The following is a 123,505-nucleotide window of genomic DNA, read 5'->3' on the forward strand; positions in this document are numbered from 1 at the left end:
TTTACTTCCTCTTGTGCAAACCACTGTTGGCCATTGAGAAAAAGGGTTTTAATCAAGGCTCAATTAGAAATCACCGATCTCAACTACCATAGTAACGTAGCGTCACAAACACCGACATTAAAGTTGTAATATTTTATGCATTCTGTGCAACTAAAATAAACATAAAACAGTGACACAAGAATATTAGAGATGGAATGCTTTCACTTGATTATGTTACATTATTGCTGAATGTCAGATTCATTTGTTCATCTTGATCAAATGCTTTCTCATTATATTTTGTTGAGCTAACGTCGACAGCAAACTGTTTATGGGTCAATGGACCTTGTATTTAGCATTAAGAGGACGGAGCTATTGATAGGTGACTACATGCAGGTGGATGGAACCAGATCTTTAGCATTTAGAGGATGTAGAGTTCCAATGTTCTGTAGAAAGAAACTTATGTTTTGATAGTAATTACTAATTCAAGCTACTGATAAGAGTTGTATAAGAATACAATTTCATACAACATCATTTGAAAGTTTGCTTTAGTGACATAAATTAGCTGTTTCAAGCTATTTAGATCAATGAAGCTTAAATAAGATACTATTTTTTAATAGTTTTACAACTCACAATTAGCAAAGTTGTATCATGTAGCTCCATTAATTAGCTTGACAACTCACATCATTGTTTATCTGAATTAAGCCAACGAAACACATTACAATAACACAAGGGAGGAGAATCTCCCAAGCCAGTTACTATATCAAATTATTAAGTTCATAATGAATGATTCGACATAATTAACCCTTTAAATCCCTCTCTTTTTGAAGCATCTCCCAAACATTACATGTTGCAATAGTCATGACATGATGTTTGATTCTGGTTGTGAGAACACAAATTTTGATTGCATAATTGTCTTAAAGTAGAGATTATTGATAACTAACATTCAATTTTGTTGCTGCTTTATCTATTTCCAAACAATAATTTTTATTATCTTTTATCTAGATCAATAGATATATATATATTTTTTTGTTACAATGGAAAGTGGGAAAGAATAAAGAAAACGATATAGAAGAATATAAAACAAAAAGATTTAATAATTAAAAAAAACTTTGAAGGCATCAAAATTCAAAAGAGCAGAAAGATTTTGAGGAATAGAAGCTTCAGCTTGTATATCGATCCTTAAATCAGCACCTGCAAGCTAATCAATCACCTATTTTGCCTCTCTATAAACATGCTGTATTCTAAAGAAATCAAGGGTGAAGATCAGGTGATTGATAGATCAACAGACATTTACTACTGAATGAGTGCTCGAGTTTGGACTAACCAATGGTTTTATTTATTATCTTTCTATAGAATACCTTAGCTTTTTAATTTTGTCCTCCAAGATCTAGATACTACATAAGTAATGCTTTTCCAAATCCTCTCATCCCAATGAAAATTAAAAAGGTACCCACAAACATATCCTCATTCTAATGAAAATTGAGAAGGAATCCCCACTCTTTCAATGTTGTTAAGCTAGCTTAAGAGAAAAACAGAGATATTAAGAGATTGTTTCGATGTTGTTAAGCTTGTTAGGAGAAAAATAACAGACATGGGATAATAGCTATTGAATATTATTGCTTCAAGATTTCTTTATTTGAGGTGTTTCTTTCAATATTTCTGTCCATGAGAAACGTGTTTGGCATCATACAATTTGTTTTCACAAAATACTTGCAATATGATGGAAATTTTTTATTTAACAATAAAGGCATAACTAATTAAAATAATGAGTCAAATACCTATAATTTCTCCCATATACAGAAGTGTGCAACTGCCTCACTATATCTAAAATATGATCGACCATTTTATAAGGGCTTCATTGGCTTAATGTAAGTGGCCAATAGTAAGAGAAGATCAAACCATATAATCATTTTCTATATATTTTCTTTCATAGAAATGGTACTAAAATGCCCATTTTATATCTTTATTGAAAAATATTCCATCTAGCCTTGGTTGTCTTAAAAGGTGCTAAAGGATCAAGGACAATTTAAAGTTACCTTATATAACTTACAGCCTTCACTTTCGACCACTTAAGGTGAGCATAAAAAATAATGAAGTTTTGGCTTCAAAATTGCTTGAGTACATCGTTATCTCTTTAGCTACCAATATGAGTATTTACATTGAAAAGTTTATTATTCATCATGAAGTGCCAAGAATATTACATTACCAAGATTTGGTGAATTAGTTATGCATGATAGAGGGATTATGGTTGGTCACTTGTCATTTATAGAAGAAGTCATATTTAGATAGCTATTGTCAGCATTAACTACCCAAATAAAGTTATTTTGAGAAGTTATCATGAAGGGATTGTCACAAACCATAAATAAGGGGGTTAGCAGAACAAAAAATAACTCTAATGAGTATTAGAGCTGAAATCAAATTGGATATTGGTATATACATATCTATATTTGTTTTGTTTGACAAATATAAAGACGGATACTAATGTTAATGAGATGCAAAAATTCATATCTATATTTATTTCAAATGGATATGAATATAAATTAGATATTGAATATATGGATATAAATACAGATATGATAATTAAATTTTAGACAATAAAATCAAAGATATTGCTAAGTGCATGATAAATCAAGTTAATAGCATGTTAATATGGTTATTCTTTCTTTAAAAATTTATGAGTGCTATATAAAATTAAATAGAATTATAAATGAAATTAGATATTCAGATATAAATTGAGTAGTTATCTATCTATATTCATATCCAATTTTCTTCAATGGATATGGATACAGATATGGATAGTAAATGGATGCTCAAATTTCTATCCATATTTGGATAGATTCAGATATGAAAATAAATTTGGATGGATATTATCCATCCACTTTCAGCCCTAATGAGGATAGTTATTATTTAAAATAACTATTTTTCTTGATTACAAGCAAAGGAATAAGACTTTATATAGGATATATTACGATGTTATGCAAGACTACAGTGGTATTCACATTGAATGGACACTCTTAGTCCCTAATGCCTAGGGATTCCTTTATAGAGCAAAGGTCTGACCTATTGTAAAGATTATATCTTAGTGTTTCAACCATTTTATATATGGTATTTTCAATTTTTTGTGTTTGCAAAGATGTATTAACTCAGATTGGATGTAGTAAGTGTATTTACTCTATTTTCTTAATCTTCATATATTTGATTGGCTTATTCTATCATTTTTCTTATTCTATCACTCTATCAAACTTTAAGTTCTCTTATCAAGGCATTAAAAAGAACCCCCAGTAATCATTTAGTCGATCTAAATCATGATAGACCATGAGAAAAATAAAATGTGCAAATAATTGGTTGATGGAACCTATATATATATAGATGATAACAATCTTTTCATTCTCATGTAATTTTTCTAGTTAAAGAAAATCATGTTGGCAATGGACTACCAACATAGTCCTCTGATAAACACTTTTAATCCTTTCAATCATAAAGGTGAGAGTTGACCTCAGGCCTCTAGAATTGCTAATAAAAGGCTTTGGTTTTGGTAAAAAACCATTAAGAGGCTTTACTAGCATTGTTAGCAACTTCTCACTATTTGTTCACACCATCATTGTGGTCCATTATGATCTTATGTGATAGACTTATAAGAATTTTCAAAGCTTTAGTAGAAGGCATATTTTGGTAGGTCAAAAGATATTTAATTGAGGTTTTTTTGTATATTTAAAACCGAACATGTTCATTGAATTGGATGTTGGTAAGAGTGACATGGCCAAAAATTGTCAATTGCTCAGGTCATAATTTTTTATAACCAGAGGATTTGAACTGCATGAAGTGTTGTCTCAGTAATTGTTATAAATATTGTTTTGGATCTCATCTATTTCACCAAAGAGTCTAGTTTTTAATAGAATTAAAATTTAACCTAGTTCTTTCTAGGCCAATTAAAGTTGGCCTTCTGCTCGGATAATAGAAACATCATGCAATTTATATTTTAGAGGATCCATGGTTCTTCATAGAACACAAGGGATATCCAATTACCAATCTATGCTTACAAAAATCATTTTTTTAATACATACTAATCAAACAAATGAAAAAGAATATAAAAAAAATATTAGGATTTCATATAATATTAAATAAAATAAGAGTTTGGCATATACATAACAAATTAAATCCTCAATAACAATAGAAACACAACAAACCAAAAATTTGCTCTTTAGAGAATTAAAAATTGAGTGAAGTAGCTCAAATCCATAGAAATTGAAGCAAGAATTCATAATCATATCAAGAAGTTCCATGGGAATTGAAGCAAGAATATCATAATATAGAAGGCAAAATAACACAAAACAAAAAATAAACTATCAAATTAATATCGAGTTAACAGTTAGAAATTTGGGTATAGGTAGGGAGTGGTAGATCAACCAATGTCTGGTCAGTTAGTTGCAACATTGCAAATAGGGTTTGATTGACAAGAGGGAATCATTGGATGATGGGAGTCATGGGATGAGCGAGTAGAGCGACTAGGTTTTTCTTTGAGCAAGTCATAGGATGAAAAGATAAATAGAAGATTGGTGGAGTTATATATATTTGAGTCGGATTCAAGATAGATTTTATCATTATTGGCACCTATCCTGAATCCATTTTAGACTTCAAAATCAAGACTTGTATCCACCGTTGACTCTAAATGGATCTAGAATAGCTGCAATATTAGGGTAGGGTTGGGTCGGGTCAAGTATCCAATGAAACAGAGTCAATTGCCACCTTCCTATTGATCTCCCCACCCCAACTCTTTCAGTGAGGGAGGTTTCTCTACCTTTTTCAAATTTACCTCTTTATTTATTTATCATTCTTAAGTTTAGCTTTAGAGGCGGCAATAAATTAGGGTTGGGTTGATTAGTAAGGATATGCATAATTTTTTAGGTCAAACTTGAGAACCAAATTGACCAATCTTGTTGGGTTGGTTTAATTTAGGTCCAAATAGAATCAAATCAGTTTATTTTCAAATTTCAGGAACCTAAACAAATCAATTCATATTTGGCTTGAGGGTTTAGTAACCCCAACTCAATCAATGCATATATATATATATATATATATATATATATATAGTAATAGAATAATTATATCTTATATCATGTTTGGTTAATTTTGATAGATTCTTCACTCATAACTTTCATTAACTATTGCTTTTTTGAATAAAATATTTGTTTATCATGGCTGAAATTTGCAATGTACTCTATTATGAATATAGATATTTTGGATATTGTTGTTTTAATATACATTTTAATATATTACATGTGTTTTCATAATTCCTCTTTTTTAATACTCTTTTTCATGAATAAAATCAACAACTTATTTGCTGATTTCCTTGTTTAATTTTTGGGTAATTCAAGAACCGATCCAAACAAACCCAATCTTGGTTGGGTTATGTTTGGTTAGTTTGGGATATTAATTGGCTCAGTTATAGTTAAAAAAATTTAGGACCTGGTTATGATTGGATTGGTTCCAAGTTACTCTGTAACTTGAACCAACTCAATCCAAGTGAACCCTAGATCATATTGCAACGTAATTACTTTGAGAAAACTATCAATTTGTAACCAATCCATTTGTTGAACAAGCTATAGCAGCATGCATAAGCGGACTTATGTTATGCATAAGTTGGATCAATTTATCTGTGGTGACCTATTTAACTTGCCAAATTGACATACTTAACCCATTAATTTGCAATAGGCATCCAATTATGTGGATAACTCAATCTGTTAAATGCAACTAGTTAAATCATAGAGGTAAATGAGTTAGTTACAAGTTATATGTTAATCTGGATCATAATCATGTCAATCTGACTTTGTTATTGAAGAGGGAAAAGTAATTAGATTGGTCAAAACTATAAAATCATTGTCATCTATATTTCATATTATGTGTAAAGATCCATACGGATGTGTATTTAGTCCCACAACAGTTATTTACTGAAAAAATTTTGAATATTCATGCAAGATTAAGGAACTCAAACAATACACTCCGGTTGGCCTTTTTAGGTGAGGTCTTAGGTTGCTACAAATAATGTTAGAGTCGATCTAATCTATTATCTATATAGACTAGGGGATACTGTAACACATGTTCATTGGGTTAACCACGGGCAGATTGTAGTGTTTATGAATGGATGTATAAATTTGAACTCTCAGTCTGATGAGGGTGTCAGAACTTAAATAAAAGAAATATGTGAAGATCCGTGTGGAATGTATTTAATCTCAGAGCAACACGATGATTAATGATGGTTAACATTTGATACATGATACAAGAAAATCATCTATAGTTACAAATTGATACATGACAAGTGGAGAATGCGAACGGGGAATTCAGTTAGTGAGTCCTTTTGGCCTTTTATCTTTTATCTTTTCACTTACAGTTTATCATTAGCTTATTGTTATTTACTTTATCATAGATTGCTTTAGTATTATTGTAGATCAGTTTGTTTCTTGTTAACTTGTTTTATTTTCTCTTTGATAATTTAATTTTCTGAAGATTAACTTACTGTAGGATTAGCATGCCATCAATATCAATCACATGGTGATTAGATGTCCTTGGAATTGAGGCGATCAAGGAACATGGTACTGAATCAGTCAAGTTAGCAGTGACTTCTTCATTAGCGACCCCTCACTGGTTCAATTAACAAAATAGTGCTTGTTTGATCAATGATCGATGACTAATTCAGCAAAGAGAGTAGTGTTTGTAGGTTTTTTTTAAAAATAATATTTTTTAATAAAATATTTTGAATTTATGGTCAGTTGGAAAGTATTTTTTATTCCACCATATCATGTGAAATCATGAGGTTTAACCCACGATTTTACGGCATCTCGATGGCTGACATAGCACTGTTGAAATTGTTGGTTGAATTTACTATTGGGTGGATGTCTGGTCAGGACACCACCTCTCAAGATCTTTTCAGTACCACGCGATGCAGCAGGAAGAAAGAAGAAATAAAATAAAAGAAAAACAATCAAAATACGTGGATCAGCCACAAAAGGGCTCGCCTCCATGGGGCATACAAACTTCACTATGAAAAAGAAAATTTTACAAGAAGAGACCTCATCCTCAACCCTTGTACACCCAATTTTTTCTCACTAGAAGTTTCCCTTACAAAAGCAATCTCTCTCTTGAAGACCCCTTGAACCCCTGAAGTACCTGGCAACCGCTGTCCAGGAGCCTTCTGCTCCTTCTCTCTCAGTGCTTCCGCCTCTCCCTTCTCTTGGATTCCGTACGGGCTTCGTACGACGTGAAAAATCGATCACTTGCTTCACTGTTCATCACAGGGCCTTTTTAAAGGATTAAACAGAGGTTTAAACCTAATTAGATTAGGTTTAGGAGTCCTTAATCAACCCAATCAAGTGTCTGAACCGTCGGATCAAGAAACAGATCAACCCACGCCCTCCGATCATGACCGGTTCACGAAATAGTGCCATGGACCGTGCAAAACGCGTGGGAAACGCCCGCGCGGTCCACAGGCCCAGCCGTGGACCGCCCGGTCCACGGTGGACCGGGGCAAAGGGCTAGCAGGCCGCGCGCCTGGTTGGGCCGCCCGCTCGAGTGGGTCGCGCATCCCGCGCGGGCCTGGGTCGCACGTCCCGCGCACCGCCGCCGCCCGCCGCCGGTCGCCGATGGTCCTCCGCCGCCTCGAATCTCATGCCGAGTTCAAAAGCTCGTATCTCCTCCATCCGAGCTCCGTTTCAGGTAATCTTGATCTCGTTGGACTCCATTTTTCACCGCGAACCTCGCTGTGGACTCAATATAGATTGAATCTCGAGATGTCAAATCCTAACAATCTCCACCTTGACTCGATATTCGGCCTCCTCCAAACTCTGAGAGCTTCTGGATCTCCTCGCCCCCATGCCCTGGGGCAATCGCCTGCTGATCATAGATGGGCAAACATGAGAGTCGAGCCAGGCTACTCGATCCCATCTCCATCGTATGCTGTGCTCTTCCTGATCTGAGACCTGCTCGGGGCATCATCCTGCGGCAATAGGAATCTCACCTTGTGACGTCGCCTCTCATCCTCCCGAGTCTCCTGTCTCGTGCCCGATCCGCCTCGTGGAGCTCCACCTCACTCTGGGCTCCACCTGGCTCCCGAAGCTCTACCTCGCACTGGGCTCCCTGCCAGGTAATAATATCCTCTGCTCCCCTTCTTCCCCTCCAGTACAATCCTATCGCTGCGTAACACCCTCAGAATTTCTCCACCAGCTACCATCCTATAGCCTCTCGAATCCAGTCTGCTAAGTGAGATAAGATTCCGTCTGAAATCGGGTATGTATCGGACCTCTCCCAATCTCCTCACTGCACCATCATGTGTCCTCCAGCTGACCGTCCCAATGCCTCTGATCGCACAGCTCGATCCATCCGGCAGATATACAGTGCCCTCACTGTTCTCCAGGGAGTCAAACTTCTCCTCTCTGCAACATACATGATAGGGGCATGCAGAATCTAATATCCACTACTGGGAAGAAGTAGATACCTCGTCAGATATCTTCAGGACATCTCCATCTAAATCGCTGCCGGCCGTCGCTACAGCAGCCACCGTTCGATTTTTAAGTTGAGGGCAATCTCTGGCTAGATGCCCCAACTCCTCACACCGGTAACATCTGGTTTTGCTCAAGTCCCTCCTGGACTTAGACCGCCCTCATTGCGATCTCCTGTCGCTCCGTCTACCGCCTCCTGCTCTTCCAGAAGCCACCAAAGCTGAGCTACCGCCACCTGAGCTCGAAGCTGGGTTCTTCCTCCTGAGAACCTCGTTCTGGAGTATCGCCGCAGTGACCTCGTTTATCTTGATAGTGCTCTTCTCCACTAGAAGAGCAGTCACCAAGGTCTCGTACGAAGGGAGAAGCGACGCCAGCAAAACCAGCACCCTGGTCTTCTCCTCAATATTCTCACCAACGCTGAGGAGGTCGGTGAGGATCTTCTGGAAGTAGCCTAGATGCTCCTGCACGCTCTGTCCCTCAGTCATCCGCAGTTGGTAAAACTGCCTCCAGAGGAAAAATGTGTTGGTGAGAGACTTCGCCATGTACAACTCCTCGAGCTTCGACCACAGCACCGTCGGGAAAGTCTCGCTCAGCACATGGATCACCACCTCATCCGCCAGGTACATGTGGATGGTACTCACCACCTGCATCTGTAGCCATTTCCAATCCCGCACCTCCATGATGGTCGGCTTCTCATCGCACAAGAGAGCATCGATCAACCCCTGTTGGATGAGCACATCCTTCACCCTTGCCTGCCACAAGAAGAAATTGCTCTTACCATCGATCTTGTTGATCTCCATCTTGATTGTTCATGTCTTCTCCATCTTCAGTCTTGCTCACCATCACTGCAATCTACGTCCTTGTACCGTCTTGCTCTGATACCACTTGTTGGGCGGATGTCTAGCCAGGACACCACCTCCCAAGATCTTTTCAGTACCACACGATGCAGCAGGAAGAAAAAAGAAACAAAACAAAAGAAAAAAAATCAAAATACGTGGATCAGCCACAAAAGGGCTCGCCTCTACGGGGCATGCAAACTTCACTATGAAAAAAAAAATTTTACAAGAGGAGATCTCACCCTCAACCCTTGTACACCCAATTCTCTCTCACTAGAAGTTTCCCTCACAAAAGCTCTCTCTCTCTTGAAGACCCCCCTGAACTCCTAAAGTGCCTGGCGACCGCTGTCCAGGAGCCTCCTGCTCCTTCTCTCTCAGCGCTTCCGCCTCTCCCTTCTCTTGGGTTCCGTACGGGCTTCGTACGGCGCAAAAAATCGATCACTTGCTTCACTGTTCATCACAGGGCCCTTTTAAAGGATTAAACAGAGGTTTAAACCTAATTAGATTAGGTTTAGGAGTCCTTAATCAACCTAATCAAGTGTCTGAACCGTCGGATCAAGAAACAGATCAACCCACGCCCTCCGATCGCGACCGGTCCACGGAATAGTGCCGTGGACCGCACGAAACGCATGGGAAACGCCCGCACGGTCCATAGGCCCAGCCGTGGACTGTCCGGGCCACGGTGGACCGGGGCAAAGGGCCAGCAAGCCATGCCTGCGCGCGGGCCCGCATGGGGCTGGGCCACGCGCCCGACTGGGCCGCACGCCAGCCTGGGCCGTGCGCCCACCTGGGCCGCGCGCCCGCCTGGGCCGCCCGCCCGCATGGGTCGCGCATCCCTCGCGGGCCTGGGTCGCGCGTCCCGCGCGCCGCCGCCTGCGGCCGCACCGCTGCCGCCCACCGCCGGTCGCCGGTGGTCCTCCGCCGCCTTGAATCTCGTGACGACTTCAAAAACTCGTATCTCCTTCATTCGAGCTCCGTTTCAGGTGATCTTGATCTCGTTGGACTCCGTTTTTCACCGCGAACCTCGCTGTGGGCTCAATGTGGGCTGAATCTCGAGACGTCAAATCCTAACATTTATGATTTCAACCAATTCAAAATCGTGGATTTCATCTATAATTTTTTTTACTGTGACAGATGTCAGGACGGAGTTGCATGCGGTTAAGGCAAAGAAGATTGGGGACGAGGAGCGTGGATGAGCCGTGGAGTGTCGGGGCGGGGGGTGCATGCGGTTAAGGCAGACAGGAGTGGGGCTGAGGATGGGGGGTGGGAGGGGGGTTTGGGGGGGGGGCGCGAAGGGAATTGGGGGAGAGTTTTTTTTTTTTATGATGGACGAAGGTGGAGTGAGGGTGGGGGGCAGTGGTGATAGGTGCGGACCCTCGTGGTGGGGAGGAGGGGCACTATGGGGGGTGGGAGGCATGAGCAGAGCAAGTGTGAGATTTTTTTTTTGGGTGGCGGACGGAGGTGTGGGCGGTGGTGACAAGCGCAGACCCATGGGATGGAGCGAAGGGGCGTCGTGAGGGGTGGGGGGCGCGAGCGGAGCGGGTGCACCGGGGGTGGGGGCGGTAGTGATGGGTGCAGGAGGGGCACAGATTGGGAGAGAGAAGGAGAAATAATAATAAAAAAAAGGGAATGGAATCATAAATTCAGCCCATGACTTCAGTAAAATCGTAAGTTGAATCCACAGTTTTAATTTTTTTTGATCTACATCACATGAACTCGTGGATTCATCCTATGATTTTAGCTAAGGTGGCGCTGAAATCATAGGTTGAACCAATGATTTTACGTGATACGATAAAATAAAAAATAATTTTCATCCCATCATGATTTGATAATATTTTATTTAAAAAATATTATTTTAAAAAGAATCCATTTTCATGTGGCCAATGATCAGTAATTGATGAATTAGCCAAGCGACCAATGATGATCTGATCAACAACGAATCAAGGATCAATTACTATAGACCATTTAAAATAACAAAAACGATCAGTAAAAGACCCTCCTTTATTAACTTTTAACTTGATCGATCGAGGTGATGCTCACCATTGTTGATCGATCAACTGTTTTTGTAATTGGTCAAGAAAAAGATTGGCAAAATCCACACATGATCCATTTAACAAATGGATTAATCAATTTGACTCATCTATGACATCCCATTTATGGCAATGTAAACCGGTAATTCCATGCCAAATTCGCGTTGGATCGCTAGCTTGGATTGAGGATTGCCATCCCTAATTACATGGTCATGATAGGAATCCATGCATTAAATGCATAGTTCTGGCTAAATTTAGGATCTGCCAGAGGTAAATTGGATTAAATATATTTAATCTGCATCGAGTCGACCAGTGGAGTCGAGCAAAAAAATATGGAGGTGAAAAGAAACCATTATACCAAGCATTATAGTAGTAGAAGTGAAAAGAAACCATTGCCATTGCAATAAGCATTACAAGTTCACTACTCTATGCTTGACGAGCATCTTTGAGTTGGACAAACTCTTTTAGTCCCACGTCCCTAATATAGTGGTACTAACCAACAGGCCGTGGGTTAATTTTTTCTCCTCTCTCTCTAACTTTATTTTAATGATCAACCCTAAATTCTCTCTTTTTGGCTCGCTAGTTCCCTTTTCTTTTCCCACTTTTTAAGGTACATATTCAACAAGTAGAGGTGGACAAAATGCGCCCATGTAGAATAATAAGGTTCAATATGATTCACGCTTTACAATCTGTTGGAGCAAAGCGCACCGGATTGGATCGATCTGGGCTTGTGATCTAATATCTACTTTCTTTGAGACAATTCACCAAACACATTGCAGGCATAAATAAACAAAGACAAAGAACCAAGATTTACGTGGTTCGGCATAAAAGGCCTACATCCACGGGGAGGAAGAGCAATCCACTATAAATCCGTCCCGAAAAATAGGTACAATATGAGGTATAAAATACTTTTATCTGAAACCAACAAGAAGGCAACAAAATATCGAATAGAAGGCAACCAAGATCCAATCGGACAACCAATCTCAGCCTTGGCAATAGATCAAGATAAAACAATACCTGAGATGAAGATACCTTCCTCAACCCTCGGCAAAAAATCAAGATGATACCTCCTTACCAACCGTCGCAGCACAAGGCATCTGTGAAACCGAGAAGGAAGAAGGCAGGTAGACCACCAACCGAAGACCAACAGAGGAAAGCCAGCAACCAGCACAAGAGGCACAGGCGAGAGATCGGCCAGAGAGCAAAACCCGCGCACAAGAGGCACAGGCGAGAGATCGGCCAGAGAGCAAACCTGTACGGGAGAACAAGCAAGAAACAGGCCCGCACAAGAAGCACAGGCAAGAGAGAACCAGAGAACAGGCCCGCACCGAAGCACAGACGAGAGAGATCGGCCAGAGAACAGGTCCGCACGAGAACCCTAGCAAGAGAAAGCCAAATCGCACAAGAACCCTGGAACCTCTCCTGCACAATCGAACCCTGTCACAAAAGAAAGATGCCCACGGCCTCCTTTTAAAGAAAGAAGACCCTTTCAAAATAGAGATTCAGCCGATGTAGAATTCCCAATTGTCACGGGAGACAAATAAAGAAGTATAATTTGGAGCCAAATATAACAATCCTCCTTCTTGCGACAAATATTGTACCTTTTATATCAGATGAAAAATTTATAACCTCCTCCTCACCACAAGCCCCGCAGGGCATTACCAAATGCTTATTCCAATCAAGTTCAGGAAATTCCTGAACTTAATTGCAGAGATTGGTTTAGTGAACATGTCAGTTGGATTATGGGCAGTGTAAATTTTTTGAAGTCTGACATCACCTTTCTCTACCAGATCTCTGATGAAGTGATATCTAACATCTACATGTTTTGTTCGTTCATGATACATCTGGTCTCTGGCAAGGTGCAAAGCACTCTGACTGTCACAATGAATGTCTAAACAATCCTGTTCGAGACCCAAATCCTGTACTAACCCTTTTAACCAAATAGCTTCCTTTGCTGCCTCTGTCAATGCCATATATTCTGCTTCAGTGGTAGATAAAGCAACTGTAGACTGCAAAGTAGCCTTCCAACTGACTGCACATCCAGAAAGAGTAAACACATATCCAGTCAAAGATCTTCTCCTGTCCAAGTCACAAGCATAATCTGAATCATAAAATTCTGTAACTATGCAATTACTCTGTGTAGAGAATATCAATCCCAATTTAGAAGTGCCTTTCAGATATCTAAGTATCCATTTCACAGCTGACCAGTGAGCCTTTCCAGGTTTATCCATATATCTACTTACTACGCTTACTGCCTGTGAAATATCAGGTCGAGTGCAGACCATCACGTACATGATGCTGCCAACTGCGCTCGCATATGGCACTCTAGACATATATCTCTCCTCATCCTCAGTCTGAGGAGAGTCTCTGGCAGAAAGTTTAAAATGACTGGCAAAGGGGGTAGTGACAGGCTTGACTGTAGACATACCAAATCTGTCTAAGACTTTTTCAATATAACTACGCTGAGTAAGAAAAAATCTACCTGACTGCCTGTCACGAATAATCTCCATCTCAAGTATCTCCTTTGCCGGTCCAAGGTCCTTCATATCAAATGCAGTACTGAGCTCGGCTTTCAGTTTCTGGATGATTGACATGTCTTTGGCTGCAATTAGCATATCATCCACATATAATAACAAATAACAAAAGGATCCATCTGAAAGCTGCTGGTGATACACACAACTGTCATATGGAGATCTACTGTATCCATGGTCGACCATAAATCTGTCAAATTTGCGGTACCACTGTCTTGGAGACTGCTTGAGACCATACAATGATCTCTTGAGTAAGCATACATGATCTTCTTTATTTGGAACCTCAAAACCAGGTGGTTGTTGCATATAGATCTGTTCCTCTAAATCACCGTGAAGAAAGGCGGTTTTAACATCTAGTTGTTCCAGCTCCAGATTTTGAGAAACAACAAAAGCAAGTAACACACGGATAGATGAGTGTTTGACTACAGGGAAAAATACCTCCTTGTAATCAATACCCTCCTGTTGACTGTATCCCTTTGCTACCAACCTGGCCTTATATATAAAATCTTGAGGAGTGGCTCCTTCTTTCCTTTTGAAGATCCATTTGCAGTCAATTGCCTTCTCACCTTTTGGTAATTTGACTAACTCCCAAGTCTGATTCTTTTCTAGAGACTGAAGTTCTTCAACCATAGCCATGGTCCATTTATCAGCTCGTGAACTACTAATAGCCTCCTGAAATGTGGTCGGCTCATCACTAATGGTGTCTGCAACACTCAGAGCATAATAGACTAACTCAACACAAGCAGAATCCTCAAAGCTATACCTTTGAGGTGCTCTGGTCTGACGCTTAGGTCTGCGAGTGGCAATACTCTCAATCTGATCCTGATCTTGTAATGTCACCTCCTCCTGAGTCTGAATCTGTACATCTGTCTGTTGTTGTTGTGATTTAACAGTCTGATCAATATCTACAATATTCCTATCTTGCTGATCCCGATCCTGATCACTTTGAGAAGAATTAGGCTGTAGCTGCCTTGAAGCAGCGGCTGTTTCATGAAATGTCACATCCCTGCTGACTAGAAATCTTTGAGATCCTGGCTCTATGCACCATAATCTATAGCCCTTTACCCCATATGCATATCCAATAAATATGCACTTTTTAGTCCGGGGGTTCAACTTTCCATCTTTTACATATGCATAAGCTGGGCACCCAAAGATTCTGAGTATTGAATAGTCTGCAGGTCTTCTTGTCCACATCTCTTCCGGAGTCTTCATGCTTAATGCTGATGCTGGAGATCGGTTTATAATATAGCAGGCTGTGTGTGCGGCCTCTGCCCAAAAATCTCTACTTAGTCCTGAACTAGATAGCATAGATCTGACTCTCTCCAGTAGTGTCCGGTTCATGCGTTCTGCCACACCATTCTGTTGAGGTGTACCCACTGTTGTTCTATGTCTAATAATGCCTTCTGACTTGCAAAAGTCATCAAATTCTGTAGAACAAAATTCTAAACCATTATCAGTCCGAAAAGTTTTCACCTTTCTTTCAGTTTGCCTCTCGACCATAGACTTCCACCATTTGAATGTTTCAAATACATCACTCTTATTTTTAATGGTGTATATCCAGACTTTTCGGGAGTAATCATCAATAAAAGTGAGTATATATCTGGATCCACCCTTGGATATAATTGGGGCAGGTCTCCATAGGTCAGAATGAATATAGTCTAATATACCAGTTGTCCTATGCACGCCTGTAGTGAAACTGACTCTGTGTTGTTTTCCAAATATGCAGTGTTCACAGAATCCAAGTGCACCAATCTTCTGACTTTTCAGCAGACCACGTCTACTCAGCTCCTGTAGATCTCTGTCTGAAATGTGTCCAAGTCTCTGGTGCCATAAATGTGTCAACTGCTCAAGAGAAGATTGTACTGCTGATGCCTGACCAACAACTGTACTGCCATCTAGGTAGTAAAGGGTTCCACTTAATTTACCTTTCAATAAAGTTAATACCCCTTTATTGATAGTTATAGATCCTCTACCCCATCTGCCCTCATATCCTGCTCTGTCAAAGGCATGTATTGAGAGAAGGTTCTTTTTTAATTTAGGAACATATCTGACATCATCCAATATCACCATGGTATTTGAATTTGATTTAATTTGAATTATTCCAATACCTTCTATATTACAGATGCCATCATCTCCAAGAAGAACAGTACCACCTTCACAAGATCTAAAGGAAGAGAACCATTCCTTGTGAGGTGTCATGCGGAAAGATGCTCCAGAGTCCACTATCCAAGTGTCAGCATGACTAACACTGCAGGCAGCTGTGAATACTGCATCATCTGATATACTGCTATGACTTCCTGAAGAAACTGCAATTGATGCTGTATCAGAGATTGTTCCTTTATCCTTTTGTTCCTTTTTCCTTTTAAATTGTAGAAGTCTACACTCAGATTTCCAGTGACCTGGCTTTTTGCAATAGTGACAAATACCTGATCTTTTGGGCCTAGACTTTGATCTGTTTTTGGACTTACTCCTACCTTGTCCACCCTTTTTCTGTTCATCTCTACCTCTAACAGTAAGACTTTGAGCTGGAGTCTGAGCCTGATGCTGAAGCTGTACTTTTAATCTAAGTTCATTGGATAACAAAGTAGCTTCTACTTCTTCAAGACTTATTGTTTCTCTTCCATAAAGCATGGTAGTGGTAATATGCTCAAAGGACTTGGGCAAAGAGTAAATTAGAATCAAAGCCTTATCTTCTTCATCTACATCGACACCAACATTTACTAGATCAAGCAGGAGCTTATTATACTCATCCAAGTGATCTTTAAGTGAAGTTTCCTCTGTCATACGAAATGTGTGTAATTTTCTCCTCAAATATAATTTATTAGTCAGGGATTTTGCCATGTATAAACTGTCTAGTTTTTCCCATACACTTTTGGCTATATCTAGTTCCACAACATTACGAAGGCTTTATCACTTAAACCTGAAAACAAGGTTCCTAGGGCTCTCTCGTTAATCTCTTCTTTAACAGCTTCATTATCTCCCGGAATTGAATCCATACCCTTAAGGGCTTTTGCAACACCTTCTTTAACTAACAGATATTTCATCCTTACCTTCCATAGAGAAAAATCTCCCGTGCCATCAAAGACGGCCACTTCATGCTTGATGGTGGTGGAGTGAGAGACAGACACCGGATCATTAGCCATTGAGAAACTTGATTTCTTGTCACCAGCCATCCAAGTGCTCTGATACCAATTGTTGGAGCAAAGCGCACCGGATTGGATCGATCTGGACTTGTGATCTAATATCTACTTTCTTTGAGACAATTCACCAAACACATTGCAGGCATAAATAAACAAAGACAAAGAACCAAGTTTACGTGGTTCGGCACAAAAGGCCTACATCCACGGGGAGGAAGAGCAATCCACTATAAATCCGTCCCGAAAAATAGGTACAATATGAGGTATAAAATACCTTTATCTGAAACCAACAAGAAGGCAACAAAATATCGAATAGAAGGCAACCAAGATCCAATCGGATCAACCAATCTCAGCCTCGGCAATAGATCAAGATAAAACAATACCTGAGATGAAGATACCTTCCTCAACCCTCGGCAAAAAATCAAGATGATACCTCCTTACCAACCGTCGCAGCACAAGGCATCTGTGAAACCGAGAAGGAAGAAGGCAGGTAGACCACCAACCGAAGACCAACAGAGGAAAGCCAGCAACCAGCACAAAAGGCACAGGCGAGAGATCGGCCAGAGAGCAAAACCCGCGCACAAGAGGCACAGGCGAGAGATCGGCCAGAGAGCAAACCTGTATGGGAGAACAAGCAAGAAACAGGCCCGCACAAGAAGCACATGCAAGAGAGAACCAGAGAACAGGCCCGCACCGAAGCACAGACGAGAGAGATCGGCCAGAGAACAGGTCCGCACGGGAACCCTAGCAAGAGAAAGACAAATCGCACAAGAATCCTGGAACCTCTCCTGCACAATCGAACCCTGTCACAAAAGAAAGATGCCCACGGCCTCCTTTTAAAGAAAGAAGACCCTCTCAAAATAGAGATTCAGCCGATGTAGAATTCCCAATTGTCACGGGAGATAAATAAAGAAGTATAATTTGGAGCCAAATATAACACAATCTGATCGTAAATGGATTAGCTATGTGTTGAAGGTTTTTTGTCTTGAACCATTTGATTTAAGCCAATCCATTTCAATCCAAATCCTGTGCTTTTTGGTTTTAAATGAAAGAAAATTCACAGGAATAGTTTATTTCGCCTATCAAAATATGTCATGCAACCAAGTTCTAGAAAGTTTTGTACCCAAGTTATTTTATCTAGATCAAGAAAACTACGGCAATAAAAAGGTATTCTGGTGAAAAGTGAAAACAATACCAAGGCATTCCCAAAAAAGGTATTTAACATCATGGGTTTGCCAATTTGGGATCTGCAATGAGGATTATCATCTATGACTACACTGCAACTTTGTCATAGATCTCGTGATCTATATCCCTACATCTTTATCCTTTTATAACACCTATGCAGGACTGCATGCACCTCCATCAGACTGTCTCTGACGTGGGCTCATGAACTCTCATGGCATGATCTTAGATCATTGAATGATCGATCTCTTAAAAGTCGAGCAGCTTCCAAATGAACATCAATTCTTTTGAGTAAACAAAAGATACCAATCTTTCTCTCAAATCTTTTTGAAGAGTTGATGATAATCCTACTTCTCATACAACAATGTGGCAAACAAATATTCATTCATACATCAAAATCTTGGATAAAGGAATTTCATCCACCTCCAACATCAAAAAATCTAATCATAAAGACAAGCTTAAATCATTTCCATACACTCTAGCAGACCTATACCCTCAAGCAAATCCTGTGATAGCCTCCATATTTAGAGGTCTTCCAATATGTACTGCTAATTCCAATGATAATTTTTTACCATAGCATTCAAGAAAACTTACAAAAAATCCGATAAAAAATATTAAGTTGGAAAAGATGATAGCTGAGATTCTTAAAACTTCAAATCTAATGAAGATAAAAAGGAATGCCCATTGATAGATCAGAAACCAACATGATCCTCAAATGAATGTACAAAAAGACATACAGCTGCATAAAAATTTTTGCGCTAAAGAAAATACATCTGATGACAATCCTTCGCTGGAGGTCAACTGTTTCACAGGCAGGAATAATTAATCAGCAAAGAAGGAAACACCGCCATGGCAGATCTGGGTGCATTGGATAGGATGACCATTCTTATGGTCATGTTTTCTCAACTGGAGCATCAGCTTGGCTCGCGGATCTAAAACCTTACAAGTTACAACAGTTTGCAGCATTAACTTAAACAGCAGTCATAATTTAATTTTCATCCTCAGCTGCCTCAAGAATTTGCTGTTGAAGCACCTCCTTATCATAAATCCCACAAGAGCAGATCCATGCCACTACTTAAACAATTCCAAAATGGTGAAATCAGAAGAATATTATGCAAGAAGTCACCTGGGTTTAGATGGAGGGTTCTTGTGAAATGTTCCAGGAACAAACACAGGAAATGAGTTTGCTGCTTGACCTCTGTCTCCATGTACCCCACGATGAACATGAGATTCCTTCCCGGTATCTGGTCTCAATACAGCAGCATTCTCATTGCCCCCCATATCCCTAACTGGAGCATTTAGAAGGGGCCCACCAAAGAATATCGATTGCCCTGTGTACATTAGTCTCTCTAATTGTGGCATAGGAGGCATCAATGAAACAGAGGCACTCGAAAGGGTTGGTCTTCGTCCATAAGCACTAGATTCTGCAGGAGGACTTACCATTGAAACCCAAGAGGTTCTCACTGGAACCGCCATAGTAGTTTCACTTCTATCAGTCATGGGTACTGACACATACCGGCCAGCTTCTTGATCCCATGTGACTGAGGCCCTTCTGGTCTCCCTAACAGCGGCAGATTGGAACATTGGGTTAGTCATCTGGATGGTTGGGAAAGGCCTTTTTGGAAGGACAGGTCGAAAACGTTCAGGAAGTGAATGCTGCAAAGGCAGCGAACTAAGAGCAACAGGATCATGGATGTGAACTGGACTGCTTAAGCTGCTTGCAGTTTGTGTACCAGTCTCACAATCTTCCTTGCTTGCAACACTCTGTGGGTACGAGTCCCCCAGAGGAGAAATCCTTGATTCTTTAGTTGCAGTAAAATCCATGCTTGTACTACTTCTGACACTTGCATTGCCACTTGAGCTGAAGTCCACATCAGGGACACGATGAGCATCAATGGGCCGAAGGACTGAAGAGGATGCCCTGGCTTTGGCTGCAGCCTTTATTGCCTCATTGGAGTCCAATTTGGCAAGCTTCCAGGCACTGATCTTAACAGTCTTTCTGGACTTGGTTGCTCTTTCAAAATACCCGGCAGCATCTGGATCAACAGTTGAAGGTACCATACCTGGCTCCAAATGTGGGATGACTTCATCCTATTGAAACCAAAGCAAGAAATCAGTCCCTGGAAACAGTCATATGTGGAGATTAGAAAAACTTCTAGCCCACTCTGTTTTACTTTGAAGTTTAGATTGTCATAAGATTTAAAATTATAGTTGGAGAAATCAAACAACATTAATTGGATGGCCAGTCTTGTTTATACCAAACGAATCATCCATGCAATCCCCATGGACGTTCTCATTAGTCTGAGTAGCTAAGATATTGGTATTTTAAAATCTTACTAATCCATCCCTTTTTGGATATGGCAGGAAAAGTGAACATGTTGTAGAGGCTTACCTGCTGGTCAACAAATACCCTCGGAGGAGTGCACCATATACCTTTATACTGAAGGCTCATGACAGAACTTCCACCACTTAAACCAGTTGTGGCAGAATTACTTGGCGAATAAATTGCATTTTGTCCTTCCTCATCTGCAGATGCTGGAGGTGCTTCACTCATAGCTCTCATAGCAACAACATACTCATACGTTGTAATTCCCTGGCATATGAGAGGAAAAGATTCAACTGGTTTTATAAAAATAAATTGCCAATTCGAAAATACATCTTTTCTTCATACTAACCTTTTTGATCAGTATCATGTGGAAAAAGAAGAGTTCACCTAAAGGCACACAAGCGAGTAATGATACTGCAGTACATGCGGCCTACAAGACAAAATCTTGGAATCATGTTCCTCACATTAAAGGTGTTATTTTCTTAAAGCATTCCAAGGGGATTATATTTGTTCAGTCAATGAGTACTTCAAAATGATATGAAGATTTTAATTTTAGAACAATTTGTTATGATGAAGCAAATCATATCTATATAAAAAACTATGAGAACATTTAAGTTGGCAGTAAAGGCAAAAAAGTTTGTTACTCAAATTCCTTCGATAGAAAATAGAGTAAAATACAAAAAAAACCATAAGATTAGGGGTAAATCACACTTATATCCAATAGTTTGAAAAACCTATGCCTACCCCCCTCAGGTTTATTTTTATCCAACACTTTATCCCATAACAGAATGTTAGTGAAACCATTAACCTTCAATGAGATCCAAATACCACATTAGAAAAAATTTCCAAAATGACAAAAATAACCTTTAGTGACGTAACCACCACCCAAGGATGTTAAAAAACATGTGCATCCTCCTCCCCACCCAAGGGCCATTTTGACTTTTTACATGAGATAAATAGTTTCACTAACACCATTAATATAATTGGGGGAAAGTGTGGATTTTTTTTACAAACTATTAGGTGTAAGTGTAATAAACGTAAACCTCACAGGGGTTTTATAATTTACTCTAGAGAAAAGATACAAGACATTGATATTTAATGGCTTTTGCATATCTTTTGAATTCTCCTTCACAATGGAAAGGAATAAAGAGAACATAAGTACTACAAAATGATGAAACTTTGCATGGTCAATAACAAATGTGGGCGGTATCTACCCCTTCATAAGATGCAACCCATAGTAATAACTATTAATTGGAGTGCTTGTAACTGCAATTTCCTCCAACTAGGCCAGTATGCGCACCATTAGCCAAATTAAATAACAAAGTCAAAAGAAAAAAAAAAGAGTCTAAATATGCAGGATGACTGGATGAAAACACTAAATACTATAACTTAAACTCATGTCAACTTGCTTATCTACAATTATCTGCCCTTATGCTACACATATTATCAGTATCCAGTTAGACTGATTATTAATCATCTTTTTTACCATTCTCTTGGTGAGCATGCCATTGAAATCATAACTGGAAATGGACAGCAGTACCCATTTGCTAGCTCTCAACTCTCCTTCGTAATATGATAGTCTATCAGAATATGGATGTTCTATCCTTTCTAACACACCTAACTGATGATTATGTGTAATGCAACTTGATTGTCAGAATTCCTTTAGTATTTGTAATGTCAAATAAAATCAAATCATTTTGTTATCATTTTATTATCTAAAAAGACACAATATTCAATGGCTCATCCTTGTAAAGCAAACCAAACAATACTTTGGAAATCTTTAAGATGCATAGTTGTAGGACTCACACAGAATTTCATTCCAAGATTATTAAAATAAGTGCATGATGGCATAAAAATAAGAATATGGTAGGGAAGGAAGGTCAGCAAAAACAACAAGCCTAGTGACAAATTAATAAGTCAGCTTGTTAAATGGTTCATGGTATACGCCTAGATAACAAGACAGATTCACTTGATCATTTTCCAGCTTGTCATAAGAGCAAATTGGTGTGTCAATCAGCTTCACACACAAATTCCAACCTTGAACTATCATTCAAGTGCATGATTCCATAGAGATCGGCTAAAACTTGGCTGTGCAACTTTTGTGCCCAAGCAATAACAAAATTTGCTTAATTTTTGTGTCCATAAAACATTAAAAAAAAAAAAAAAAGATCAGAAGCACTAAAACAAATTAAAATAGAATAACCAACTTGGCCATGGAGACATCAGACAAAAGGTCCTTGATCAAACATTTCATGCAAACAAGACTTCTTGAGACCAGATGTTGACTTGTTGGTCTATCAACTCTTTTGATGCTCCATAAGCATACTGTCCAAGAAACTCCTAGCCCCACAAATTTTCAGCCAAAAAAGGCAATCTTGACATCTGGTTGTATTAAAGGAGGGAGAAAAGATGAGGGGGGGGGGAGCGGGGAAGGACTAGTAATAACAGCTTTAGCACGAGGGAAAACTTTCAACAATTCAACCCGTAATGTTAGACTGCATCACGACATTTTTAACAACCTATCTAATTAAACACACACACACACACACACACACACACACACACACACACAGAGAGAGAGAGAGAGAACCTTAAATTTTGATGCCAAGCAACGTAGGAGGCTAAATTAAACACGTGCAGGAGAGAAAATATGATGTAGCATGGATCGGAAGATTGCTAGATCAATGCCAAAGCCTGCCACAGTTTGCGTGGAAGCAGCAAGCTTCTGGAAGGCATAAGTTCTTGCACAAATATTGGATTTTAGAGATCTTGGATTCATTGAAAAGGTCTCTTAGAGATCAAAGATTATATCTTCCAAACCTTCAAAAGTAGCAATCTGATGTCGACTCAAAACACATGCTTCATGCGAGAGTCTAGAAATAGAGGTGAGAGGCAAAACTAGACTTAAACCTTTTGAATAATGAAACTTATTGGCACATAGTACCTCCGATACTCTTATTTCAGGCGTGTACATGTATCGGGTACATTTTCGGTGCGGCACCGGTACTCTTATCTCTGTATTCTTGAGATTGTAAGTTTGTCCCTTGATGAACCGGATGTGGAGAAGAAGCTTTTTACTGATGATACAGAGAATGAAGCAGCTGAAACTATTATCACTTGATTATCAAGACTTATTATTTTAATTTCTTCTACTTTTTTAGACTGCTAGTTTTTTTCTTTTCATTAATTGCAAGTATTTGTTTGTTTTTTATGATGATACTTATAAATTTAGTTGAGATTTGAGAACTTAATTTTATTAATATTCGAATATTATATATATGATTCAGTTTTTTCATATATTTTTATTAATATTAAAATATTATATATATTTAAATATTAATAAAAATATAAAATGTCTAGCCGTATTCGTATCGTAGTTTTTTCAATTTTTTCCGTATCGGTGTACCTGTACCATAAAATATCCATACCGCATACCGATATCTATGCTTTCTAGCTCCATAGTGCCCCATTGAAGATAGTGGCCCAGACCCAATTCCACCAATACTTTCTTATATAACAGAAATTCTAAGTGAGGATAGTTATGGCCCACAAACCTGCAACCATTAATCATCTCGAGAAAACAGGACAAACTTGAAACATCAAACTTACCACAATAGTTGCAAATGGAGCACGAGAGAAACCATTTCCTAGTTTCTCCTTAACAATGCTCTCTGTACCCTTCTTATCAACAAAGCAGAGAATAAGAACAGCAATGCCTACACCACATTCGATTGCAAGCTGGAGAACAAGAAAATGTTATGAGTTCAAATAAACTGAGGATCTCTACTCAAAAGAATTCAACAAATTTACATAGTATTAGCTGCATACCCAAATGAGACTAGTGGCCATAAGAGAAATAAATGTTATATAATTTTTCCTCCCCACGCAATTATTCAGCCACTGTAGACAAATATATAACACATGAATTTTTTTATCTCATTGAAAATTAAGAAATTAATAAATTAAGTGGTACATGAGAAAGTACCCGACAGTGATGGTCAAACCCATCAACACATTTATCACAACTTCTGCAATGTTTACTGAAATTGCGAACCTGCAAGGTGCAGAAATATATGAATAACCTAAGAAGTCATAAATATCAGAATGGCTCTATAGATTATTGAAATGTTCTCTAGCATTATTAATTCAACCCATAAAACAGGTACAACAGACTAGAAACTTCACTATAATTAGCAGATGTCCAACATAAAGAAAACCACTAGCACATAAAAGATGTGCATAATCCAAGAAAGAAGGTTTTTCAAATTATGATCAAGACAAAAATCATTTCAGGAACAAATGCTGGAAACAAGCATTTTATATGGACATTTCTAACCAAAACCATTTGATTAACAGGGATGCGGTAGGTTAAATTATTAACAGGTTAGTAGGTTTAATTATTACAAGGTAAATGATGTGTTTAATTGATGCAAGAATAAAACTTATAACAAGGCATAAATTCAAAAAAATAAAAGATCTAGAAAAGGAAGCAATTCAAGAGCATTTCCTCAATCACATATGCCTTAAGTTACATTATTAAGGGACCAACAAAAACTACAATAGCTAAGAAAATAAGAGGAAAACCCATTCTTCAAATACTGATTGTGACATAGTTTTAAATTTCATTACCTAAGGGAGCGGATGGAGGAGTGATGAAGAGAAGGCATTGAGAAAAGAAATTAAAAAAAAAAAAAAAAGAAACACAGATTGAGTATTTCAGATACTAAGGATGGGATGCACCTCACAGAAGCAGAAACATGGTTGACAAATGGATGCATGCAGGCAAGGGAAACTGAATTGTGCAATTTACAGAAAGGCTTCAGGTGAATGTGGGAGATTAATTACTTATTAAGAGCCTAACGGGACTCTGATACCTGTAACTTCTTTGCTATATTATAGATATTATATCTTATGAGTTCAAATTGGACAAATTTAAAAGTTCAACTAAGTCTAAGAAGCCTACAAGGCTATTGAAAAGAGTGAAATGTGCTGATTTTAGTTAAAAAAGTATCCAATTTTAAAGCCAGATTCAACCTCCCATCCTTATCTTTGGTATCCGCTTCTCTTCTCTCTCCTCTCCCCCGCCATGTTTTTCTCTTCTTCCTTCTCTCACATTTAATCAAGTACCTCGAGATAGTTTCTTTTAATTTCAACTTGCCATCCAATTTGAAAAATCACTTGTTTAATTTCTCAAATCCATCAAAGCCTGCAAATCCTGGAATTTACAGAAATCTGAATAGTTGCATAAAATTTAGTTTTGGGTATAGATTGCACCTTGTCTTAAAGTTCTAACCTCTAACTTCCTGAGCACCAATAACCAATTACTCAGGACCAGTGTGGCAATATAGCAGTTTTTGTGCTCTTGTTTCTCTACAAATTAGTGAAATACCACAAGGAGATCGATGTTGAAGATAGCACAAGGGCATCACACATCTTAATTAAATTCCATAAACTTTTTAAATTTTGGGTGGTGGCTGTTATTACTGAGATAACAACAAATATAGGTGATTTATGTCTTTAAAAAAAGAACAGGACATAACAACTGTCAAAGCTACTAGTAGCAAGCTAATGTAAATATAGGACGTCTCAAAACTTGAACAATACCTGGACCATTCAGTTTAACCTCAAGTACCTTAAAACAATACTTAGATATGGGCATTGACATGACACTTCAGTATGGGTCCGTAAAAAGAATTTATTAGATACTAGAAGGATCCGATACTTGGACATGCACCTGCACCTAACAAACCCAAGTGCATGTAACATTTGGGACAGGGAGGAAAACAACAAAATAAACAAAAAGAATAAACATTCAAAAGTAGAAGATCCTTTCGAGAGAGAAAACAGATATTGATAATGAATTTAAATGGTAAGACTCTGAAATTAAAAAAAAAAAAAAGAAATCTAAAACAAATAGAATGTGAGGATGATATGAACAAATCTGAGACCTTGAGAAACTTTTGGAAGGAGAAGATTTCAAGCAAATATGATAAATGATAATTAATGCCCTTCCCCCTTCTGAATTAATATATGCCTTGGTAACATTTTAGGGTCTACTTCCATGATAGGTTTCAACTAATTGTAATGAAATGAGGAGAGAAAAAAGATAAGAATTATCTTGGAAAACATATGCTGCCTTCACTGGTGACTGGGAAATATGAATTATATAAACTTATAACAAGTATAGCTTGACATATAAAGGGATTCTAACACAACACTACAGTTAAATAATGGTTTTCCTCTTTCATCAATGTCACGAGGGTACCTTGCATGTATTACCCAAGCACAAAAAGGAATTGATGAATTTATAAAGCAATAATACTCAATCAATTAAATATACATCATCTAAAGCCTTTACCTCCGCATTGCACAATGTACAGAACAAAGCCTCTTCCCCACCAGCTTGTTGCTCAGTGGTTTCTGGTTTGCAGCAATCTTCTTTTACAAATAATGCACAGATGAACCCTCCAAATCTGCAGCAAGGTGACTCAATTCTACTTGGTGGGCCCACTGGGGTATTTATCCCTGCATCTCCTCCAGGTGAAGTTTTTTTATTAGGATTACCATCTAGAGAGCTTGTACAAGCTGATGATAGAGAAGAATGTGCTCCAATTGCATTATTATCAAGATTGTCGAGTTCGTTTGTGCCTTGCACCACCAGATTATTCTTAGGTAAATTAATGACCTCATTATCAAACTTTGGCATAATTCCAGGATCAGCAGGGTTTATACGTGTACAACGAACATAAAGAATAAAAACTGCAAGTGCCTGAAATAACATTATAAGAAATAAAGAATCAATAGTATTATAACAAGATCCATCATATTAACAGAAGACAGACATGAGACAGGAGGAGTTCACATACCACAGGAGTGTAAACAGCAATTGAAGCATATTCAAATATCTGTTTACCGAGAAAGGGTGCAAAGAAAGCATAGAATGCAACAACCAGAAGAAAGAACACTGTGATAGCAATAACCTATTAAAAGAAATGAAAAAAGAAAAGAAAATCAGTACCAATGAGTACAATGGTTTCTCAAAATAACTGAAGCTAAAGCTAAGGAGATAACATATTGATAAACTCAAGATGATAATAAAGATCCTGACATATGCAACGAACAAATAGAGGCAATCAGCAAGGCTCCGAAATTTTGTTTCAACCAACAACACAGAATTATGATAAATATCACAATACTTCTTGCCAAGTTTTGTGTACTTATACCAGTGGTGGCTGCTGATAGCTTGAAGTACAGGTAGGCACAGTACCCACAGACGTACGCATAGTAAGCTGCTGGAGGTGAGACAGCATATGTACCAGGTGCAGTATAATCCTGTACCAGAAGCCCATAATGTATAGGTACCTTACTGATACAGTATGATACACTTGATATTGGGCAATACGACTTTGTGCAGGAAACAATATTTCTTGCACATTAAGTTTCACTAATTTCAATACCAAAGAGAAATGCATCATCATTGTTTGCAAGGAAATAAGTACCGCTCCGAGTATCATACCAAAACAAGAAAAAATATACTATAAGATGAGGACTTTTGGCTCACTATCTAGGTAATAGTCCATATCAACCTATGATGAACACACATGTTGATGCAAGCGGGCATGTGTTGATATGGGTTGGCACACTGGTACCCAGTTCCAGTCCAACTCTCATCCAATACGAGCAGTAAATGCAAGAGCAACACTGATGCAGAGAGGGTTTTAGATCAAGGATTCGAAAACTGCCTGACTCATACCAAACAAAGCCCATACCAGTGTCTAGGGGCTTGGTTCGGGCTAAAATTGACTGAATTGCATTCAAACAGCCCAAACCAACATGGATCATGCAATTCATGTGGATCAAAGCTGTTCCACCTTAGACCAGCTCCAAACTATGCAGTACATGTGGATACTGCCCGAGGTGCCTTGTTTACGTTGTTCATTCCTCTTATTGCCACTGTTTGAATGTAGAAACTAGGGGAAGGAAAGAGAGAAGGTGGCAATGGGGATTTTTGCATCGCATGCTTGAATCTAAACCCATTTCTTGACCTAAAACACATTCTAGTTATGTAACTTTCTTCCCCACTCCCTTTTTTTAAAAAAAAATTCTTCAAAAATCTGAACCTCTATTTGAACTTGATTTGAAAAACTAAGGGAAAACTCTGGCAAATTGAGTTTACAATATGTTTGATCATTGGATGCATGCCATAGAGCATGAATCCACAATCAAAATCAAGTAATTTTGGGGTTCTTCGTCGATCCTTAAAACTTACACCAAAAAATCTTGTAAGACATACAAATGATGTTCATTCGGATAAGAATAATTTATTTTCTGCTATTAATTTTTCAAATTAATCTTCATACAATTGATTTTAAAAACAGTAAACGATGAATTTTGGGAAAATATAACATATGGGCACTAGTGATGTACACATGCTATCAAAATTTGGGGTTAAAAGATTAATTTTGACACAAATAGATCCTTTTACTTCGTGAAGAAACATTAAAATCATGATAATAATGGTTTGTAAAACTAGACTCATATGATTTCATTTTTATAATTAGAAGCATTCTAGATATACTGGACCCCAGAAGCAAGATTGAAGAGATCCACAATATAACTTGTTGGTGCAGAATTCTGTCGAAGTCGGAGAAGCTGGAGCTGGGATGACCGCGGCCGCCGCCGGGACCTGTAAAGAAAGTCTAAACTGGAGTTGGGGGTGCTCCGGCAAGATCCTCCTACGCTCAAGTCAGTACTCTGCTTCAACAGAAATGAAGTGCTCGAGCGAAAATTTTGACAGAGTTTCGAGATAGAGTTACCAACCTCGAGAAGAACGTATCTGAGGGTCCTTATTTATAGACGGAGGGTGTAACTGACCGACAGCGACGTCTGTAACCGTCTGGTAGTGGACCGCTCAGAGCCGCGTGGAGTTTGTTACGGAGAGTAGTGGCGTCAGGGGTCGTTCAGGGCCACGTGGAGCTTGTTGCGGAGAGTGGAGTGGTGTCCGTTGTCGGGACTTGCCAGAGAGTGGTGGAGCTGCATGGAATCCGTTGCAGAGAGTGGAGCAGGATGGCGGCTCTTGTCGTGGCTTGTCAAAGAGTGGTGGAACCGCGTGGAATCCGTTGCAGCGAGTGGAGTAAGGTAGTGGCCCTTGTTGTGGCTTGCCAGAGAGTTTGGATCCGTCGGCTGAAGCTCGGCTGGGATGCCTGATGGAGCAAAATGGCTCTTTACATCATCGTTCTAGGAGAGGCTCGGATGTTCCGAGGTTGCTGACGAATCTACTGTTGTCGGACGCTTCGGGTGCTGACTTTTCAGGTGGGAGTCACCTGCTGTAGGAGCTCGGATGGAGATTTTTTGTTGACGAAGTCCGGAGAAGTCCGATCGCTAGGAAAGTCCGTCTGGGATTTATCTGATGTGGAAGCTCATCCGAAGATCGTCCGCCGGGGAAGTCCGATTTTATGGGAAGCCTGGTAGGAGGTCGGCCGGCGATGGACTTCGGATAGCGCTGGGGAGGCTCGACAGACATCGGAGGCGATCGGCTATCGCAGGGACCCAGTTGCTGGAGCTCGTCCGTCATAGAAGCTCGTCTGGAATCCATCCGCTGGAGAAGTTCGGAAGGGCTTCGATTCTCGCGAGAGGTCGAAAGGGGGCCGTTTATTGTAGGAGCTCGGGCGAGGACCAGTTGTCGTGGAAGCTCGGAGTAGTGTCCCGCTGTAGAAGTTCGTCTAGAACCCACTCGCTACGGAGTAGCTCGGCTGGAGTCTACCTGTAACAGAAGTTCGGAAGAAATTTGCTTACAGGAGATATCTGGGGTAGACAGCCTGTTATAGGAGTTTGGAGTAGACCGTTCGTAGCAGAAGTTCGGCTCTCACGGGAGCTCGATTAGGATCCGGGAGGCGGTCGATCGCCGTAGAAACTTGGATGGAGTCTGATTACTGTAGAAATCTCGTTGTTGGGGAAGCTCGGATACTGACGAAGCCCGGAAGAAGTTCGGAGTAGGATCGTCCGTGGCCGGAAGAAGTCCGGGAGAGACTCGGGGAATGGTTGGCTGCTGTAGGAGGTCGACTGTCAGTAAGGCCCAGAGGGCCTTTGGGGCGGCCCGGTGGGTGAACGCAGAAGTCCATTGTCGGAGAAGTCCGGACGGCCGAGGGAGTTCGGAGAGGCGCCACATACAAGGTCGAGAGCCGGAAGAGCCCTGAAGGATCGGTCTTTTACAAACTTCGACCGGGGGGTATTTTATACCCAACACCAGTCCCCCTACTTCCGAGTTAGAAAAATTCTCACGACCGAAGCGGCTCTCCTCGATTCTCGCACTCGACGGTTGCCAGGTATTTTGACGTTCGACATGCTGGTACTGGAGCCTTTTCGGAAAAGGTTTTTTTTTTTGTTTTCCCTTCTTCCTGTTCCATTTCGGAGCCATGCTGATTTTCTTTTATCGCAGACATGGATGCAAGCGTGGCTCGGAGGTTAGCCCAGGATCTCAAGACCCACAAGAGAAAAGACGCCTCAACTTCGGGGTCGGTGAAGAGAGCCAGGACAGAAGGGACAAGCTCGGCCGTGCCTGCTCCGATGCCCGTCGCCGTTGAAGCCCCTTCCGATGCCGAACCGAAAGTCCCCCGAGCTCCTTCACAGAGCTCCTCGACCGAGGGTCCCATTTCGGAGGTTCGTCCCGAGGAGGCATCTGGGGCCGAAGGGAGGAGGAGAAGGAAGACCCTGACCCGGAGGAGTCGCAGTCGCGAGGCTGCCGCCGAGGGGGCCGACGGCTCCGAGGAAGACCTGGGTGAAAATCCCTTCAATAACAGAGACTTAATAAAGAGGCTGGTCGAAGGGTGCATTCTGCCCGAGGTAGTTAAGAGAATCGTCCTCACCGATCCCGAGCTGCGGGCCTGGGACTCTCTGAGATCTTTCCTCCAAGTAGGTTAACTCATCCTTTTCCTTCTCCCTGCTTCTTTAATTTATTCTTCAGCCCTTATGTCGACTCCCCGACCCTTCTTGCAGATTGGGCACCAGCTCGTCGCCAACATCGAGACGGCGAAGATCGCCAAGAAGGAGGCAGCTCGGGCAGAAGAGGGTTGCCTAGCCGGGGCTGCCCGCCTTGAAGAGAAGATCGCCGAGGTCCTAAGCCTCCAAGAGGCGCTGGAAAAGGAAGGACAAACCTCATCCGATCTGAGGACCGCCTTGGAGGAGGAGAGAGGAAAGGCTGAGGCCGAGGTCTCCGCGTTAAGGGCACAGGTCTCCGAGTTGAAGGAGCAGGTTTCCGAGTTGAAAGTGCGGATTCCGTCTCTGGTCTCGAAGGCAAGGACTCGAGCAGTGGAGGAGTTTAAAGCCTCCCCCGAGATGAAGGATCTGAAGGTCTAGTTCGGCCAGGACGCCTTCATCAAGGGGTTCGAGCTCTGCCAAGAGAAGATGGCCGAGAGGTTTCCCGAGTTGGATCTCGGCTTCCTGAACGAGACGTTAGATGATGAAGCCGGACCATCCGAAGTCGCTGTCGGTCCTCTTCCAGTCGGGACCTCGTCGACTGCCATGGCCGCCGCTGACGATCTTCCGGGGACACCGACCCCCTCTACTTCTGCCCCAGAGGTCCGAAACCTCTAGTTTTGTATTTTTTCCTTTGTGGTGATTTTTTCCTCATTCTCTTGTACTTGAAATTTATTTGATCAATGAAGCCGGATTCGCCTTTACGGAGGGTCCCTCCTCTCTTTTTTCGTATTCTTTTCTTTTTTTTTTGCCTTCTTGTATTAATTTGAGTCGTGGCACTCTTGTCCTCCAACGACAGTGTCCTGCCGAAGCCCTTCCCCTGCCGGAGGGTATTCCCTTGAAGTCGATGATACGAGACCTCCAAAGGAAAATTCGTCAGTTGACAAGAAAATCCAAGAAGCTGGAAGACGAACTTCACCGGCTGAAGGAGAGCCATTCAGAGGCCACCGCGGAGGCTACTCACTTTCGGGACCTCCATAAGAAAAGTTTCATGGAATACACCAAAAGGAAAGCTGACTTCATTACGGAGCTTGAGGAACTCCGGAAACGTGCCAGCGACCGGTCTTGGACTCAAGCTTCCAAGATTAGCTCCCTTAAAGTCGAGCTGGCGGCCGCACGGGAGAAGATCGACCGGCTGGAAGGGAGCTCGTCCCGACTCACAGTCCAGACTGACCGCGACCAAGACTGGTCGAAGAGGTTCTCCGACCTTCAAAAATGGCTGCAAGACGCCGAGGCGACTTATGATGCCTATCGAGTCGGCTGAAGCAGACAAGTAGAGGACTACCAAAGGAGGCTCCAGACGGCGACTGACGAAGTTGCCCGCCTTCAGAAGCGACTGTCCGAGAGAGTCCAACATGTCCCTGCGCAAGGTTCTGACGAGCTTTGCTCCTTGAGGGGGACTATGACGGAACTGTCTGTAGCCCTTGGGCGGGAGAAAGCCGAATTACGGTGGCTGAAGGTTCAGCTGGTCCACGAGCAGCAGGCAGTCAAGGATGCTGAGGCAGAGTCCGAGGTCTTGAGGAGGAGGCTTCGAGAGTCAGAGGACGAGCGCCGGTGGTTCCAAAGGATATTCCAGGATATGTTGCTGAAAAAAATGGAACTGGAAAAGGAAGTCGAAAATTTAAGACAATCCATAGCAAGGGCCGGAACCGAGAGCTCGAAGTCGGAAGAAACTGGGCTTCCTTAGAGCCTCTTTTTCTTCTTTCTTTTCTTTTTGTTTTTTGGCCTTTAAAGCTTTGTAACGTGTACCTCACCAACAAAATGAAAATGAAATTGTCTATTACCTTATCCATTCTGGTATTAAATGGTTGTTTACCAAACTCCATTTGTCTTCCGTCTTATTTGGCGTCGACGTAGTTTGTAATCCCTCGCCAGTTCTTGCTTTGAGTCGTCGTTCACCGAACTTCTTTTGTCTTCCGTCTTGTTCGTTGCCGACGTAATTTGAAGGTTCCTGATCGTCGCCGTGTCGATTTGCCCTTAGGGACTAGAGATTTTCGACAAGGATTTTCTCTCTCGTCGAGACAAGGTCTCTTGTGCCTTTGATGTAGTTCGTTTTTCACCTATCGCCAGTGTAGTTCGTCGCTTTCTCTTTTCGTCTCCCCTTTTCTTCTGTGTTTGAGTGAGGGTCTTCCCTCTGCTCTTGACGGGGTCGTGAGAGTGTAGAGGAGTCATTGAGGAAGCTTTCCTCCTTGTCGATCAACCGAGTCTTTGTTTGCGTCGAGATGAGGTCCTCCCCTTGTTCCCGACAGTCGGTTTCAGCTCGTGTCAGGACGAGGTTCTCCTCCTGTTCCTAACAAAGCTGTGGGGGCACATAAGGGCCGTTGTGAGGGCCTCTCCCCCCATCCGGTCTTTAGAAAATCGGGCCTTCGACTTTGCTCATGTTAGGACGAGGTTCTCCTCCTATTCCTAACAAGGCTATGGGGGCACATAAAAGTCGTTGTAAGGGCCTCTCCCTCCATCCGGTCTTTAAGAAACCGGACCTTCGGCTTTGCTCATGTTAGGACGAGGTTCTCCTCCTGTTTCTAACAAGGCTGTGGAGGCACATAAGGGCCGTTGTAAGGGCCTCTCCCCCCATCCGGTCTTTAAGAAATCGGGCCTTCGGCTTTGCTCATGTTGGGACGAGGTTCTCCTCCTATTCCTAACAAAGCTGTGGGGGCACATAAGGGCCGTTGTAAGGACCTCTCCCCCCATCCGGTTTTTAGGAAATCGGGCCTTCGACTTTGCTCATGTTAGGACGAGATTCTCCTCCTGTTCCTAACAAGGCTGTGGGGGCACATCAGGGCCGTTGTGAGGGCCTCTCCCCCCATCCGGTCTTTAAAAAATCGGACCTTCGACTTTGCTCATGTTAGGACGAGATTCTCCTCCTGTTCCTAACAAGACTGTGGGGGCACATCAGGACCGTTGTGAGGGCCTCTCCTCCCATCCGGTTTTTAAGAAACCGGACCTTCGACTTTGCTCATGTTAGGACGAGGTTCTCCTCTTGCTCCTAACATGCTTAATTTCAATTGCATAAGAGAGTTATTTTCTGTCGTTATAAACTCATGCTAAAAGAAAAATATGCAAATATGAAGAGAATTTTCATTCAGGACAGTTATTGGTAATACATTCGTAGATTTTTCGAACCCTATAACCGCGGAAGGTCTGCTCCCCACCGGGATCCCCCCGAGACGGAGTTGATAATCCCAATTGGAGGCCGATCTTCTGGCTGCTCCTCCCTCCTTGGCGGTTCCGGCTGCGGCAGGGCCCTAGGCCGATCTTCCTTTCCTTCAGATCGGCGTCGAATGAATCTGTCGAGCCGACCTCGTCTGATGAGCTCCTCGATCTCGTCTCGGAGCTGAATACACTCCGTATCGTGGCCGTGGTCATGATGATAGAGGCAGAATTTGTTCAGGTTGCGCTTTTCGGAGTGCGAGCGCATCCTCTCCGGCCTTGGGAGTTGCTCCCTAACCTCCATCAGCACTTGCATTTTTGATGCGTCGAGAGGGGCGTAGCTGTAGAATCTCCCGAGAGGAGAGCCTCGCTGAACTCGATGGTCTAGGCTTCTCTATTGACGAACTCGGGGAGGAGTCCGGACGGGCCTGTGCCCGAGAGGAGTTCGAGAGCGTGGCCGAGCTTCACTCGGCCCTTTTTCAACTACGGACTTGCTCGAGTCTCCCGCGTGCCGCTCTCTCGCGGTCTCTTCGTCCTTCATCTTGAAGGCTTCTTCTGCTCGGGCATATCCTTCGGCTCGAGCCAGCAAATCGACAAAATCTCTGGGGTACTTCTTTTCTAAGGAGAACAGAAGGTCGTTCTTCTGAAAGCCGCCTTTCAGAGCGGCCATCGCGACCGATTGGTCCAAGTTCCGGACCTCCAACGCAGCGACGTTGAAACGGTTGACGTAAGTCCGGATAGATTCCCCCTCCCTTTGCTTGATGTTAATGAGGGACTCCGAACCTCTCCGGGGATGCCGGTTGCTAACAAAATGAGCCGCGAACTGGTGGCTCATCTGGTCAAAGAAAAAGATGGTATACGATCTCAACGCCGAGTACCAATTCCTTGCTGCTCCCTTCAGGGTGGATGGAAAAGCTCGACACAGAATGGCATCTGGCGCGCCATGGAGCAGCATCATCGTCCGGAAGGCCTCCAGGTGATCGACCGGGTCCGAGGTCCCGTCATAGCTTTCAAATTGGGGGACCTTGAACTTTGACGGGATCGGTTCCTGTATGATCATTTGAGAGAAGGGAGGGTCAGTACATATGTCCTCACCATAAGCAGGGGGAGCGTGACGGAGTTCTTCGATCCGTCGGTTCATCTCTTGAAGCCTTCGATCCAGGAAGTCCTCTCGACTGCGGGTCTCGAGGGTCATTGGGCAGAATGGAGGTAGAGATCCTCCGGAAGTAGAATCGTAATCGGACTGAGGACTCTCCACCCTCGGATTTGTCTTTCCGGGAAAGACGAGGCGACTGGCCCAAGTGGCCCGCCCTATCGTCGGATTTTGGAATTCCAACGACGTTCTCTCCAACTGCACCGACGCCTGCGGTTGTTGTTGCTGTTGCATGGCCTGCACCGCTTCAGTGAGGCCTCTGACCTGCTGAACGAGCAGGTCAAATTGCTCCGCACCGACCGCCGTTGCCGGAGGAGGAGCCTGGGAAACTAGAGGTAAGGCTGGAGCCTGAGATCTGGCCGCGGAGGCCGTAGATCACCTGGTGGATGCTCTGCGGAGAGGCATCGGGTGAAGATCTAGTAGAAAGAGAAGAGGATGTCGGAGAAGATGACCGAAATCAGTCCCGTTAAGCACTCCTTTAAGAACAAGGGTACTGCAAAGACACAGCCCTTCCTCTAGCGCCAATTCTGTTGGTGCAGAATTCCGTCGAAGTCAGAGAAGCTAGAGCTGGGATGACCGCGGCCGCCGTCAGGACCTGCAAAGAAAGTCTAAACCGGAGTTGGGGGTACTCCGGCAAGATCCTCTGACGCTCAAGTCAGTACTCTGCTTCAACAGAAATGGAGTGCTCGAGCAAAAATTTTAGCAGAGTTTCGAGATAGAGTTACCAGCCTCGAGAAGAACGTATCTGAGGGTCCTTATTTATAGACGGAGGGTGTAACTGACCGATAGCGACGTCTGTAACCGTCTGGTAGTAGACCGCTCAGAGCCGCGTGGAGTTTGTTACGGAGAGTAGTGGCGTCAGGGGTCGTTCAGGGCTACGTGGAGCTTGTTGCGAAGAGTGGAGTGGTGTCCATTGTCGGGACTTGCCAGAGATTGGTGGAGCTGCATGGAATCCGTTGCAGAGAGTGGAGCAGGATGGCGGCTCTTATCGTGGCTTGTCAGAGAGTGGTGGAACCGCGCGGAATCCATTGCAGCGAGTGGAGTAAGGTAGTGGCCCTTGTTGTGGCTTGCCAGAGAGTTTGGATCCATCGGCTGCAGCTCGACTGGGATGCCTGATGGAGCATAATAGCTCTTTACATCGTCGTTCTAGGAGAGGCTCGGATGTTCTGAGGTCGCTGACGAATCTACTGTTGTCGGACGCTTCGGGTGCTGACCTTTCAGGCGGGAGTCACCTGCTGTAGGAGCTCGGATGGAGATTTTTTGTTGACGAAGTCCGGAGAAGTCCGATCGCTAGGGAAGTCCGTCTGGGATTTATCTGATGTGAAAGCTCATCCGAAGATCGTCCGTCGGGGAAGTCCGATTTTATGGGAAGCCTGGTAGGAGGTCGGCCGGCGATGGACTTCGGATAGTGCTGGGGAGGCTCGACAGACATCGAAGGCGATCGGCTATCGCAGGGACCCAGTTGCTGGAGCTCGTCCGTTATAGAAACTCGTCTGGAATCCATCCGTCGGAGAAGTTTGGACGAGCTTCAGTTCTCGCGAGAGGTCGAAAGGGGGCCGTTTATTGTAGGAGCTCGGACGAGGACCAGTTATCGTGGAAGCTCGGAGTAGTGTCCCGCTGTAGAAGTTCGTCCAGAGCCCACTCGCTACGGAGTAGCTCGGCTGGAGTCTACCTGTAACAGAAGTTCGGAAGAAATTTGCTTACAGAAGATATCTGAGGTAGACAGCCCGCTATAAAAGTTCGGAGTAGACCGTTCGTAGCAGAAGTTCAGCTCTCGCGAGAGCTCGATTAGGATCCGGGGGGCGGTCGATCGCCGTAGAAACTTGGGTGGAGTCTGGTTACTGTAGAAATCTCGTTGTCGGGGAAGCTCGGATGCTGACGAAGCCCGGAAGAAGTTCGGAGTAGGGTCGTCCGTGGCCGGAAGAAGTCCGGGAGAGACTCGGGGAATGGTTGGCTGCTATAGGAGGTCGACTGTCAGTGAGGCCCAGAGGGCCTTTGGGGCGGCCCGATGGGTGAACGCAGAAGTCCATTGTCAGAGAAGTCCGGACGGCCGAGAGAGTTCGGAGAGGCGCCACATACAAGATCGGGAGCCGGAAGAGCCCCGAAGGATCGGTCTTTTACAAACTTCGGCCGGGGGGATATTTTATACCCAACATAACTATTATCGAGAGAACAGTCTATCATCTTACTTGACTTCTGGTTTTATGAATATAATAGGGCCAATAAGAACTTGTTTTTCAGATATTATGAACTCTTCCTATTTTAAAAGAATGTTTTGGATAACAATCAAAACAATCCTTTTGCAAACACAACAAGTTTAAATATTTAATTAAATCATTTTTCTAAAGTTTGGCAACCATACAGCCCCCTACCATCAACAGAGCTGCTAAAGTCTTTTTCTTTGAAATGTTGTATATGCATACACATATAACGCACTACTAGGCCTTAATTTTTGATTGCCAAATGAGGTTATATGGATATATTGCTTTCCATATTTAAGATATATATAAAATCAGAATTCCATCTTTCATTGCTTTTATGTTCCTGTGCAAACTCCAAACCAGAAATAAAATGTCCTAGACTTAGAACTAACTACTACTTAACTAACGATGATTTAGTGTTTCTGACAAACCAACATATAGGACCCATTTAATACATCTAAAAATTGTCCTAATGATTAGCTATTGTTTCATTTATTGGAATTCCAAGCAGCATTTTCTTATTATTCCACAAATTTCCAAGTTTTGAATTATTTTAAATACTTGCAATGGTGGGTTACAAAGAAATTAAGCATAAGTGCACACATCCTAATGGAACATGATTCATATCATGGAAAATTCCCACACAAAGGATTAAGTGTTTCCATGTGTGAATTAGTTGCCTGGGGGAGAGGGGGGTTTGGGACCATGTGACATGGACATAGACAAACAAATCAGATTTGAACACATATCCAACCATTTGACTCACCAATGGGACCAAAAGAAGATACAGGGGCATGTTGGAAGAAAATAATTTTAGCTAATATATAGTTATATCTCAAAATATTCATTAAGGTCTTCTAGCATATATTTTTCTCATTCAAGCTTCCCAATTAGCTCAAGGATATATGATAATGATATTTTGATTTAATGCCTACTCCTTGACCAATATCAGAAAAAGAACTGCAATTCATCTTTTGATGACATGATAGCAAGTCAAGCACATCGTTGGAAGTAAGGTTTTAAGTACCATGGGATGGGGTTGCCCTGGGTTTTTTATGGAATAAGACACCCCACCATGCAACACTCGTGATGGTGGATGTCCTATCTCAATACATTTCCGAACTCATTCTGTCCTGACACTCAGGATAGTGCGATGCCCCACCATTGCACCATGATTTAAACATTCATTGGAAGAGTCCAACTCCTGACCATTTTTTTATAATGCTGCAAACAAAGAATTCAATAACTTTCAAGGTGTTTGATCACTTTGATACGTATCCAATTCAGATACATATCCAACATGGATTCTTGCAGTTCAACACAAGTGTGCACATAACAAGGGTGGAAAATGTGAATTTTTGTTCTGATAAATGCTCCAAACCTCCCACATGAAATAAAAATCAGACTCAGTTTACATCCCCCTTTTTTTTGGAATGGGGGGGTGCGGCAGAGGATCTTTCAGGTGTTGTAGCAAAGCTCTTCCTCAGCACATATTTTGGTATCTAAAGCTCCAATCTAGTAAACAAGATTTAAAAAACCAAACTTCTAAAATATTGGACTTTTTGTTTCTTTAGAATGTAAGCATGAAATGATACCTCCAAGGACACCAAAGCAACATAAAACAATATCTACTTTATTTCCTTTACTCTGCATTTTTTCCTTTATTTTTTCTGATGATCATCAATTCATTTTCTTCATTTGGATCTTTTTCATTATTATAAAATTAAAACTTTAATAATAACACAGCTAAAACCAAACTGAAAACTTGTTCTTAAACTTGCAGCTCTTATTGACTCAGTTCTAATAATCCAGTAGGCAAAAGAAGCTGCATTAAATTGCCTATGCAAACCAATTTCTTGGGTGATTTGGCATGCTTAACAGATATTTTAAAGTTTACACCCAAGTTTCATAACAATTTTGAATCAGCATTTCCTTCTATAGTAACATGGGGATCCTACTAAAACTATTTGTACCAAATCATAAAAATTAATGGAACTTTTCTGATTCTTTAGTTATGCCTTAGTCAAGTTACTGATATATGATCATAACAAATTCCTTTCATGCACTGGCATTATATATTTCACATAAGAGTATAAATTATTGTGTATTAAACCATATTTTAGAGTGGCAATTATATTTTGGTCTCACCAAAAAGATAAACCCTTTCTGATCTTAAGTCATGACAGATGCTTTCATTCAGGCCCTATCGGCTAGAAATGACTCATGGAAAACGACTATGCAATGACAAACAGATTAATATACCTGACTCTTGAACAAAATCAAACCTACCATACTCCTTTTTTTTTTTGGTAGGGTTTAAGCAACTTAAGTTCTTCCACAGATTACCTCCATCCACAATTTGCATCAAAGATAATTCAAAAGAACTCAGTTTCAGGCAGAAATGGAGTTCATTACTTAATTCAACCTTGTAAAGGCATTCTGCATGCTTTATATTGTATTTAATCCCTAGAAAACTAAGTTTTATTCAAGTCACTCCACTAGACTTGTGAGTTCTACAAATAGATTTATGGCTTGAAAAAAGCAATCCTGGGGTGATTAAAATGGAAAGGATGTTGAACTAATTTTTTCCTTGAAAATTCAATACATTCTAGAATATCCATCCTTAGTCATTAGAGTGCAGTGAAATTTGATATTCATGGACACTGTACTAATCCAATAAGCTACCTAACATACTCCAGTAAAAAATTTCCTATACCTGCTTTCTCTAATGAACTGTTAGACTTGGAGAGCAAGTTTTAGTGTGTGTGTCCTATGTTGCTTAAGAAAGTACTTTTGCGACTTTTAGAGCAAAACAGTACTTTTGAAAAAAAATAAGTGTTTGGTGGCATTATCTAAGAAGTGCTTCTACAAGTAGAAAAGTTTAAAAGTGCTCTTGAAAGAGGCTAGAAAACCTAGGTTCTGGCTTTTTCACTTTACGAACATTTTAGAAAGCAGAATCAACAAAAAAAATGCGCTTAGACTCTCCAACACATGAGCACAAATATATAAATGAAGATAGTTCGTATACATGCAATTCATTTACAAGCTCAAATATATATATATAATGATTGCTATTCTATCAGACTAAACATGTGGTGCAATGTATATATATAATATAATATGCTCCAGAATTATGCATCATTACTCATGTTGTTTGAAGAATCATAAATCATAGCTATTTGTAAACAAGAGACTGGGTTACTTATGCGGATTATATTAGCCTAAGAATTGCCCTTGAGTCTAGGAAGTTAAGATTTTCTTTGGCTTGTCTTCTCATGTGATTTTCCCTTTTTCTTGTCACTTCATTCTTCAATTTAGCTTTGTCATCCAACTTTATTATCTTGACAGTGGGTTCTGAAATTTCTTTGAATTACATTCCTTTTTGCGTATTCTGGTTTTTTACCTTTTATTCACTGTTCACCAACAAGAACAAAAACAAAAGAAGAATGAGGGGGAGCAACAAACAAATAGTTCATAAGTAGTCCATTGAATAATTTATTGCACTACAGTAAGTTTTATAATTGCCTGGATATGACTAAGTTATTCCATATACATTATGTCCATCTTACAAGTTTGGTCACCCTACCTGTCAATTGGCTAATATTTTACAAGATGTCTACATACACAGCAGCCACCAATGCGCACTCATTAATGTTTTGCATCATGTTTAAGCATGGAGGACAAGATTGATTTACAAAATAGTATTGAGCTCATAAAATATCTCAGCAATCCAGGGATAAATTTTGAAAAAATTAGTATAAAACTATTAAAAAAAGATAAAATACAAATCAAATAAATATTGAAATAATGACACATAAAAAATGTTATTATACAAAGCAAAAGTATATAAAAAACAAAAGTAATAATTTCTAGAATTAAACATAAAATTTTAAAAGTAAAATAAGGTTTTGAATAAGTCAGTATAATTTTCCAAAAAATGTATATATATTATAAGTTGAGATATAATGAAAACAAAATAGTTATTAAAAAGTATGATTATGAAAGTTCCAAATGCTAACTAAAAGGGATTTCAAGTCAAAAACTCACATAGTTAAAAAACAATAACAAAGTATGAAAAAATTCAAATCTAATCCTATCTGATTTAGATTGGATCGCAAATTGGATCAAGTGTGGATCCCATCAAATTGGATTTAACTCAATTGATCTCGACAAACTTGATATAATACAATGAAAATTAGTTAAACTCCAAGTTTAGCTTGATTGTGTCCTAATCTAGACATAAAATAGAGCAAGCATGATCTAAACCCGTAAAAGTGATTCATTACATTAAATCTAAATATTACGCTTAAAACAGTATGGGTTGGATATTGATGAAGCTAGATACATACACTGATTTGACATTCCTAACTAAGTGACATACAAATTACCAATAAATATTTTATTTTTAGATACCTAAGTAAGAAACAAAACAATGAAGTGAGAGAGGACGACTAAACTTATGTAGTCCATCAACAACAGGTTTCTAAGTTTTGACAGCGTTGGTAACAGACTTTTAAAAAACCACAATGAAACTCTCTTTCCTTTCAACTTTTGAGACACCTAATTAGGGAAGCCAAACAGCAACTTGAAAGAGGAGGACTGGCCTGATCTAGTTCCGTGGAGAAGTCCATCAAACTTCTCATTCTTTTTCTTAAAAAACAGGGGGTTGGGGTGGGGGGGGAGAGATAAGTCCATCAGACTTTTTTTTAAAATTTTTTTTCAACATTTCTAATGAAGGAAGCCAAAGAAAGAGATGAGAGGACGATATACTGCATCAGTCCATAAGCACTATAGGATTGCCAGGGATGCGTCTAATGTACTAGGCGATTCACAAATTTCTGGGAGTCCATCATATTGTATACTCAACCAGGGGAAAACCAGATGCCCCTCCGTCAAATAAACAGCAGTTGGATTTATATGTTTAATAAGCAGTAAATTAATACATTAATAATATGGTAAAAATTTAATAGCAGAAAACTTCCACTTAGGATAGTGTGTCCCCTTCAGAGTCTCTTCAACAACTTGTCCCTGCACCCAACACCCAATTTCAAAGCATTTCTTATTAAAAAAAAAAATCATGAGAGTTGCCTCTTTGTACTCAGCTCCTGCACATGCACCTGCTTCTGTTAACTAAGGGTAAATTAATCGATGATGTGAGAGTCAAGTGAACCTCTTTTTTTATTCTTCTGACAATTTTTCTCATTTTTGGAGAGGGAAGAGCTTTCTCTCTCCTATCTACTAAATGCATATATCGGCATATATACAGATGTTCCCAAGGCAATACTTCCCATTAACTTGTGGCATCTTATTTCATACATTTTGGGTGTATATATGTGCACATGCATGTGAATGCACTCACACACATGAATAAATTAATTTGCTTGAGCTCCATTCACGCCCTATTTTCCAAAATTGCCAACGTTAAGATTACATGTTGAGAGTCGATGTCAGCTTAACCATTAGAGTTAAAACATTCTCAAACTCTCATAGGTCCATTTTCTGTCCATAACACCCATGCACTGCTGGTTAAATTAAATTTCCCCCTGTGTTTTGCAATGTTTCACTTATTCTACTGGAAAAGGGAAGAAAAATGTTCAAACCTTCCGGCAATTTCTCCATTATTAGTTATACTCTGTTGATATAATCCACACCTTGTGTTCTTCACAATCATTGAAAACACAAGGAACGCTACTCGTAGAATGGCTGACCCAAAAGGAATGCATGCTAATAACAGGTAAGAGAAAAGGAAAAGAAACAAATTATAAGTCAGACCTCTTTTTGGATGATATATGAATCAAATACATATATGGAGAACTTAGAAATCAAAAAAAAAAAAAAAGAAAAAAAATAGTTCTGATCATATTTATTGTCATCTTATCTAAATACAGTTTCAGTAACGAGATACGCAAATGTGAGCCATGTCAACTTCTGTTAAACATATACTGCACTTGCACAAAGTACAATCAGTGTAACTGGAAATTCAAGGGCATCTATGCAGATAGAAAAACTCATTTAGCAATATATGAAAAGAAATGGTGAACTGAATCCTGTTGTGGTAAAGCAAGGATAAACCACATGTTGAACCATGGATACAAAACATCTTAGAATTTCAAAGTAAGAAAAACTGAAGCTATTTGAGCCCTTCTGATGTCACTGCAGAGTCTACAAACACAGTTCCATTCAGCATCAACAAGGAACACAAATAAATCTCAGAAATAGAACAATGTAGATCTAACACAAAACCAAAGGCATAAAACGATCCAATTGCTTCTGGAAAGAAGAAAGAAGAACCCATAAGAGAGATCCATAAACTTGATATGGTCACCAAAACCAAGTAGCAAACCCCCCAGGATAAAACCTGAAAATTCGTGGACATGGTTGACTCGAAATGAAGCTTGTTCTGACAAAATCCAAGGAAATAGGAACTGCATACTTCCACGAAGGATCCACGAAATCCAGAAGCAATCAAAGATAAAAACAACGAAACCTAGCATGAAAAATACGAAAGTTTCGAACTTTTTCCAAAGCCATTTCTCTCCAAGCAATTTAAAGCCACCGAGGGCCAGATAAGACCCAATCCACAAGAAATCTTCCATAAAAAGAAAAAAAACCACAAAAAGAGCACTACCTGAAAGTTGTGAGCAGGGAGTTGCCATCCATGGCGCCTCACCATGACTGCAGGCAAGGACTCCTCTAAGGATCCCTCCGATCAGAGCACCAAAAGGGGGAGAAGCCCAGAAGACAAGGGCACGAAAGTGTCTTTTGGTTGAAGGGGTAAAAGAACAAAGAACCCCACCCACGACACAAGCCTCAGAGGAGGAAAACAGAGGGCTTAAATTGAGTTGTCTGGGTCTCTAAGTGGAGACCTTTTGAGCGGGACAGCAGGGAGGGTACCACCTCAGTACATGGGCTTTAGAAGCGGAGAGAAGGGGTTTTTTCTCCTTTTTTTTTTTTTTAATTCCTTTGGACCGTTTTTTTATAAACCAGATATATTAAATTAAGATAAATATATCCATAAATATCAAAAAATAAAATAAATAATAATTCAAAAGAAATATGTATCGCCGCCCACAGCATAAATCCAGTATAATCAGTTATATATATTGTTATCCAATCAATCGCACTATTATTTTTTCATAAATATGTATCATTTTAAAAGGCTGTGGATTTATTTTTATTATCCAACAATCATACCTTAAAGGACAGGTAACCATATGTTAATCATCAGAGAATATCCCTCAAGTATCATATGAAAAGCTTTTAGAAGTTTAGAATTTTTACAGTATTCAACAAATCATTCCATCCAATACGCAGTTCTATCACGGTAAGTTTCTTTTACTTTAGAAAGCCAGTGGTGCAATTATCTGGGTCATTCTTTCACACGTGCGAGACGTTCGTTAAATAGCTATATTTACTTCGGATTACCCGTAGCATTGAACGCCGACACGGTAGTAAGGGTGCGTGACGGAAGATACTGTTCATTCCAGCCAAGGGCTTTGAACGCTCTTTTAATTATGGCTAATAAATGTGGAGCATTAAAAGGGAAGAAAAAAACACATTGGATATGCACTTGGACTATAGTGAACTTGTACACGTGTTCTGCACCAGAAAACGTAGCGTCGTTTGCATGGCCCATGCATGATTCTTGTCAGGGGACTCGGATACAAACTCTGAGGGAGTTTGGCCTTCCCCTTGTTCACGGGTATTTGGATGCTTCTCCGTTATGGGCCCTTGATTGAGCCAATTCACTGCCACAAAATGATACGTGACCACTGTTAACAAACATGAACAAGGACATTTTGATTTTCTCCATGTAGTACGAATCTCAATCAGATATGATGTGGACAAACTTTCTCAAAATAGGTGAATTATGAGGCTTAAAATAGTATGATGCTATGCGGCTGCAAATGGCCGGACCTGCTCACGAGCAGCTCGTGCTCGGCTCACCAAGTACTCATTTAAGCTTGGCTCGACCAAAATAACCAGCCGAGCTCAAATATTTTTCAGTGCTTGATTTCATTAGCAAGCAAATTAATCTGTGTACCAACTCTGTTCAAAACTAAAGGAAAATAATAGGTTGAATTACTAAAATAAGCATGGACAAACCAAGCTTGAGCACTTTATGTGCAGCTTGGCAGCTATATTGATGTACTGAGCTAAGCTGCCTCATGACTCTGCTTGATTCGTTCACACCCCTATCTGACGGGTTTGTTTGGTTAGCAATTTTTTTTATATCTGTTTTCGTAAAACAAGTTTTGTTTGTATGTTTTAATTAGTTGTCTGGTTCTATTCCATTAAAACAAGATTAAATAGGCAATGTGATGAATATGTTGTTTGGTACTATATTATTGTTATAGGTTTTTGGAGGTATAATCCAACAAATCTTCTTTTCAGAAACAGTGGAAGAGAATATTCTGATAGAAGAACATCATGATGAGAATAGCATAATATGCAAGAATGGTGGGGTTGAAATTCATTGGTTTGACATGATAGATGAACTGATAGGAAGATATACATACCTTATAGAAATAAACAGGTTTATAGGAGGCAGGAATGCCATTAGGATTTCACGAAATAGTTTTTAGATTTTCAGCAATAATATTAGAAGAAGAGATAGGGAAAGGAGGAGGAGAAGGATGCATCCATCATATCTTAAATTGCTTAACCTTTTGATTGAGATTGAATCTGATCTGGAATCATTAGATCTGTTTGTTGTTTTTAGAGTCCACAGACAATGATGGTGAACTTCCACTCAAGACATGAATAACAAAAAAAGTTTGACAAGCAAAGCAATGAGAATACCCGAATAAATAAGGAAAGGTATATAGTCGAGGGCTTGCAATCAATAGAGTTCATCTTCTCATATCAGTTTTTAAAGAAAATAAGGGTCCTTAATTGTCATACAAATCAATTTTTATATTTTGGGAAGGGCTATGTGAACCAAAAATATATTTCTTTACACTACCAAACAACCATGCAAAGAAACTCATTGCATAGCATGTTTTATAAATATCAATTTTACCAAAACACTACTCTAACCAGCCCTCATAGATAAAGAGGAACGTAGTGCTTTCGGTGAGAAAAAGCAAATGAGGATGCAGAAGAAGAATATAAATTAGAGACATCATTTTAAATATAAACTCATCAGCATCATGCATGAGGTTCTTGTTGATGAGAGGAGAAGAAGGGGGGAGTCTTAGGTTTTAATAATTAATGAAGTGATGAACAAGAGATTTTCTCTATTATTTTTTAAAATATTGGTTGAATTAGGAATTTGAGAACAGATCTTAGTTACATGATGTAAGGTCCTATTTGGCTAAACTTTTAGAATGTCAGAAAGCACTCTCTGGCTCTCAGAAAGCACTTTGGAGTGATACAATGATGTTTGATAAAAATATCGAAAAGTTATTTTGGCTTCATCAGGAAGCTGAAAAGATCTACTTGGGGAAAGCTGTATTTTGAAGCTTTCTCCAAAAGTGTTTTCTAGCTAATGTCAGGAAGCTGTTTTGCTTTTTTCAAAATACTTTATCAATATGGTTACTAAATAGTAAATATCTTTTTGTAAAAGCTCTACTTTCAAAAGTTCTACTTTTCAAAAGTTCTACTTCTCAAAAGTTCTACTTCCAAAAGTTTTAAAAGCTCTACTACCAACAACAATTCCCAACAGGATCTTTATGTTGATGCTAGACTCTCAATTATAGAATTAGCATTTAGGAGGATTTTTCTTTTTTTTCTAATAACTAGGGTCAGTGGAAGCCCAGCCAAATATCAATAACATTGAATTCAAATATCTTATATCAACACAAGAAACTATGCCAGCTAAATTGTCATTATTGCTGTCCGAATGTAGCAATCCAAGAAGGAGGTGAATTGGATTTTTCAAAAAGTTTTAACAAATCTAATAAATATGTGCTTTTAACTAAATTAGTTCAAGTGTAAGTGTAGTGCATACAATGTGCAGCAATGAAATTTAAAAATAAATAATGCGATGCAAGAATTAAAAGTAAGTCTAGAAAGCATAATATAAAGATAAGAAATTTATAGTGATTCGATGCAATCCCACACCTACATCAATTTTTTAAGCTCTACTTGAAAAATCTACTATAATCACCCCAATTACAGTGCAATTGTTTTATCTAGATTCACAACCAAATCTAGTTATTTTCTGAGCTCACTAATCAAAACTTTATATAATTATTTTTTAAGATAACAATCCTATCCAGTTGATTTTTCGGACTCATCAATCAAAATCATACGAAGTCCAATTCTGGACCTGGATAGGCCTAACCCAAGTTTTTTTCATCCTAAAAAAACTTATAAAGAAACTCAAAATATAAGAAATAAAAATTTTGAGTACAAATAGAAACATAAAAGCAAATTTTTTTTAAGCCTGGAGAAGATGCTGAAGGATGGCTCTTTTGAAACTTGAAGTTCTTTTTTTTGAAGCTGGAGAGGATGTAACTAATGAAGGAGTAGATTTCTCTTGAAATATCACTGAAATCTTTGCACAAATAATTCTTTTCTCTTTTTCAAAGATATTCAATGATGGCTCACATAAATGATATATATTTTTTTTTAATCATCTTTCTTCTTTTTCAAATAATTTTTTAACTTTTAATATGTTTGAAAGTAGCTGAAGAATGAGTTTTGATCATTGAAAAGGTTGAACTAGCCATTGGCTTGGAGATAAAGCAATTAGAATAAGATAAAAACTAGCTGTCAGAGCTGTTCCCATATTAGGAGTCGACTCTAGTTCCTCAAGATTCGACTCGAGTTGCCCACGAGTCGACTCATTCTCTTCAGGAGTTAACTCACCTTTAAGTTTGAAAAATTATGTGTTTTATCTTCTTAAAAGAGTCGGCTCATCTTTTTCACAAATCGACTCGGCCTGTCAAGAGTCGACTCGATTTCTTTATGAGTTAGCTCGATCTGAGATTCTAAAAATATAGTTTTCTATCCATTTAAAAGAGTCAGCTCTTACTTCATAGGAGTCGACTCATAGCTTACGCCAATAAGCTCCAACATGTCAGAGTCGATTCTTTATTCTCTAGAGTCGACTCTTCTTAGTCAAAGTTATGAAAATTTATTTTTTGAAGTACTTTAACTTGATATTTTTGAGAAATTTTTTTTTATGGATAATTTTTTCATTATGAGCATCCAAAAAATCCTACATCTATTTTTGAAATACATGATTAGTATAATTTTTATTTAATATTTTATTATCATCAAAATCAATCTTAGGATAAGCAGATCAATAACTTTTTTTTTGATGATGATAAAATTTTAAATATGTATACAATAAAATATAATATATTTCAACTAGTTCATCAATATAAATATAAATCATGAATTAAATAAGTAAGTACTTATAAGAATATACTTCATGAATGTTTCAATATAATATATCAAAAATATTCATCATAAATTCTAATTATCAAAAATTCAATATAGATATTCAAGAAGGCATATATTAAAATTTTAGTTAATATATACTCATTTCATATGATCATCTTAAGTAAATGGAAATGAGCATATCAAGCACAATTTCAACAAGCATATACTCAACATAACTTCTCCTTTATTTTGATAGCATCAAAAAGTCCAAGAAAAAGAGTTAAAAAATATCATCAAAATCAAGTTAAAACTCAAATCAAATACAAAAAAAATTGCATCAAATTCAGATTAAGAAGATAACACTTCTCCCCTTTTTAAATTCAGATTAAAGCTCAGCTAGTTTAAGAAAATTTGTTTCAATTTTTGAATAAGACAGATGAATCGAGTAAATTCTCAAATTTGACTAGAAAATTACTTAGATCTTTCAATATCTAATAGAGATAAAGCATATCAAGACCAAGAAATTATATTAGGATTGATAAATTATGTTAGAAATGATACCAATAAATCATTCAAAATAAATCATAAAGATATATTTCTATTACTCTTCAAATAAGATCATCTCTTTCTTTTCTTAAGAAATATCAATCAATTAAGTTAAAAAAAGATATGAATTTTTGAATTTGTCTCCAACGATATCATATTAAGAATATAGCCATATAAAATCAGATTTAAGATAAAATATTATTCTTCTTTTTGTCAAAAGATAGAGCAATAGGATACATAGCAAATAGAAAGCTATTTGATACCAACGATTGAAATTCAAATTAAGGTCTTCTTTAAAATCTAGCTTTAAAAACAAATGATATTTTTTTTGAAAAAATTTTGCTTGATACTAATTTTAAAATATTCAAGAAAAATATTTTTAAAATTAATTTCTTAAAAATAACCCATTGGAGCAAAATAATAGAAATGATAACTAAATGATAATCAAAATATGTAAAGTACGAATATATTTCTCAAAACAAATCAAATGAATAAAAATAATAGAAATGCTCAAATAGATCTATATGGCTAAATCAAGACAAATGTTTATTAATAATTTCTCTTATTAAGTTCAAAAATAATTTCTCTCCTTATTTTTAATAATAAATATAAAAAAATATTTTTCTTAATTCTCTCTCTTTTTCTTTCAAAACGTATGCATTCATTTTATTTTAAATAATTTTTGTAGGAACATATATTTCTCTCCTTTTGTTTCAAAGCAGACTTTTAATTAAACAAATAAACATAAGTATAAACATCAAACACCCTGAATTTTCATAAATAGTTATATTTCATTAATCGATAAAATATGATTACAGAATGTGATATAAACATGAAAACATATAATATGTATGGGAGCTATATCCTATATAGATGTCAAAAAATGGATTGCTAGGGTCACTAAAATTCTATGAAAGGAATCTTAGCATTCTAAGCAAGTATAGATCAGGATAATCCTAAGATGTAGGTCCAGATTAGGTAAAAAGAGAGAATAATCAGATGTCTCCAGGTGATTAGATCCAATCGTAAACATTCTCCCACGCTGAAGTAGGAACTTGGATCAATCTTGCTGACTCCTCTCTAACTAGAGATAATGCCTCCATCAGATTTTGTCTCGTATTTTATACCCCCAAGTATATCTCTGGATCCCTATACAAATTGAGGTCATGATCCTGATGGAGACTTTCTCTCGATGAATATTTTCTCATCCAATCTATCAGATACTCATGAGCAGCTTTCTGGATGGCTAGTCTGTGAAGGAGGAGCAAGCTTTGCCTACTCATGCTGCTTTGTTGGCTCTTCAGTCCTAACATCTGCTGTAATAGGCTCTATTGTAAAAGCCTTATCATCATGAATCTCCTTGAGAAAGCTGTCTTTGATTATTCTATAGTTTGATTCTTTTTTCTTGCATGAGAGAATGACTTGGAGAAGTTCTAGATTTTGAAATTTTCATTCAAGTTTTTCTCTTTCTTTGTGCAAGTTGCTTCCATAGCACCATTATTGCTGAACGAGGACTACGAGAATAGAGTAAAAATGGAGAGGAAAGATCCGATTTTGAAGAAAAAGGGGTTTGAAAGGGATTACAGCTCGAGAAAATTGAGAATGGAATGATAAAGTTTAAGGACATCTCCATTTAAAAAATCTATTCCCAACATAGGGGTTGACTCCAGTTAAACACGAGTCAGCTCTTGAAGATGGATCGACTTTAGTAAACCTAGGAGTCGACTCCTAACAAATTTTAAATATACAAAAAAAATTCTATTCAAGTTTTAAAGTTTTAGAAATATTTATGTACAGAATTTAAAGCCTACAAAAATTGATTTAAACAAAAATTAAGATTGTAGAAGATTTTTCATGGAATTTAAAGTAGTGGCAAAATATCAATACTATTTTTCTTAAATCAATATAAAATTTCAAGATAGATTTTTAAATATCTGTAGAAAATTTCTATAGTTTTTTTAATATTACAGAAAAAATTCTACAAAGAATTTAGAACTACAAAAAAATTTCAGTATCCTATTTTTAACAATTATAGAAAAATAATCTATACTATTTTTAGAGGAAATAAATTTGTTAATAAATCTGAAATCTATAAAAAGAACGATCTCTAAATGATAAATACTAATAATAATTTTTAAATTAAAGTTATTTTTAAATAATAAATAATAATTTTTAGTTTTATCAAGACTCACATTCTTAAACTGTTGGAAAAAATAGATTAAAATAATTAAAAATTGCTATTGTTGTTTCTTTGATTCTAAGATAGTATTATAAAGAATATAAAGTACTAAAAGAAATAAAAGATTGAAAAGATCTTTTCTGAATTGATGCATGCGAAACATTATCCTAAGAATACATTTTGCTCTCTATGTGCAGGTATTTGGTGATCTCATCCCCAAGATACAACAATCCGGCTCGATCTTATCTTTCTCTAATGAGTACGATCATTAGGAAGGCTAACTCAAAATATTTTCATCAAAAGGCCAATTAATAAAGAGAGTGAAAAATGAAGAAGAGAAAAGTTGTGGTATGTATCTCAAAAAGAAGTCAGTTCAGAAAAGAAGAGAAAAGAGAATGATATGTTTGATTGATACCAAAATAATTAGATCCACAGCTACTTATAGAGTCTATCTGAATTATCTTGCGGTTCTGAAGAAATACGGTGTTTCAAAAATATCATATTCCTTTGGAAACTAATGTTCCCTTTCGAAAAATCATATTCTCTTCAAAAAGAGTTATTAAATTTAAAAAATAAAATTTTTAAATACCTAAAATTTAGAGGATCAAAAAAATTTAAATCTTTTTATTTTTAAATAAAACACTAACAGACGACACTATTTTTCAAGTCCTTTTAAGCAAAAGTTGTGAAAGCCAATTCTCAAACTTGGACATCCTTATCCAGGACCCACCGATACATGTGACACAGACCGTGCAGGCTCTTCGTAGGGACTCCGTGAGAAAGAGATGGAAAGATGTATACTGTGCAAATCGGGAGTGTGTGGTTAATGTTGGTTTGATCATCTTGGTCGGGTTCTTACGGGTGTAATAATTATGTAGGTGCCAAAAGAATATGATGGGCTGCCCACAGAGGAAACTAGAGTTAGGGTTTTATATCTTTGGTCCCTGGTCTCTTCTTCTTCTTTTCTTCGGCCTCATAAAATCCAATACCATTAGACTTTTTTGCACCTTTATTTCCATTAAGGGCACCTCCACAGCTCCCTCCCCTCATCAATTCATTGAACCATGCAGTCACCATTTCATCTGCTTCCCCTCACCACTCTCAACCACCAACTCGGGCCACCTCCCTCTCTCCCTCTCTCTCTCTCTCAGACACACACACACACACATACACACAGACGCACACCTAAAATTGTATGTATGCTTTAATTTGATTCACATTCTACAAGTCATATACCACACATTTACAGAGTTTGTGCTTATTCTTTTCTCTGGTAATCGCATTTAAAAATAAGAAAATGTTTCATCTAGGGTAGTGGAATTAATGTCTTCCTGTGTGTTGGAAGTCCACGGCGGCCAGGCCTGAACACTGGAAAAGATAATGCAGTCACAGGGAAATGTTTGAGTGAGAAGATCTCAGAAAGCAAGCAAAGGAATTTCTCCACTAGAGGAAATGAAAAATAAAATGCACTCTTATGCGTTTGCTAGCTACATACACTTGATAAAGCACATGGTTATCTAAAGACAACCACCAACGGCAAGCAGACAGCAACAACATGGCTCCATTTAGGGTGCGTTTGATTGGTCATTAATTTTTTTTTTATTTTTTTAATTATTAAAAAATAAAAATTAAAAAATAATATTTGATAATATTATAAAAATTAAAAATTTAAAAAATTACTTTATATGTAAAGTAAATTTTTTTTATTTTTTAAAATTTATTTTTCTATTTTTTTTACTTCCCCACATCTAAAATGTCAAATTAAAAAATAAAAAATCCGAACCCTTCTCTCTCATCGAGCTCTTCACCTCCCCACTCCCTTCTCCCTTCCCTTCTAAATCCTTCTCTCTCGTCGAGTTCTTCATCTGCCATGTCTAAACGTTATTTTTTGCTTTATAACAACATAATTACCAAACATATTTTTTATTTTTTTATTTTTATTTAATAATAAAAATAATAAAAATCAAAAATAATTTTTAAAAATCAAAAATAAAAAAGCATAACCAAATGCACCCTTAAATTATTAGTTGTTCGCCTTCCTCCTCTTACGATGGGAGGCAACTGCTAGCTCAGGACGTCGTTCCTTGGTTTTACATCTACCTTACCTTATTTAGAGAAATTAAGGGGCGTGTGCGTGCGTGCGTATGTGCGCGTATGTGTGCGTGAGAGAGAGAGAGAGAGAGAGAGAGAGAGAGAGAGAGAGAGGAGTTTCACATGCAGATCTACAGAGGTTTTTTAGGGTTTAGTTTGAGGTTATTCACCAAGCGGTGAGCAGATCCCAGCATGATATCAAGGATCCTACATGGATGGAAAGATGAGGCAAGTTCGTTCACTGAAACAAAGTACAGAACATTACCGTCCACCGTCCTCCAGAAATTAAAACTGTTCGATGATTTCGCCAGGTGTGTTTACGCTCAGGTGTATTTGAGCTTTATGTCTTTCTGCTATACCAAAAAAAGGAAAAAGAGATGAAATAAGCTTCTTTTTTTTTTTCTTAAGAAAGGTGCAAGCCTAATCAACTATGAAAGTGAAGTGTAATCAAACCCAGACTTATATACAACTCCAAGAAAACTTATCCAACTCAGCGAGTTGAGACCCTCAAAGGTTAGATAAAGTTAGCTTTGAGTGATTCAAGTCTCAAGTTAAAGCGCACACAATTCAGCATCGGCAAGTTAAAGGCACTCTTGCTGCTAGTTTTTATCCTTTATACCGACTTCAAACATCTAAGACTACTTATAGTGCTTGTCTTTACGTGCATGGGTTTTTTTTTTCTTTACTTGAGGTCAAAATGTGTAGCAATTTAGATTTAACTACCCTTTCAGGAGGTAAATATATATATAAATATATATAAATAAATAAATAAATAAATAAATAAATAAATATATATATATATATATTTTGTAAGCCAGAATCATTAAGTCAATCTAAAAGAAAATACATCCATAAGCATCTGAAAATAAAATATCTAATAATTCAGAAGAAATATCTCTTACAGTCATCCATAGAGTAGATCCCCTATATGATCAGCAATATATTCTTTGTTAAATCTAGTCTTTTTCAACTCTTACTCTTCCATATTTCTCTTGTTAGTTGCTATGAGGTTAGGATGGAAGAGTCTCTAATGCAAGAGTGGACATATAAGAATGCCATGACCTGCCATTTTTGGCCGTGACTGCACCATGTGGCATAAAATAAACCACGTTCATGAGTTAATCCACTCACCTAGCATTCAGTGTGATTCCCACTGCTGTCACCATTCCATCAGCCATGAAAGGAGGTTTTTTTATATTTTTATTCCTCTCCATTGTGCCTGGATTTTATGGATGTCTAACAAGGCCAAATATAACCAGATACATGAAGAGCACCCTCAGTCTGATAGCCAAGGACAGAGTTCAGATGAAGAAAGATAACATCCTACACAGCAGATTGAACTAAATTATAAAAAAAAATAAAGATAAAAATGAGAAAGTTCATTTAACTTAGAGTTGACATCCTTTTACGTGATATATCTGATAAAGTCTAAAGTAAAAGATCCTTCTCTTCAATGATGATATTGATATGGAAAGCACTCTCTAACAGCCATTTTATGTGAAACAATTCATGAGAACAAGTATAAAATAATGTCATAGAATGATATAGCATCAAAGCTTGCTGGTTGGAGCACCAACACGTGATGTCCTTGACTTCTTCTCTACGACCCTTGATAGCTCTTTAACTTCCTCCTTCGGGATGTGCCGAGGGTGGCTTAGCCAGAAGCCTCCATCAACAACCATAGTAGTTCCATTAACATATTTACCTTCAAAAGAAAATTAAGAAAGGAAAAGATTATGAGCCCAAGAATATAAGATATGGCAAGGAAAAAGAAGAGTACGCAAGAATGAAAACATATCCAGATATGAAGATGAACACACAAAGAGCTAGTAAATTTATGTAGACTGGTTATGCTACTAAAACATTAAGGTTGCTTTCGTATGTAACCATTATGAGGTACCAATACGTAGCTGAGAATGACATAACGACCACTGCAGCTAATATCACCATATGATTTTTATAAGAGAACAATTCATCGCTCATCAGTAACCAATCTTTTGGTATCGACCATTAGAGTTGAAAAGGAACCGATAAACCCCATCAATAGGGTTCCATCAATATTGAATACACCATCCAAGCTAACTGTTCAGTCACTAAAGACCCAGGAAAAACATCAGGTGCAAATGCCTCAAGAAAAAAGTGAAGCATACAACTGATTTGCGCCCAAAACAATCTGACACTCAGAGCATAATGGAATGATGAGTCCAAGTAAACACCTATTCCAGCTCCCTTGTATTTCTAGAGAGAAAGAGAAGCCCAGCATCCAGTTCGCAAGAGCCAGCATGGTACATTAATATTGCATTGTGTTAACACCAGCATTTCAAATATGCTAGGATTTCTTATTTCTTCTGGCATGTTATACTGATGCAAAGCTGGTTATGAATAAAGAATGCTAATTAATTTATCATGCAGTTAGTTTTGCTGGCTGATTTGATGCATGTTTTCAGCAAATAACGACTTTCAATGTCTAACTACAGCAAAAACAATTCAAAAGTTATTTCAGATTTGATATTTTTCAAACTTCACCTGTATAAGACAGAAATCAACAGATATTAGACTAGGAAAAGCAAGGTAAGGAGAGTGGAGAAATTAGAGGAATGAGAGGACTGTGAAAGATAGAGAGAGGCCAGTGTTCCTATGTCAACATAGTAACTCTTCCACAAAAGCTAATCTCCATTTCTTCTGTACATCCAGACCTCAACACCCTTTTGTTCATCTAATTGACTGCAAATCAAAAGCCTGCTACAAAACTCTGATGGAAACTAATTAGAGCTTAATCAAGATGGCGAAGGTCCTTACTAAGAGGGCTGATTGGTAACTTATTAGTTGCTTGAGTCCTTCTAGGACTCTTCCAAGAACAAGCTTTTAGTGACCAGCTGCCACATTGGGTTACTCATGAGTTGCCTAAGTTGAGTCCTTTCCGGACTCTTTAAATAACAAGCTTTTGGAACGCTCATAGGCATAAGTTGCTGGCATGGAGCTCTTACAGATTTCATAAACTTCAGAAGCAGCAAAACGAGGGGTTGGGTAGGGACTAATGGCCTTACTGATGTCATTGTGGAAAGCATTGGGACAGCAGTGACACTGGGTCACCACAAAGTAGAAAGGTGTTGAAATCCTGAATCCCCCTCCACCCCTGCCCAAACCCCCCTCCCCACTTCTTCTTTTTCAATAACTCACTAGTTAAGTAATGGTGGCAAGTCAGCATCTTTTAAATGCTCTAAAATCCATATAAAACCTATATGTGTCAATTATACATGGGCTATGCAGTAGATCGGCCATGTGCAGCCATGCAACCAAGACTTCTCCCTCTTCAGAAGGAATATTGACTAATCAGATCTAGGTTCTCAAAACTGACATTCTTGGGCATTCAAAACCCCAAAGATAGATGCCTAAAAATAAAATACAAGATGAAAATAAGGTAGAATGAACTAATAGAGAGAGTAAAATAGCACAACTTGAGGCTCATGAAAGGCTTACAAAGCAGCTCTTCATCGGGCTTCCTTTACCACAAAAGTCAAGCAAAAGGTGCTAGAAGAACTGGATCTCTGTAGCTTTTAACCACACCAGATATAACAGAAGTTTTCCTTTTTTTCCCCTTAACTAGGCTGTTGCCCATTGTTTCCTAACAGAGCATAGACATGACTAGAACACTCAAAAATGTTTTCTGACCCATCTGTTAGCCTGCATCATACCCTTGACATGCACATTACACTATTATAAGTAATCTAGAACATGAACCAACATATGAGTACTGCATGTTTAACAAACAATCACAGATAAAAGAGATTGACAAAAAATTGAGGAGTTTTGGGGAAAAAGATATACAAGATACCAAGAACACCCAAATGATAGATGTTGTGTTTTTGGACCACATGATAACCCACATTGGCATGTGAAGTAGATATTACTCTGATACATAATGACACTGGACAATATCAAAGAAAAAAACATGCTTGAATAAGGGATGGATGTGCACCACAGCATGGCAAGAGATCGACCAGCACTTGTATGTTCAGCTAACTATGTGATAGAGACCCAAGCATGGACCTAAGTGCCAGTCAGCACAGCACGGCAAGGATGACACATGCCATAAATTCTTTATTGGCACATAAGACAAGCCACAGTTCCTAATTTGTGCTAGTACTCAGCATCATCCATGCCAATCTGGGCCAAGCATACCAACTGGCATGGCTTACAGACACAGAATGGTGTGTACTGTTCCCATGCAAAGCCAACAGACCTTTGGCATTCAATACTTGCACCCTTGGACCTAATCCCTAATTGCCTGCAAATATGTGCTATTTTTGCTGTTTGCACCTAACTTATGGCATCATAATTTTAAGTAGTTGTATTAGCATTTGAAGCCACCAAAAGGTTGAAGTGCTTATAAGATCTCTTACTCACCCTTCAATCACATGTCAAACAAAACAAATGCAAAGACACATTCTTTCTTAGATAAGCAAGCTTCCACCTGTTTTAATTCTCATTACTGCAAGACAAGGTTTGCAATTTTAACTGTAACATACCATCTTGAATCCATGTCATGCCACAGATCAACATAGAGTAATTTTCACTTCGGTGAGCTGTGAGTAGATAAGTTAGACCTGCTAAGTGCAGTACTGCATCACAAAATGAATGATAAAGGTTGAAACACAAAATATCAGATCTTGTTGCCAAAGTTGTCAACTGACTTTGAGCATGCAGTCCAACCCAAGGAAGGCTGAACCAGTACCAGCTGGCATGCCGGTTGCCAGCCGGTATGGTACAGCACCATACCGCATCATACCGACAATAAAAAAATAAAAAAAAAATCCCACTGAATGACACTAAAAAGAAAAGGAAACAGAGCCGAACCAGACCGTTTCCATGCCAGTTCGGCTCTGTACGGGCCAAATCGGGCGGTTGGGTCCAATTTGGCAAACCATGGTCCAACCTTTTCTAACCTTACTTGTTGTTGGATAGCAAATAAAACTTTAGTTTGCCAAAAGTGTCTCAAGTGAAAAGTAAACTATTAATAAATTTTGAGGGTATAATTTTTTTTCTAAACAAGGAAATTTAAACATTACGGCAGTTATACGTTTATCCTTAAAATGGGGAGAATTTTCACCTCAAACATTGACTGAAAATTGGATGACATTGAGATCATGAAAATCAAAGATGTTCAGTTATAAACTATATGCAGAAAATTAAAGTAGAGTAAAAGGAACAGCAGATGGTGCATAAAGTCAGACTAGGTTACAACCTGCATTAGAAGCCAGGTACAGAGCAGCCATCGCTATATCCCATTTCTCTCCAAATTTAAATAGAGGCATGTATTCTCGTGTTTTAGACGTCATCTCTTCTGGGTAAAGCTTTCTTAGTCCAGGAGTGCCTTCTATTGGTCCTGGTGCAATCCCGTTGACCCTTATATCATAATCAGTACCCCATTCTAGGGCCAACGACCTCGTAATACTATCAACTGCTGCCTGTCAAAGCAGAATATCACAATATATATTGATACAAGTAAATCATTTACACAAATAATGTTAATACACCTTGGCTGCAGACAGATGAATTTGGTACCAAGATGCCGTATAGTGCAGAGTTGCACTTATGTTCAGAATAAGGCCACTGGTAGAAGGATCTTTTCCAGGCCCTCCTCTTTTTAGATACTTTAGAGCTTCATGACACATTGTATAAGTGCCAACAGAATCAATGTCCAGCACTGTAAATTGGAGCAAAAATGACCATTCAATTAGCACTGTTCTAAAGCTAGAATTTCCAAAGTTTTCAAGTTCAAAGATATCAACAATATAAGTTAATCAAAGACACAACCCACAAGGATTTTTTAATGACTGCAAGAAAACAGGCATAATCATATTCATAATCACTGCCTTTTATCCAACCCAGTTGGGATCAGCTTTCTAAATCCTGTTCCTTGATCCATTACAGCACACTACATTGTCGACATTAGGGACAACAATGTGCTGGGCTAGCTGGAGCAGCCTGATCAAAAAACCAGGCCCAAGCTCAAGAGTTAGGCCCTAAAGTCCGGTTGGGGCCAAAAGCTAATGAAGCCCAAATAAATCAGGGCCAAAATCAGGTTTGAACAGTCCATGAAAATTGACTTATCCAAAAGTGAGTCCACCCTGGCCCAAAAATACCCGTGTTCGACCAAGTTCAAGCTTGGCATTCTAGGCCAGATTATGTTACTTGGACCTTTTGATTCAGCCTGAAGAACCCACACCCGACACTTGAACATGTACATTGCTGCAGCACTTGGACATGGCTCCCTAAGGAGTAATGCTTGGATATTGAAATGATCCAACACTTAGACACACACTCACACCCCACACATAACCCAAGTTCATGTAACATAGAGGCCAAATTCCTGCAGACCAGGCTTAAGGCTGAGGATTTAACCCCAGGCTAAATTAGGCCCTAGCATTTCACACCTATAGACAATCCTTGTTAAGAACCAATTAGGTTTTTTGACAGATTAAGAAATCAAAATGTTGCAGACAATTAAGACTCTGATGTTTTAACTTGGTGCAAAGTTGATCGACACAGAAGCATAAAGAAAGACATCCTCCTGAAACATATTCAAGATCTGCTAGACAACCTCAATGTGGTGCAGATGGTGTCTACCTGTTCGGAACCCATTTGGTGATAAATCCTCTGGCGATGAAAGAAAATTGCCTGCCGCCCCATTAACAAGAATATCAAGCTTTCCAAAATGTCTAACTGTTGTTTCAATTACCCTGGTTGCATCCTCCCGCTTACGAACATCCCCCTCAAGCCCAATTGCCTGCAAGTCATATTGAGAATAACATTACTTGACATGTAATGAACTCAACGATTTGATCAAACAACCTGCTAACTACTCAGGATAATTTCAATGTAGTAAGGTATTCTACCATGTTCTGCATATAAAGTCAGCATAGCATGTGGAACTTTGGCTCATTAAAGCACCTAGATCACATAGAGCTCATTGCAAATCTTGCATATCATACTTCAGGAGAGAAACAGGACATACAACAAGGCTCAATAAGGGTAGACTCTGCCCATATAAAATCAGAATAGCATGAAGAGCTTTAGGTCAATAAAGCACCTAGATCACATAGAGCTCATTGCAAGTCTTCCATATCATACTTCAGGAGAGAAAAACATACTCGTAAGGGTAGTTTCCTCCCAGTTGGAAGCTGCTTATATGACAGCCCTCAATCACCAGGTGAGGGCTAAAATGGCAAATGGTAGACAACAGAAAAGCATGTGAAATTTTGTATTGCAAAATTCAAATGCTGTATTGAATTAATAAACCCAGTACGAAGTTCTTTTATTTAATTATTGGAGCAGTTCTTGGTATCAATTATAATTTTGTAAACAGTGACAAACTAATATAGGAAAAATCAACTTAGTAATTTAAAGTATAAGATCCCCTTCTTATAATCTAAATCATATCTTATTCATATGTAATTAGAACACATATCCAACTCATAACTTAAGTCCTCATGAAATATGTATACACCGTCTGATCAAAAAGTAACTATTATCAGCCAAATCACACAACTTGAACATCAAGTCTCCAAACTATTTTCAGTTCCATTTTCTTGGTATGGCAGCTAGGTATGAAAGTGGATCGGATTGGTTTGGGTACTAGCACAACCCAAATATAATCCATATCTGAATCAAGTCAAAAAATTGATTTCAAGCCTAATCTATTACCATTTTGGTCAGATTTGATCAGGTCCAAAACGTACTCTATAAATCCATCAGGACAAATCAGGTCAGGAATGATCCAAAAATAAACCATAAAAACATGTATATATTAGTTATTTAATTATATGATAAACATATTATACAAAAAAATAATAACTAAACAACATGTAGACATTATTAACAAGTCATTTTGCATAAGATATGATTGAAAACCAAGTATAAATTGTAATCAACAACACAAATTGATGATGAACTGGTGAAAAGTTATTATTAGAAACAAAGTAATTTCTCAAATTCAAGATTGTGAAATTTAAAGTGTGTTTGTTGAGTCAATTTGGTCAGTTCAGTTTGAGACATGATACTTAGGGATCCAAATCCAATCCATATTCAAAAGGTCATACTTTTATGTCCAAGCCTAATTTAAACAACTTTGATTAGGATCAGAGTGGAACTTTCTCAAGTTGAATCTGGAACAGAAGTAGCTCAATTTAATCCACTTCCAGCCCTAATGGAAGATTCACTTCATATTTCAACTTTATCAATTGTAACAAACTTTGGGTCTCTATGGGGCCACCTCTAAGCTGAACCTCCAACTTTACTCTCTCTCTCCCTCCCTCCCTCCCCGCCCACCCCCCCCGCCCTCTCTCAGCATGGAAAAATCTTTATCATTTTGGAGGTGATGATTTTGCAGAGGCCTGTGAGCTTTTATTCAGTCAGTTTCTTCTGTCTACCTGATTGTCTGTTCTAATTTTTATTTTACATCAGACTAGGCTTGTCTAGAAAAGTTTTAACATTTGGAGCAAACTTTGAGCATGTCCAACGTTTTAAGTGGAAGAAGCCATAGCCGCCCAGGCACCTCACTTATGTCATGTTTGAGTATACAGGATGAGATTGCCTCATGAACTAGTTGCAAACTTGACCAGGTTGGAACCTCCCATCAACTTAGCACATCTTATTTGAAATGATAATGTTTCATTTTGGATCATAAATATAATTTAGCAGTTCTTCCCTTGTTTTGAATGTATTATTCTTGGGCCACCTTGAACTCTAGGAACCAACCAAGTGCCTAGGCACTAGGCAGCTCTTGGCTGCCCTTCGGTTTGTTTTAACATTAAATACATATCACTTTTGTACTCATGTCCAAACTACCTTTCTATCTACATCTAGAGTGCATGAATACATCAAATTGTATATTGTGTTCGTCTCAAATACAGATAATCCTCAAAAATAGTATTTCGGATGCTTAATTTGAGCATCTTATGTGAAACCAAAAAGAGACTCAAGAAACCACACAATAAGCAGTCCAACCAACTAACCAACCAGCCAGTTGGAATATACTGATTTCAATGAAATTTGTATTGCCTCTAAAGTAGATGTTTATTATTATACATACAGCATGCAGAAAGAAGCATCTTAAATATGTATTCTTGCTATCAATAAACATCTATAAACACAAGATCAACAAATTAAATATTAGAAAACATATACAGCATAAGAAGATCAACTATAACAAGATATATCAATTCATATTGCAGCAAATTAATTGATGCACTGTGATATAGAACCACACATATTATATTATTCATACCTGCACTCTGAACTTCAGTAGTCTCATAATAACATGGTTGAAGTCCACATTTTAGTTCTACGTGCAAAATTGAGATCGCAATATAGAATTAACACCAGCCATAGGAATTTAAAGCAGAACCATTAAAGTGCTAACCATAACCATCATCCATGGTTGTAGAAAATATTTAGTAAGCCCATCTTCTTTGTTGCTGAAGGCTGTTGTGTCTCCATTACATCTTTTAAATGTGAGTTTGACAAAGACAAACAAATGGTAAAAGACATCACTGAATTCAAGTGATTTATTCTATAAATAAAGATGTGAGATTTTTGTGTTATAGTATCTGAGCAGGTGCACTGACATGTCAAGTGGTCCCCAAGTAATACAAATAAAGAAGTCATGGATTTTGGAATCAAATGGAATCAACAAGCTTGAGGGTGGCATAGGCAAAAGCCTCAGAGATGTCTGGCCCTTCACCTGGGTTGCAGACATCTGAAAATGCCCTCGTTCCCTTCCCAATAGCAGACATAGCAGTGTTTCTTAATTCCCTTAGTGAGGAGCTCTTTTGTAATAACATATAGCTGCAGGGTGGCCATAGAAGGGGAAGCTCGAGGAGCTTCTCCTATGAAGTAATGCAACAACTAGAGAGGAAGGGATCCAAGGTTGTGGAAGTGGCAAGAAAAGATACAGAGGTGTAGGGAGGGACTAGTCGGAAGGAGGCACATGACAAGTGTTTGATGAAAGTTTCGACCTGAAATTTGAGAGGTGAAGCAAGATCAAATTAGAGAAAGGTGGCATGAAACATTCTTAAACTCAGCAGAGTTTATTTGGTTTGTCTTCCAGAGATTAAGGTGATTGACCTACCTTACACATTTCTTCACAGTGTTGGAGGGGGATGATTTCAGACAGGTTATGAGATGACTGTCTCTGGAGCGTGAGGGAAGATGTGAATTCAAAGATGCATGTGTGTCTCAGCAAGGTATAGGGATGATTCCATTTCAAAATGGAATTGGTGAACTTGGAAGACAGCTTCAGATGAATTTTGACATCGTCGTATGGGCCAAACAAGAGGGGGATGCATGAGGATTTTTGCAAGGAGATGATTGACATCAGACTGTCTTTCATTGTTTTGTGGGTGGTGGCCCAAGATTTCAGTTTCATCCAATTCTCACATGAATAAAGTTAGTGTCAGTGCACAAAGAGGGACATCAGTAGATTCAACAATACTTATTTGATCCTTGAACCTGGTTGATCTCCTTATCGTGGGTAGCCAATATTCCTCGCCTTTGAATGGAGCTTGTCTTGAAGCAATAGGAAATAAAGCAATTAAACAGTTTCCTAGCTTTCAACACAATTGGTAGCAAAATGCCCGCCTTTGTTGGTTACTTGGGAATAGCAGCACCTTAATAACATGCACATCCCATTCTCATGGCTAATGATAGGTACAAACCAAACATGGCTTTCAAATTTGAGTAGGCCTGGACCAAATCATCGAGTTTTTATGACACAGCATGGGACTAGAAGGTGGTGAATGGAATCAAATAGCAGGAGCTGGCTATACTTAGGAGGCTTCAAAGTTGGTTCCAGGTTGGAATAAAAATTATCCTGAGAATTTCCCAAAAGATGGAGCTATTAAATATAATCACCTAGCTAGATACTGGAGACAAAGCTCTCTCAGCAGATAGAATCAAGATGAACATTAACATGTTACTGTAAATACCTCATAATGGTACCAAAGACCTAGAATGCTACAATCAAAAGATGGGACACCTAATACCATTTTTCCCCATCAAATTGTGAATGGGAGGTGATGGAGCAACTTCTATCACTGTCTGCAAAATAGAAGGACCTTGGTGGAGGAAATTTTGGACATAAAGGAGATGATCACTGGTTACTTCACATGGGTATTTGACTATATTCGAACCTAGAACTCATTAGAGAAACAAAACCAAAATATGTAGAGGCCATAAACATCAAATTCTCTATGGCGAGAAAGCACTGGACCAGATGGCAGATGGCTTCCCTCTCTTATGTCACCAAAGATACTGGGTGGTAGTCAGAGTTAACCTAGAATACTTATTTGTTGTTTTTGGCATAATCCGTCAAACATCGATAGAATCAATTGTGCACATGTGGTGAAGGTTCTGAAAGTTAGGTTGGCTAGCACTATTCCAGAATTTAGTTCAAGTAGTTTGCCTGATGGGATATTTAACATAGTGGCATCTAGACTCAAGATCATTATTGGGGATTTAGTTTCCCATACCAAAAAATGCCTTCATTCCTGACTAACATATATTGGGCAACTATGCTTGTGTGGAGGAGATTATTTTGGACTACAAGAAGAGCAATAAGGGTTTTGAACAAACTTATCACATACTAGATTGTACATATTTAGAAGAGTTGTTGAGGGCTCAAGGTTTTGGTAGCAGGTGGATCAGTGGAGCCATGATCACCATTACATAAAACAAGCTGTTGGCGGTGATCAATAAGAAAATCAATGAGGCAGTTTTTACCACGTGAGGTATCCGGTGCAGCACAACTTTCCCTCTTCTTTTCATTTTCAGTGATAGAATTATTACACCATGAACTTTATAAGGCAATTGACCATACACTAATAAAGGTTTGGGTGACTAGTCGATCTATGGAGCAGTGCTAAATTTTCAGTTAACTAAATAGCATAATAATATTGTGCAGGACCAAGGAAATAGATTAAAAATAGTAGGCTTCCTCTTTGGACTGTTTTAAGGGAATTTCAGATCTCTCCATCAGCTATTAGAAGAGCCTCTAAGTGTTGACAAAGGACTAGTCAAGCAATGGATGATTCTTGGACCACTTGATAAATTTCTACCGACAATCCTTCCTTACCGAATATTTAGGTCTTCCCTTGTTTGAAGGAAAACTCAGCAAAAGGGTATCAATGCCTCTAGCAAAGGTCAATTGCTGGTTAGCTAGTTGGAAATCCAAGCTCCCTTTATATGAGTATCGGCTCACGTTGGTGACTTCAATTCTTGATGTCCAGCTGCTCTGTCTTTTTCTTTCTTCCAAAGTAGATATTGGAATGGTTTGAAAGCATCTAACAGGACTGTTTTTTTAGACAATCTGAGAGAGGCATGGTCAAATGGGAGGCTGCCAAGATAGATGGTAGCTTGCAAGTCTTAGAGCCTATTTGGATGATTGAGCTGAAAATCTTATGAAATTCGTTGGTTGGACCGATACAACTAGCAAAATCATAGGATTACAGACTGGACTAGGCCTATATTCATAAATACCTAGAAATAGCTTTGGAGTGGGCCAGCACGAATCCCATGAAAAGGAAAAAAGGCCTTAACCTAATAGCATGCCTGTAATACTAGGATTTTGCTAGTTATACTGACCCAACCCATAAATCTCATAGGATTTTCAATCCAATCATTCAAACAAGCCCTTAGGAATCAATGTGGGCTAGACATCCCCAACATACATGAACATGATTGGTCCAACCTCACCAAATAGCCATGGTGCCACTAAATGACATCACTATAGCAATGAGTGGTGTGAAGGGCCCCTACTCTAGGTTGAAGCTATCTGACTTCAGGTTTTGGCTATCTACAAGCCTCACCTTTTTTAGAGGGATGTGCTGAAAACATCATCAGCATTCTTCGTCTTCTTTACAAGTGAACCAATATGCTCCTTTTTCTGGCTAATCAAATGGATTGATGCCCCTTCTCTTGCTATTACATTCCAGCTAGTCTGCTACTTGACATGGAAATACAGAATTGGTAGTGCATGGCCGAGTATCAGATAGGTTAGGACAAAAAAGGGAGCTTTGGGATCCAAAATTTAGTCAAACACTCTAGCTGAAAATGCATATCTCTACAACCAGTTCAACTTACTGCCTCCTCCTTCAGTCTTAAAAAGGAGCAAGGTTTGGCATTTTGACATAAGGAGATTTTTACTAGTAGCAGGTTTCTTAACAATGAGGTAGAGGGTGGATGGCTTCTTTGCCCTTCAGCTAAACATCTTTGGAAAGGAGGTACAACATTAAAGGTTAAGGTTTTCTTATGGTTGCTGCTAAAAATAAAAATGGTACATTGACGACAGTGCACAACCTTAGAGAAGGGAATTAAGTGGGCAGGCATGTGCATATGCTGTGTAAGAGCTGTCCAAAGACAGTGGAGCATCTTATCCTTCAATTTCAGTTTGTCTAACACCTCTGTTTCACCATCAAACCATCAAACACCTCCTTAAGGTGAGGGAATACACATATACTGAAAGGACATTTTGGTCAAGTTGGAGGGTGAAACGAGTGTCCAAGTAAAGCCAAGCCGATTGGGATTGGATGGTGGCTGCGATGGCATGGTTGACTCGCAAAAGTAGAATACTTGTATCTTCCTATAAAATGAGGCCTTCGACCTCAATGTGCTTTGGTCAATGTAATTTTTGCAAGCTCCAAGTTGGGGACAACATCGAAGAAGAGAAAGAAAAAACTTCCTATTTTGTTCACTAAGTAATCATCCCTAGGTGTGCAATTGAGTGCAGTGGATCTCATCTCTTAATTCTTTGGTATGGTTAAGACTTTATGATAGGTTGGGAAGTGGGGCTTTTGGTTGATGTTTCTACGGCTCCTATTTTTGTGGATGAGTCCAGGTTGTTCCAAGTAGGGCTCACTAGGTGTGCAATTGAGTGCGGTGGATCTCATCTCTTAATTCTTTGGTATGGTTAAGACTTTATGATAGGTTGGGAAGTGGGGCTTTTGGTTGATGTTTCTACGGCTCCTATTTTTGTGGATGAGTCCAGGTTGTTCCAAGTAGGGCTCACTAGGCCTTCTTTCCCAGGCTCCCTCTTCTTTTTCTCTTTCCCCGCTTCTTTTCTGTGCTCTCTTTCTTTCATTTGGGAAGTTCATTTCTACTGATATTTACCATCTCATTTTCTTAATGAAGCAGTGGTGATCTAGTCACTGTGTCACTGTTGCTCACAAGAAGAAGAAGAAGAACAAAAGAGAGAATCAATTTCCAATTTTGCAATTATAGCACCAAATTTTTGTACTATTAACTTTTGAATGCAGAAAGTGAAGGACTCAAGTGTGAGACCCTATAGAGGTAAGTGAGTGAAGAAAAATGGATCTTTAGAATTACAGCAAAAACAATGGGGGAAGATGTGGTTTATGTTAATTGAATAGGTAGCAACAATCTTCAAGATTTTAAAGAGAACCATGTACTAGAAGTGGTGCTGCAATGTCAGGATCCTGACAATAATCAATACAAAGAGCAACCTTACATGCTGATTTATTTTCTAGAGTATGTCAGCTTGCAACACCTGCACTTGCTTTTCACAGGTCTTACATAAACCATGTCTCCAATGTTGCCCTTATGATTACAATTCATATCTGCTGTTACCGCCTTAACACTTCCTGAATGCCTCGTGCATATGAAAGGCCTTGCACATCACCAATCATTCCATTTGACATAATGTTTGAATATACAGATTGAAGACTTGTTGAGTTAATTGCTGTTATCATGAAAGTAAAAAATGTAAAAAGATTTCTATGTTAAGACAATATCTGATACATCAGATCCTACTAAATGGGTAGTGCTTTTGGTGGTGCATAACCTTCACTTTTTTGTCCCGGTTGCTTCCACCTTATTTTGTTGATAATAAAATGGAGCCTCTTTTTTCACTCTTCTATAGTTCCCCCTGATTTTCATGAATATAATTTTTTACAGCCTACTTGAGAAAATTACAATTTGCAAGGGAAAAATAAATATCTGAAAATGATTCAATCACGAACAAAATATAGCAATAAATCACGGTAGTAAAATATGAAACATTTATAGGATGAATTCCTAATATAACAAAAAAGATCAGTTATAAAGATTATATGCATATAGAGGTACACAATCTGATCGGGATTACTCTAGTCCAAAAAAAATATGTGCCACTGCAAAGTTTTGGAAGCTTGCTGCACAGTTATGTTCATATTTCATGACTGGAAACCAGCTATTACCAATTAGACGAGCAATAAAACAAAGAGAAATAATTACTAAATTTTCATCCATCAAAATTGCTCTAATAGTCAAAACAGTTATCAATTATAGAATCACTCCCTTCAAAGTTTCAAATTTTAGGTAATTATCAACATTTTATAATAAAGGTCAACTTTATCAAAATTAGATCAGTTACAACTTACACACCATGAAACACATAGATCATCCAACGAAAGCCAATTCATCGCAACAAAAATCAATTTTCTAAAGTCAAAGGACACCAAGCTTGAAAAGATCACAAATTTGACGTCGAAGCAACCAGCAACCGTACCAGAAACATCAAAATTCATAAAAAAGATGACTCTTGACACGAATTCGAGAGAGAATCTGAGTAGAGGGGTTCACCTGAATCCCCTCCGATTGGAGGGCGGCGACGGCAGCGTCGAGGACGTTGCGCCGGCGGCCCATGATGGCGACGGCGGCGCCATGTCTCCCGAACTGGGTGGAGATCTCGAAGCCAATCCCTGACCCTCCTCCGGTTATCAAAGCCACATTCCCCTTCAGCAACTCCGGCTTGAACGGAGACTCCATGGAAGGTCTCTGTTCGTCTCTCTCTCTCTCGACTCTTTTGGCTTGAACGAGTGGTTGATTACTTGACTTAGCTATCAAATTAGTGGTTTTAACGGTAGGCAGGACGGTACGAACAGGAGTCGCGTCCACGACCACAAGGTAGTGCAACGTTTTTTCCTGGCACGAAATGTTACGCAAAAAGTATTGGTTTGACCAGGTCCATTGTATCATTTTTGGTTTTGGAACAAGACAGCCATTAAAATATATATATATATATATATATATATATATTAAACCGACAACTAGAAAAAAATTTCTGTTTTCATTTTAAAGTTAAAAAAAATTCTCTCTTCCAATTTAAAATAAAAACTACTCCCCATTTGAAACTTAAATTGAAAGGAGCTACTCAAATACGTTAAAATTATCAAATTATTCTTTTGATATTTAAACGGGCACGAACTCTTTTTCTCTCACCCTGGTCACCTAATGTCCACCGCGTACTCCCCGAACTTCCAATGCGATCGCGTGCCTCCCTGCTTCGCCACTCGTCTCCGACCGTTGATCCCCTCAAGTTGGTCCGCTCTCTTTCATCATTACCATCTAACACGATCCCCTTACATTATTGTTCTCCCCACCGGTGACCGCCTCCCTCTATCTTGTTGATCCTCCGTCAGTTGCCACCTCTTTCTATCACGCCGAAGGAGCATAGTCTTCGCTCTCCTGGTGGTGCTTCTGTCTCCCTCCATTACACCAGAACAATATCCATGCTTGGCAGTCGGTGCAAGAAATCTCAACCAGTAAGCATTGCCCTCAATTGAAACCCTAGAAATAGTTTAATTCAAATTTTTATTATTTATGATTGAATGAGCAATAATTCAAATTACATGCTCAATGATGCCTAATTGATACAAGTGAAAGGCAATTTATACTTCGTTGTGCATAATTTGTACACTGATATGCATATTTAGTACTTTCATATGGTTTCAGGACTTAGGATCCTTAAATAAAAAAAGAGAGTTATCTTTTCTACTAAATATTTTCTTATATATTACGTGTAATGTCAAGACCTCTATTGCGTTGTGCTACAGGTTTAAACTAAACGTAAGAGGACTGATTTATATAGCGGGAGGTTGGAGAGTAGATACTTTTCAAGTTCATTGTATTGAATGCTGAATGCTAAAAAGAAAGGGAAGAAGAGTATAAAGGAGTCAATCTTAGATGCACAAATGGAGCTTCTACAGAAGACATCATTTGCACACTTCCTTGATATCCCAGAGTTGTCTATCAGTCCAAATTGGTTGCATGTGCTTATCAAGCGGTTCGATGATCAAAGAGGTGTATTCATCGTCGGCAACAATTTAGAGCTGAAACTTGAAAATGATGAGCTCACCGTAATGCTTGGCCTCCCTCTCACCGGCCTACCAGTAGAACTTAACGAGGAGGAGGCACCCCTGAAAGGCAAAACATATAATGAATTGCTTGGGGGTTCTCGAGATAGGGGGCATAGAAACAATCTCGAGAAACTATTAAATTTTTATGTTCGCTCTAAAAGAGAAAAAGAGGTGAAAGCTTTGGTTTCTGTTTTCGTATTGGCTGTGTTGAATACGATAATTTTCCCCTTGTCTACAAAAGAAATGCCAAGATTTATACACCAATATATTGACCATGTTGACAAGTTGGATGAGTTCGATTGAGGGACGGCTGTTTATACATTTTTGATGGAGAACATAATATCCAGTCATCAAGTGATATATGATTGGAAAAACAATGCGCAGTCATCATCCGATTACTTAAATGGTTGTGCTATTAGTTTGTTGGTAAGTATCAAGTACAATTATATTGTATTAATTTTATATTTTATAATAAATAACTTTATAGTAACAATAAACTTGCTAATATCTTTTATTATTATTTGATGCAGACTTGGTTTCTAGAAAGGGTTCCCTCCATCTTGACACCCCTAGGTGATAGGGCAACAAGGCCCTGTCTTTTCAAGTGAAAGGTGAAATGGTTAAAATGTACTAATAAGATTGAAGAGAAGATCAGTGGGATTACCACTGATAAGATAATATTGTCATATGTTATTTGGTACAGAATATCTCTGATATCATACTGCTTTATGATATAATAATACTGTCTTATTGATACTTTATACTTTCATCAGATCAAAGAGTATCAGCTTGTCCCATTCGAGCACAAGTACCTCAGTGGAACATCTATTGATGCAAGTATTTTTCAGGTGTATGCTGATAGGACTGCCACTGTTGAGAGAGAGGGAAGAAAAAAGAAATAAATGGATATTGCCAGCACATCTTATAGTGTGGATTTTCAGAGTCCTGTGCAGAGGGTCGAGATGCTTGAACAAAGCAATAAGAAAAAAGATGATGAGATCTTGATCTTGAAAGCAAAGATCAAGTTATTAAAGAGAAATTACAGAAAATTTTGTCAGATTTTGGAAAAAAATAATTGTGGAGTGGTATTTTATGATTTTGACTCATCTGACTCTGAGTCTAAATCATATGCATCCTCATTTGACAGTGAGGATGACGATGATGGCAAATCCAAGCAAAAAGTTGAGGAAGAAGAGGAAGAAAAAGAAGAGGAAGGAGGAGGAGGAGGAGGAGGAGGAGGGACAAAGGACGATGAGAAGAATGAGGGACAGGAAGAAAAAGAGGAGGCAAAGAAAAGAAAGAAAAAGGAGAAATAAGAGGAGGAGGAGGAGGGAGAAGATGAGAGTAAGAATGATGAACATGATCATCATGATGATCATGACCTTGGTAGAAGTCATGGGGATAATGAGGATGGCAACACTGAGAAGGAAAATAAGGATGGAGGGCCTTCTTCAATTGTCAAGAGGTTGAAGGAGAGGGTAGATAGAAAGTCAACATTAACCAAGATGGTGAAAGGTTATCTTGTTGGCAGCAAGTACAAAAAGAGGCGCAAGAATCCTACGACAACCATTGATGCTCCTAGTGATAAGGTAAACATTTGCCAATATATTTTTTGATACTGTCTCTAGTAGTTTTATATGTTTCTGATTCCATCATCTGATACTTCTCTATACCATATTGATACTGCTTTATAGTCATTTCATATTTTCTTTTAGTTATTTGATACATTTTAGTGCTATGTGATACTTCCTTAGTTCTAATTTTTCTGTTACCGCTATGGTAGTTTTCTGATATTTTTTTGATACTATATTGATACTATTTTGTAGTTATTTGATATTTTAATTAAATATTTAATATTTTTTGAGTGTTAACTGATACTTCGTTGTATGCAGAATATTGCCATAATAGATACTGGCATGGCTCAAGTTAGTAGGTATGAGCGTATGATTGCAAGGTTTTATGCCAATGATAGGTATATTTGAAATTACTACTTTTCTCTAATACTTGTAAGTGAATTAGCATTATTTTTAGGGACTTTATTTGGAAGGAGGATACCACATATGGTTCTATATGGGTTGAAGACTTGAGCCTACGTAAATTATTATCTTCAGAGATAATATCTAATGATGTAAGTTGAATTATATTATAGGACAATAATATTGTAAAATTTTTTTTTTAAAGTTTGTGAATTTTATTTGTATGAATGAACAGATAATTAATTGTTGGATGTGTATAATGGAAACTATGCCCAATGAAGAAAGCTTCAATAGACAATGCAATATCTCCTACATACGCATGGAGTCCACGGTATGAATTGTCTATATTTTTTATTCTCAGTGTCACATCTAAGCTTTGTAAAATGATATTAAGCTACTAACATTTTTTTTTTCTAATTATTGGTAGCATGAGATGTTAAACCATTTCTAAAAACTAGGCAAACATCCAGATAAAGGTGCTATGAAAAAAATCATAGGGGGCATGACAAACACCATGCGTTTATCTTTTAATCATATTTCTCCTTACATACTCGCCACATGTCGCTACATAATGCTTTCACTCAACACCACTGATAAGTGGCACTGGCACCTTTTGGTATTTGATATCATGCATGAAAAATTTTTGCATTATGACTCTATAAAAAGTTTAGTAGCAAAAAGAACTGTCAAAACTATTATTAGTATAAAATCTCAATTCCATTAATCACTCTTTGATGTTTATGGCAATTCGGATAAGTGGCACTGGTACTTTTTGATGTTTATGGCAATTCACTGGTCGGGTTGCTCTTGCTCGCTTATTTTATGGTGCTTGTATTATTTTATCCCACGAGATGTATCAAGCCATGTTGATACTGATGGGAGTTTGTTGGTTTTTTTTGCTCTATCACTCTGTTCATGTTAATTCGCTGGTTCGATACTAACAAATATAAAATGATTTGATATAGGCGAGCTTCTTCGAGCTATAGTTGAAACATTATCGGAATATTGTGCTTGAAGACTACTCTGTGGAACACATATGAGATTGTCGGGATCAAGATGGAGACGTTAATTGTGGGATCCATGTTTGCCTATGGGTTGAGTCCTTCTCCAGGAGTAATGAGGAATTTTGGATAGTGGCGAAGACTTGCAGTATGGACTGGTGCAGGACTCATATGGTACACTATATTCTGATGGATCAAGAAGCACTCAAAGGGAGGGCATTGAGAAATACATAGTTGAGCGATATAAGGATTAAGTATTATTTTATTATTAAATATTTTGGACATTTGATGTATGGGCATTATTTTGGACGTGTTCAATTAATGTGGTGCTACCAAAACGTTGCAATACTATGATATATTCTTTTGGATATGTGATACTATGGCAGGATTTAATTTTTGATGAATTTAAAAAAAATATCATCTTCCATACAAACACAGTATTATTTTAATATTATGCAGTACTATTTTATCATTATAAAATATTATTTTATTATATTAAAGTATTGTTTTATATCCGTACGATATTGTGTTGCTTAATAACATTAAAGTATCGGTTTAGTGTTTCAAAGTATCGCTTAATAATATTAAAGTATTGTTTGATACTAGTATGGTATTGTGGCAAGCATACCATACTTTTATATAACAATGATGTATCTAGAGCCCCCTCATCCACCTCTTCATCTTCCATACCAACTGAAGCCTCAAACTTGACATAACTAATCCATACCTTTAAATATTTTGTTCGATCAAGTAACCTCTCATAGACTTGTCTTGTTCTCTCGTATTCACCCCCTGATATCTCGTAGTCAATGCAAGCCTTGCACAACAGCTCTGACATATCCAATGTAGGTTGAGTGATCGCAAGTTCAAATATTGCTCGAGCATGCTCTATCTCACTTAATGATCTTTTCAATTCTGCATACTTGTTCAAAGTACAATAAAGTATTATTTAATAACATTAAAGTATCGATTTGATGTAACAAAATATCGATTAATAATATTAAAATATTATTTGATATCAGTATGGTACTGTGGCGAGCATATCACATATCCATATAACAATACCTTCAAGTACTTTGTTCGATCAAGTAACCTCTCATAAAGTTGTTTTATTCTCTCATATTCACCCCCTGATATCTCGTAGTCAATGCAAGCCTCGCACAACAGCTCTGGTATGTCCAATGTAGGTTGAGCGATCGCAAGTTCAAATATTGCTCGAGCACGCTCTATCTCACTTAATGATCTTTTCAATTCAGCAAACTTGTTTAAAGCATAATAAAGTATTACTTAATAATATTAAAGTATCAATTTGGCGTAATAAAGTATCGATTAATAATATTAAAATATTATTTAATATCAGTACGGTACTGTGATGAGTATACCATACTTTTACATAACAATATCTTCAAGTACTTTGTTCGATCAAGTAACCTCTCATAAAATTATCTTGTTCTCTCCTATTCATCCTCTGATATTTCATAGTCAATGCAAGCCTTGCACAACAGCTCTGGCATGTTCAATGTAGGTTGAGCGATCGCAAGTTCAAATATTGCTCGAGCACGCTCTATCTCACTTAATGATCTTTTCAATTTGGCATACTTGCTCAAAGCATAATAAAGTGTTGCTTAATAACATTAAAGTATCGGTTTGGCATAATAAAGTATCGATTAATAACATTAAAGTATTGTTTGATACCAGTATGGTAATGTGACGAGCATACCATACTTCCACATAATATGACCTTCAAGTACTTTGTTCGATCAAGTAGCCTCTCATAAAGTTATCTTGTTCTCTCGTATTCACTCTCTAATATCTCATAGTCAATGCAAGCCTTGCACAACAACTCTGATATGTCCAATGTAAGTTGAGTTATCGTAAGTTCAAATATTGCTCAAGTATGCTCTATCTCACTTAATGATCTTTTCAATTCGACATACTTATTCAAAGCACAATAAAGTGTTGCTTAATAACATTAAAGTATCGATTTGGTATAATAAAGTATCGATTAATAATATTAAAGTACTATTTGATATCAGTATGGTATTGTGGCAAGCATATCACACTTCTACATAATAATATCTTCAAGTGCTTTGTTTGATCAAGTAACCTCTCATAAAGTTGTCTTGTTCTCTCGTATTCACCTCCTGATATCTCGTAGTCAATGCAAGCTTTGCACAATAGCTCTAGCATGTCTAATGTAGGTTGAGCGATCGCAAGTTCAAATATTGCTCGAACATGCTCTATCTCACTTAATAATCTTTTCAATTCGACATACTTATTCAAAGTACAATAAAGTGTTGCTTAATAATATTAAAGTATCAGTTGGTGTAACAAAGTATCGATTAATAATATTAAAGTATTGTTTGATATCAGTATGGTACTGTGGCGAGCATACCATACTTCTACATAACAATACCTTCAAGTATTTTGTTCGATCAAGTAATCTCTCATAAAGTTATCTTGTTCTCTCATATTCACCCCCTAATATCTCATAGTCAATGCAAGCCTTGTACAACAGCTCTAGTATGTCCAATGTAGGTTGAGCGATCGCAAGTTCAAATATTGCTCGAACATACTCTATCTCACTTAATGATCTTTCCAATTCGGCATACTTGTTCAAAGTATAATAAAATATTGCTTAATAATATTAAAGTATTGATTTAGCATAACAAAGTATCGATTAATAATATTAAAGTATTATTTGATATCAGTATGGTACTGTGGCGAACATACCATACTTTCATATAACAATACCTTCAAGTGCTTTGTTCGATCAAGTAATCTCTTATAAAATTGTTTTGTTCTCTCATATTCACTCCCTAATATCTCATAGTCAATGCAAGCCTTGCACAACAGCTCTAGCATGTCCAATATAGGTTGAGCGATCGCAAGTTCAAATATTGCTGGAGCATGCTCTATCTCACTTAATGATCTTTTCAATTTTACATACTTGTTCAAAGCACAATAAAGTGTTGCTTAATAATATTAAAGTATCAGTTTGGCATAATAAAGTATTGATTAATAAGATTAAAGTATTGTTTAATATCAGTACGGTATTGTGGTGAGCACACCATACTTTCACATAACAATGATGTATCTGGAGCCCCCCAACCCATCTCTTCATCTTCCATACCAACTGAAGTCTCAAACTTGACATAACTAATCCATACCTTCAAATACTTTGTTCGATCAAGTAATCTCTTACAGAGTTATCTTGTTCTCTCGTATTCATCTCCTGATATCTCGTAGTCAATGCAAACCTTACACAACAGCTCTGAAATGTCCAATATAGGTTAAGCGATCGTAAGTTCAAATATTGCTCGAACACGCTCTATTTTACTTAATGATCTTTTCAATTCGACATATTCAAAGCATATAAAAGTGTTGCTTAATAATATTAAAGTATCGATTTGGCGTAATAAAGTATCAATTAATAAGATTAAAATATTATTTAATATCAGTGTGATATTGTGGTAAGCATACCATATTCCACATAATAATGATGTATCCGAAGCCCCCCAACCTACCTCTTCATCTTTCATACCAACTGAAGCCTCAAACTCGGCATAACTAATCTATACCTTCAAGTGCTTTGTTCGATCAAGTAACCTCTCATAAAGTTATCTTGTTCTTTCATTTTTACTCCCTGATATCTCATAGTCAATGCAAGTCTTGCATAACAGCTCTGACATATCCAATGTAGGTTGAGCAATCGTAAGTTCAAATATTACTCAAACACATTCTATCTTATTTAATAATCTTTCCAATTCGGCATACTTGTTCAAAACACAATAAAATGTTGCTTTATAATATTAAAGTATCGGTTTAGCATAATAAAGTATCGATTAATAAGATTAAAGTATTATTTAATATCAGTACGATATTGTGGCAAGCGTACCATATTTCTACATAACAATGATGTTTTCGGAGCTCCCTAACCCACCTCTTCATCTTCCATACCAACTAAAGCCAAATTTGGCATAACTAATCCATACCTTCAAGTGCTTTGTTCGATCAAGTAATCTCTCATAAAGTTGCCTTATTCTTTCGTATTCATCCCATGATATCTCGTAGTCAATGCAAGCCTTGCACAATAGCTCTGGTATGTTCAATGTAGGTTGAGCGATCGTAAGTTCAAATATTGCTCGAGCATGCTTTATCTCACTTAATGATCTTTTCAATTCAGCATACTTGTTCAAAGCACAATAAAATATTGCTTAATAACATTAAAGTATCGGTTTGATGTAACAAAGTATCGATTAATAATATTAAAGTATTGTTTAATACCAGTGCAGTATTGTGGCGAGCATACCATACTTCCACATAATAATGATATATCTGGAGCCCCCCAACCCACCTCTTCATCTTCCATACCAACTAAAGCCTTAAACCTGACATAACTAAAGTGAGGAGTTGCTTTATCATAGTGCATCGCAGTATTATTTTATCATGGCACGGTATTAGTTTAGCACAATAGAGTGTTGCTTTATCATATTAAAGTATTGGCTTAATACATAGTGCAATAGCCGCATTCATAAGGTGATCCTAGTCCTCTTTGTTGCCTTATACACTCTTGGCATCTTATCCCTCTTCAGTATATTATGCTCGTCGTGGTTGTAGGACAATAAAGTACTGAAAGAAAATATCGACCATATTAGACAAATAAGGCAAATAAAGCAATAACTAAAGATCTTAACACAAAATGATAAATAATTCACTAAGACAAATCAACATAATATTATAAAATAAAGTAACAATATCATATTATAAAATAAGGCAACAACATAATATCAAATGCTTTCATTGCAGTATATTAAGCAAATGCATTTTGGAAGCCTCAAGTGCTTTAGAAAAAAATACAGTATCCAAAAATAACACATAATCAGAACAAAAGCTTCAAGCTCAAAAAATGATCTATCAATAATCTAAAAAGTAACACAGTAACATAATAACAAAGGACAGATCAATATTCCAGAACATAGAATAAAGTAACAAAGGACAGTAACACAGAGCAAAATAACACAGTATCTAAAAGGATAGTATCAAAAACCCAAACAATGACCCATCAATAAAACAAAAGCTTTAAGCTATTAAGAGATTCTCTTCGTGCATGTGTGCCAATTGTGATCAGTTTGGTGATAATGCGTGCACTTATTTGGACGCGCATCAATTTGAGATGGAAACCTTCTGATCCTAGGACAGCCTATTCATGGTGCAGTCACAGATGGCATGATATTGATCACTTGCACTGAGAAGGCAGCAGATGACATCTCAATCATGGGGACAGGATTGGTAATTTTTTTATATGCTAGTTAGTACATCTCCATGCTAAAGAATTCATCACAATAAGAGTGGAGAGTGTCATCCTTTTCCTCAATGGATGCGCAAGCATGCTTGCAAGGGATTATTTTCAATTGCCATTGCTTGCAAGTGCAAGTTCTATCAGATAAATCAACTGCATGCCTTTCTTCCCCATCCAACACCTCATATCTTGTTCTACTCGCTACATGAAGGCTTAAGATGCAGCCCTTTCGATGGTTCTTTTGAAGCCTCCTCTGTTACCTAGGGCAAAAATGACCGTGCCATTTTACTCCTTACTCACATTTCTGATGATGTATTTTCATAATCTGTGATCTTATATGGTCTACTAAAGATGTGATAGGAAGGAACCTAACAGCTAAGATCTATCGGTTAAAAGACTCTGCCAAGTTATTGTCCATCACTCCCCACCTACAACCTTGAAAAAATATATTAGCCCATTGTGCAGGCTGAGCACTCAAGATCCAATCTCTGGCTAATGATATCTTGGAGACTATATCATGAAAGTGTCATTCGAACTCCATTCGCATTGTAGCATACGCGAGAGACTTGAAAACTGCACATCAATATTTCTTATGTAATGCTGGATATTTGATCAACACCTGAAAATGGTACCAGCAAGCATATATTAGAAGCATCTGCCACATGCCAATGATGCATGCTATTTTTTATCATGCAGTACTAAGTGCACCAATAAAGTATTCAGAACATCCTAAGGATTTATAACAAACTTATATTGTGGTACTAAATGCACTTCTGATATGCCAATGGTGTGTAACATTTTCTATGTGCATACAATAAAGTATCCAGAACACCTAAAGATGTATCCATAATTATTTTTATAGTATTAAATGAATATAATAAAGTATCCAGAACATCTAAAGATGTATCAATAACTTACATTGTAGTACTAAGTGACTACAATAAAGTATCCAGAATATCTTAAGACATATCGATAACTTACATTACAGTACTAAGTGAATACAATAAAGTATCCAAAATACTTAAGGACGTATCAATAACTTATATTGTAGTACTAATTGAATACAATAAAGTATCCAGAATATTTGAGGATGTATCAATAATTAATTTTGCAGTACTAAGTGAATACAATAAAGTATCCAGAACACCTAAGAATATATCAATAACTTATGAAATAGTACTAAATCCATCTCCTATATTTCAATGGTGTGTGCTATTTTTTATTGTACAGTACTAAATTCTGATGTCAATTCTTTCTCTACACTACTAGAGGGTATGAAAGATATCTAGTACACTATAGAATAGTGAGTACCTGCTTTCTAAAATTATCCATAAGATGTTATAGGCAATAAGTATGGTGACAATTCGAAAATCAGTCTTCAACCACTTTGATACATCCAGATTGACGGTCAGAGTAAAAGGTGTATTGCTTGATAATGAGCCAATCGAGTAGGAGAGAACACATTGTAGCTTTTGACAAAATCATCACCAGCTCTCATCATTTTCTTGTTGGACGATGGCGAAGGTGATGGTAAAAATACCATTATTCACATCTTTTGTAGTGGCACTCAAGAGGTATCCTTGGTACTTATGTTTGATGTGGGTGCCATCCATAAAAATCATAAGCCTACATCCAGCATGAAATCTTTTCAAGACTGATGAAAACACGACAAAATCTTCTTGTATCATCAAAAATCTCATAGTCTGCGATGGTGCCTGGGTTCGCTAATTTGAGGGCTCTACAATAAGGCTCAAGCTTATCATATGATAGATGATCGAGATCATGAATCTCACGCATGGTCATTTCCTTCTTATGCCATGCTTGATAGTACTTGAACAACACGCTATAATTTTCATGAATATTGGCCACAATTTCGATAGGCTAGTAACGAGGCATGGATCTTAACTTTGTCTTGACTTTCTCAGTAACCCAAGAAGATGTGACCTTAGGATGACTCCTAGTACCGAAACTATTGTCACATGTGTGCATGAGGTTATACTTCCTAATGGAGAATGTCCCTTCTCTTTTTGATTCAGCAGCATAGACACGCCAAGGGCAACGTTCCATTGGGCACTTAATTATAATCTTCATAGAATCATTCTTCTTGAATATATAGTCACGATTGTGTGTGATGTAATAATCTTTAATAGCTGCCCTAAAGTGTTGAGCATTGCAAAATTGCTGATGCTCTTCTTTGATCAACCCCCTCCATGTAATTATTGCCTCGACACCAATGGCATTATCATTGGGATCATCTAAATTGTCATAATCCTTATATCCAATTGATGCCAACCTACCGAAAAAATGACGGAATAACAATTGTGAGTATCACTTATGCTCATTCTTAGCATTCTAAAATAATTTACATCTTTTTAATCAAGAGAATTACAAAAAGTTCATGATAGATTTACAGTCTAGAAAAAGCTAACTACATTATCAAAAGTAAATAATATAGTATAAAAAACGCAAAATAGAGTATCAGAAGTAAATAATGTAGTGCCAAAAAGGGACATCATAGTATCAAAAGCGATTAATGTATAATTAACAAGGGTAATGCAGTGACGTATGATTTCATATTTTTATCACAGTGATGTATCATTTCATATTTCTGCTGTATGAATAATTTATACTATAGTACCATATGATGTAACATGAAACCACAGCATAGAAGGGCAGGTGGGAGTATCTTGATGTGCCTATCCCTCGATCCTCTCTAGCATCCTCTCTCAGCTGGATTTTGTTCTCTAAAACCATATCGATGACCTCCTTCTTCATTACGTAGTGGATATGACATATGCTAGCCATATTGCTATCCTCTAGTAAACTCACTTGCATCCTTGTGAAAGGTGTAAGGTACTTCACGATGATATTTTTGAGTGTTATATGGCTCCATCTGCATGAGAGGATGTTGTAGATGTCTGAGAACTTCATCAATTTATTTATGCCAAAGACATGACAAGGGGTGTTGTACTCGCAAATGATGGAGAGTTCAGCATCTGTACTTGTGTTAACGACAGAAGATGAGCCATGAAGTTCAGAGAACGGGTATTGAGGGTTGGTCAAGGATCTTTGGGATTTAAGGCTTGGGATCCTCACAGTGTAGATGTTGGGGGCTGTGGAGAGAGACGAGAGAGAAGGGCGAGTATTGAAGAGAGTGGAGGAAGAGCACAAACTGAGTTGAAAAGGGAGGGGGTCAAGAGCACAGCTGCCTCCTCTTTTTAGCGGGAAGAAGACGAAGAGGGTAGAGAAGGGAGGGGGCCAAGAGCACAGCTGCCTCCTCTTTTTGGCGGGAAGAAGATGGAGGAGGGTAAGAACTGTGAAGTAGAGAAGGATAGGAGGCTTTTGATGGGAAGAACATGACTGAACGGAGAAAGAAAAAGAACTAAAGTATGCACTATTACCCATAAAAAGGGTATAAGAGTAATTTTTTTTCTATTGATAGCTCTTTTTAACTTATATTCCTAATAGGGAGTAGCTTTTACTTAAAAGTCAAATAGGGAGTTCCTTTTAACTTTAAAGTGAAACGGAGATTTTTTTCTAGTTCTTCCTATATTAAAATTATGGTCTTTATATTGATGGTGCTCTTCTTTTGCCATACGTAAAGATTATATGTTTGCCATGACATAATTATTTTGATAAAAAAATAATGTGTTTATTTAGAACCCATTTAAAAACAAGATAAATATTTATTCAAAATTTAATTTTATACATGGTCCAGGGTGTCAGTATTTGCAAAATCGATGCATTCTTACTAAAAAAATGATGCATTACAATCTTTCCATAATACCCAAGAATCGCCACCTTCCTCAATCACTTAATAAGAAGAAAAATCATAGTTAAGAAATTTATGAATTATGATCATTGATTGGTTATAGTAAACTGACATGCCTTATATATATTTGATAGGATTACCATGGTAGTTTTTCTTTTAGTATCCTAATATAGCATAAGTAGATAGGATATTTGGAAAATGTCACATCTAGTGGCCATTATTTATTACCTCCTACCAAGCCATGTGAATGTCTCCTTTTATTTTGATTTCATACAAATAGTGATTGGGACATTATTTATTTTGCTTTGATGGGAATGTTGATCACAGCATGATAGATAAAAAATTCTATGATAAATTGTTATATGCGATAAGTAGATCCGATTTTGAAATATCTACTCAAATTTTTTTCTTTGTTTGATCGAGTTGCTTTCGGGGCACCATTGGTGAACAAAGACCATGAGAATAGAGTGAAAATGGAGAGAGAAGGTCCGATTTTGAAGGAAGAGAGATTTGAAAGGAGTTACAGCTTGAGAAAATTGAGAATGAAATGATAGGGCTTCAGAATATTTTTATTTAAAAAATCCATCTCCGACATAGGGGTCGACTCCTATTAAACATGAGTTAGCTCCTGAAGATGGGTCAATTCTAGTAAAACTGGAAGTTGACTCCTCACATATTTTAAATATACAAAAAAAATTATTCAAGTTTTAAAGTTTTAGAAATATTTATGCACAGAATTTAAAGCATACAAAAATTGATTTAAACAAAAATTAAGATTGTAGAAGATTTTTCATAGAATTTAAAGCAGCAGCAAAATTTCGATACTATTTTTCTTAAATCAATATAAAATTTTAAGATAGATTTTTAAATCTATAAAAAATTTCTATATCATTTTTAAAGTTGCAAAAAAAATTCTGCAAAGAATTTAGAACTACAGAAAATTTCAGTATCCTATTTTTAACAATTACAAAAAAATAATCTGTATTATTTTTAGACCAAATAAATTTGTTAATAAATCTAAAATCTGTGAAAAGAATGATCTCTAAATGGTAAATACTAATAATAATTTTTAATTTAAAGTTATTTTTAAATAATAAATAATAATTTCTAGTTTTATCAAGACTCACATTCTTAAACTGTTGGAAAAATGGATTAAAATAATTAGAAATTGCTATTGTTGTTTCTTTGATTCTAAGATAGCATTATAAAGAAAATAAAGTAGTCAAAGAAATAAAAGATTGAAAAGGTCTTTTCTGAATTGAGATATATGAAACACTATCCTCAGAATATATTTTGTCCTTTATGTGCAGATCTTTGGTGATTTCATTCCCAAAATACAATGATTTGGCTCAATCTGATCTTTCTTTAATGAGTACGATCACTAGGGAGACTAATCCAAAATATTTTCTTTAGAACCCCAATTAATAAAAAGAGTGTAAAAGGAAGAAGGGGAAAGTTGTCGTATCTATCTGAAAAGGAAGAGTCATTTCAGAAAAGAAGAAAAAAGAGATCGATATTTTTGATTGATACCAAAATAATTGGATCCAGAGCTACTTATGGAGTATATCCGGATTATCAAAGAGGTATTATGGTTTCGAAGAAATACAATATTTCAGAAATATCTTATTTGTTCAGAAATCAATGTCCTTTTCTGAAAAATCATATCTCTTCAAAAAGATTCATTAAATTAAAAAAAATAAAATTTTTAAATATCTAAAATTTAGAGGATCAGAAAATTTTTAATTTTTTTATTTTAAAATAAAACTCTAATTAATAGACGATATCATTTTTCAAATCCTTCTAAGCAAAAATTGTGAAAGCCAATTCTCAAACTGGGACACCCTCGTCCAGGACCCACCGATACATGTGACACAGACCATGCAGGACTCCATGAGAAAGAGGTGGAAAGACGTATATGTGTGCCCCTTGTGCAAATCAGGGAGTGTACTGTGGTTAACGTTGGTTTGATCATCTTCTTTAAAGGTGTAATATTTATGTAGGTGCCAAAAGAATATGAGGGGCTGCCCACGGAGGAAACTAGAGTTAGGGTTTTATATCTTTGGTCCCTGGTCTCTTCTTCTTCTTTTCTTCGACCTCATAAAATCCAATACCATTTAGAGTCTTCTGCACCTTTATTTCCATTAAGGGCACCTCCACAGCTCCCTCCCCTCATTAATTCATTGAACCATGCAGTCACCATTTCATCTGCTTCCCCTCACCACTCTCAACCACCAACTCGGGCCACCTCTCTCTCTCTCTCACGGAGAGACGCACACCTAAAATTGTATGTATGCTTTAATTTGATTCACATTCTACAAGTCATATACCACACATTTACAGAGTTTGTGCTTATTCTTTTCTCTGGTAATCGCATTTAAAAATAAGAAAATGTTTCATCTAGGGTAGTGGAATTAATGTCTTCCTGTGTGTTGGAAGTCCACGGCGGCCAGGCCTGAACACTGGAAAAGATAATGCAGTCACAGGGAAATGTTTGAGTGAGAAGATCTCAGAAAGCGAGCAAAGGAATTTCTCCACTAGAGGAAATGAAAAATAAAATGCACTCTTATGCGTTTGCTAGCTACATACATTTGATAAAGCACATGGTTAGCTGAAGACAACCACCAAGGGAAAGCAGACAGCAACAACATGGCTCCATTTAATTATTAGTTGCTCGCCTTCCTTCTCTTACTATAGGAGGCAACTGCTAGCTGAGGACGTCGTTCCTTGGTTCTAAGGTGTGTGCGTGCATGCGTGCGTGCGTATGTGTGTGAGTTTTGTGGCCTGTGGGTGTGTGTGCGTATGTGTGCGTGAGAGAGAGAGGAGTTTCACATGCAGATCTACCAAGGTTTTCTAGGATTGAGTTTGAGGTTATTCACCAAGCGGTGATGAGCAGATCCCAGCATGATATGAAGGATCCTACGTGGATGGAAAGATGAGGCAAGTTCGTTCACTGAAACAAAGTATAGAACATTACCGTCCACTGTCCTTCAGAACTTAAAACTGTTTGATGATTTCGCCAGGTGTATTTACGCTCAGATGTATTTGAGCTTTATGTCTTTCTGCTATACCAAAAAAGGAAAAAGAGATGAAATAAGTTTTTTTTTTTTTTTTGTCTTTTTGTTATTTGGGAATTAAGACAGGTGCAAGCCTGATCAACTATGAAAGTGAGGTGTAATCAAACAGAGATCTTTATACCACTCCAGGAAAACTTATCCAACTCAACTAGTTGAGTCCCTCAAAGGTTAGATAAAGTTAGCTTTGAGTGATTCAAGTCTCAAGTTAAAGGGCACACAATTCAGCATCAGCAAGTTAAAAGGCACTCTTGCTGCTAGTTTTTGTCCTTTATACCGACTTCAAACATACAAGACTACTTATTGTGCTTGTGTTTACATGCGTAGGTTTTTTTTTCCTTTCCTTGAGGTCAAAATGTGTAGCAATTTAGATTTATCTGCCCTTTCAGGAGGTAAATATTCTTTTTGTTTTTTTATTGTAAGCCAGAATCATTAAGTCAATCTAAAATAAAATACATCCATAAGCATCTAAAAAATAAAATATCTAACAATTCAGAAAAAAATATCTCTTACAGTCGTCCATAGATTAGATCCTATATGATCAGCAATATATTTTTTGTTAAATCTATTCTTTTCCAACTCTTACTCTGCCACGTTTCTCTTGTTAGTTGCTATGAGGTTAGGATGGAAGAGTCTCTAATGCAAGAGTGGACATGTAAGAATGCCATCACCTGCCATTTTGGGCCGTGATTGCACCATGTGGCATAAAATAAACCACGTTCATGAGTCAACCCACTCACCTAGCATTCAGTTTGATTCCCACTGCTGTCACCATTCCATCAGCCATGAAAGAAGGCTTTTTAATTTTTTTATTCCTCTCCATTGTGCCTGGAGTCTATGGATGCCTAACAAGGCCAAATATAGCCAGGTATATGAAGAGCACCCTCAGTCTGATAGCCAAGGACAGAGTTCAGATGAAGAAAGATAACATCCTAAGCAGCAGATTGAACTAAATTATATAAAAAAATAAAGATAAAAATGAGAAAGTTCATTTAACTTAGAGTTGACATCCTTTTACGTGATATATCCGATAAAGTCTAAAGCAAAAGATCCTTCTCTTCAATGATGATATTGATATGGAAAGCACTCTCTAACAGCCATTTTATGTGAAACAATTCGTGAGAACAAGTATAAAATAATGTCATAGAATGATATGGCATCAAAGCTTGCTGGTTGGAACACCAACACGTGATGTCCTTGACTTCTTCTCTACGACCCTTGATAGCTCTTTAACTTCCTCCTTCGGGATGTGCCGAGGGTGGCTTAGCCAGAGGCCTCCATCAACAACCATAGTAGTTCCATTAACATATTTACCTTCAAAAGAAAATTAAGAAAGGAAAAGATTATGAGCCCAAGAATATAAGATATGGCAAGGAAAAAGAAGAGTATGCAAGAATGAAAACATATCCAGATATGAAGATGAACACACAAAGAGCTAGTAAATTTATGTAGACTGGTTATGCTACTAAAACATTAAGGTTGCTTTCGTATGTAACCATTATGAGGTACCAATACGTAGCTGAGAATGACATAACGACCACTGCAGCTAATATCACCATATGACTTTTATAAGAGAACAATTCATCGCTCGTCAGTAACCAATCTTTTGGTATTGACCATTAGAGTTGAAGAGGAACCGATAAACCCCATCAATAGGGTTCCATCAATATTCAATACACCATCCAAGCTACCCACAAACTGTTCAGTCACTAAAGACCCAGGAAAAACATCAGGTGCAAATGCCTCATGAAAAAAGTGAAGCATACAACTGATTTGCGCCCAAAACAATCTGACACTCAGAGCATGATGGAATGATGAGTCCAAGGAAACACCTATTCCAGCTCCCTTGTATTTCTAGAGAGAAAGAGAAGCCCAGAATCCAGATCGCAAAAGCCAGCATGGTACATTAATATTGCATGGTGTTAACACCAGCATTTCAAATATGCTAGGATTTCTTATATCTTCTGGCATGTTATACTGATGCAAATTAAGCTGGTTATGAATAAAGGTTGCTAATTAATTTATCATGCAGTAACTTTTGCTGGCTGATTTGATGCATGTTTTCAGCAAATAACGACTTTCAATGTCTAACTACAGCAAAAACAATTCAAAAGTTATTTCAGATTTGATATTTTTCAAACTTCACCTATATAAGACAGAAATCAACAGATATTAGACTAGGAAAAGCAAGGTAAAGAGAGTGGAGAAATTAGAGGAATGAGAGGACTGAGAAAGATAGAGAGAGGCCAGTGTTCCTATGTCAACATGGTAACTCTTCCACAAAAGCTAATCTCCATTTCTTCTGTACATCCAGACCTCAACACCCTTTTGTTCATCTAATTGACTGCAAATCAAAAGCCTGCTACAAAACTCTGATGGAAACTAATTAGAGCTTAATCAAGATGGCTAAGGTCCTTACTAAGAGGGCTGATTGGTAACTTATTAGTTGCTTGAGTCCTTCTAGGACTCTTCCAAGAACAAGCTTTTGGTGACCAGCTGCCACAATGGGTTACTCATGAGTTGCCTAAGTTGGGTCCTTTTAGGACTCTTTAAATAACAAGCTTTTGGAACGCTCATAGGCATAAGTTGATGGCATGGAGCTCTTATAGATTTCATAAACTTCAGAAGCAGCAAAACGAGGGCTTGGGTAGGGACTAATGGCCTTACTGATGTCATTGTGGAAAGCATTAGGACAGCAGTGACACTGAGTCACCACAAAGTAGAAAGGTGTTAAAAACCTGAATCCCCCTCCACCCCTGCCCAAACGCCCCTCCCCACTTCTTCTTTTTCAATAACTCACTAGTTAAGTAATGGTGGCAAGTCAGCATCTTTTAAATGCTCTAAAATCCATATAAAACCTATATGTGTCAATTATACATGGGCTATGCAGTAGATCGGCCATGTGAAGCCATGCAACCAAGACTTCTCCCTCTTCAGAAGAAATATTGACTAATCAGATCTAGGTTCTCAAAACTGACATTCTTGGGCATTCAAAACCCCAAAGATAGATGCCTAAAAATAAAATACAAGATGAAAATAAGGTAGAATGAACTAATAGAGAGAGTAAAATAGCACAACTTGAGGCTCATGAAAGGCTTACAAAGCAGCTCTTCATCGGGCTTCCTTTACCACAAAAGTCAAGCAAAAGGCACTAGAAAACTAGATCTCTGTAGCTTTTAACTACACCAGATATAACAGAAGTTTTCCCTTTTTTCCCCTTAACTAGGCTGTTGCCCATTGTTTCCCAACAGAGCATAGACATGACTAGAACACTCAAAAATGTTTTCTGACCCATCTGTTAGCCTGCATCATACCCTTGACATGCACATTACACTATTATAAGTAATCTAGAACATGAACCAACATATGAGTACTGTATGTTTGACAAACAATCACAGATAAAAGAGATTGACAAGAAATTGAGGAGTTTTGGGAGAAAAAGATATACAAGATACCAAGAACACCCAAATGATAGATGTTGTGTTTTTGGACCACATGATAACCCACATTGGCATGTGAAGTAGATATTACTCTGATACATAGTGACACTGGACAATATCAAAGAAAAAAGCATACTTAAATAAGGGATGGATGTGCACCATAGCATGGCAAGAGATTGACCGGCACTTGTACGTTCAGCTAACTATGTGATAGAGACCCAAACATGGACCCAAGTGCCAGTCGCAAAAGCACGGCAAGGACAACACATGCCATAAATTCTTTATTGGCACAGAAGACAAGACAGTTCCCAATTTGTGCTAGTACTCAGCACCATCCATGCCTTTCTGTGCCAAGCATACCAACTGGCATGGCTTACGGACACAGAATGGTGTATACTGTTCCCATGCAAAGCCAACAGACCGTTTCCGTGCCGGTTCAGCTATATACTGGCCGAATCGGGCGGTTGGGTCCAGTTCAGCAAACCATGGTCCAACCTTTTCTAACCTTATTTGTTGTTGGATAGCAAGTAAAACTTTAGTTTGTCAAAAGTGTCTCAAGTGCAAAGTAAACTATTAATAAATTTTGAGGGTATAATTTTTTTCTAAACAAGAAAATTTAAACATTATGGCAGTTATACGTTTATCCGTAAAATGGGGATAATTTTCACCTCAAACGTTAACTGAAAATTGGATGACATTGAGATCATGAAAATCAAAGAAGTTCAGTTATAAACTACATGCAGAAAATTAAAGTAGAGTAAAAGGAACAGCAGATGGTGCATAAAGTCAGACTAGGTTACAACCTGCATCAGAAGCCAGGTACAGAGCAGCCATCGCTATATCCCATTTCTCTCCAAATTTAAATAGAGGCATGTATTCTCGTGTTTTAGATGTCATCTCTTCTGGGGAAAGCTTTCTTAGTCCAGGAGTGCCTTCTATTGGTCCTGGTGCAATCCCGTTGACCCTTATATCATAATCAGTACCCCATTCTAGGGCCAAGGACCTTGTAATACTATCAACTGCTGCCTGTCAAAGCAGAATATCACGATATATATTGATACTAGTAACTCATTTACACAAATAATGTTAACATACCTTGGCTGCAGACACATGAATTTGGTACCAAGATGCCGTATAGTGCAGAGTTGCACTTATGTTCAGAATAAGGCCACCAGTAGAAGGATCTTTTCCAGGTCCTCCTCTTTTTAGATACTTCAGCGCTTCATGACACATTGTATAAGTGCCAACAGAATCAATGTCCAGCACTGCAAATTGGAGCAAAAATGACCATTCAATTAGCACTGTTCTAAAGCTAGAATTCCAAAGTTTTCAAGTTCAAAGATATCAACAATATAAGTTAATCAAAGACACAACCCACAAGGATTTTTTAATGACTGCAAGCTAACAGGCATAATCATAATCGTAATCACTGCTTTTTATCCAACCCAGTTGGGATCAGCTTTCTAAATCCTGTTCCTCGATCCATTACACACACTACATTGTCGACATTAGGGACAACAATGTGCTGGGCTAGCTGGAGCAGCCTGACCAAAAAAACCAGGCCCAAGCTCAAGAATTAGGCCCTAAAGTCCGATTGGGGCCAAAAGCTAATGAAGCCCAAATATATCAGGGCCAAAATCAGGTTTGAACATTCCATGAAAATTGACTTATCCAAAAGTGAGTCCACCCTGGCCCAAAAATACCTGTGTTCGACCAAGTTCAACCTTGGCATTCTAGGCCAGATTATGTTACTTGGACCTTTTGATTCAGCCTGAAGAACCCACACCCGACACCTGAACATGGACATTGCTGCAGCCAAGGTTTGCCATACCGTGCCGAACCGGCCGGTACATCCCATCTCGTACCAGACCGGCGGGGAACCGGCACGATTCGGCCGGTAAAATCGGTACACCGGCGGTACCGAAAAATAAAGAACGGAAAGTGAGAAAGAGAGAGAGGGGGGAGGGAAAGGAGGGAGGTGGGAGCCGCCGGAGGCCGACGGTGGCCCGCTGCAGCCGTCGGAGGGCTTTCGAGCCCCGTATCGCCCGATAGGACTTTCAAGAGAGCAAAAAAGAGAGAGAGAGTGCTCGGAGGGGGGCGGGGAACCAACCGGACAGACGGTGCCTCTGTTGCGAGACTTCCGATGACCGGCGAGCCGACGCCGACGGCCTGAGGACGATCGAGCGGGCGGAGCTCCTCCGCGACTCCGCCCCTTCTTCTTTTTCGAAACAGAAGACGTCTGTTTCGATTTTTTCTTTTTTTTTTTTGTTTTAAACTTATGAAGTCGGCAACTGGGTTGCCGACTTAAGAATTTTTTTTAAAAAAAATAAAAATCGGCAAATCGGCAAATCGTTTGCCGACTTCACTTAAAATCATGTTTTTAAAAAAATTTGCAAAACAGGGACGATGCCCCTGTTTCACGCCTGCGGCGCCGCACGCGTGGACGGCGCCCTCCGACGGCCACGGCGGCCAGTCGGAGGCCGTCCGGCGGTCCCGTCGGCTCCTTCTCCTCCCTCTTTTTTTTTTCTTCCTCTTTCTCTCTCTCTATTTCTCTCGATTTCTCTCTTTTTTCTTCCGGTTCGGGTCGTCGGTTCGGTACGGTATGAAACCATACCGAACCGTACCGCCGGTCGATCGAAACGACCGACGGTACCGGTTCAGCAAACCTTGGCTGCAGCACTTGGACATGGCTCCCTAAGGAGCAATGCTTGGATATTGAAATGATCCAACACTTAGACACACACTCACACCCAACATGTAACCAAAGTTCGAGTAACATAGAGGCCAAATTCCTGCAGACCAGGCTTGAGGCTGAGGATTTAACCCCAGGCTAAATTAGGCCCCGGCATTTCACACCTATAGACAAGTCTTGTTAAGAACCAATTAGGTTTTTTGACAGATTAAGAAACCAAAATGTTGCAAACAATTAAGACTGTGATTTTTTAACTTGGTGCCAAGTTGATCGACACAGAAGCATAAAGAAAGACATCCTCCTGAAACATATTCAAGATCTGTTAGGCAACCTCAGTGTGGTGCAGATGGTGTCTACCTGTTCGGAACCCATTTGGTGATAAATCCTCTGGTGATGCAAGAAAATTGCCTGCCGCCCCATTAACAAGAATATCAAGCTTTCCAAAATGTCTAACTGTGGTTTCAATTACCCTGGTTGCATCCTCCCGCTTACGAACATCTCCCTCAAGCCCAATTGCCTACAAGTCATATTGAGCATAACATTACTTGACATGTAATGAACTCAACGATTTGATCAAACAACCTGCTAACTACTCAGGATAATTTCAATGTAGTAAGGTATTCTACCATGTTCTGCATATAAAGTGAGCATAGCATGTGGAACTTTAGCTCATTAAAGCACCTAGATCACATAAAGCTCATTGCAAATCTTGCATGTCATACTTCAATAGCGAAACAGGACATACAACAAGGCTCAATAAGGGTAGACTCTGCCCATGTAAAATCAGAATAGCATGAAGAGCTTTAGGTCAATAAAGCACCTAGATCACGTAGAGCTCATTGCAAGTCTTCCATATCATACTTCGGGAGAAAAAAACATACTCGTAAGGATAGTTTCCTCCCTGTTGGAAGCTGCTTATATGACAGCCCTCAATCGCCAGCTGAGGGCTAAAATGGCAAATGGTAGACAACAGAAAAGCATGCGAAATTTTGTATTGCAAAATTCAAATGCTGTATTGAATTAATAAACCCAGTATGAAGTTCTATTTTTTAATTATTGGAGCAGTTCTTGGTATCATTTATAATTTTGTAAGCAGTGACAAACTAATATTGGAAAAATCAACTTAGTAATTTAAAGTATAAGATCCCCTTCTGATAATCTAAATCATATCTTATTCATATGTAATTAAAACACATATCCAACTCATAATTTAAGTCCTCATGAAATATGTATACACCGTCTGATCAAGATGTAATTATTATCAGCCAAATCACCCAACTTGAACATCAAGTCTCCAAACTATTTTCAGTTCCATTTTCTTGGTATGGCAGCTAGGTATGCAAGCGGATCGGATTGGTTTGGGTACTAGCACAATCAAAATATAATCCATATCTGAATCAAGTCAAAAAATTGATTTCAAGCCTAATCTATTACCATTTTGGTCAGATTGGATCCGGTCCAAAACATACTCTATAAATCCATCAGGACAAATCAGGTCAGAATTGATCCAAAAATAAACCATAAAAACATGTATATATTAGTTATTTAATTATATGATAAACATATTATACAAAAAAATAATAATTAAACAACATGTAGACATTATTAACAAGTCATTTTGCATAAGATATGATTGAAAACCAAGTATGAATTATAATCAACAACACAAATTGATGATGAACTGCTGAAAAGTTATTATTAGAAACAAAGTAATTTCTCAAATTCAAGATTGTGAAATTTAAAGTTTATTTGTTGAGTCAATTTGGTCAGTTCAGTTTGAGACATGATACTTAGGGATCCAAATCCAATCCATATTCAAAAGGTCATACTTTTATGTCCAAGCCTAATTTAAACAACTTTGATTAGGATAAGAGTGGAACTTTCTCAAGTTGAATCTGGAACAGAAGTAGCTCAATTTAATCCACTTCCAGCCCTAGTAGAAGATTCACTTCATATTTCAACTTTATCAATTGTAACAAACTTTGGGTCTCTACGAAGCCACCTCTAAGCTGAACCTCCAACTTTAGTCTCTCTCTCTCTCTCTCACACACACTCTCTCTCTGCCTCTCTCAGCATGGAAAATCTTTGAAGTGATTTATCATTTTGGAGGTGATGATTTTCCAGAGGCCTGTGAGCTTTTATTCAGTCAGTTTCTTCTGTCTACCTGATTGTCTGTTCTAATTTTTGTTTTACATCAGACTAGGCTTGTCTAGAAAAGTTTTAACATTTGGAGAAAATTTTGAGCATGTCCAACATTTTAAGTGGAAGAAGCCATAGCCCCCCAGGCACCTCACTTATGTCATGTTTGAGTATACAGGATGAGATTCCCTCATGAACTAGTTGCAAACTTTACCAGGTTGGAACCTCCCATCAACTTAGCACATCTTATTTGAAATGATAATGTTTCATTTTGGATCATAAATATAATTTAGTATTTCTTCCCTTGTTTCAAATGTATTATTCTTGGGCCACCTTGAACGCTAGGAACCAACCAAGCGCCCAGGCACTAGGCAGCTCTTGGCTGCCCTTCGGTCTGTTATAACATTAAATACATATCACTTTTGTACTCATGTCCAAACTACCTTTCTATCTACATCTAGAGTGCATGAATACATCAAATTGTATATTGTGTTCCTCTCAAATACAGATAATCCTCAAAAATAGTATTTCGGATACTTAACTTGAGCATCTTATGTGAAGCCAAAAAGAGACTCAAGAAACCACACAATTAGCAGTCCAACCAACTAACCAACCAGCCAATTGGAATATTCTGATTTCAATGAAATTTGTATTGCCTCTAAAGTAGATGTTTATTATTATACATACAGCATGCAGAAAGAAGCATCTTAAATATGTATTCTTGCTATCAATAAACATCTATAAACACAAGATCAACAAAGTAAATATTAGAAAACATATACAGCATAAGAAGATCAACTATAACAAGATATATCGATTCATATTGCAGCAAATTAATTGATGCACTGTGATATAGAACCACATGTATTATATTATTCATACCTGCACTCTGAACTTCAGTAGTCTCATAATAACATGGTTGAAGTCCACATTTTAGTTCTACATGTAAAATTGAGATCGCAATATAGAATTAACACCAGCCATAGGAATTTAAAGCAGAACCATTAAAGTGCTAACCAAAACCATCATCCATGGTTGTAGAAAATATTTGGTAAGTCCATCTTCTTTGTTGCTGAAGGCTGTTGTGTCTCCATTACATCTTTTTAATGTGAGTTTGACAAAGGCAAACAAATGGTAAAAGACATCACTAAATTCAAGTCATTTATTCTATAAATAAAGAAGTGAGATTTTTGTGTTATAGTATCTGAGCAGGTGCACTGACATGTCAAGTGGTCCCCGAGTAATACAAATAAAAGAAGCCATGGATTTTGGAATCAAATGGAATCAACAAGCTTGAGGGTGGCATAGGCAAAAGCGTCAGAGATGTCTGGCCCGTCACCTGGGTTGCAGACATCTGAAAATGCCCTCACTCCCTTCCCTATAGCAGACATGGTGGTGTTTCTTGATTCCCTTAGTGAGGAGCCCTTTTGTAATCACATATAGCTGCAGGGTGGCCATAGAAGGGGAAACTCGAGGAGCTTTTCCCATGAAGCAATGCAACAACTAGAGAGGAAGGGATCCTAGGTTGTGGAAGCAGCAAGAAAAGATACAGAGGTGTAGGGAGGGACTAGTCAGAAGGAGGCACATGACAAGTGTTTGATGAAAGCTTTGACTGAAATTTGAAAGATTCAGCAAGATCAAATTAGAGAATGGTGGCATGAAACATTCTTAAACTCAGCAGAGTTGATTTGGTTTGTCTTCCAGAGATTAAGGTGATTGACCTATCTTACATATTTCTTCAGTGTTGGAGGGGGATGCTTTCAGACAGGTTATGAGATGACTGTCTCTGGAGCGTGAGAAAAGATGTGAATTCAAAGATGCATGTGTGTCTCAGCAAGGTCTAGGGATGATTCCATTTCAAAATGGAATTGGTGAACTTGGAAGACAGCTTCAGATGAATTTTGACATCGTCGTATGGGCCAAACAAGAGGGGGATGCATGAGGATTTTTGCAAGGAGATGATGGACATCAGACTGTCTTTCATTGTTTTGTGGGTGGTGGCCCAAGATTTCAGTTTCATCCAATTCTCACATGAACAATGTTAGTGTCAGTGCACAAAGAGGGACATCAGTAGATTCAACAATACTTATTTGATCCTTGAGCCTGGTCGATCTCCTTATCGCGGGTAGCCAATATTCCTTGCCTTTGAATGGAGCTTGTCTTGAAGCAATAGGAAATAAAGCAATTAGACAGTTTCCTAGCTTTCAACACAATTGGTAGCAAAATGCCTGCCTTTGTTGGTTACTTGGGGATAGCAGCACCTTAATAACATGCACCTCCCATTCTCTTGGCTAATGATAGGTACAAACCAAACATGGCTTTCAAATTTGAGTAGGCCTGGACCAAATCATTGAGTTTTTATGACACAGCATGGGATTAGAAGGTGGTGAATGGAATCAAAAAGCTGAAGCTGGCTATACTTAGCAGGCTTCAAAGTTGGTTCCAGGTTGGAATAAAAATTATCCTGAGAATTTCCCAAAACATGGAGCTATTAAATATAATCACCAAGCTAGATACTGGAGACAAAGCTCTCTCTGCAGATAGAATCAAGATGAAAAATAAGATATTACTGTAAATACCTCATAATGGTACCAAAGACCTAGAATGCTACAGTCAAAAGATGGGACACCTAATACCATTTTTCCCCATCAAATTGTGAATGGGAGGTGATGGAGCAACTTCTATCACTGTCTGCAAGATAGAAAGACCTTGCTGGAGGAAATCTTGGACATAAAGGAGATGATCACTGGTTACTTCACATGGGTGTTTGACTATATTAGAACCTAGAACTCATTAGAGGAACAAAACCAAAATACATAGAGGTCTTAAACATCAAATTCTCTATGGCGAGAAAGCACTGGACCAGATGGCAGATGGCTCCCCTCTCCTATGTCACCTAAGATACCGGGTGGCAGTCAGAGTTAACCTAAAATACTTATTTGTTGTTTTTTGCATAATCCGTCAAACATCGATAGAATCAACTGTGCACATGTGGTGAAGATTCTGAGAGTTGGGGTGGCTAGCACTATTCCGGAATTTAGTTCCAGTAGTTTGCTTAATGGGATATTTAAGATAGTCGCATCTAGACTCAAGATCAATATTGGGGATTTAGTTTCTCATACCAGAAAATGCCTTCATTCCTGACTAATATATATTGGGCAACTATGCTTGTGTGGAGGAGATTATTTTGGACTACAAGAAGAGCAACAAGGGTTTTGAGCAAACTTATCACATACTAGATTGTACATATTTAGAAGAGTTGTTGAGGGCTCAAGGTTTTGGTAGCAGGTGGATCAGAGGGCCACGATCACCATTACATAAAACAAGCTGTTGGCAGTGATCAATAAGAAAATCAATGAGGCAGTTTTTGCTACGTGAGGTATCCGATGCAGCACAACTTTCCCTCTTTTTTCATTTTCAGTGACAGAATTATTACACCATGCACTTTATAAGGTAATTCACCATACACTAATAAAGGTTCGAGTGACTAGCCAATCCATGGAGCAGTGCTAAATTTTCAGTTAACCAAATAGCATAATAATATTGTGCAGGGCCAAGGAAATAGATTAAAAATAGTAGGCTTCCTCTTTAGACTGTTGTAAGGGAATTTCAGATCTCTCCATCAGCTTTTAGAATAGCCTCTTAGTGTTGATAAAGGACCAGTCAAGCAATGGATGCTTCTTGGACCACTTGATAAATTTCTACCGACAATCCTGTCTTACCAAATATCTAGGTCTTCCCTTGTTTGAAGAAAAACTCAGCAAAAGAGGTATCAATGCCTCTAGCAGAGGTCAATTGCTGGTTAGCTAGTTGGAAATCCAAGCTCCTTTCATATGAGTATCAGCTCACGTTGGTGACTTCAATTCTTGATGCCCAACTGCTCTCTGTCTTTTTCTTTCTTTCAAAGTAGATATTGGAATGGTTTGAAAGCATTTAATGGGACTTTTTTTGAGACAATCTGAGAGAGGCATGGTCAAATAGGAGGCTGCCAAGAAAGATGATAGCTTGCAAGTCTTAGAGCCTATTTGGATGATTGGGCTAAAAATCCTATGGAATTCGTTGGTTGGACCGAAACAACTAGCAAAATCATAGGATTACAGATTGGGCTAGGCCTATATTCATAAATACCTAGAAATAGCTTTAGAGTGGGCCAGCCCGAATCCTATGGAAAGGAAAAAAAAACCTCAACCTAATAGCATGCTTGTAATGCTATGATTTTGCTAGTTATACTGACCCAACCCATAAATCTTATAAGATTTTCAATCCAATCATCCAAACAAGCCCTTAGGAATCAACGTGGGCTAGACATCCCCAACATACATGAATATGATTGGTCCAACCTCACCAAATAGCCATGGTGCCACTAAAAAACATCACTATAGAAATGAGTGGTGCGAAGGGCCCTCTACTCTAGGTTGAAGCTATCTGACTTCAAGTTTTGGCTATCTACAAGCCTCACCTTTTTTAGAGGGATGTGCTGAAAACAACATCAACATTCTTCGTCTTCTTTACAAGTGAACCAATATGCTCCTTTTTCTGGATAATCAAATGGATTGAAGCCCCTTCTCTTGCTATTACATTCCAGCTAGTCTGCTACTTGACATGGAAGTACAGAACTGGTAGTGCATGGCCGAGGATCAGATTGGATAGGACAAAAAAGGGAGCTTTGGGATCCAAAATTTAGTCAAACACTCTAGCTGAAAATGCATATCGCTACAACTAGTTCAACTTACTGCCTCCTCCTTCAGTCTTAAAATGGAGCAAGGTTTGGCACTTTGACATAAGGAGATTTTTACTAGTAGCAGGTTTCTTAACAATGAGGTAGAGGGTGGATGGCTTCTTTGCCCTTCAGCTAAACATCTTTGGAAAGGAGGTACAACATTAAAGGTTAGGGTTTTCTTATGGTTGCTGCTAAAAATAAAAATGGTACATTGACGACAGTGCACAACCTTAGAGAAGGGAATTAAGTGGGCAGGCAGGTGCATATGCTGTGTAAAAGCTGTCCAAGGACAGTGGAGCATCTTATCCCTCAATTTCAGTTTGTCTAACACCTCTGTTTCACCATCAAACCATCAAACACCTCCTTAAGGTGAGGGGATACACATATACCGAAAGGACACTTTGGTCCAGTTGGAGGGTGAAACAAGTGTCCAAGTCAAGCCAAGCCGATTGGGATTGGATGGTGGCTGCAATGGCATGGTTGACTCGCAAAAGTAAAATACTTGTATCTTCCTATAAAATGAGGCCTTGGACTTCAATGTGCTTTGGTCAATGTAATTTTTGCAAGCTCCAAGTTGGGGACAACATCGAAGAAGAGAAAGAAAAAAACTTCCTATTTTGTTCACTAAGTAATCATCCCTAGGTGTGCAATTGAGTGCGGTGGATCTCATCTCTTAATTCTTTGGTATGGTTAAGACTTTATGATAGGTTGGGAAGTGGGGCTTTTGGTTGATGTTTCTAAGGCTCCTATTTTTGTGGATGAGTCCAGGTTGTTCCAAGTAGGGCTCACTAGGCCTTCTTTCCCAGGCTCCCTCTTCTTTTTCTCTTTCCCCGCTTCTTTTCTTTGCTCTCTTTCTTTCATTTGGGAAGTTCATTTCTACCGATATTTACCATCTCATTTTCTTAATGAAGCAGTGGTGATCTAGTCACTGTTGTTCACAAGAAGAAGAAGAACAAAAGAGAGAATCAATTTCCAATTTTGCAATCATAGCACCAAATTTTTATACTATTAACTTCTAAATGCAGAAAATGAAGGACTCAAGTGTGAGACCCTATAGAGGTAAGTGAGTGAAGAAAAATGGATCTTTAGAATTACAGCAAAAACAATGGGGGAAGATGTGGCGTATGTTAATTGAATAGGTAGCAGCAATCTTCAAGATTTTAAAGAGAACCATGTACTAGAAGTGATGTTGCAATGTCAGGATCCTGACAATAATCAATATAAAGAGCAACCTTACATGCTGATTTATTTTCTAGAGTATGTCTGCTTGCAACACCTGCACTTGCTTTTTGCAGGCCTTACATAAACCATGTCTCCTATGTTGCCCTTATGATTATAATTCATATTTGCTGTTACCGCCTTAACACTTCCTGAATGCCTCGTGCATATGAAAGGCCTTGCACATCACCAATCATTCAATTTGACAAATGTTTGAATATAGAGATTGAAGACTTGTTGAGTCAATTGCTGTTATCATGAAAGTAAAAAATGTAAAAGATTTTTATGTTAAGACAATATCTGATGCATCAGATCCTACTAAATGAGTATTTGGTGGTGCATAACCTTCACTTTTTTGTCCCAGTTGCTTCCACCTTATTTTGTTGATAATAAAACAGAGCCTCTTTTTTCACTCTTCTATAGTTCCCCCTGATTTTCATGAATAGAATTTTTTACAGCCTACTTAAGAAAATTACAATTTGCAAGGGAAAAATAAATATCTGAAAATGATTCAATCACGAACAAAATATAGCAATAAATCACGGTAGTAAAATATGAAATATTTATAGGATGAATTCCTAATATAACAAAAAAGATCAGTTATAAAGATTATACGCATATAGAGGTACACAATCTGATCGGGATTACTCTAGTCCAAAAAAAAAAAATTATGTGCCACTGCAAAGTTTTAGAAGCTTGCTGCACAGTTATGTTCACATTACATGACTGGAAACCAGCTATTACCAATTAGACGAGCAATAAAACAAAGAGAAATAATTACTAACTTTTCATCCATCAAAATTGCTCAAATAGTTAAAACAGTTATCAATTATAGAATCACTCCCATCAAATTTTCAAATTTTAGGTAATTATCAACATTTTATAATAAAGGTCAACTTTATCAAAATTAGATCAGTTACAACTCACACACCATGAAACACATAGAGCATCCAACGAAAGCCAATTCATCGCAACAAAAATCAATTTTCTTGAAAATATCACAAATTTGACGTCGAAGCAACCAGCAACCGTACCAGACACATCAAAATTCATAAGAAACATGACTCTTTACACGAATTCGAGAGAGAATCTGAGTAGAGGGGTTCACCTGAATCCCCTCCGATTGGAGGGCGGCGACGGCAGCGTCGAGGACGTTGCGCCGGCGGCCCATGATGGCGACGGCGGCTTCATGTCTCCCGAACTGGGTGGAGATCTCGAAGCCAATCCCTGACCCTCCTCCGGTTATCAAAGCCACCTTCCCCTTCAGCAACTCCGGCTTGAACGGAGACTCCATGGAAGGTGTCTGTTCGTCTCTCTCTCTCTCTCAAAAGGACGAGTGGTTGATTACTTGATTTGGCTATCAAATTAGTGGTTTTAGTGGTGTACAGGACGATACGAACAGTAATCACGTCCACGGTGTTTTTTATCTAAATAATATTTTAAAAAAAATTATAAAATTAATATATTTTTTAATTTATTTATAAAAATAATATAAAATTATAAAATAATAATATTTTTTTGATAGAAAATATTATTTGAAATGACGTTTCTTCTCTCCACATCATCTCCTCTCCCGTCCTCCATGGAATTAAAGGATCCAAAAAAAAATCCTCCCACGACCCCAAAAAAAATCCTCAGTCACAAAAAAAAAATCATCATTTTTAATGGTGTTTCTTAGAAAGCGCAGTTTCAAACGGCGCTTTCAAAGATGCCAAATGGTTTTTTTTTGTCCTCTCCAAAAATCCATCCAATAGCAAGCAGTTGGTGACTGCACCATACCGAATGGCCTGATTCATGTTGTTTATCGAAAAATCGATTTGAATTGTGTCGATTTCCTACCACCTTAACCTTCCTACTTGGATCCTATATTCTAATAAAGTGAAGATGCACATCTCAAGCAACTCCTGCTTCCTCCATGCCTAAACATACCATCCCTAGAATCCACACTAGGATCCAATTAGTGAATCATACCACTTGATAGTATCAGGATAGAATCCACCTATTCAAGGTTTGCAGGATTTTTTACTGATTTATTATTAATTTTAAAATAATTTATAAAAATAATCGAAAAAAAGTCACCCTAGGCACCACCTAACCCACCCTTCACGCCATGTGGGAGTGCTCAATCAGCTAGGAAAAGTGCTGAATCAGTTAGAAAATCGTGGTGTGGAAAGGTGACTCTATGATAGGGCGACTCAAAAAGCCATCTTAGGACGACTTTGTGACACCCTCCCACATATCCTCCCAGCTCTCATCCTCCGGTCGGATCCTAGCTGTGTCCTCCGATCGAATCCGACTAGCTCTCATCCAATCGTCTTCTAATCAGATCCTCTCAGCTCTTCGAGTGATCAGATAGAACCACTTTACTATAGGGCGACCTACTATTGATGTGCACTCATCTTCAGGATGTCCAACTAAGATATCCAACCAGTGCTCGTCATGGATGTGCATTGATGTTCTAATGTGCACTAATGTTCTATGTGCACTGATCTTCTTATTCTTATTCTTATTATTTTTGTTGCAATATTCTGATGTGCAAGAAGCTGTGGGTAGGACACATCTCTACCTTATACTTATGCTACTATGATGTTAGCTCATATCTTTAGATATTATAGAGTAAGGATTCTAAGCGAACAATCAACAAAATTAGGTAGAGATAGCAATTTGTTAAAGTTAGTTGGGCATAATTTGTGACTGTTTACCGTTATAAATCTTGAAAATTTTCTAAGTCACTAAGCTAGCACTTATACGAAGGGCTATATAAAATATATATATTTTTGAAACTAAAATTGACGGCAATTGATCCTTGGATATTAGTAAGTTATAAAATAATTTTTAATAAATTTTGAGACCTTTTAATCCATTCATTTGAAGAAGAAAAGTTTTAAAAATTTTGGATTTGAAAAAAATTTTAACTAAAACCCAAGTTTTGGCTTCTTATTCTTAACGATTTTAATTTTTTTGATATTTTTATTAATTTCAAATAGAAAGTATTTGCTTATTTACATTTATATTTTAAAATTAATGGAGAATAAAATAATGAGGATATTAATTTAAAATAAAAAAATATAAATAAAATAAGATGCAGTAGATATCCACATAAACAAATATAAATAAGACAGAGACACAAAGATTAATTTATATTAAATTAAAAAAAATAAAATTAATTTATATTAAATTTAAAAAATTTAAAAAATTAAAAAAAAGGTATCTGGATTGTTGGCGCCTACAATATAGAGACTTTTTTAATTTTTTTTAATTATATATTTTATTTAAAAAAATAAAAAAATTACGTATGGATTGTAGGCGCCTACATAAAAAATGTAAGGATTGTAGGTGCCTATAATCCAATATAGACGTCTACAATCTGGATTGTAGGTGCTACGCAGTAGACATCCATACAAAGAAATATAAATAAGATAGAGACACAAAGATTAATTTATATTAAATTAAAAAATTAAAATTAATTTATATTAAATTGAAAAAATTAAAAAAAAAAGGTGCCTGGATTGTAGGCACCTACAATCTGGATTGTAGGCACCTACAATCCAATGTAGGCGCCTACATTGGATTGTAGGTGCCTACAATCTAGGGGTTTTTCTTTATTTTTTTAATTATATATTTTATTTAAAAAAAATAAAAAAATTACGTGTGGATTATAAGCACCTACATAAAAAAGTGTCTGGATTGTAGGTGTCTATAATCCAATATAGGCACCTACAATCTTGATTGTAGGTATCTACAATCCAATATAGGCGCCGATCATTGGATTATAGGCGCCTACAATCCAGAAGCTTTTTTTTAATTAAATATATATAATAATATTTTATTTAAAAAAATAAAAAAATTATATATAGATGGTAGGCGTCTACAATCCAGTACATCTGAATTTTAGGCATCTACAATCCATAAATACTTAATTTTTTTCAAAATAAAATATGATTATATATATTTAATTAAAAATTTTAAAAAAAATTAAGATCATAGGTGCTATGTAAAAAAAAAATTAAAAAATTAAAAATTTTTATAATTTTTTTTAAGTATTATTTGGATAAAAGACTCCGCGTCCATGACCACAAGATGGTACAACGTTTTTTCCTGGCACGAAATGTTACGGAAAAAGTTTTGGTTTAACCAGGACCATTGTATCATTTTTAGTTTAGACCAAGGCAGCCATTAAAGGATATATATATATATATATATATATATATATATATATATATATATATATATATATATATATATATCTATCAAAATTGTGGTCTTCATGTTGAGGGTGCTCCTCTTTTGCCATACGTACAGATTATATGTTTACCATGATAAATATAATTATTTTGATAAAAACAATGTGTTTATTTAGAATCGATTTAAAAATAAGGTAAATAATTATTTAAAATTTAATTTTTTACATGGTCCAGGATGTCAGTATTTGCAAAATCAATGTATTCTTACTATAAAAAAAATGATGCATTACAATCTTTCCATAATACCCTGGCATTGCCGTCTTCCTCAATCACTTAATAAGAAGAAAAATCATAAATTAAGAAATTTATGAATTATGGTCATTGATTGGTTATAGTAAACTGACGTGTCCTGTATATATTTGATAGGATTATCATGGTAATTTTTTTTTTAATATTCTAATATAGAATAAGTAGATAGGATATTTGGACAATGTCACATATAGTGGCCATTATTTATTACCTCCTACCAAGTCACGTGAATGTCTCTTTTTATTTTGATTTCATCCGAATAGTAATTGGGGCATTATTTATTTTACTTTGATGGAAATGTTGATCATAGTACGATAGATAAAAAATTTTATGATAAATTATTATATGCGATAAGAAGATCCATAAGATGTTTTTGATGTTTTTCTTTTGTTTCTTATTTTTGGTACAAGAAAATGGGATGAGTGGGGGGCATCCTTTTTAGGTGTGACCATGAGAGCCTCTATCCCATTGAGTGAATATTTGATGCAGGGAGCAGTAAATGCAAATCTCTTTCCCACCATGTGTGGGGCCCCTGGCCATCACGTCAGGTGAGTACGTCATCCTCAGCCCCATCTAGTCGTGACCACGAGGGCCCCCACCCCGTTGAGTGAATATTCGATGCAGAGAACAGTAAGTGCGAATCCCTTCCCCACCACGTATGGGGCTTTCAGCCATCACATCAGGTGAGTACGTCACCTGCAACCCCACCTCAGTACATGGAGGATCAGATACCGCATCTTCCCACACCCGCACAAGCATCAGAGATAAATCTTCTCATTTAATCGACTCTCGTAGGCTCGAATCTGCATCGTAAGGGGAAGATGCCAAGGCCCGTTCCACCAAGGCTACCATCGTGGTGGTTTTTTCTTTTGTTTCTCTGAGAATTAGAGTTTTTCCTCCTTCAGTCATTAGATCAAATTTTTTAACCATTTTAATCTTGAAAGTCTGATCAATTCCTTTATTTATTAATATAAGAGATCCTAAATTAATCTTCTTACCCTAAATCAGGATCATATGGAGAATTTGGGTGTGCAAATGCCAAATGGTTTGGTTAACTGAAAACCAACCCAAACCATTAATTATTTTGGTGTTTGGTTAGTTTTTTTTCTGAAAACTTTGATTTTAGTTTAAAATCGAACCGAAGTTTTTTAATTGATTTGATCTTCAGTATTTAATTTGATAAATTTAGTTAATCAAAAATTGAAATTATCTAATCCCCTTCGGATCTAGTTGGACCGTGCTATTCACCACCAATCCACCACTATGAGAAGTCCAAAATTGAATCATCGAACCAAACCAAACTGGAATTATTTTAGTTTGGTTTGTTCGGTATTAGACTACTTCGGTTCGATTTTTGATTCTATAAAATGTAAATTTGAAAGTTTGATTTTTCAGAATTTTGATTCGATTTGAACTGAAAAAAAAACTGAATGGACACCTCTAGTGTAGAAAGGGGTATCACCCATCTATTATTTTTGGCTCTTTCCATTTTCATCGTGCTCAAGTAGGTATGCAAGCTCCTCAAGGACTTCTAATCACCATCTGATGTCAAATGGGTGATGCATGTAGATGGATAATGGCGATAAAATCAGCTTTGTGAATAAACTAGGTTTTTTTACTATACTAATTGTCATGCTTCTAATCCAAGATCATAGATCTAAGAGTCATGAGAACTACCGCATACTCACAGAGAACTCTCTCTACAAACATATAAGATATTTCAAACATGATATCAATACAGTACAATAAAATTAATAATAAATTAAGTCCAAAATCTAACTAACTAAAATCAACTTTAATCTTTCATAAAAATCCTATGATATTCAAAAGATCTTATATCAATTAAATCTCAAATAATAATTCAATAAAATATAATAATAAATCTATATCTAAACTCTATTAATACTGTCGACTCTCATCTTTTAACTCACTCCCCAAGTAGTACCCATATTCACAATTAAGAATTTGAATCTGAAAAAAAAAAGAGATAATAAGCTTAATAGTCGAATAAGTAATGAGTATCTCAGCTAGATATTTTAGATATTATCATAAGATATAATATTTAAAAATAAATATCGTAAATAAATATAAAAATATATTCCATGCTAATTAGTGTAAATCAATTTTTTTTAAATATATATATATATATATATACATATATATATATATATATACATATATATATATATATATATATATATATATATAATCATAAATCCGATTTGAAACGATCATCATATAACTCAACAGTATTTCTATGACTATATTTATACCTTAGGTCAGGTGAAAGCATAAATAGTGAGCTCAATCAGAATGCTAATGTATAATCTTCATTGATATGATTTAAAAAATTAATACATAATCTCCATTGATAGAGTCTAGAGAGTCAATGCACAACCTCCATTGACAGGATCTAGAGAACCAATATATAATCTTTACTGACAGAATTCATAGAATCAATGTATAATCCCAATTGACAGGGTCCAGATAATATAGTTAGACTAAGAGCTCAAATTTGATGCATATCAAAGCATCTTTCTAAGATAGTATATATATTATAATTTCATTCAGCATATGCATATTCCATAATAAATCAATAAACCATAATATTTCAGAAATCTCAAATTTGTAAATCACTTTTCATTCGAAATACAGTTTCATAAATCATATATAAATCAATGACTAATTATTTGCTTTCAAAATAAATTTATGAAATATCTTGAAAATATGGTTCATTATTTATCTTTTACAGAATACTGAATGAACAGATCAATTAATCTTAAGGGGATCCTTCAAAATTTATTATTCAAAATTATATTGTATATTAATTTTAATTCATAACTAATCAAAATAAAATCTTAAATTAAAACCCCACTTAAGATTGAACTAAAAATTGGGTGTGCCTCATAGATTAGATCTTTTAGGGTTAGATCAAATTAGAATCAAATTTATCATGAAAAATGGACCTCTAGATTTAACAATCCAAAAAAAATAGAGAGACAATAGACATGATAAAGAGAGAAAAACTTTGAAGAGAGAGCAACAACTTAAAGAGCGAAAAATCATAGAGATAGAAAGTAGAGAGAAAATAGAGAGAAAAAGTAGAGAGAGAAAGAGATTGGAAAGGAAGAAAGAGGAGGGAGAGGAGAAAGAAATCTAAAAAATTTATTGTACTTGAGAAATATACCATAGTGTTGATTGGCATGAGATTGGTATTATTTTTTTAAATGGAATAGAATGGTTGATGGCCGTTTCTATTTGGGGATGGGAAACAAAAAGGTAAAAATTGCATCTTCAAAAGGAAGCGATTTGAAGAGATCTACTGGTCCTAAACAAAAATCATGAGGAAAAAAAAATCGTGCTTCTCTCGCTCGTGCCATTTGGAGCTATTTTTATTATTCCTTTCCACTTTTTCTATCGGCAATTTATCTTTCCCTCCATTAATGATTATCGAGATGTCAAGCTTGGGTTGCACTTATTCAAAAATGATGTAGTCAATTGATTCAACCAATAATTTTGTATTATGTACAGTCTCATATTGTGATGCAGGGATTATTTGTTTGTTTATAATTGAATAGGTTATGATTAAAAATACTATAAGAGGGCATTTAGTAATCCAAATGGGATCATCATAGTAATATAAGATCACTAATAATTCTTATTTTGGAGTAATCAATCTAATCCTAATGATCTAAGATCAGCATATTTGGTATATCATAGTCTAGTAATTAAAAATCTTTGTATATCCATGAGTAACCTGTTTGGTATCTACATGAAACTAAGATCACTCATTATGTAATACCAAAAATATTCTGGGTATATACTAGAAGGATTTTTTTATGTATTCTTAATTCTCATAAATTAAGATGATAAGTACATATACCGACTCTTATAGTAGTTTATTCAAATAAATAAAGCAGTTAAGTAAATCACCATTTTGTGATGCAAAAGTCATTATTATCTCTTCAAAGATAAAGATTTTATTATTAACTCAGAAAAGACAATGGACAGGCTCTCAACTCTTTTATATTCCTTAACTTCTACATGAATTTGTAGTAGATTCAATTATCTATTATGTTGCTATCATTTTCACAAAGTGGTGAAAAATATATCAAGATAAATGAATAATGATATATGTAAATGAAAGTCAAAATTTTTTTAAAGTAGTTCTTGTTGGGAAATGTGTCCCAAAAAGCCAATCGTCAAGCTGTTGACGGTTGAGCAACCAAGTATTGTAATTGATTTGTTAATAAATAAAATATATTTGGCTTCTTCATCATAACCTTTCATCTTCTAATGAACTCCGTTGTTATGATGAAGTTCTTAGGACTATTTAGGTTCGATAAAGAGAGGATTTATCGATTAGTCCTTAAAACTGTTCACGACCAAATGATAGGCTGTTAATAAGGACGACAGCTTCTATCGAGCATAGGTCGCTATAGGCCATATGGGTTGGTTGTCCTCTTAACCAAAGAGTGTGGAGACATTGGTATGGCATACAGGTGAGATGTAAGGGTACATCGTCATTGAACGTGACCAACTCTAGAGCATTCTGCTGTCGAGAATGTCTCTAATGGGATATAGGTATAAGTGTCCCTTAGACTTGAGATCACCTCAGTGACTTGCAAGCAACTCACTGTGATTTGGTACTGGACTAACTGAATTTCTAATTCAGAGACGGAAGACTTCTGGGCATAGTCAAGTACTTGCGAAGTCAGAGTATGATCGAGATGGGATTGACCACTCCAAGAGTTGGAGAAGAATAAGTCGCTGTATTTCAATTTAGCAAAACTTTGGTCAGGATAATCCATCAGATGGATTTGATATTTTGAAATACAATGTGGACAACCTGATCAGAGTTGACAGTTAAACTCTGGGGTGTCCTATGATCATTTTGGTCAAGGGGATGAATTATATGAAAACTATATCCGCATGGGTTCTAAGGATGTTGTTCTACACATTCGACGTATCCGGTCGTCGGGTACCATTGCTAGATGGTCACTTCGATTGGTATAGAAATTTATTCCTATGCTACCGACTTAGGTTCGGACCTATGAGGTCACACACATTAGAGTTCATGATCCGATCGGATGGTTGATCAACGATTAAGAATCGTTCTAGGGTTAGATGATCAATACGATTGATATTTAACCCAGTGCAAGTGTTGCAGGAGGATCGATTAGCAATTCGATTGCTAATTGGCTTAATTTGATTAAGCCAATAGACTGAGATTAAGTCTAATTAAATATGATTTAATTAAATTTAGTTTAGGCTTGATTGGATCAAGTCCAATTGGTTTATTGGATAAGCCAAGTGCAAGGAAAGACTAGTCCTAGTTTAACTAGGACTTGGATCAATTTAATTTTTAATTTGATTAGAAAATTAAATCATATTTAAATCTAATTTAATCTGATTAAATTAGATTCTTAATTAGGTTAAGACCTATTTTAATTAGGTTGATCTAATTTTGATTTGATTTGATTTGGAAAATCAAATTAAAACAAGTCATAAGACAGAATCCTAGTAGGACTAGGATTCCACCTTGCGCCACATAAACCTTCTCCACGCCCTCTCTCTTAATTCAACGCCAATCTCCACTTATTTTGTGCGACAAAAGCCCTCTCTCAGATCTCTCTCACGTTCACAAAAGGTCTCTTCTCTTCTTTCTTACATGGAAGGTGGTTTGGATCAAATCTAAAATGAATAAGTTTGGATTTTGAATTCTATGAGATAGAGTTTTAGAAATCCAAAACTCTTTCAATTTTACACCGAATTTATCCAAATTTTTTTTAAAATTTTTGTGGCTTTTAGGGTATACATTATGCACCCTTTTCTTATGATCCATGCACGAAAATATGAAGGAGGTGCTCAAGAGTTGGGCGTCCCTTAACTTGCCATGTTTGGATAAGCCTTGACTAGGTGTTTGACCTAGACAAGGACTCTATCATATCTCTCTATATAAGACGAGTTTCTTTGTGAAATTTTAGGAGAAGATAGAGATATGAGAGACCTTTGTGCCATCCAAAAATCAGAGAGAAATACCTTTGGGTCATGGAGATGTAAAAGATGCAAGTTTAGGTGTCTAGAGAGAAAAACGTGAAGAAGAAGAGGGTCTTCTTCTTAGGTTTTTGTTTTCATATCTTTCCTCCCTCCATCTTGAGTTTCCTGAGAGTGTCTCAGATCTGAAACTCCTCCTTCTACTTTTCATCTTTGGAAGAGTCCAAATCAAGAAGAAGGAGGCACCTGATCAACCATCAAAGAAGGATCAGCGCAGTACTAGCATACTGTGCTGATTTCCTGAAGCAGGACTTCTGATCGAGATTCGTGGGCTCGTGTGGATGACTTCTAGAGGCCGGACGCGTGTGCGGCTTATAACATCATCCTCAAGCCCAGATCAACAAGGTTAGAATGTCTAACTTGCAAGGTAATAGATCTGATCTATTGTTTAATACATACATTAGATGTGGTATAAAAATATGTTGATATGATCAACATGTAGTTCATGCTATATTTATATATTTTAATTTCTGATTTAATGCCATGTAATAATCATGTAATAGGATCTTAGATCTAGGGATTCTCTGGTTTTAGAAAATAAATTTTAATTTATTTTAGTCTTCCGCTGTATGATCTTGAAAAAATTTCAAGATCTAACCCTGAAACCCTAGATCTGGTTCCTTCAATTGGTATCGGAGCATAGGTTCTTTATTACATGATTATTTATACATGCTTAGATTATTTTTTAGATTAGATCTAATTTATAATCTGATTATTAAATTTAAAATTAAAATTTTAGATCAATCACAAACTGCAAGGTTGTCCTGCTGTAAGGTTTACCCCTTACAGTGCAAAGGTTGTCCTAGTTTGTGTAGATCTATCTTTAATCATAAATTTGTTAGATATGATCTAGATTAAATTTATGATTTATTAGATTTAAAAGATGTTTAAATCTGAAATAAAATCTCTTTGTTAATAATTTTTATGCAAAAAAATTATTTAAAGTTGAAATTGTTTCAATTACATGAACCTGTTTAGATTAGATCTAAAGTAGTTTCATGTTTATTTCACTTGCATCTTGATTATGAATCAAACATGCAATATGATTGGTAGAATTATATTGTAAAATTATTTTACAAATATGAAAATTATTTTTTGAAAAGCCAAACCCAACCCTCAGCCCAAAACTTAATTAAGAATTAAGAAGTTGTTTGATTAGGTTCTAGGATTGTGAATTGAAGAACCTAAGACACAAACCATAACACATTGGGTTAATGGGTTAGTGGAAATTAGGTCCATTAATTGGGTTAGACCTATGGTTAGATTAAAGATGGACTTAATTAGAGAATTGACTAAATCTAATCAATTGTTGTCTTAGATTAGGTCAAGGATTCTCTAGATCAATTACAATAGTTGTAGTTGGTCAAGTCCATGTCTTTAACGAGAACCAAATGGATTTGATTTTTGGCTAAGCGGTCTAGCACGAACTGTTAGGTTGATCTAATCGAAACTAATTAAACCAGCTGGTATCTAAGGTAAACCAGACCGGTGGTTTTTAATTGGGAGCCCGCTTACCTGGCCATTTCTGATGGTGTCTAAGGCAAGCTTTGGCAGACCCTCCCACTGATCGAACTTACCTGGCCTCTTGGTGAAATTATGTTTTGATCGGATCACTTGACTATTCGAGCTGACCCATGTCAGCTAGGTAAATCAGTGTGACTGATTTAGGTGCTCCTAGACCAGCCCCTTTAATGGTCTCCCTTAAGCTGACTTGGTGAAGCCAGTGGGAGGATCATGATAAGCTGGTTCATCTGACCTCATCCTCTATATTATTTAAATTCTCTAAAATTATTAGGTCCTTAAAATGATAAAGTTATGGAGATAACTGAGTCATAGCCTCCCATTAAGGTGTTTGATAATGAGTCCATGAACTCAATAATCATTGCAGACCCAAAGGCCTGGTGCTTGTTGACTAATGAAATTATCACTCATCATATGACGACTTGGAAGTATCTCTCCAATGGTGGTTAGGTGAGCCAACCAAAGTTGGACTTAATCATTCGTTGGTTAGATACACCAAGTATGATCATGTTAATGGTTGGACCTAACTGGATCCTTACAGTGGAGGCCAAAGCTTACTGATTAGGTTTCTGGGGCAAAATTAAAATTACTAGAAATTGTTTAGAGAAACAATTGGTTATGAACCTACCCTTAGATGTACATGGGTTGGCCAACCAAAGTTGGGCTTGTGTGCAGTCTAAGTGGATTCTAGTACCCGCTAAGAAATTAGGGTAATTCCTCGAATTGAAGGTAGAGGCTACCAATTCGAATAAAATAGTGGGAGAAACCTTTTGATTAAAGTCCAAATCTTTAGGTTTAATGAATCAATTACTAATTAGGTTATGGTTCTCCTTTGTGTAAATATGGCCACTTCCCTATCGCTCCGATCATTGTTGGACAATGATAAGTTGGTGGGACCCAACTTTGGTAGCTGGTACCGAAAGTTGAAGATAGTCCTGGAGCATGAACGGATCCTATATGTGATAATAGATCCTGCACCTGAGGAGCCAGCTGTCAATGCACGTGGAACAGTCAGAGACACTTACCAGAAGTGGCTCAGTGATCGGACCACGGTGCGCTGTATCATGCTGGCTGCTATGAGCAACGAGTTCAGTCGCAGATTCGAGACGGCTCAGCTAAAGGACATGCTTCAAGTGTTGGAGGATGCCTTTGGCACACCCGATGACGTGGAGAGGCACAAGACTAGTTGTGCCATCTTCAACGCCAAAATGCGGGATGGTGCCTCTGTCACTGATCATGTATTGTACATGATCGAGCTGATGGAATGATTGAGCAAGCTCGACTTTTCCTTGCATGAGCAACTTGGGAAAGATGCAATACTGAACTCGCTGCCTAAGTTTTATCTCCCATTCCTCACTCATTATAGAATGACAAAGCCTGAAGAGAACTACCATGGGTTACTGGGGTTGCTTCAGAACTTTGAGAAGGATCACCAACTTCACAAGGAGTCGGTGAATTTAGTGGGAGGTTCGTCTTCTGGTTCTCGACCTTTTAAGAAAGGGAAGAAGAACAAGAAGAAGAAAGTAAAGAAAGTGCAAGTTCAGACTAGGACATCAGTGCAGAGCCAAACCAAAAAGGTCAAGCCTGATAAGAGTCTATTCTACTGGCAAGCACCCTAGATTAGATTGTGTGTCAGATATCTACTTATGGCACTGTAGGCTAGGTCATATAAACAAGAACAGAATAAACAGGTTGACTCAAGAGGGAATCCTCGAAGTTAGTGATTATGAATCACTTCCAACCTGCGAGTCCTGTCTTCTTGGTAAAATGACCAAGTCACCTTTTACTGAAAAAGGTGAGAGAGCTACTGAGCTCTTGAGCCTAGTACATACTGATGTATGTGGGCCCATGAGCACCAGTGCTAGAGGTGGATATTTCTACTTCATAACTTTCACGGATGACCTATCCCGATATGGATATGTCTATCTGATGAAACATAAGTCAGATTCATTTGAAATGTTCAAACGATTCTGAAGTGAAGTAGAAAAATAAACTAGGAAGAGTATTAAAACTCTTCGATCTGATCGAGGAGGAGAATACCTTTCTAGTGAGTTTCTCACATATCTAGGAGAGAATGGGATTCTCTCCCAATGGACTCCTCCAGAAACACCACAGCATAATGGTGTGTTTGAAAGGAGGAATCGGACTTTGTTAGACATGGTCCGATCCATGATGGGTTTTTGCTAGCTTGCTGATATCCTTTTGGGGATATGCACTCGAATCGGCCTGTTATCTGTTAAATAGAATTTTAAGTAAGTCTGTAATTAAGACTCCATATGAGATATGGACAGGGCGTAAGCCAGTACTTTCACACCTTAGGGTCTGGGGGTGCCCGGCCTATGTCAAACGATTAGTCACAGACAAACTTGGACCTAGGTCTGACAAATGCTCATTCATAGGGTACCCCAAAGAGATAAAAAGATATTTTTTCTACCATGCTGATGAACAAAAGGTGTTCGTCAGCTTTAAGGCAATCTTTTTAGAAAAGGAGTTCCTTGGTGAAGGAACCGTTGCCTCTAAGGTTGAACTTGATGAAGTTCAACAGGTAGAAGGACCGACACCAATAGCTGAACCTGAGTCGGATATGATTAGATCAGATCCGGAGCCCAATATACCTGCACCATTAAGGCGATCCGGGAGAGTACCGCGTCAGCCGGACAGATACTACGGTTTCTTGATCCAGGATGGTGATCCCATCGAACTTGATGAGAATAATGAGGATCCGATCACCTATATGGATGCTATGTAGAGACTTGATTCCGAGAAATGGCTTGAAGCCATGAAATCCAAAATGGAGTCCATGAAGGTCAACGATGTATGGACATTGGTTGACCCACCTGAAGGGGTTAAACCCATTGGGTGTAAATGGGTCTTCGAAAGGAAGAGGGGCGCAGACGGAAAGGTGGAGACCTATAAAGCCCGTCTGGTTGCCAAGGGGTATCGTCAACGTTATGGTATTGACTATGACGAGACATTTTCCCCTGTGGCAATGCTCAAATCTATTCGGATAATGCTTGCAATAGCTGCCCATCTAGATTATGAGATCTGGCAGATGGATGTAAAGACAGCTTTCCTGAATGGAGAGCTGACTGAAGAGGTGTATATGATACAACCTGAAGGGTTTACATCCACAGATGAGTCTAAGGTGTGCAAGCTTCAGAGATCCATTTATGGACTGAAGCAAGCTTCTCGGAGTTGGAACATGCATTTTGATAAGGTGATCAAAACGTATGGCTTCATTAAGAATGGAGAAGAGCCCTGCATCTATAAATGGGCAAATGGTCCAGTTGTGGTATTCCTTGTCTTGTACGTGGATGACATTCTCTTAATCGAAAATGACATCCCCGCACTACAGGGAATAAAAGTTTGGTTGTCATCACAGTTCTTCATGAAGGACTTGGGTGAAGCATCCTACATCTTAGGGATGAAGATCTATAGGGATAGATCTAAAAGGATGCTTGGGTTATCCCAGTCCATGTACATAGACACTGTGCTGAAGAGGTTCAGCATGGAGAATTTCAAGAAGGGCTATCTACCGATAGGCCATGAAATTTCTCTCTCTAAGAAGGATTGTCCGACAACTCCTGAAGAGAGAGAGCGTATGAGTAGAGTCCCATATGCTTTAGTCGTGGGATCTATCATGTACGCCATGACATGTACTAGACCAGATGTGGCATACTCACTAGGAGTAGTGAGTAGATACCAATCTGATCCTGGAGAAAATCACTGGAAAGTGGTTAAAGCCATCCTTAAGTATTTGAGAAATACTAAGGACCAATGGTTGGTTTATGGCGAGTCAGATCTGAAACTTGTGGGGTTCACAGACTCCAGCTTCCAATCTGACCATGATGACAGCAGGAGCGTGTCGGATTATATCTTTACTCTGAATGGTGGAGCCATCTGCTGGAAGAGTTCCAAGCAGCATACTGTGGCAGACTCTGTTTGTGAAGCGGAGTACATCGCAGCATCAGATGCCGCGAAGGAAGCTATGTAGCTGAGGAAATTCATCAACGAGCTCGGAGTAGCACCCTCCCTCGATGGTCCAGTCCTGCTCTACTGCGACAGCACTGGTGCCATAGCTCAGGTGAAGGAATCCAAAGCACATCAGCGGACGAAGCACATCTTGCACCGCTTCCACCTGGTCTGAGAGATCGTGGATCGAGGTGACGTTGACCTTCAGAAGATCGACGGAAAGGAGAACCTAGCCGACCCCTTCACTAAAGCCCTGGCAATAAAGGAGTTCGACAACCACAAGTCGAAGATGGGTATTAGTGAAGCGAAAATTTAGTGCAGGGGCAAAATGGTAATTTTAAAACTTTTTCAAAATTACTATTTTACAGCAGAATTATTAATTAATCTCATTAATTAATACTAATTAACCCTACACTAGAATCTAAATATGATACAACAGCATGCATTTAAATTTGAAATTCAAATTTGAATCAGTAAACGTTTTACAGTACTGTGTTCAGAACACATCACATTTTGCGGGTAGTTGATCACCGCAATCTGATCATCATCGGAGGGCTCTGATCATCATGTCGCAGCCACCTAACTGTCTGGCCTCTGCGGATCATCCACACGAAGCTCCCGTCTGATCAGCTCCTCACGAATGCTAGTTCGTGATTTCACCCTTTTGATGGCAGATGTTGATCGAACTCCTTCGATCGATGTGTGCCGACTTCTCAGATGCTCTGGATCATTTGCACAGTTACTTGAGAGGCTGATGGATCTCTCTTTGAAATTTGGTGGACTCACGACACTCGTGGCACACCAATCTCACTTCCCGAACCCTAGGTAGAAACCCTAGGGTACACACCAAAAACCCTGCGCCCAATTTTCTCTCTTTTCTTTCTTTTTCTCTCGGAAGGTTTTGAACCTTCACCTTGTGCAGAAGCCTTCCTCACGCCCCAAAGTTTCTCTTTTAATTTTTCTACGCACGTCCCACCTTTCTCCTCTTTTTAAAACAACGTCGAACGTGTCTTATCCATGTGAGAGGATAAAGACAAGAGGTTACACATTTGAATTCAAATTAAATTTGAATTCAAACGAAAACCAACTTATCCCTATCCTTTTGGGCATGAGAAGAGAAGGGGCGTGGCTCTTTGTGTGTGAAAAAGTTTCACGAGAAACCTTTTCTCGTGTAAGTAATGTGGCGCACAAAATGGATAAGGATGAAAGGGCAAGTGATAAGTTATCCATTCAAATTCAAACATGCTTTGAATTTGAATGGCTAACTAATTAATTTATCCATCCATATGGCACAAAAATGAGGATGTGGGGAAGGGTTTTACGTGAGAAAAATTTCACGAGAAGTTTCTTCTCGTGAATTCAAATGGGTGCAAGGAAGTTGGGTGACGCAGGGAATTTAAAACAAGGTGGTTTGATTCAAATTGAGCCAACCTAGTTTAAAATAGGTTGAGCACAATTAGACCAAATTAAACCCAACATAATTAGGCTTAATTAGGCTTAATAAAATCTTAATCAAATCAGGAATTAACTAAACCTAACCCCTGATCAAATCAGGGACTAAACCACCTTAGCGATTAGGTCAACATTTAACCTAATCGGGTCAATCCAAACTGAATCCAATTCAATTGGACTTGATCCAAAAATAATTACTCAATCAAATTGAGTTAATTAGTGATTAAATCACTAATTAAACCTCTCATAAATGTTGAGTCCAAATCCGATGGGCAATCAGGCATCAGAGACCATCGATATGAAACCCTGATCAAAGAGTTCAAATTTCAAATTCAAAATTCGAAATTCAAAATTTTGACCCCGGTACCCAAAATGTGTGGAACTCATAATTAGAGAATCTTAATTCTCAATCATAGAGTTCCAGATAGATAAGACTCATAATCAGCTATCAGATCAGAAAGGAACCTCTAATGTGTGTGACCCCGCAGGTTCGAACCTAAGTCGGTAGCACAGGAACCAATTTCTGTACTAATCGAAGTGACCATCTAGCAATGGTACCCGACGATCGGATAGGTCGAATAATCGCAATCGCAATATTCAGAACCTACGTGAATATGGTTACCGTATAATTCATCCCTTTTGACCCCTGTGTTTAGGATGACTCAGAGTTAAACTGTCAACCCTGATGATATCATCCGAATCGTGCTCAACTCAATTAGTCCTGTGACTCCTCACTAGGACTACCCTGGTCAAGGTTTTGCTAAATTGAAACACGACTGTACACAGCTCCTAAACTGGAGTGGTCAATCCCATCTTGACATACGCACCGACAAGTCAAGTACTTGACTACACCCAACAACCTTCCATCACTGAATTAGAAATTCAGGTAGTCCAGTGCCTAAGTGCAGTGAGTTGCTTGCAAGTCACCGTGGCGGTCTCAGGTCGGAGGGACATTTATACCCATATCCCATCGGAGCAAATCTTGACAGCAGAAATAGCTCCGGAGTTGGTCACGTTCAGTGCAGATATACCATTACATCTCATCTGTATGCCATACCAGTGTCTCCACACTCTTTGGTTATGAGGACAACCAACCCATATGGCACACAACGACCTATGCTCGATAAATATTGTCGTCCTTAGTAACAACGTATCATTTGGTCGCGAACATGTTTAAGGACTAAACGACAAATCCTCCTTTGTCGAGTCTAAATAGTCCTAAGGACTTCACCACAACACAGGAGTTCATTAGAAGATGAAACATTTGTGATGAAAAAATATCAAAATAACTTTTATTTATTTATAATTCATGTACTAATACAAAAGGAGCACAACCGTCAACAGACTGACGATTGGCTTTGGGACACTATTCCCAACAATCTCCCACTTGGCCTAAAGCCTATCGGTGCAGTATCTAATACCCATCTTCGACTTGTAGTCGTTGAACTCCTTCACCGCAATGGCTTTAGTGAATGGGTCGGCCAGGTTCTCCTTCCCGTCGATCTTCTGAAGGTCGACGTCACCTCGATCCACGATCTCCCGGATGAGATGGTAGCGGCGCAGAATATGCTTCGTCCGCTGGTGTGCCTTTGGTTCCTTCGCCTGAGCAATGGCTCCAGAGCTGTCGCAGTAGAGCAGAACTGGACCAACAAGGGAGGGTGCTACTCCGAGCTCGGTGATGAATTTTCTCAGCCACACCGCTTCTTTGGCAGCATCTGATGCAGCAATATACTCCGCCTCGCATACTGAATAGCCACAGTGTGCTGCTTGGAACTCTTCCAGCAGACAGCCCCACCATTAAGGGTAAAAATAAATCCTGACACACTCTTGCTATCATCTCGATCAGACTGAAAACTAGAGTCTGTAAACCCTATAAGTCTCAAGTCCGATTCACCATATATAAGCCACTGGTCCTTAGTATTTCTCAAATACTTCAGGATGGTTTTAACAACCTTCCAGTGATTCTCTCCTGGATCAGATTGGTATCTACTCACTACCCCTAGTGAGTATGCCACATCTGGTCGTGTACATGTCATGGCGTACATGATAGATCCCACTGTCGAAGCATATGGAATCCTACCCATACGCTCTCTCTCTTGAGGTGTTGTCGGACAATCCCTCTTCGAGAGAGAAATTCCATGGCCTATCGGTAGATAGCCTTTCTTGGAATTTTCCATGCTGAACCTTTTCAGCATAGTATCAATGTACGTGGATTGGGATAAGCCAAGCAACTTTTTGGATCTATCCCTATAGATCCTCATCCCTAGGATGTAGGAAGCTTCTCCCAGATCCTTCATGGAGAACTGTGACGATAGCCAAATCTTTATTCCCTGTAATGCAGGGACATCATTCCCGATTAAGAGAATGTCATCCACATACAATATAAGAAATACTACTGCTGGACCATTAGCCCACTTATAAATGCAGGGTTCTTCTCCGTTCTTAACGAAGCCATACGTTTTGATCGTCCTATCAAAACGTATGTTCCAACTCCGAGATGCCTGCTTAAGTCCATAAATGGACCTCTGTAGCTTGCACACCTTAGACTCATCTGTGGATGTGAACCCTTCAGGTTGTATCATATACACCTCTTCGTCCAGCTCTCCGTTTAGGAAAGCTGTCTTCACATCCATCTGCCAGATTTCATAGTCCAGATGGGCAGCTATCGCAAGCATAATCCGAATGGATTTGAGCATTGCCACAGGAGAAAACGTCTCGTCATAGTTTATACCATAACGTTGACGATATCCCTTGGCAACCAGACGTATAGGTCTCCACCTTTCCATCTGCGCCCCTCTTCCTTTTGAAGACCCACTTACACCCTATGGGTTTTACTCCTTCGGGTGGGTCAACCAATGTCCACACATCGTTGACCTTCATGGACTCCATTTCGGATTTCATGGCCTCTAGTCATTTCTCAGAGTCAGGTCTCTGCATTGCATCCATGTAGGTGATCGGATCCTCATCATTTTCATCAAGTTCGATAGGATCACCATCCCGGACCAAGAAACCATAATATCTGTCCGATTGATGTGGTACTCTACCAGACCGCCTTAAGGGTGCATAATCAATGGGCTCCGGATCTGATCTAATCAAATCCGGTTCAGGTTCAGTAACATGTGTCGGTTTTTCCACCTGTCGAACTTCGTCAAGTTCGACTTTAGAGGCAACAGTTCCTTCACTAAGGAACTCCTTTTCTAAAAAGATTGCCTTAAGGCTGACAAACACCTTTTGCTCATCAACAAGGTAGAAATAATACCCTTTGATCTCTTTTGGGTACCCTATAAAATTACACTTGTCAGACCTAGGTCCAAGCTTGTCTGTAATTAAACGTTTAACATAAGTCGGACACCCCCAAACCCTAAGGTGCGAGAGTACTGGCTTACGTCCTATCCATATCTCATATGGCGTTTTGGCTACAGACTTACTCGGAACTCTATTTAGAAGGTAACAAGCCGATTCGAGCGCATATCCCCAGAGGGAGATCGGCAGACCAGCAAACCCCATCATGGATCGAACCATGTCTAACAGGGTCCGATTCCTCTTTTCAGACACACCATTATGCTGTGGTGTTCCAGGAGGAGTCCACTGAGAGAGAATCCCATTCTCCCCTAGATACGTCAGAAACTCATTTGAAAGGTATTCACCTCCTCGATCAGATCGAAGAGTTTTAATACACTTCCCAGTTTATTTTTCTACCTCATTTCGGAATAGTTTGAACATTTCAAATGATTCCGACTTATGCTTCATTAAATAGACATACCCATACCTAGATAGGTCGTCTGTGAAGGTTATGAAGTAGAAAAATCCACCTCTTGCACTTGAGCTCATGGGTCCACATACATCAGAATGTACCAGACCTAAGAGTTCACTGGCTCGCTCACCTTTTCCAGTAAAAGGTGACTTGGTCATCTTTCCAAGAAGACAGGACTCACAGGTTGGAAGTGATTCACAATCACTAACTTCAAGAATTCCTTCTTGAGCCAACCTGTTTATCCTGTTCTTATTGATATGACCTAGCCTACAGTGCCAAAGGTAGACTTCTGACACATTATCTATTCTAGAGCGTTTACCGAATTTTGAACCACATTAACAGGCTGTGATAATAAGTAAATTCCATTATTTAATTGTCCAACAAATATTGTAACACCATTCAAAATGATATTGCAAATATTTCTTTTATTAAAAAATCATAACCGTACATGGCCAAAAGGCCTACAGAAATAATATTTAATAAAAAATTTGGACAATAGTGACATTCACTCAGAATTACATTACGAGAATTGATTACAAGACTCATGATTCCTAAAGCTAGAACTGGAACTTTGCTTCCATCTCCAACATTCAGGAACCTCTCGCCTTCATCAAATCTTCTACTGACCTGCAGACCCTGCATCGAATTACAAATATGATAAGGGCTTCCGGTATCCAATACCCAGGCAGTAGTATCACAAATCAAAAAGTTGCAAGGAGTTATCATATAATTACCTTGCTTCTTCTTTGGCCTGTTCGGGTCCAGGGAGGCAATGTATTGAGGACAGTTCCTCTTCCAATGCCCGTGCTTCTTGCAAAAGAAGCACTCCGCCTGGCTCTGATCATGCTTGCGCTTCTTGGTCTGACCCCGTGCTACTGTCCCAGCATGAGATTGCACCTTCTTATTTTTCTTCTTCTTGTTCTTCTTCCCCTTCCCAAAGGGTTGACGACGAGAAGAAGACCCTCCCACTACATTCACCGACTCCTTATGGAGTTGGTGATCCTTCTCAAAGTTCTGCAGCAACCCCAACAATCCGTGGTAGTTTACTGCAGGCTTTGTCATTCGAAAATGAGTAAGGAATGGAGGAAGGACTTGGGCAAGGAATTAAGGATCGCATCCTTACCGAGCTGCTCGTGCAGAGGAAAGCCCAATTTGCTTAGGCGCTCAATCATCTCGATCATATACAGTACATGATCAGTGACTGAGGCCCCATCCCTCATCCGAGCATTGAAAATAGCACAACTAGTTTTGTGCCTTTCAACGTCGTCAGGCGTGCCAAAGGAGTCGTTCAACATTTGAAGCATCTCCTGTGGCTGGGCATTCTCAAACCTTCGGCTGAACTCGTCATTCATTGCTGCCAGCATAATACATCGAACGGTGGTGCGGTCATTGAGCCACTTCAAGTAAGTATCTCGGATCGCTTTACTAGCGTTCGGAGCTGGCTCCTCAGGTGCTGGATCCGTTACTACATAAAGGATCCGTTCATGCTCAAGGATGATTTTCAATTTTCGATACCAGCTATCGAAATTGGGTCCCATGAGCTTGTCATTATCTAATAATGATCGGAGCGACAGGGTAGTGGCCATAGCTGC

General features: G+C 38.1%; 3 protein-coding genes across 5 annotated transcripts; all 3 read right to left on the minus strand.

The window, feature by feature from the left end:
* Nucleotides 1-18,849: 18,849 nt before the first annotated feature.
* Nucleotides 18,850-44,878, minus strand: LOC105059877 (probable protein S-acyltransferase 19). Of its 2 annotated transcripts, XM_073244693.1 has the most exons (10): nt 44,620-44,877; nt 43,592-43,715; nt 27,380-27,493; nt 26,872-27,282; nt 24,499-24,567; nt 24,342-24,413; nt 24,123-24,251; nt 20,863-20,943; nt 20,580-20,780; nt 18,850-20,278 (listed from the first exon to the last, which is right to left on the minus strand). In XM_073244693.1, exons 4-10 carry the CDS (start codon nt 27,217-27,219, stop codon nt 19,310-19,312), a joined length of 1,869 nt encoding a protein of 622 aa, XP_073100794.1. In that variant the 5' UTR covers nt 27,220-27,282; nt 27,380-27,493; nt 43,592-43,715; nt 44,620-44,877; the 3' UTR covers nt 18,850-19,309. The 2 variants fall into 2 exon arrangements, with proteins under 2 accessions (XP_073100794.1, XP_010941671.1); XM_010943369.4 differs by lacking the exon at nt 43,592-43,715 and having other exon boundaries at nt 44,620-44,878.
* A 10,068-nt stretch (nt 44,879-54,946) lies between these two features.
* On the minus strand, nt 54,947-70,033 carry LOC105059878 (peroxisomal 2,4-dienoyl-CoA reductase [(3E)-enoyl-CoA-producing]). Of its 2 annotated transcripts, XM_073244579.1 has the most exons (6): nt 69,778-70,033; nt 60,772-60,931; nt 59,679-59,848; nt 59,387-59,609; nt 55,690-55,846; nt 54,947-55,464 (listed from the first exon to the last, which is right to left on the minus strand). In XM_073244579.1, exons 1-5 carry the CDS (start codon nt 69,961-69,963, stop codon nt 55,692-55,694), a joined length of 894 nt encoding a protein of 297 aa, XP_073100680.1. In that variant the 5' UTR covers nt 69,964-70,033; the 3' UTR covers nt 54,947-55,464; nt 55,690-55,691. The 2 variants fall into 2 exon arrangements, with proteins under 2 accessions (XP_073100680.1, XP_073100679.1); XM_073244578.1 differs by having other exon boundaries at nt 54,947-55,846; nt 69,778-70,031.
* A 17,389-nt stretch (nt 70,034-87,422) lies between these two features.
* Nucleotides 87,423-102,026, minus strand: LOC105059879 (peroxisomal 2,4-dienoyl-CoA reductase [(3E)-enoyl-CoA-producing]). Its single transcript, XM_010943373.4, has 5 exons — nt 101,773-102,026; nt 92,945-93,104; nt 90,991-91,160; nt 90,699-90,921; nt 87,423-87,769 (listed from the first exon to the last, which is right to left on the minus strand). The coding sequence occupies exons 1-5, from the start codon at nt 101,956-101,958 to the stop codon at nt 87,615-87,617; spliced, it is 894 nt and encodes a 297-aa protein (XP_010941675.1). The 5' UTR covers nt 101,959-102,026; the 3' UTR covers nt 87,423-87,614.
* Nucleotides 102,027-123,505: the final 21,479 nt, after the last annotated feature.

Source organism: Elaeis guineensis, chromosome 10, assembly GCF_000442705.2.
Source record: "Elaeis guineensis isolate ETL-2024a chromosome 10, EG11, whole genome shotgun sequence".
Classification (NCBI taxonomy): Eukaryota; Viridiplantae; Streptophyta; class Magnoliopsida; order Arecales; family Arecaceae; genus Elaeis; species Elaeis guineensis.

Coding starts and splice junctions, on each gene's coding strand:
- LOC105059877 (XM_010943369.4), bottom strand. CDS start 44,664: ATGGTGAGGCGCCATGGATGGCAACTCCCTGCTCACAACTTTCAG. Junction 27,283..27,379: donor TTGCTGTTTACACTCCTGTG/GTATGTGAACTC, acceptor ATGTTATTTCAG/GCACTTGCAGTTTTTATTCT. Junction 24,568..26,871: donor GTACATTGTGCAATGCGGAG/GTAAAGGCTTTA, acceptor TGCACCTTGCAG/GTTCGCAATTTCAGTAAACA.
- LOC105059878 (XM_073244579.1), bottom strand. CDS start 69,963: ATGGAGTCTCCGTTCAAGCCGGAGTTGCTGAAGGGGAATGTGGCTTTG. Junction 60,932..69,777: donor TCCAATCGGAGGGGATTCAG/GTGAACCCCTCT, acceptor TATGACTTGCAG/GCAATTGGGCTTGAGGGGGA. Junction 59,849..60,771: donor ACCAAATGGGTTCCGAACAG/GTAGACACCATC, acceptor TCCAATTTACAG/TGCTGGACATTGATTCTGTT.
- LOC105059879 (XM_010943373.4), bottom strand. CDS start 101,958: ATGGAGTCTCCGTTCAAGCCGGAGTTGCTGAAGGGGAAGGTGGCTTTG. Junction 93,105..101,772: donor TCCAATCGGAGGGGATTCAG/GTGAACCCCTCT, acceptor TATGACTTGTAG/GCAATTGGGCTTGAGGGAGA. Junction 90,922..90,990: donor TTCATGTGTCTGCAGCCAAG/GTATGTTAACAT, acceptor CTGCTTTGACAG/GCAGCAGTTGATAGTATTAC.